The 144179-nt window shown below is 34.3% G+C and overlaps 8 protein-coding genes and 1 long non-coding RNA gene across 20 annotated transcripts; 5 read left to right on the top strand and 4 right to left on the bottom strand.

Annotated features, from left to right (window-relative positions):
- The first annotated feature begins 898 nt into the window (after positions 1-898).
- Positions 899-5310, top strand: LOC118056214 (sugar transporter ERD6-like 6). Its single transcript, XM_035068368.2, has 18 exons — positions 899-1335; positions 1415-1477; positions 1580-1669; positions 1785-1844; positions 1955-2020; positions 2105-2170; positions 2284-2359; positions 2562-2626; positions 2720-2812; positions 2945-3025; positions 3126-3210; positions 3814-3860; positions 3983-4045; positions 4137-4196; positions 4313-4378; positions 4475-4534; positions 4840-4954; positions 5034-5310. Exons 1-18 carry the CDS (start codon positions 1141-1143, stop codon positions 5144-5146), a joined length of 1464 nt encoding a protein of 487 aa, XP_034924259.1. The 5' UTR covers positions 899-1140; the 3' UTR covers positions 5147-5310.
- A 3173-nt stretch (positions 5311-8483) lies between these two features.
- LOC118056213 (protein RADIALIS-like 3) lies at positions 8484-9325 on the bottom strand. Its single transcript, XM_035068367.2, has 2 exons — positions 8988-9325; positions 8484-8825 (listed from the first exon to the last, which is right to left on the bottom strand). Exons 1-2 carry the CDS (start codon positions 9251-9253, stop codon positions 8801-8803), a joined length of 291 nt encoding a protein of 96 aa, XP_034924258.1. The 5' UTR covers positions 9254-9325; the 3' UTR covers positions 8484-8800.
- Positions 9326-86711: 77386 nt separating this feature from the next.
- Positions 86712-91334, top strand: LOC118056212 (probable LRR receptor-like serine/threonine-protein kinase At2g16250). 2 transcript variants are annotated; one of them, XM_035068366.2, is made up of 5 exons: positions 86712-86892; positions 86987-89071; positions 89649-89777; positions 90070-90098; positions 90291-91334. In XM_035068366.2, the coding sequence occupies exons 2-5, from the start codon at positions 87141-87143 to the stop codon at positions 90869-90871; spliced, it is 2670 nt and encodes an 889-aa protein (XP_034924257.1). In that variant the 5' UTR covers positions 86712-86892; positions 86987-87140; the 3' UTR covers positions 90872-91334. The 2 variants fall into 2 exon arrangements, with proteins under 2 accessions (XP_034924257.1, XP_034924256.1); XM_035068365.2 differs by having other exon boundaries at positions 86713-86892; positions 87010-89071.
- Positions 91335-99581: 8247 nt separating this feature from the next.
- LOC118056210 (uncharacterized) lies at positions 99582-101521 on the bottom strand. Of its 2 annotated transcripts, XM_035068364.2 has the most exons (3): positions 100993-101521; positions 100174-100428; positions 99582-100092 (listed from the first exon to the last, which is right to left on the bottom strand). In XM_035068364.2, exons 1-3 carry the CDS (start codon positions 101369-101371, stop codon positions 99800-99802), a joined length of 927 nt encoding a protein of 308 aa, XP_034924255.1. In that variant the 5' UTR covers positions 101372-101521; the 3' UTR covers positions 99582-99799. The 2 variants fall into 2 exon arrangements, with proteins under 2 accessions (XP_034924255.1, XP_034924254.1); XM_035068363.2 differs by having other exon boundaries at positions 99582-100428; positions 100993-101512.
- Positions 101522-105243: 3722 nt separating this feature from the next.
- Positions 105244-109351, top strand: LOC118056208 (probable methyltransferase PMT28). Its single transcript, XM_035068358.2, is given in 9 exon segments — positions 105244-105708; positions 105710-106381; positions 106481-106630; positions 106742-107012; positions 107147-107239; positions 107732-107906; positions 108078-108320; positions 108496-108690; positions 109013-109351. Coding segments are annotated over 9 exon segments (2214 nt in total). The 5' UTR covers positions 105244-105492; the 3' UTR covers positions 109212-109351.
- A 516-nt stretch (positions 109352-109867) lies between these two features.
- LOC118056209 (S-adenosyl-L-methionine-dependent tRNA 4-demethylwyosine synthase) lies at positions 109868-115386 on the top strand. 3 transcript variants are annotated; one of them, XM_035068360.2, is made up of 9 exons: positions 109868-110854; positions 110963-111078; positions 111391-111566; positions 112216-112406; positions 112517-112603; positions 112956-113113; positions 113184-113394; positions 113482-113630; positions 114558-115386. In XM_035068360.2, exons 1-8 carry the CDS (start codon positions 110024-110026, stop codon positions 113620-113622), a joined length of 1911 nt encoding a protein of 636 aa, XP_034924251.1. In that variant the 5' UTR covers positions 109868-110023; the 3' UTR covers positions 113623-113630; positions 114558-115386. The 3 variants fall into 3 exon arrangements, with proteins under 3 accessions (XP_034924251.1, XP_034924253.1, XP_034924250.1); XM_035068362.2 differs by having other exon boundaries at positions 114550-115386; XM_035068359.2 differs by lacking the exon at positions 114558-115386 and having other exon boundaries at positions 113482-113998.
- An 11507-nt stretch (positions 115387-126893) lies between these two features.
- Positions 126894-130619, top strand: LOC118056204 (uncharacterized protein At1g01500). 3 transcript variants are annotated; one of them, XM_035068355.2, is made up of 3 exons: positions 126894-126971; positions 127542-128321; positions 130109-130619. In XM_035068355.2, exons 2-3 carry the CDS (start codon positions 127614-127616, stop codon positions 130340-130342), a joined length of 942 nt encoding a protein of 313 aa, XP_034924246.1. In that variant the 5' UTR covers positions 126894-126971; positions 127542-127613; the 3' UTR covers positions 130343-130619. The 3 variants fall into 3 exon arrangements, with proteins under 3 accessions (XP_034924246.1, XP_034924243.1, XP_034924245.1); XM_035068352.2 differs by lacking the exon at positions 126894-126971 and adding an exon at positions 126978-127122; XM_035068354.2 differs by lacking the exon at positions 126894-126971 and adding an exon at positions 127130-127339.
- A 173-nt stretch (positions 130620-130792) lies between these two features.
- Positions 130793-133656, bottom strand: LOC118056205 (uncharacterized). 3 transcript variants are annotated; one of them, XM_035068356.2, is made up of 6 exons: positions 133428-133656; positions 132655-132757; positions 132369-132545; positions 132123-132221; positions 131752-131997; positions 130793-131366 (listed from the first exon to the last, which is right to left on the bottom strand). In XM_035068356.2, exons 2-6 carry the CDS (start codon positions 132718-132720, stop codon positions 131085-131087), a joined length of 870 nt encoding a protein of 289 aa, XP_034924247.1. In that variant the 5' UTR covers positions 132721-132757; positions 133428-133656; the 3' UTR covers positions 130793-131084. The 3 variants fall into 3 exon arrangements, with proteins under 3 accessions (XP_034924247.1, XP_073263744.1, XP_073263742.1); XM_073407643.1 differs by lacking the exon at positions 133428-133656 and adding an exon at positions 133346-133368; XM_073407641.1 differs by lacking the exon at positions 133428-133656 and adding an exon at positions 133221-133255.
- Positions 133657-136553: 2897 nt separating this feature from the next.
- LOC118056203 (uncharacterized) lies at positions 136554-143329 on the bottom strand. 4 transcript variants are annotated; one of them, XR_004688779.2, is made up of 6 exons: positions 143032-143329; positions 142849-142942; positions 140970-142740; positions 140232-140880; positions 136922-137960; positions 136554-136568 (listed from the first exon to the last, which is right to left on the bottom strand). It is a non-coding gene; the product is annotated as an uncharacterized lncRNA (long non-coding RNA). The 4 variants fall into 4 exon arrangements; XR_004688780.2 differs by lacking the exon at positions 136554-136568 and having other exon boundaries at positions 136726-137063; positions 137168-137960; XR_004688778.2 differs by lacking the exon at positions 136554-136568 and having other exon boundaries at positions 136726-137960; positions 143032-143328.
- Between the last annotated feature and the right edge of the window lie 850 nt (positions 143330-144179).

Below are 144179 nucleotides of genomic sequence, written 5' to 3'. Positions count from 1 at the left end.
AGAACTCCCCAAAATCCGACAGGAGTGATGTGAAAACAGCATGGAGAACTTTGCTGATGTCTTTCACATCCTCTGTCTTTAAGAGAAGAGGAAATCATCCATTAAATACTTTGCAACACCAGCCAAACTGATCTCACGCTTGCAGCTCTGCTAAAAGGATTACATTTGTTGCAGAAAACAGACAATACAAGTCACCCAAAATACCAGAATTCTCCCGGCAGGTGCATGCCTGCGACAAACTCATTCTTGCATTTTTCTCTCCTACTCCAGCCATTCACAGATATTTACAGCCACTACTCCCTGCAATGCCTTTCAGACAAATATTTTTTGAATAATTTAAGCTGTAGAGTTGGTGAGATTTAAATTAACTATCATTTACCAATAGTATAATAATATTAAAAAAGTTTAACTTTAAAATATTAATTTTTAATATTATAATCTTCGTCTTCATCATAATACGTTTTCAAATAAATAAAAAAATTAATCAATAAAAACCAAGTAAGGAATAGTAATTTTTTTAAAAACATTATATTTATAAAATATAACTCAGCTTATAACCCAAGTTAAAGCCTACGTTATGTATTGATTTAATTTAATTTAAAATATATTATTTTAAAATTATATTTTTAAGTGCTTATTTTATTTTCACATCCATTTTTTTTTGAAATATTTTTCATTCTAAAAAATATTAAATTCTATAATTTTAATATTTAATTATATGCATTATAAAATAAAAATTAAATCTCATTATATTAGGATAATATTTGAAAATACAAATATATGAAAATAATATTTTTTTTTGTAAATTTATTTAAATTTATAAAAAAATATTAACTTTTTAAAAATATTTTAAACACAAATGCAGCCTATATAATTGATTTGACTAGCAGAGAGTGCTTGTAAATTTTCTCCAGCCCAGGCGCTTACCTAACCGTCTCTCTGTCTCTCTGCAGCATCTGTCTTTTTCACTCCAATCAACTATCAAAGCAATTATCTTCTCTTTGCTAATTTTAGTTTTTCTCTCATCAAGAAAACACAAGGTGCAAAAGCTTGAGAAGGCCAAAGCAAGAAAACAGAGGTGGTTCGTAGCCCTGTAAGATAAGAGAGAGATCTGAAGATAAAGTAAGGGAAGAAAGAAAAATGAGTTTCAGGGATGACAGTGAAGATGGAAGGGGAGATATACGGAAACCATTTTTACACACAGGGAGTTGGTACCGTATGAGCTCAAGACAATCTAGCATGATGGGCTCTTCTCAGGCCATTCGTGATAACTCTATCTCTGTCGTTGCTTGCGTCTTGATTGTCGCTTTGGGCCCCATCCAATTCGGTTTCACCGTAAGTAACTTATCCTCAACGTCTAAACACTTCTTCTTTCTTGATTGTTTTTTTCATGTTGTTTCTTTCTTGTTTGTAGTCTGGTTACTCTTCACCAACTCAAGCTTCAATAATGGCGGATCTTGGACTCACTGTATCCGAGGTTTGGTTTTATTCTGAATATGTTGCTGTTGTCTTGTTGTTTAGTTTAGTTTAGTATGTTTCTGAACTGGGTATCTAAAACAATTGCTGTTTGTTGGGTTAGTTCTCTTTATTTGGTTCACTGTCAAATGTGGGTGCTATGGTTGGTGCTATAGCCAGTGGTCAAATTGCGGAGTATATTGGACGAAAAGGGGTATGATTGAGATTGATTTATGTTTTTTCTTTTTTGATTATATTGCTTATCTGGGTCTTGGATCACTGAATTATTGATTTCTTGCTTGCTTTCTTCTTTTGGTTATTGATTGCAGTCTTTAATGATTGCTGCTATTCCTAATATTATTGGATGGCTAGCTATATCTTTTGCCAAAGTGAGTTATAAATTCGTAGCCATTTCTCGTGTTGACTCTATGCCTATTTAAAATGTTGGTAAGTCATTACAGTAATAAAGGATTGACCTTTTTTTTTTTGGATTGAGTAGGATACTTCATTTCTATATATGGGAAGGTTATTGGAAGGTTTTGGTGTGGGAATTATCTCTTACACGGTAATTTCTCAATGTTTATTTGGTTTTTCAGTTTGGGTTTGTGTTATAATAATGCACGGAATATTAGAGGTTTGTTGCTTGTAGGTGCCTGTGTACATAGCAGAGATAGCACCTCAAAACTTGAGAGGGGCATTGGGTTCGGTGAATCAGGTTAGCTGTATTTTTTAGCTTATTCATTTCTGGAACTTGTGTTATCTTGGAATATTAGTATCAGGATTTGATTGCTTTAAAAAATTAATCAAAATTTGGTATTTTGTTTCTAGCTCTCTGTGACGATTGGAATCATGCTTGCTTATCTGCTTGGATTGTTTGTTGAATGGAGAATACTTGCTGTTTTGGGTAAAGTTCCAAAAGACTATCTCTGATTTCCATTCCACCAGAGAGATGAAATTCTTATCTTAAATATTGCTCTTCTTGTTCTACCAATCATTATGGTCATAATTTTTTTTTAAAAAAGCAGTGGTAGAATGAGTATAATTAATCAAATGATGGTAAAACCTAACATTTTCTGATGATAATAACTTGATCAACTTCTTTTCAGGGATATTGCCATGTACAATTTTGATACCAGGCCTGTTCTTCATTCCAGAATCTCCTCGTTGGCTGGTAAACTTTATGAAGTGTGCTGTTCTCTTAATGTATCTGAGATATTGTTATGTTTATTGATGCAAGTTTCTTGCCGCCTCCTCTCCAAATCAGGCTAAAATGGGCATGACAGAAGATTTTGAATCTTCGTTGCAAGTTCTTCGGGGTTTTGATACTGATATTTCCGTTGAAGTGCATGAAATCAAGGTATTTAGTGTTGTTGAAATAATTTTAACTGCAACAAGTTGCTGTGCTTCTTCGTGCACAGCTTCATTGGATGCAACTTGCAAGTTGTTAGCCAAGGTAGTTTTTTAACTTTGCTAAACTGGCACTGTTTAGAGAGCTGTAGCATCAACAAGTAGAAGGACTACAATCCGATTTGCAGAGCTCAAGCGTAAACGATATTGGTTCCCTTTAATGGTAATAATTATGCTGAGAATTCTTTTGTTTTCCCCTCTCCAGTAGACCTTTCTAAAACAAAAACCTAAGTCGTTTTGGTTAATCAATATCTGCATTGCAGGTTGGAATTGGATTGCTTATCCTGCAGCAGCTTAGTGGAATTAATGGCGTTCTATTCTATTCGAGTAACATTTTTGCAACTGCTGGTAAGCACAACCTATTCCTCCATCTACTCTGAATTCTGGAGCATTTTACTAGGTTCTTTCACCATGGCATGAGAACCCATAAACCATTTTTCTCCTTTTGAAAATAAAACTGATATTTTCAGAAAAACTAATAGATTTTATGATTTTAACATATTGATTACATGTGCCATTGTGAGTGTAGAGAATCAATTCAGAAAAACTAGTTGTCCGTTGCCATTTAAAGCTTGTGAACACACCTTGTTTAGGATCTCTCTCTCTCTCTCTCTGGGAAAATATGGTCATCAGTGGGAAAATAGGAAGTCCATTCTGAAAAGATATGCTAATGTTTCCTGGATTAAGGAGTTGTGGTTGTGCCAGAAAACTAGATTAATCAAAGGATTTATTTGCACATATTACCTTTAAGTTGCTGACAATGTCTGCAATGAAATAAACTCACATTAATTGCCAACTTTCTCCCAAGGGGTGCCACTTTTTATGTTTGATATATCAATCCTCATGTTGTATATGCAAATTGCTTTACATAAGTTCCATTTTAATTTTCCTAATCATGCAAGATCAGCTTAGTGTTAAACGGTTCTGATAAATTGCCTTAATTTTGAACAGGGGTTAAAAATAGCAATGTGGCTACAGTTGGGGTTGGTGCCATTCAGGTATAGCTTTTGGAGGACTTGCAAAATGATTTTTTCTTTTTCTGCAGTACAATGTGAATTATCTCATGTCGCAAGAAGACTGTCTCAGACTGTAGTTGTAACTGGAGGTTTGTGGTGTACAGGTGATTGCAACTGGAATTACAACATGGTTGGTAGATAGAACAGGTCGCCGGCTTCTGCTTATAGTGAGTCAAAGCAAAACCATAGTTATTATGATTAAAAATTCTTGCTTGGATGAATAGCAATTCAAAGCAGTTTCCTTTTATTCTGTCGCAGGTCTCCACTTCTGGGATGACTATCAGTCTCCTAATTGTTGCTGTATCGTTTTTTGTGAAGGTAAGTACATGGTGAATTTGTTTGTTCTTTTCATGATACTACAAGCAAGATTGGCAGTTACCTGGTTATGCGGCAGCATAAGGTTTTTTTGCCCTCCATGTTGTTAATTGATTCAGGGGTTTGTGCCGGAAGACTCTAGTTTGTATAGCATATTGGGGATCTTGTCGGTAGTTGGAGTTGTGGTAAGTAACATTTATACTGCAGTAGCTTCCCAGGTTTTTTTGTTTTTTAAAAAAACTTACCAGTTTCTAAATTCCTGGCAAACCACCTTTTTTCAGGCCATGGTAGTTACCTTCTCTTTGGGAATGGGACCCATCCCGTGGGTAATAATGTCGGAGGTACAGATATTTGATTACTGTTTAATGGCATTACTGCTTTCAAATTTGCCTTTCTCATCATACCTGACAAGATTTTACTTGCTTTGATGTTTCAAATAAAATTCAATATCTGCCTGCATTGCTTTTGATGATCTTGTGTTTTTGCATTATTTAATAACCTTATTGAGGTTCTTCAAACCATGCAACATTGTGGGCAAGCTTTCCTGCTTCTTTCATGAAGACTGGACTGATAGATTAGTGCCTCTGTATCTTGAAAGGATAGCCATGATTCTTGGCCAATAACTGCAATAAATATGTGAATGCAGATTCTTCCGGTCAACATTAAGGGCCTTGCTGGAAGTGTAGCAACACTAGCCAACTGGCTGATCTCCTTTTTGGTCACAATGACTGCAAATTTGCTCTTGGATTGGAGCACCGGAGGTTTGCTTCTCAATCTCTCTGACTAAAAGAAGGATCACCTTCACTGTTATAATAATTTAAACATGTTTCTTGTGAACAGGAACTTTTATCATTTACTCGGTTGTGAGTGCTTTTGCTGTGGTATTTGTGAGTATGTGGGTTCCTGAGACGAAAGGAAGAACATTGGAGGAAATTCAAAGCTCCTTCAGATGAGGTTTTCTTGGTTTTTGTTTGTTGTATGAAATCATTCTTTCTTTTTTCCATTGAAAGAAGCCAGTCTTGGTATTTCCCATTTGTATCAATCTTGCTGGTAATGGACAGGTATGTAGTTCATATTCGTTTTGATTCAAGGAATGCCCTCACTAGTTAAGAGATTATTCTCCTAGTTTCTGCATGCGTAAGTTAATGTTGATTGCTGCAATATTCTTCTTCCCTTTTTGCGAATTAAATTGTCCAAGATCCATGATTGGATGATCTGCATTTAATCAATGAGTTGACTAAATTAAAAAGAAAAAGAAAAAAAGAAAGCCTAATATATATATATATATAAAAAGGTATTTTTTTTAAAAAAATATTTTTTTTTTATAAAATACATTAAAATAATATTTTTTCTGAAATATATATATTTTTTATTTTACTAATAAATCAGAAATGGAAAAGGAAGATCATTATCAACTTAAATTATGGATGGTCAACATTAATTAAAAAATTATTTAATTATGTTTAATAACAAATTTAACAATTAATTTATTTTGATAAATCATGATAATTAAGTTATATATTTTTTTCCCACTAAAAGAAATGGAAAGGTGGAAAGCAAAAGAAAAATAGAGAAGAAAGGATAAGAAAATAAAAAGCTGTCATGGATTGGGAGTCCCTTGGATAATACAAAACCATACCAACCATTAGTCAGCTCAGCTAGAAAACACAACCGGAGGGTTTCGGTCGCTGTCGAAAATTGACTGGCAGATATGACTATGATTTAAAATGTATATATATATTAAATTATATATTATATTTATGAAAAACACCAAAGTTATTTATTTGTATTATTTTTAGTTTAATATTTAAATTTAAGAATCTAGTCACATGTAAGAAACCACGATCAATTTTAAATGATTTTTTTGAAATGCTGTCTATTCTCACTTCTAAAGATTCTATTGAAATCAACTTATTTTAAATAATATCAATGTTATTATGTATAAAAAACTTATTTTTACCATGGATAATAAAATTCAACGATTTCTAGTTTATTACGTAAGCTAACTTGATTAAGACTATACTTTGATCACTAAAAACATATTACAACAAATTAATCAAAATCTTTAGGAAGCATTACCAAATTTGCTTACAATTATGCTTGATGAGATTCGAATTTCTCCAACCCTTAGAAAAATCAGTGGGGAAACTAGATCTACACTAATGATTATTTGAGTTTATAAACAAAAAAACATTGAGTATCTCCAACCCCCAGGAGAGGTGGGGAAACTAAACCTACATTACTAACTATTCAAGTATATACACAAAAATGATAAAAAATGATTTAATTTATTATTTTTTGGTTGGGGACTAAACTTATCTAAGCTTATTTTATTGTTTTTTGTTTATTTATTTTAAATAAATTTAATTATGAGTATAATAGTTAGACATTTTTTTATATATATATTTTAATTATTTTGTGAGATAGTTATTTTATTCATCCTCCAAATTTACTCTTCTTTCTGGCTTTTCTTTCTCCACTTTTAATTCTTAGCTTCCTTCTCTCTCTGTTTTTAGTTTTTTTTTTTTTTAATCCACATCACCAGCTCCTGATTCACCTCTAGAAAAAGAGAATTAAGACGAAACTATTTCACCATACAGTTCGCGGATGGTGGTGGAGGAATAGGGGCAAGAGGAGATATTTCCCTTCTCCCTGACCAATAGGAACTCGATTGTCTTTTCCTAAAGAGAAGAAAGGTCGAAACGAGCAGAACTAGGGTTTCTGACTTCAGACTCTGAATCGGTCTAGCAACTACACAGAGATGGGAGGAGGAGATATTCGATACAAAGATAAGGAATTTTCGGGATTCGATTTCGAGGGTTGAAGTTTTTTTTTTTTTATTGTTAGGATTAAAATAATATTTTTTTATTTTTTAAAAATTATTTTTAATATTAAATATAATATAAAAATATAAAATTTTTTTATAGTAAATTTGTTTATTAAAAAATTTGAGAAAATGCTTGCGTACGAAGTAGGTTGGCATTCAGGAACTGGGGAGGGTTCATTGGGCTTTGTTTATAATTATTGGGCCGAAAGGCTTAGAGAGTTTAGATATTAAATTAGGTTGGACCGATACAGAATATGGCCCAGCCCTTTTAAACTTGGGAAACTAATTTCCAAGGCAAGAACTATTCTCTATTTGTGGGTTTAAATTAATTTTCAAATTATTATTTTTTTAATATAATTGACTAAAGTCAATATATCTTGACACAATAACCATTATTTTTATCCCAAAAATTCCTATCCATTGATTTGATTTTTTTCTCACGTCGTTTTATCTCAAAACTCACAATAATTTTTATTTTCTCTCATTAATCATCACTAGAGATTTTATTATTTGATCTTTCCTTTCAATAATATTTAACCATTCAATTTATTAACCCATCAAATATTTTTAGAAATCAATCTTTACACTCTTACAAAATATTTTTGTAATAATTAATCCTTAATTTTTAACCATATATCAAGCCCCCTTAGCAATATTCATGTCAAATCACATCGCATGTGGATGCATGATATTTCTTCTCTATAAAAATAAATCACAATGATTACCTGCAGCATCTCAAGTCAACTTAAAATAATTAATTTAAAACGCCGATTAATCTTATCTCATCACTCATGTTTCACGGACAAGGCGAATCTCTTTTTAACAAAAGTTGCTTAATTGTTTCCAGATAAGTGACCATACAACACAGCATAGGTAAAGGTATTGGCATTTTCTTTTGCCTCTTGACGACAGATTTCTGGGGAAAACACAGGGCGTTGTTTCTCTCTTATCCTCTTTGTTCAGGTTATCCTCCATGATTCCATCCATCCATCGGCTGTGGAAAGCGCAGGTGGAGAGTTAAGAGAAATTCTCACCTTGTATCATGTTTTCTTTTCTTTCAAAATACCGTTCTCTCAATGATTTCTGGCTTACTAATAAAACTCTCCATTATTTATATATATATATATATATATATATATATATATATAAATTTTGAAAGGAATATAAGTCAAGATCATCTATCAGAGCCCGAGATTTGTTAACAAAAACCAGACCCTGGCTATATATAGTCAAAACGAGAAAAGAGTTGTTGAGGCTCTAACCCAAGACCCGATGTGTGAGGAGGAGATTGTTAAGAAGGTGATCCCCACACACAGGTTATGGAGGGGGCTAGCGGGAGAGTTTATAAATGTTAAAAGAAAACTTCACCTTATAAGCTAGCTTTTGAAAGGGAGGGAGATAGGCCAATACCTACTAATTCTTAGCTTGAAACTCTAATATTCTTAAAGCTAGCTGGATCAAAATGAAGAGGAAACGAATAACATAATGAGAATCCATTATAGTAAGGGCAAACATGGGAGGGATACAGTAAGCAGTCACCAATATATATATATATATGGTGAGTCGACCAGCTTGGTACGTGCATGTTTACAAGCAGGAAATTAAGAGATATTAACTGATAATTAATGTTTGACGAGAAAGTAATTAAACAGATAAAACAAAGGGAGATCGTAATCCCATTTTCGGTGCTAGCTAATAACACTGCTGCTGCTACTTCTGCCTATTGTCATTTGTAGCGCAATGGATCTTTATTCTACAGCTAGCTTAGTTCATGTATCCTTCAGTTGAGATTAAGATTCTTCACCCTGCATGTAAACAAAGAGATCGGTCATGGACAGAACAGAAGTAGCAATGCAGAATCTAATTCTCGTGTTATGAAGAAGCAATTAGACGAAAATAAGTAGATTCTTCAGATAATTTAATATTTTATTATAGGTCTCTGTGTGTGTGTGTGTTAGTTGATGTACCTTTGTGCTTGACCATCAATGCAATGGCAGCTTTTGTTGCTAGCTCCAGATCTGCTAGTGTAGTTGGGCAGAGGGATTTCACCAGCTTCAATCTGCTGGACGTCTTCAACAAGTATCTGGTAATGCTTCTTCACTTCCTCCACTGTTTTTCCAACAGCCCTGGCAAGATTCTGCCAGCGATCAGGAGATTCTAGATCACACTTGGCCAAGGCATTTTCGAACAGTTTGTTTTGCTTTGAAGTCCAATTGCTAGAACCTGAAGCCATGAAGAGATTAAATGCTATAACGAATTAAACAGATATATGCGACTGTTTTAGAGAAGGTGGAGTGTGAGCAAACAGTGTGCCAGGTGCAGGTCTTTATATAGGAGCTGGGCTGGTAGAAAAAGGGTTAATAAAACTTTTGGTACTGTGAAAGAGACTGGTTTTTTTTTTTTTGTTTAATAATGGAGAAAAAATCATTTAATTAGTTAAATAATTGATGTTTTTTTTTTTAATACTAAACCCCATATATAATTATGTTTTGATTTTGTAGAAGGTGAACATGTTTTTCATTTATTTTAAATACAAAAATCCATTTCACATCTACACGCAAGTTTTAAATCTTATTTTTTTTTTAAATCACAAATAAAAAATATATTTTTTTTCTTCTAAATCTAGTGTTTTTTTTTTTTTTTTTAAAATCGTAACAATGACAAAAACAAATCAAATTATGGTCGGCTAAGGAGTTGTTTTTTCTTTCAAAACCAGTGGACTTATGTGGTTTTACTTAGCTTTAATTTTATGGTAATTGAATCCATGGTTTTCACTATTGGAAGAAGGATGAATGTGGTAGAAAATTAAAAAAAAAAAGCAATGCAAAGTAAAAATTTCAAGAATAAAAAGAAGATTGATAGGAATGTATATTTTTATTAAGTGTTTTCTCTCTAAGCTTTCTTAACTAATTTTTTTTTTGTGTGTTTATAAATAATACTGAATTACAAGCCTTTTTATAGGCATAAAGTCCTAAATAATTAATGAATTAAACTAATACAAGGAAATCCTAATCTAAATAGAAATAGTATTCTACCGACTAAACCGGTCGATCAATTCAACTTATTCCAACCGGTCAATCAGTTTTTAAATGGTAGATTGATTTCTCTGTTTTTTATATTCGGAATCTCGTTTACTTTCAATATCCCCCTTTAAACTTGATTTCTTTATAACACCCAACATATCTCTCATCCAGATAAAAACATCATATTTGAGTGGTTTTGTGAATATATTCGTAACTTGGTCTTGTGTCTTCACATACTTGGCTTTAACTTTATTATTTGCAATGAAATCTCATAAGTAATAAAATCTTGTGTCAATATGCTTACTTCTATCATGAAATACTGGATTCTTTGTTAATGCAATGACTGATAAGTTGTCAACATAAATTTTAGTAGGCTTTTCTTATGGCATTCACAATTCCTTCAATAATCTTTTTAGCAATTGAAAATGACAAACACATGATGCAGTAGTTATATATTCAGGCTGACATGTTAACGAAGTGGATTCTTTGTTAATGTAATGACTGATGAGTTGTCCACATAAATTTTAGTAGGCTTCTCTTATGACATTCACAATTCCTTCAATAATCTCTTTAGCCATTTGAAATGATAAACACATGATGTAGTAGATATATATTCAGCTTCACATGTTAACGAAGTGACTATTTTTTTATTTATTTATTTGAACTTCATGTGAATATTATGTTTCCCGTGTAGAAAACAAAACTTGTAATGCATTTTTTATTATTCATATCTCCAACCTAAAAATTAATTAGTGACTCTGCTTCAATCTTTTTGTAAAACTTTTTTGTTCACGATTTATATTTTTATTTCTTTATTTGATCGTTTGCAATCTGAAGATTTATATTAGGATAAATTAATGTTTCTTTTTTAATTTCACAAAGTAATGCCTTTATATATATATATATATATATATATATATATATATTTTTTTTTTTTTCCATGGAGGTCAAAAGTAAATTAGAAAATCAAAAGTAAAGTCATAATTAATTACTGTAATAAGACCCACTTTTTTAAAATAACAAATATGACACCTCTTTTTTTAAAATTAAAATATCTTGAGGGGGCCGGGCTCTTGCTTGCCCCTCTCACTTCCGCCCCTGATTACTAGCCAGATGTCAATTAAGGGATGGTGATTAAGATAATAATTGAATTTGAGATGAGTGGCATTGGTCATTAATCCACCTCTTAATTAATTTTCCTTAAACAAGGCACGTGAAACCAATTCTAATCATGTTTAACATATTTTAACATTTTATACATGTAGGCTGCATTGCATGGTGTAACACGCTTGCATCACAACAATCAAAGGAGAGGCATTTTCTGTGGGCAGCTTTCTCAACATTACTATGAAAGAATTATTTTCTGGTGGCGTTTTGTATTATTTAAACGTGTAGATGATGATGGAGAGGATCAAATTAATTTATTGAAGCTGGACATGCATAGGGTTTTGAAGCAATAGTAGCAAGTAAATTATAGCATGGGAATCACGGGTGAGCCACGTGTTCATCTTCAAGCTGAGAGTGCTATCGATCGAGCTGTATAAGAGAACAAAAAAGAGAGAAAAGGCAAAGCAAATTTGCTTTATAGCAGGGCAAGAAAGGCGTTCTGTGTGTTGTTATTGTCAAACTAAAATCAATCTCGAACAGGACTGTTGCTGGCTGCACGCCACCTGCTTGTAATTTACTTTCACCTAAACAATGTTACAAAACATGTTTAGCTGGCTACAATACTTGGTCTCTCTCTCATCTCTCTTTACATAAGGTCTCAAGTACTCTATTGTTAGGGTGGTTTATTATCTTGCATCTCCTTTTTTATTATTTTCCCTTTGGATATTACTCTATTATCCACTTTTTTTGGGATTTCCCCCCCTACATACATGCTCTAATCCTTCTAAACATCAACTAGATCAAACTAGCTTTGCTACCATTTTTTTTTTAAAATATTTAAGAGAGATATCACTTTTTAGGGTTGAATTGTAACATGAGTTTCGATACCACTTAGTTAAAAAAAAGATTTACTAACAAAAATACCGCAAAACATATCTTATTCATATTGAATTACTCTCCTAGAAAATGAAGTACCATAGACCTAGACCTAGATCACTTAACATTTATATTTATATAAGTTTACCGATTATTCTAGTTATTTAGATAATCATATTATTAATAATTCTCAGGTTACGTAAGCTTCATTCATGTGTGGAAAACGAAGAATATAGGCATCATTTGTCCGAGTTTTTTTAGCAATAATCTCAGTACAAATTGTGTAATGTAATGTCATGTCAGGTTTCTGTCGAGGCATTAATTAGGACTCCTTTTGTTCTTGACATGGAATATTTATGCAAATCATATCACGTTGGGAGCTAAGTATTAATCTTTTTAATGATTGTCATTAACACGAAGAACGTAGAGATCAATAGTTATGGATCCATGCACATGGTTGCTAGCTACGTACGTGCCTCTAAGGATCGTGATTCATAAACAACACCACAGTTTACAGAGATGCTAACAGTCCAAGATTTGATCTCAAGGAACCATGGAAGAATCAACTTAAACACATATCCTTGTATGTATGGTTCCAAATAATTAATGCAAAATTAAAAGCTGTTCATTTTCGTACGTAGGCAACTAGATGCTTGTGGCTAATTTCAGAAACAAATTAAACAATGCATGGCACAGCTGTATGCAGGCATCTTCCTTTCCCATGGTAATTATTTTTGGCCCCATTAACCAAAGGAGATTAAAGGGTTATAATTCTGTATCTTTTCTTCTGTTGAGTAAGAATCATATAGTTGTCGAGCAGAGTAATTATCCATTTTTGTGCTATATATATATTTCCCTTCTTATACTGATCCAAAAACGTACTGTCACTAATTGATACCTTCCTTTTTTTCCCATTTACAAACAAGAATTTGGGACACCTCTCGACATTTTCCCTTTTTTTTACAAGACACATCTCAGCATTTACCAGCTAAAGTACAGCAATGTAAGAAGAAATCCATGCAATAACAAAAACATCATGATGGTAATTGCATCTAATTACCTTTTGGAGACCAACATTACAGCTGTATGCATCTGCATTGCCCCTCCCCATCAAAACAAAGCCAGCTAGCTATATATTTGCACCTTTTGTTGCTCTTTAATTAAGAGATTAATGACTGAGCCGGTGGGTCTTTTGCTTCTATTAATGAAATAGTAAACAACAGAAGGACAACCGAAAGTGTCCATATGATTAACCATGTCTAATTTATGGAGGGGGCGCGAGACAAAAAGTGGTGACCTTTTTCCCTCAAATGTAGAACCTTATGTGCCACGTCACAAAAAGAATCATGTATAGTGGGCTCTAGCTGTAGCTGGCTAGATCTTGCTTTGTAAATTCTTTGATTTACATATTGTCACGTAGCATGCGATGAATTTCTTTACTTTAGACCAGCGGAAGGGAGGATTATGGGGGAAAGAAGAAGAGAAGGATGAAAAAAAACCACACTCCCTATTGTTTAGCTCAAAATCTAATCCCTATTCATATAATATATTAGGAATTAAGACGATGGAGGAAGAATTTCATTATAAAGTAAAGCAAAATATCCATTACACTGTTTAAAATACTCCTTTTCTAATTAAATACGTTTGTACCTGTTCTATATATATTTATTTTATCTTTCGACTCCAATCAAATGCAATCTTGAAGAATATTCATGCAATTAAATATATGTAATGTAAAAAAAAAACCACATAATCCCATATCTAGTATGAATGATCGCAGCCAAAAAAATACGACATTGCCTGAAGGAAATTTTTGTATGTAAATAAGGAAGGGTTCGTTGCGTTTTTTACTGACGGGAAGATTTCGTCGCCAAAACTAGCCTGAGGGGAATATATCAGTGATTTCCATCGGAATTTTTATGTTTAAGTGGTGATGGCGCTGTTTGTGTTACAATGAGAAAACTGAGTTGTTTACCTACAAATCAATAGAGAAGGTGTGCATATATTGAACATCACAAGCATGCTCCTTGCTCGTGCGTGGTAGTTTGCTGACCAAACTGCAGATAATTAGAGGCAACACAAAAGGTTTTGCTTTTTTTTTTTTTTTTTTTTTTTTTATAATGTTTTTTGCTTTGTGTTTTACACTCATGGTGATATACAATGGTGAAGTAAGCAATTTTTTTTTTTTTTTATGTCCTGAGCTATTAAATAATTATATATCTTTTTTTAAGATCAATTATTAACTAATGTACATGAATTTTGAAGTTAATAATAAAGTTTTAATTTAAATACACTATCCAAAATATTAACAAATAAATTTGAAAGTACATAAAATTAAAGTGAAAATAAAAATAAACCTACTATTGAAGTTATATCCTTTGATGTTTTGTGGAATATAATTCATTTATAATAGAATCTAAATCGATATTGTAATAACCCCTCAACCGAGATAAAATAATAATTTCATGTCAACTAGAAAACAAAGTAATTAAAATTTTTTCCTCTCTCAATTCCTCATTCATTCACTTGATTCTGTTTTAGATTAATGTTTTATAAGTTGGATTTTGTAATTAGGTTATTCTCTCACTTTTTTTATTTTTTTTCCTTGAATTTTTTTTTTTATGTTTTCCCTTACTTTTCTCTCTTTCTCTCTAGTCTTTTTTTTTTCTTTTTCTATTCTGCTTCTATCTAGTCGGCAACATATAAAAGAAAGAAAGAGTTGATTTGTTTTATTTTTAATGGCAAATAATTATTTTACCCTTAATGAGTCGTTTTGCTTTTATTTGACGGTTTTTTTTTGTTAGCATTACCAAGCTCCATTCATCTTAAAATTTTAATCAGATTTTATTCAATATATTTTAAGATCCCTCATAAAATTTTAGCTCAATCTGATGGTCGGATTGAAAATTATATCTAATAACGTAAAACTGGTCAAATTGTGATTTTTCATCAAATTTCTGAGTTTCTCCAAAAATTTTAAAATTTTAACCCAAGCTAAAACATCATATTAGAAGGCTTCACATAAATTTTCAAAAGTCTTTGGTAATTCAATCAAGAATTAAAATTTTTTTTTTATCATAAAACTAATTAAAAAATATCGATAAAATCTTGTCCTGAATTAAAACCCATCCAAGCTTTCAACATGCCTCCGCCCTCGGTGATATAGATAGTCATTTGTGAAATTTAAAAGGTGCAACGAACTATGTGGTTGACCATTTTGAAAATTACTTGTGCAACTTCGATGGATGGAAATGTTGTTCAGATTAAAATTATAGGCAGTCCCTTTCAGGGTCTATACATGATCTTGTTGATACGTGGAATCCTTATCATCCACGTCCTGCGAAGTAGAATTTATCTCTCGTGATGCTAACTTTTCTTTCACTGTCAAAAGCTTTAAGGCTCATTTCCTACCAGCCATGGTGGCCCGGAATGCAAGTTGAAGCCGGCCGGCCGTGATTTTCTTTCATAGATCTTTGTGCGGATTCTTCCAAGATCAAAGACCAGATACTGTATTGTTCCGTCAGATTAAATCTTATGGGAATGAGAATCAGTGACTTTATTTAGGAAAGAAAGATCCCGATCTAGACATCTCATGGAAACTACCTAGCAAATTGAATCCCGAAACGTAGCAAAGCCAAGCCAGCAATGTGAATGTGCTCCTCACATTTCTGATCCCATCTTGAATCTTTCATCTCGCTCTTATTGCTCAGGTTGGGATAGCGATAGCGATTTTGAAGGTTCTGAAGAGCATGTCGTGGATCTGTCATAATTGAATCATGGAGAAAGCTTGATAGATTCGTTCATGGAAACAAAGCTAAGCCCAGTAAAAAGCTATTCATCTCAAACAATTATCCCAGTAACGAGGATTGCACTCATTAGGAATTGCACTTAAATCATCTCAATGCTATAAATTAGGCTTGGAAGATATTGTTTGATATTTTTACTTTTTAATTTTGGCTTTCTAGTTTAATTTTAGATTTTTATTTTCTTTTTTGTTTTTCTTACCTTGTAAATATCGGTTATTGAACTACTTAAGAAGTTATGAAACTTTTAAGGAGGCACTCTGTAGGAAGATAAAACTCCAGTAATAAACAAAAATTAGAGACTTTTTTTTTTTTTTCCCGATGAGATTTTTATCTTTCTGTGTTTTTTTTTGTTTTTCTTACAGGTTCGGATTTGTATCTTACGTGCCACAAGGTTCCTGCCATAATAAAAAAATAAATGTCGATATGTATAGACATGCATGTATACTTGCATATTGTCATCAATACACTGAAACCCGAGACTAATGCAATTTAATACGACAGAGACGATCTGCCAGAGCTGCAGGCCATTCCTCCTTGCCAAAACCGCATTACTCTTCCCAGAATAATCTCCAGTTCTGAGATTTGGCACTTTGCCTTCTCAAAACAAAATGGATTTGTGATTATCCTCCCAGCTTCAATTCTGCCGGTGCAGGAAATTGTTTCAGGAATGGTGTTGGTATCGTTGTTTTCCTTTTTACAATTCGAGTTTTTAATCATAAACGATCCTATCTAGTACTATTGCAGAAGTCTTGGAAGTGTGGGGAATTTCTTGGCATGATCCTATCCAGCTGTAAACATGGCTGCTGATAAAATGTAATCTGCCCAGCATTTTAGACCCCTGAACCAATAGAATGAAAAAGATTTTTTTTTAAAAAATGGTTTGATCATGATTAGGCAGGCACGTGACGAGGGCGACTGGTGTGGTGTAACTTTTCTTGGAACCTATTGTGAATGGTGATACATCAAGCTACAGATATTTGGAATCCTTATCATATACTATCTTATTTCCAATATAAAGCGATTCCTGTCAGTATCCATGTTGTTTTCACTCCATCAAATAGCTTGGAAGCCGTCAATATTTTATTCTATCGGTCCCTCTTACAAGTTGGTGTTGCCCATGCATCTTCAGCTTTTAGGCGTGGCTCTCCATCTTCCCTGAAATTTTGGGGGTCACTTGTTTCAGCAGCATCAATGTTCTCAGGAACTTAATGTTAGTTATATATTGAACTTGTTTACTAAGATTAAGCATGTTGAAGTTAGTGCTATAATAAATAAATATGAAATTCAGAAATACTCTGAATACAATGTTAGTATTGAAGAGTCAACTGTTAATTAAGATTTTTGAAGATTGCAAAAGATATTTTATAATGTCTATATATATTGTATGGATTCTGATAATGAAAGGTGTGAGAGTACTATTATTTAGTGTTTCGTATTCTACCAAGATGTGTGAGTGATTTTCAAATCCTTCCTCTATCATTTTGTAATTATTTCTCTAACAAATTTAGTATAAGAGCTTGAGAGTAGATATGATTTCTAGTAATAACAATGCTTAAATTCATATTTCTCGTCTTATAAAACAAAATTATGATCTATGGTGTATTCAATACAAGGCACTACTAAGATCACAAGAGTTATGAGAGTTAGTTAAAGATGGTTACACTGACCCAAAATCAATAAGAGAAGAGATAACAATGAGTAAGTAATATAGAAAGACAAATAATTAATACTTAAAAGTATATTTTTATCAAGGTTTTATATCATCATATTGCACTTAAAGTATCATTAAATTCCCTAACTTAAGCATGTTTTATAATAAGATATCTTTAATTTATGGTAAATGCTCATTTTGAATGTAGACATATCTCACAATTTAAATGATTGATTGATGTGTTTAACTATTGAAAGTGAAAAGACAAAGAGATGGCTAAGTTTAAAGAAGAGATGCTGGTTCAATTCAAACTGGAACATTATCTGGTTATTGTATTATAACTGGAGCTGTAGAACATGGATATAAGTTTGGTTTATATGGATGAAAATCTAAGACATAGGTCTAAAACTTTCATGAAGAGTCCAAGATTCAAAACGATCGTTTTCAAGTTCAAATTGTAGCAATAAAAGAGGAGTTGTAATCTATCCTGCAGCCCAGAGTGTTCAGCCCACATCTCAAGTTCTAGAAGTCCAAATGAGTTCATTCTTGTTTTGTTGGAAAGCTGAGACAAATTCCTAGAACTTTCTTGAAGACTATCTATTCAAATTCTGATGTTAGTAATGATGTTTTGTTCAGAGAAGAAGATAATGGTTGTTACCAAGTCAAGAGGTGGCCATCTACTCAATAATTAGTCATCAAATCAATAATTCCAAATTTATCCTATAAAAGGAGGCATTTGCCATACATTTAGACATCTTGATTTTCAGATCAAGATCATATTCTTGCTTTCTTTCTTTGTATCTTTCATTAATATCTTGTTTATGCTTTTTATCATAACTATGTTTTTATCTAGTTTATTTATGTTCCTTTTCTTTACAATGTCTAACTAAGTTTATTATGTCAAGGTGAAAAGGTTTCACTAATGGTGTTAGAATATGTATAATATAAACTCAACATGGGCTTCAATGTTTATATCCAAGAAAGTTTGTTATTAAAATGTTTTATCTTTTTATGTTATTAATTCATAATACATTGCTTATTAAATGATTAATCTAGATTTGTGTTGTACAACCCTTGGTACAATAAATATTTGGCACTTTCATAGCCTAGTTTATGGTATAACTGACACTTGTGCTATGAAAGGAATTTGATTTATTGTTAACTGACACGACCAAAAGATTGATGTCTTCTCCCAAGTGCAGGAGTGTCGAAGTAATAAATAACTTGGCAAGACCGTGGTTGAACCACAAAGTCGTTAATTGTATAAATTATAGACAACAATAACAACAAAAATAATAGTAATAGAGTAGTAGTGGTAGTAGTAGTAGTAGTAGTAGTAGTAATAATAATAATAATAATAATAATAATAAAGAAGAAGAAGAAGAAGTTGATGATAACTTTGAGGTGAAAGATTAATGTAAGGATTAAACAATTATAAAAACAAACGTCAAGGTTAAAGGATCCACTTTGATTTGTCATTAATAACTCATTATAAATTGTTAACATGATTATATTAATTATCTTATTTACGTAACACCAAACTTTTAAATATTGTCAGGAATTCTTGATGCTAACTTATGTTAACAACAAATCAAGTTCCTTTCATAGCACAAGTGTAGGTAATACCATATGGTTGAGTTATGAGAGTGCCAAGCATTTGTTGTACCAAGTGTTATACAACACAAATCTAGATTAACCATTTAACAAGCAAGGTATTAAGAATTAGTAAGATAAAAATACAAGACATGTTAATATTAAACATTAAGGTCCATGTTGAGTTTACACCATACTTATTCTTACATCATTAGTGTAACCTTTTCACCTTGACATAATAAACTTAGCTAAACATAATGAAGAAGAGCAACATAAATAAACAAAATAAGAACATAAATAAGATAAAGTTAACTAAGTAAAGGAAAGGAAATGAAAAGCATAAACAAGATATTAATGAAAGCAAAACTTAAGAATTACAAAAAAATAAAATAAAGAGAAAGAGCAAGAGCAAGTTCTTGATCTGAACAACCAAGCCCCTAAATACATGGCAAATGCCTCCTTTTATAGGCCAAAATTTGGAACTATTGATTTGATGACTAATTGTTGAGTGGGTGGCCAACTCTTAACTTGGTGAAAATCCTTATCTTTTTGTTTGAATAAAACATCATTGCTAACATCAAAACTGGAACCATATATACTTATGAAAGTTATAGGAAATTATCTTATCTTTTCAAGAAAAAAAATTGAGGTCATTTGAACTTCTAGAACTCGAGATATAGGCTAAACACTGAACAGTGTCTGAGTTGCAGTACAGATTAGACTTCTCCATTGTTGCTATAATTTGGACTTGAAAATGACATTTTTAAATCTTGGACTCCATATGAAAGTTGTAGGCCTATGTCTTATCGATTTTTTCCATAAAATTAAGGTCTTTTGGATATCTAAAACTCGAGATATTACCCAATTACCGAATAATATTCCAGTTTGAACTGCACCAATATCTATTTTCTAAGTTTGGCCCTCTCTTTGTCCTTTCAATTTCAATACTTAAACTTATCAATCAATCCTTTCATTTATGTGATAGACCTGTATTTAAAATGAACATTTACCATAAATTAAAGGTATTTTATATTATTAGGTATTTTATTATAAAACATGCTTTAGTTAAGGAGTTATTGATACTTTAAGTGCAAAATGATGATATAAAACCTTGATAAAAATGCAGTTTTAAGTACTAATCATTAACATAAGTTAACATCATGAATTCCTAACAATATTTAAAAGTATGGTGTTGCTAAAATAAGATAATTAATATGATCATGTTAAAAATTTATAATGAACTATTAAGGATAAATCATCCGATTGTAACCTCCTCTATTTGTGGTTTCTAGTTGATTAATAAAAAGAATTTATATTATACTTATTTGTAATACTATTAGTGGATCCTCTAACCTTGACACTTACTTTTATCTTTAATTAATACTCACATCAATATCACATCTCAAAAGTTCTCTTCAACTCCTTTTCATTTATTGTTTATAATTTTATATAGTTCACCTTCCTGTGGTTCGACCCCGGTCTTGCCGGGTTATTTATTAATTCGATACTCCTACACTCGGGATAAGACATTAATCTTTTGATTGTGTCAACAAACATTAGGAGAATCAAGGATGAAGGATAATAAAGCTTTATTCATGATAAATCAAGGACTTGATGAAGCAACTTTTGAGGTGGTGGCACCAACAAAGACTTTAAAGGAAGCATGGGAAATTCTTAACAAGACTTATAGTGGAGTTGAAAAGGCAAAAAAGGTAATGTTGCAAGCATTGAGAGGATATTTTAAGAAGTTAAATAAAGAAAGTATTGAGATAATTTCAGATTACATCACAAAAGTAATCTCTTTAGTGTACTAGATGAGAAGGAATGGTGAAAATATTGATGATGTTCGTGTGATAGAGAAAATTCTAAAGTCTCTGGATTCAAACTTTGATTATGTGGTAGTAACAATTAAAGAATCAAAGGATTTGAAAGATTTGATAGTAGGAGAATTAATGGGATCTCTGTAAGATCATGAGTAGAAAATTGATAAAAGAGGAGAAGGAAGATCTTTTGAACAAGCATTACAGACAAAGTTAACTATGAAGAATGCTAGTGAATTTGGCAGATGAGCATTTTAAAGAGGAAGGTTCTTTCACAGAAGAGGAAGAGGAGGAAGATCATTCAGAAATCAAGAATCTCATGATGCACGAAATCAAAACTTTAATTTCAAAGGCCATGGCAGAAGTAGAGGAAGATGTCATCAAGGATATTCAAATTGAAGCAATAATAATGCAAACATACAATGTTATAATTGTAAAGAGTATGGACATTATGCTTAAGATTGTTCACAATACAAATTTGAAGACAAGAATATCAACTTTACTAGAAAGAAACTGATTCTGAAGAACCTGTATTTTTGTTGGCTTGTGGAAAGTTTGATGGCAGCAACTCCATCACCTGGTATTTAGATACAGGAGCATCAAATCATATATAGTGTGAAGGAAATATTTTTTTGATATAGATAAAAATTATATAGGTAATATTACCTTTGGAGATCTTTCTCAAAGACTAGTTGAAGGAAGAGGCATAATTCTTATTAAACTTAAGAATGGTGAGTATAAGTTTATATCAAAAAGTATTTTATGTTCTAAACATGAAGAACAACATTCTGAGTTTGGGACAGTTTCTGAAGAAAGGTTTTGAAGTGCAGATGGAAGATAAAAATTTAAAGATTTTTGATGAGTTTAGAGCTGCAATCGTTTAGGTGAAAATTAATAAAAATAAGATGTTTTCTTTGGATTTTAGTATAAATTTGTCAAAATATTTTAAGGTAAAAAAACTCCAACATGACAACTTTGTGGAATTTGTGTTACAGACATTTAAACTTTGGATTATTGATGCTGATGGAGAAAAACAAAGTTGTAAGATCCCATATCGGCGGGTGAGGGATATGTTGCTGGCCTTATTAGTAGTGCTGGTGCTAACATGTTGAACGCGTTTTGGGGCGTTAGGCTCAGAAGTGGGCTCGCATCACCAAGAACAAAACCGTGAGGGCGGTAAGGCCCAAAGCGGACAATATTCAACATGTTGGGCTGGGCTATTACATTTGGTATCAGAGCCGACCTCACTAGCTATCCGGTTGTGCCGACGAGGTCGTCGGGCTCCTTAAGGGGGGTGGATTGTAAGATCCCACATCGGCAGGTGGGGGATGTGTTGCTGGCTTTATTAGTAGTGTTGGTGCTAACATGTTGAACGCGTTTTGGGGCGTCAGGCTCAGAAGTAGGCTCGCGTCACCAGGAACAAAACCGTGAGGGCGGTAAGGCCCAAAGCAGACAATATTCAGCATGTTGGGCCGGGCTGTTACAAAAGTGGTTTTTTGAATACCAAATTTAGAACATACAAACAGAATGTGTGAAATGTGTATAATGAGAAAGTAGCATAAAAAGTCATTTTTAAAGAAGAGTTCAAGAGCATCTCAGCCTCTTGACCTAGTGTATTCAAATGTGTGTGGCCCTATTATGCCTACTTTAATAGGTGGAAGCAGACATTTTTCTTACTTTTACTGATGATTTCAGTGGTAAGACACGTGTATATGTATTAAAAAGGAAAGAAAGAAATGCCGAGTAAATTTAACGAGTTTAAAAATTTAGTAAAAAAACAAAGTGAATGTAAGCTAAAGTGTTTAAGAACAGATAGGGGAGAAAAATATATTTCTCATGATTTTGATGTTTATTGTAAGGAAAATGGTATTGTTCATCAGCTTACATGCCACAAACTCCATAACAGAATGAAGTATCAGAGATAAAAAAAAGAACTATTATAAACATGGTTAGATGTATGTTAAAAGAAAAAAATTTATCCAAAAGAGTTTTGGGGAGATGAATTTGTATGTGTTGTGTATTTGTTGAACAGATTCCCTACAAAAAGTGTAAGATCCCACATCGGCGGGTGAGGGATGTGTTGCTGGCCTTATTAGTAGTGCTGGTGCTAACATGTTGAACGCGTTTTGGGGCGTCAGGCTCAGAAGTGGGCTCGCGTCACCAGGAACAAAACCGTGAGGGCAGTAAGGCCCAAAGTGGACAATATTCAGCATGTTGGGCCGGGCTGTTACATTTGGTATCAGAGCCGACCTCACTGGCTGTCCGGTTGTGCCGACGAGGTCGTCGGGCTCCTTAAGGGGGGTGGATTGTAAGATCCCACATCGGCGGGTGAGGGATGTGTTGCTGGCCTTATTAGTAGTGCTGATGCTAACATGTTGAACACGTTTTGGGGCGTCAGGCTCAGAAGTGGGCTCGCGTCACCAGGAACAAAACCGTGAGGGCGGTAAGGCCCAAAGTGGACAATATTCAGCATGTTGGGCCGGGCTGTTACAAAAAGACTTTAGAAGATCATGCCAGAAGAAGCATGAAGCCTAAAAAACCCAAGAGTTGATCATTTGAGACTTTTGGGCAGCGTTGTTTATGCCAAAATTCAAGAAGAAAAAAGAACTAAACTTGAAGATAAAAGTAAAAAATGCATATTGCTAGGATATAGAGAAAATTCATATGGCTACAAATTATACAATCCAGTGACAAAGAAGGTGATCATGTCAAAAGATGTGAAGTTTGATAAAAAGCAAGAATGGAATGGAATTCTGAAGATCAGCCACAAAAACTAATTGTTGATGAAGAACAAATTTAGAAAGATGAAGAAGAGATCATGTTAGCTCTATCTCCATTAACTCAAACTAACAGTCATGCTGGTCCTTTAATTTCAATAATAAGAAAGACAGAGAATACAAGAATGATGTAACAAAAAGAATCAATCTTAATGATGTTAATATAGTTTGCTTATTTTCAAGAAATGATCTTGTTACATTTGAAGAAGGATACCTCAAAGATAAATGGAAGCAAACAATGAAGAAGAAGAACAATTCCATTATAAAAAATAATAAATAGGAATTAACAACACTTTTAAAAGGACACAATGCAATATAAGTGAAATGAATCTTCAAGACAAAGAAGAATGCAAAAGGTGAAATTGAAAAACATAAAGCCAGACTACTAGAAAAAGGGTACAAGTAACAATATGAAGTTGATTATGAAGATGTTTTTGCTCTAGTAGTAAGGATGGAAACAGTGAGATTGATGATCTTTTTAGCAACTTATAAAAGATGGAAGATATTTCAGATGGATGTCAAGTTAGCATTCTTGAATGACAACTTTAAATAAGAAGTTTATGTAGAATAACCAACTAGATTTGTGGTAAAAAAAGAAGTAGAGAAGGTTTGCAGATTGAAGAAATCTCTTTATAGGCTTAAACAAGCACCAAGAGCATGAAATTCCAGAATTGATGGCTATCTTTCACAGAAAGGATTTACAAGATGTCCTTATGAACATGCATTATATGTGAAGAAGAGTTTACAAGCAGAGTAATGTTTGTTTATTTATATGTTGATGATATAATCTTCATAAGGGATGATCCTACCATGATTCAAGATTTCAAGCAATCCATGGTGAAGAAATTTGAAATGTTAAACTTAGGTCTCATGGCTTACTTTCTAGGAATACAAGTGAAGTAGTGCAGTGATGGAATCTTCATTTCATAAGCCAAGTAAGCAACATAAGTTCAGAAAAAGTTTGCTATGGAAGATTGTTGTCCTATAAACAATCTAGTTAAATATGGAACCAAATTAACTATAGAAGGAGAAGGAGATTTAAATAATCCTACATACTATAAAAGTATTGTAGGATGTTTGTGTTATCTAACATGCACCAGACCAGACATTCTATCTGGAGTTGGCTTGATTAGCATGCATATGGAAAAGCTAAGAAGTTCACATTTAAAGGCAATAAAAAGGATCCTATGTTTTTGTTAAAGGACCAAAAAGTTATGGATTATATTATTCATCTTCACATAGTCTTGAAGTTATAGGATACAGTGGCAATGACTGGGTAAGAAATTTGGAAGATAGAAAAAGCACAACTAGATTTGTATTCTTTATAGGAGAAATAACTTTTACATGGACATTAAAGAAACAATCTATTGTTGCATTATCCATATATGAAGCAAAATATATTGCTACTAATTCTTGTGTGTGTCATGTAATATGGCTAAGAAAATTGATGGAAGTTTTACATTAAAATCAAAACGAAGCTACAAGAATCTTTGTTAATAACAAGTTTGCTATAACACTTGCAAAGAATATAGTTCATCATAAATGATCCAAATATATTAACACTCAATTTCATTTCATTAGGGAGCATATAGTAGAAGAAGAAGTGGAGTTAGTTCATGTCAAAACTCACAAACAAATTGATGACATTTTTACAAAACCATTAAAGACTGATGCCTTCTATTATTTGTAGAAGAAGCTTGGAATCATAAATATGGTTGAAATAATTTTAAGAGAGGAAATGTTAGTTATTAAACTTGTTTACTAAGATTAAGTGTATTAAAGTTAGTGCTATAATAAATAAACATGAAAATAAAAAATAATATGAATCTATTGTTACTATTGAAGAGTCAAATGTTAATTTTCTCTGTCATTCTATACTTGTTTCTCCAACACTTAAGGCTTAAGGGCCATGAATGAAACCATAATTTTGAAGGAAATTTTACAGTTCCAGGGGACTTTTTGTACTATAAAAGAAGAGAAATCTTATCCAAATAATTTTCAATGAACTTATTGAAAGCGAGAAGAAAAATTGATGCATTATGTTCCTAATTACCTAGCTAAAAGAAATCTTACAACTTTCCTGGTTTTAGGATTTGACACCCACTTTTCAAGCATGCTTTTTGTTAAGAAATATAAGGTTATTTTATTTATTAAAGGTAGAATAATATTTTTATTTTCCTTTCAATTTAGCCTATATATAATCTCTTTGTAATTAGGTTAAACCTATTCATGATTTAGATTATTGTGATTACATCATGCAGTATCAATGAAACCTTAGTGATGTAAACCCTAGCAAAACTTAATGGAATACAAACCTAAGATCCATCTAATCCAAGTTTGAGTATGAAATTGAGCTTATGACAATTGAAGACTAGCTCTAAAGCAACAAGACTATATACCACCCAATCACAACGCCTACACCATAAGATGAGCAAAAGAAGTATAAAATCATTAGGAAAGATTGATCAATTATTTAAAGAGTTGAAGTTCAATCAAGACCCAAGAGAGGTAATATTTTACGATGAAAAACTCATTTTTTCCCCAAATATTCCACATAAAGAGTACTTATACTAGAAAGCTAAATAACCCTGGTTTTCCTAATAGGTCACACATAAATTCAATTTAAATAATACCCAAACCAAGCTAAAACTAGCCCAAACTAATTAAAATAAATAACATAAACAAGTCTAAAACTTAAATAAGTGTTTCTGCATAAAAACAAAGATAGATCAATAGCCCAACTAATTAAAATAAGACAATGTCAGTTTTTCTTGTAATTTGCTGACAACATCAAAGCCCAACTTCAAACAAATGATTCTCTCTCATATTAATAAATTAAAAGGCATGCCATATATAATTGGAAAGGTATGTAAGTCTAGTTTCCATCCCAACTATAATCGTATCCAATTTCAATCTATAGCTCTAGTTATGATCAAAACAATATTGAAAGGTCAAATTGCCTTATTTGAGTCTTTTTATCCCAATCCTTGTGTAATGGCCTTGGTTCCACCAACAAGCTCTTCTTGAAGATGAATTAGATTAATCAAGGCTTGCTCTTCATTATTTATTACTCTCTTGAAGTCCACCTTAGCACATGTATCTCGAAGAAGCCCATTGAAAGCCTTTTTGAATCTCTTATCCCTAAGCCTTGTTACTAGACCAACTAGAACCTTCAATGTATCCTTTGGTGTTGCTTGGATCGCATCACCTATCCTCCCTTCTCTTATTTTTGTGTTTCTCTTTATTTTTTTGGATTGTTTAACATGGAATCAGATCCCTAATTTTCTTTTTAGAGTGATCATATAACTTTGAGAAGATATTTCTTCAGTTTCTCCAAGTTATTTATTTTGTTTTCCTTTCTTTTGCATTTTTTTGACGTTATAGTTTTCTTTGTTTGTTGATTATGGCTACTGAAAGAGATGATTCACTTTAGTCTGCGAGTATGAGGTTGGATGGAAATAATTATTCATATTAGAGTTTTTCTCTTTATTTTGTGTTTCTCTTTATTCAAAATAATTATCCAAGTTATATGCTTGGATCGCATCACCTATCCTCCCTTCTCTTATTTTTGTGTTTCTCTTTATTTTTTTGGATTGTTTAGCATGGAATCAGATCCCTAATTTTCTTTTTAGAGTGATCATATAACTTTGAGAAGATATTTCTTCAGTTTCTCCAAGTTATTTATTTTGTTTTCCTTTCTTTTGCATTTCTTTTGCGTTATAGTTTTCTTTGTTTGTTGATTATGGCTACTGAAAGAGATGATTCACTTCAGTCTGCGAGTATGAGGTTGGATGGAAATAATTATTCATATTGGAGTTTTTCTCTTTATTTTGTGTTTCTCTTTATTCAAAATAATTATCCAAGTTATATGCTTGGATCGCATCACCTATCCTCCCTTCTCTTATTTTTGTGTTTCTCTTTATTTTTTTGGATTGTTTAACATGGAACCAGATCCCTAATTTTCTTTTTAGAGTGATCATATAACTTTGAGAAGATATTTCTTCAGTTTCTCCAAGTTATTTATTTTGTTTTCCTTTCTTTTGCATTTCTTTTGCGTTATAGTTTTCTTTGTTTGTTGATTATGGCTACTGAAAGAGATGATTCACTTCAGTCTATGAGTATGAGGTTGGATGGAAATAATTATTCATATTGGAGTTATGTAATGAGAAATTTTTTTAAGGGTAAAAAGATGTAGGGATATGGTAGTGAAACTTTTGTGATACCTAGAAATACTGATGAGGGTTATGCTGCTTTGATAGATGCATGTGAAATAAACAATTTAAAGATTATTACTTGGATTAACAATTATGTTGAGCATTTCATAGGTATACAGTTAGTGAAAAATGAGTCAACAAAGGAGGTTTGAGATCATTTGCAAAGGTAATTTAGACAATTAAATTTTGTAAAGCAATATCAATTGGAGAATAACATACGAGCTCTTCACAAAAAATAAGAGTATTTAGGAGTTTTATTCTACTATGAAAGATCTTTGAGATCAATTGGCTTTTACATAATCGATATAATTAAAGACATATAGTGCCTATATTGCTCATAGAGAGCAACAACGATTGGTACAACTTTTAATGGAACTTCATAGTGATTTTGAAGGACTTAGAGGTTTAATTTTGCATCGTTCTCCACTACCTTCTATTGACTTAGTTGTTAGTGAGTTATTAGCTGAAGAAATACGTTTTAAGTCTTATTCTAATAAGGGAATTCTTTCTACTTCTAATTCTTCTATGTTAGCAGCACCTTCTAAGCCATTCTCTAATAATCAGAATAAGCCTTACACAAGGGTTGCCTTTGATGAGTTCAGTTTCTACAAGCAGAAAGGTCATTGGAAGACTTAGTGTCCCAAGTTGAGATAACAAAATCAAGCTTAAAAGCCAGACAGCCAGTCACAATCTAATGTTCATAGACCAAGATGCAAACCACCATACCACAATACTGCAGTAGTAGTTTCATCAAGTCCTTTTACTGATCCTAGTACTCTAGATGAGCAATTTTAGAAGTTTCTCTTTAGGTATGTCACATTCTAAATAGGTCATGGATTCTGATGCTTCACTTCATATGTCTTTATATTCTTCATCTTTTGCTTTTGTGTCCCCCTTCGCCTTCTATTCCTATCATAATTTCTAATGGCACTCTCAAGCCCTTAGTAGGTGTTGGTTCTATTGTCACACCTCACTTGTCACTCCTTAATATTTATCTTGTTCTGAAACTCACATTGAATCTTGATTCTGTTGGTTAGTTATGTGATTCTGGTGATTATTTAATCATCCTTTCCTCTTCTTTTTATTTTATATAGGATTTTAAATCTTAAAAGTTAATTGGGATAGGTTGTGGGAAGAAGGGACTATATATTTTGAATGAGTTAAAAGTGTTAGTTACTGCTGCTGCTACTAATGTTGATTTGTCGTCTTTCTGTTTGAGTCTTTATTCTTCTAATTTTTATTTATGACATCTCATCTAGATCATGTTTTGTTTTCTCATTTGAGATTTTTGGCATCCACATGAGCTTTAGAAAATTTGCAAACTTGTGATATTTCTGATTGTAGTGGATGTAAACTAGCAAAATTTTTCACTTTATCTTTTAATCAAAGTATTTTTGTTTCTTCTTCTCTATTTTATTTGATTCATTCTAATGTATAAGAATTTTCTCCTGTTGCCACAAAAAAAGGGTCTCAATATTATTTTCTTTTATTGATGAACATACTCATTATTATTGGGTTTATTTAATGAAATATCATTCTGAATTCTTTGAGATATATACAGCTTTTCAAGCTCTTGTCAAAACTCAACATTATGTTGTTATCAAATGTATGCTTTTTGAGCTTTGATTTAGGTGAGGAATACACCTCTAATAAATTTTATGAGTTGCCTTAGATGAAACCATTCACCAAACTTTATGTATAGATACTCCTAAGCGAAATGGTGTTGCTGAAAGAAAACATAGGCATATTGTTGAAACTGCTTGTTCTCTCTTGTTGTTTGCTTTTTTTCTTAGTGTGTTTTGGGGAGAAGTTGTTCTTACTGTTGTAGGTTTGATTAATACAATTCTATCTTTTTATTTTTCAGGTTTTTCTCATTTTAAAAAGTTGTATGGGTATGCCCTTGATTATTCCTTATTTAGAGTTTTTTGATGTATTTGTTTTGTTCTTTATTCTCATAAGTTGTCCTCTTAATTTGCTATTTGTGTCTTTCTTGGTTACTGTGAAGGTAAAAAGGGGTATTGTTGTTTTAATCCAATAACTTAGAAACTTTATGTGTCTCGTCATGTTGTTTTTCTTGAGCATATGCTTTTCTTTTCTATTTCATCAACTACTTATAGCTTGACTAGATCTAATCTTATTCGTATAGATCATTTTTTCTTGTATAGGATTTTGATAGTTTATCATCTCAAGTTCCTAATACTTCAAATACCTTTTCTCATGTTTGACTAATTTGTATTAATCATTTTGCAGGTACTGACACTTTACTCTTCGATACATTTGAAGCTCTCTTTTCTTATATGGTCCCTCAAGCTCCGTCTGAGATTATGGATCCACCTGTATGTCAATCCATAAGGATTTATAAGTCCATAAAGTTACCAGATTTTGCCTATTCTTATTATTCTTAATCTTTTACTTCCTTTTTAGCTTATATTCATTGTTCTCTGAGCACTCTTTCTATAAAGAGACAGTTCTTGATCCTTTTTGGCAGCAAGTTATGGACGAGGAACCTTTTGCTTTGCACAAGACAAATACTTGGAATTTGGTTTGTCCACCTCTTGATAAAAGTGTTATTGATTATCGTTGGGTGTATAAGATCACGACTAATTTTGATAGGTTTATTAAGCAACACAAAGCTATGTTGGTTGTAAAAGGATACTATCAAAAATATGGTATGGATTATAAGGAGACATTGAATCCTGTTGTAAAAATAACTACTATTTATACTCTTATTATAATAGCTTCAGTTTGTCAGTGGCATGTCTCTCAACTTAATGTTAAAAATGCCTTCTTGAATGAAAATCTTTAAGAAAAAGTTTATATGGTGCCCCTTTCTAGTGTTTAACCTGACTTTTGGTATGTTTGCAAGCTTAAGAAAATGTTATATGACTTTTTTTTTTGTTAAGTGCACTAATACAGGTTGTAATATTCTATCTTTATATGTTGATGACATGATTATTATTAGTGATGACATTGATGATATTTCAGTTTTGAAGACAAAGTTAGCTAGACAATTTAAAATGAAGGATTTGGGTTTTTTACGATATTTCTTGGGTATTGAGGTAGCCTACTCACTTGAGGTTATCTTCTTTCTCAGTCAAAATATGTTGCAGATATTCTTAAGAGGGCTAAACTTACTGTTAATAAGATTGTAGATACTCCCATTAAGGATAACACAAAGTATTCTTCTTCTGATGGTTTACCTTTATCAGATCCTACTTTATACCATATTATTGTTGGGAGCTTGGTATATCTCATTGTTACCCATCTAGATATTGCACATTTTGTTCATGTTAGTCAATTTGTTGTTTTTTCTACTACCGTTTATTGGGCAACTGTTCTTTTTATTTTACGTTATCTTCAAGGTATAGTCTTTCAGAGTCTTTTGCTTCTATAACATTCCTATTCTCGGGATCATACTAATGAAAATTATAGGATTTTTTTTTTTGTTTTGCTAAACTCATCTAAGGATTACTGAAATTTCTATCAAAATTTCAACAGAATCTCCCTTATATGGGGAGGTCCCAAGTTTTCGATAATTATCCTGTACGCATTTTATACTCATTCCTTAATCATATCATAATTATATTGTACCTAAACAACAATCATTCATAGGTACAAGCATAACAACTCACATATTGATTTCCTTTCCTATTTAGACACATATGAAATTCATAATTAAACAAAAATAAGCAAGGATAATATTACAAGCATAAAATAGTATAATTCTATGTCTCAACATTTAATATAAAGAGGTACTATTACATTTCAAGTCATGTAATTACTTAAGAACAAAATACATTAACATTTGTTTAATTCTTAATTCATATAAAAGGGACTGGAGGACCTAGGACACTACTTTTGGCATGAAAGTGATGGACTTGCAATATCACAAAGTTAGAATAATAATATTAAAAGTAAAAGTATAGCAAAGATGAGAGAGTTACCCAATATTGACAGTGTATTGATAGGAAAAATGATTCCATAGAGGTATGGATCATGGAGAGTTATAATGAAAGATAGTGGAATAAAAAGCAGTCAACATAGGAGTTTTAATAAGGAAAGAACTTCATGTAAGTCCTTTGGTCTTTTGCAATGCTGACATTATGCTGATGAGAAAATATTTTCTTAACATCACATTTTTCAACTTCAAGACCGGAAGCATTGATATGCAACGATTAAGGAAGGGTTTACTCCATAGATGTTTCCCTTTTCGATCCACTTTTATTATTGAAAAAGGAGCATAATTGGACACAACATTATAATTGTCATGCCCTCAAGAATGATTTTCCCCAAACCATTATTTCCTGAGCGGTATAATCTAGATAAGAGATGTGAATAGTTGCAAGAATTTCAAGCATCAAGTCCAAAAGTTGGTGAATAAGAGGCAAGTTGAGTCATATACCATATAGTCAATGGATGATTATGAGCATAACAAAGGTTGATAAACAATGATGAGACATGGATGTTGTTGTAGAAACTGACCTCATTAGGGTGTTGCATTGTCAACAATTTTATTATGGAATTTTGCTATTCTACACTTTGTTCTGGGGTTAAATAATATTTTAATGAAATATGCTTTTTCTCTTTCTTTTTTTGTTGTTATGAAATCAAGAGATGTTTAGCATTTTATTGTTTACTATGATATTTGGATTAAACTCCAACATGCAAAATTAAGACTAATCAATACTGAAAGATTAAAAGTGTTTTAATTACAAAAATGATTCAACATTTGTTAAAATAGCATGATAAACCAAATGGGGTAACCAAACAATTTTTAAACTCACATATGAAATTAAACCACACATCTTGGAGCTAAGTTTTCGTAATATGCATAATGACTTGTAGTGAATTCGGTAGTTAAGAACTCGCAAATCATGGTTCTTTGCAAGTCTAGATTATTGTGTTTAACAAGGTCAAAATTTATCGGTTCTAACCGATCTTGTTTGAAATGAGAAAAGATCATCTTTGTTTATTCTTTTAACAATTCTTAAAATATATATCCCTTGTAATCCCAATTTAAGCCTAATTGGAATCTTTCTTTCGAAAAGAAACCTTGATTTAGATCATACCCTACACTAGAGGGCAAGTGAGGGATTTTTTGGTTTAAAAAATAAAGATAATAGTAGAATAAATGGTAAGTGGAATGCTAAGAACAAAAGCCCAACAATTCAAAAGGGGTTAAAAGTGGAAAAAGCCCTAGACTGAGGGGCATCCAGAAAACTTTAAGAAAACCAGAATGAGAAATTGCCCACAGTTAAAGGCAAATCAAGTTTTGATGATTGATGGAATGCTATGAAGAGGTTAAAGGTAGAAAAATACATATAATGTCTAGGAGAGGCAAGAGAGATTTTAATTAAAGGAAAAGTTAGAGTTATTTTATGGCCTATGCTAAGAGAATATTAATCTTTTATGTGAAAATGAAATGTGTGGCATGGTTATACACCATTCTCTTACAAAGATTGTGAAAGATAAATAAGGAAATAATGAGGCTAATGATTGACATGAACTTTGACCCTTTCTTCGAATTGAAACATGAGACGACAAAAAAATTAAGGACAATCATGAGATAAATGATGGGCAATAAGCTTCATTACTTTTTGAAGTTTGAGATTGGATATGAAAGGAATGACATGATTATATGTTAATGATTGATAAGAATGGAACTTCATAAACCATTGATTGAATGAGGTGAAAATTCTTATTAAAAAGAGTGGCATGGTTATATATCAATATTTAGCAGGAGCAGGCTAAAAAGGGAAGCTCAAGAATTAATTTGGGTTAAATTAAAAGATTTAATTAAGTGCAAGGATTTAATTGGACTTTTAATGGATCAAATTAATTTTATTAGGGACTTAATTAGTGAGAATTAAGTTTGGAAGCTTAATTTGAGCTTAATTGAGAATATTGAAATTTTAGAGGATCAAATTTAATTTTTTTTCATTCTCAATTGGATGAAGTCAGGGACATGATTGCAAGAAAATCAAAACTTGAAGATCAATTAAGAGCTAGATTGAAGAAATTCAAAACCAATGGTCTTTCTTCAAAAGACGTGCGAATTAATTCAGGGATCCAATCTAACTGAAAGCAAGGGTGAAATTGAAAATATTATGAGTTTGAAGGACAATTAGAGATGAAATTAAAAATATCAAAGATCAACAACTAAGATAAAAAAGGCATTGTAATTATGGCATGTTTTTAAAACTTGACAAGGCTAAAATTGAATTGATTTTTAAAATCAAAATTTAATTCAAAACTTGATTAAATAAATAAAAAAAATTAAAGATTAAAATTAAAGTAAGAGATTTAAACCTAACTTTAATCTAAATTATAAAAATATTTTATATAAAACATCGTTGTTTTGATAATTAATTAAAAAAAAAAGGAAGATGAAAAAAAAGAAAGGACGTCGTTTTACTGTACACCATCTTCTTCTTCTGTGCAGTTTTGCAAACGGGAGATGGTTCTTCCTTTTTGTTTAAACTAGTCTCTCTCTCTCTCTCTCCCTCTCTCCACATCCCCCACACCACAAAACGAAACACACTCCTCTTGTGGCCTGCCATTGTACCCTAACAAGAGCAGAACAAACAAGTCCTTTGGCAGCCTAAACCTGCTGCAAAGTGACCTCAAATTAAAACATTGCCAAACCAACTTTTGTTGCTTTGTTTAGACATAAGAAGGGTGGTCTAGAATGTTCCTCACCCTCTATAAATACCAACCTCATGGCAACCATGAAAGAGGATGAGGTCATTTGCAATACATATATATATATATATATACACACACACACACACACATACACATACATACAAGTCACCACCTACACAAGAGGAACTAAGTCATGACACATCCCACAGCAGCCCTAACAAACAACGGCCCTTCCATTTTTCTGAAATGAACCACAAGTCATTGTCTCTCCCTCTCAAGAAAACCCGTAACCAACAGCAACTGACAGTAATGAAGAGACACAGAGAGCACCGTCAGCTCACCTTCCATCGGCTACATCTCCCATTGTCCAACAAGCTGCATTTCCAACAGCAATCTTCTCTCCACTGCCGACACTGTTTTTCCTTCCAACAACGTCATCTTCTCTATGCTGCGACCAACAGCAGCCCAGCACCTCTACAACCTCAGCTCCTTCTCCCGTAAAGCACATTACGGCAGCGGCTCCTCCTTGGCTGTACCACCCACGTTGCCAATAAGAATGCCAAACCACCAGTTCCAGCGGCGCCTCGTCCTGTACTCTTCTCCATAGTGACCAGTCCCAGCCATAAAAGCAGTAGTGTAATCCAGCTCTTCCCCAGCCTTGAAAAACAATATTCCACCATGGACTACCGTTGCTCCTCCCAACACCACCGCAAGCAACGCCACCGTGAGCCAGCGCCAACACTAGTGACCAGCAACCCCCCATTCCAGGTAATCTTCTTCTCCCTTCCCTGCTGAATTTTTTTTTGAAGCTTGCACGCAGAACGTGAATAATTCACGTTCTGCAGCAAGTAAATAACTAACATGTTCACTGGGCCCAACCCAATGACCATATCATTGTTGGGTTGGATCCATTTAAATCCTCCCTGCCCCCCAACAAATAATTGTTGGGCTTTCAACCGGCCTAACTAATGGACTCTTTTGAAATTATCTGTAGGTGCTGTAATGTTTTTTAATATTAAGCTATATAGGCTTATACTATAAAATAAGGATCTAATATTAAAAAAAAAATACCTTTTTATACAAGATTTTAAAAAAAAATCCATAAAACTTAAAACAAAATCCCTTATTTCAAAACTAAAAAATATGTTTTGCTTCATATATATACGATAAAATTATAAAATTTTCATGTTTGTTTTCTTATATGAAAAAAAATTAGAAATTGTATTTTCATTATAGTTTGAAGAATACAAAACTCATTTAATGGGTATCACAACAAATTTGCGATTATCCATTAGAATTTATCCAAAATTTCAAATAAAAATATTTTTATTTCTTGACCTTTAGAATAGTTAAGTTTTGATTCGATAAGATAATAATTTCCTTATCGATAAGCAATTTTCTTAAATCTTAAATGAACTATTTTAGACTTTAGAATGTATAGATTTTTACCTAATGAGATAGAGATCTCCTTACCGATAAGGATTTTTTTTTTTAACCTTAGATAGACTAATGAATAGAAACATGATTTAGAACAAACAACAAAGCAGTTTACCATAGGTAAGGTGCATTAGGGGTGATACATTTTTCCCTTGCATAACCAGTCCCCTTACCCAAAATCTCACAGACCATTAGGTTTCTTGGTGACCTTAATACTAGGTGGTAACTCCATTTTCTTTCTTTATAAAGGACAAAAATTTCTTGTCTTTTCCACCCACATCTACCCCGATAACTCTGATCTGGGAGGATGATCGTCATAACGCCGCACATGTGCAATAGAATAGTGACTCCACTAGGGACCTCTCATGGTTGATCTTTGTTTTTTTATATCTAATTTTTGTGTTTTACTTTTAATTGTTTGGTATGTATGTTTATTTTTAACATGCATTTCTTTTTATCATTTGCTTATACACTTTAATTTTTGTACATTTGCTCATGCATCACATGTCTTAATTTTTCAAGCACACATAAATTTCTAGGTTACGTGGAGGATTAGTGATCTGCTCTATGACTATTAGTAAGGGTTCAGATGCGTGAAACACCCAACTCATATCTGAGTGCTTGCTTGGTAATGATGGATATACATGTTTTAATCATTCCTAGCAATACCCCTATACTTTCTTTACAAAGATCATCACCGGGCAAATCTAAGACCTTTATAAGACTAGGTGGAAAACCTACCTATGCTCACTTAATGAATAGAACTTGTCCTAAAATCAAAAACCAAGAAGCTGCTGTGGAAAATCCAAAAAGCCCAAGAAATCCTAATGTTTGATGGCATGCCCAAATGAAAAGCAAAAATAATCAAATCAAGGTTAAAACAAATAAGGATGCCTCAATAAAGCATGCAAAAAAGGCAAATCAATTAAATATGAAAGAAAGGAAGATTGGAAGACATAATAGTAATGATCCTAAGCTTTTAGAACCTTGAAACATTCTTTGGGCATATAAATCCCTTTTTTTTTATATAGCCAAGAGTCATAGCCTCATTACATGCTTATAAAAGTTCTTTCTAATCAAGCAAGTAACTTAACCAATAAATGGTGTTCTCAAAATGCGAAAAAACATTTCAATAGAATCATGACATCACAAACAAAACTACTTGTTACTATTCATACTGATAAAATAAATGATTAAAAGAGACAGATTTTTCTCATACAAAACCTTGAGTTTTTACTCGAGCTCTTGATTTGAAACCCACAAAAAACAGAAGGTCACCTTATTATGTGCCTTCACCAATTTCAAACTTGCCTATATAAAAGATCAAATCATCTTTTTTTCCTAAAGAGATTAAAACCCTTTGGAATTTTAAGAAATTTGAAAAAATTATTTGAAGCATATATTGGGTAAATTTTTGTTTTCAAAATGTAAAAATTCATTTGAGCTATGGAAAGCCTAACTTTGAACTAATATTTCTTTCTCAACCTTTACTTTGTAAATTCTCAACAAAAAACACACAAAAGTTGCATCTTAGTGTTGAGTGACATGTCTTATGGTTACCATAAAAAATACTTTTAAAATTTACATCTCTCTAATTTCATTTCAACAATTAGATTTGAATTGACATGATTCTTGAAATTTACGAGTTGATTCCAAAATAAGAAAGATGAAAAAAAAAAGGATCATTGACCGAGTTTGTAAAGTACTTGATATAAATGACATTGACACTTCTTATAAGTCATCTTTGAGAAATTGAGCAGTTGGGGGCCAATATATTGGACCTTGAGATGGAAAGCCTATATTTCCAATTAGGTAGGGATACATACATGTCATCTAATCCCAAATCATTGCATAATGTTATTGTAGGAATTGCATAAAAAAATCCTTAGTGAAGTCTAGTAAGACTTCAACAAACATGAACCTGGCAAGGTTCTAAGCCTAACAAGGGTCGATTTTATTTTCAAAGCCCTACAAAGGTTCAACAAAAAGGAATTCGAGAAATTTACAAGGCTCAAGTTAATCCTAAACCCAACAAGGTTTAGCAAGAAAGAGTCCAACAAAAAGAATCCAGCAAGGTTCTGAGCCTATCAAGGCTCTATTAAAAACCTATCAAGGTTTTAACAAAAAAGAGTCTAGAAAGACTCTAGCAAAGAAGACCCAGGAAGGTTCTGAGCCTAGCAAGGCTCTCAACGGATAACAAAAAGTCTAACATGGAAAAATCAGGAAAGGAAATCTCCATTCAACCTTGCCATCAAGAAAGACAAGTGTTAACCTTGTAATTAAGAAATCTCACTCCATCATCAAGAAGTTTTAGACTCAACCATGCAATTCATACATTGCAGGCCAAATCCTTCCACCATGTAAGTTGTTTTTCACCTAGGCAAGTTGCTCATTATAATGAGACTATTTAAAAAAAAATCTATGAATTTATCACATGTATAGGTCACCCATTATAATGAGATAATTTGAAAAAATCTTCATATTTTTCACCTTAGCAAGCTGCCCATGACAATCTGATTATTTCAAAAATCTTTGAATTTTACCAACAGGCAGATCGTCTAGTACAATTATATTATTTCAAAAAATCTTTTAGTTTTTTACAAATATAATCTTTTTTTAATACAAATCCTATTTATTTTATTCCGAGTGCGCTTTCTAGCCCTCGCATATTGGACAACACACTTTTTAGCCCTATCCATTTTCTTTTTAGTGTGTTTTCTAGCCCTTACCTACCAGAGAGTGCTCTTTATAACCCTGTCTCTTTTCTTTCAAGTGCATTTTCTAGCCCTCGTATATCGGAAAGTGTTCTTTCTAGCCTTATCCATTTTCTTTTGAGTGTGCTTTCTAGCCCTCACCTACCAAATAATACTCTTTATAACCCTATCTCTCTTTTTTCGAATGCGCTTCATAAATCTTGTATATCGAATAATGCACTTTATAGCCTTATACATGTTTCTTTTAAGTATGCTTTCTAGTCTTATCCTTTTTTATTTCGAGTATACCGAATAGTGTGCTTTCTAGCCTTATCCATGTTTCTTTTGAGTGCACTTTCTAGTCTTATCTATTTTCCTTTCAAGTGAGATTTCAAGCCTTTGTATACTGACACGATCAAAAGATTGATGTCTTCTCCCAAGTGCAGAAGTGTCGAAGTAATAAATAACCTAGCAAGACCGGGGTTGAACCACATAGAGGTTAATTGTATAAATTATAAATAACAATACAACAACAACAACAACAATAATAACAATAATAGTAATAGTAGTAGTAGTAGTAGTAGTAGTAGTAGTAGTAGTAGTAGTAGTAGTAGTAGTAATAATAATACTCAGTATGTGGCGTTGTTATACCTGAGAATGATCTAAAAGATCGGGTCACAGGTTTCCAGCCTATGTTGTACCAAGTGTTATACAACAGAAATCTAGATTAACCATTTAACAAGCAATGTATTAAGAATTAGTAAGATAAAAAGATAAGACATGTTAATATGAAACATTAAGATCCATGTTGAGTTTACACTATATTTATTTTTACACCATTAGTGTAACCTTTTCACCTTGACATAATAAACTTAGCTAAACATAATGAAGAAGAGAAACATAAATAAACAAAACAAGAACATAAAGAAAATACAAGTTAACTAAGTAAAGGAAAGGAAATGAAAAGCATAAACAAGATATTAATGAAAGCAAAACTTAAAAATTACAAAAAAAATATAAAGAGAGAAATAAAGAGCATGATCTTGATCCGAACAACCAAGCCCCTAAATGCATGGCAAATGCCTCCTTCTATAGGCCAAAATTTGGAATTATTGATTTGATGACTAATTGTAGAGTGGGTGACCAACTCTTGACTTAGTGAAAATCCTTATCTTCTTGTCTGAATAAAAAGAAATTGCTAGAATCAGAATTGGGACCACTTGAAAACATGAAAGTTGTAGGAAATTGTCTCAGCTTTCCAAGAAAAAAAAATAAAGGTCATTTGGACTTCTAGAACTCCAGATATGGGCCAAACACTGAACAATATTCGGGCTACAGGACAAATTCGGACTTCTACGTTGTTGCTATAATTTGGACTTACAAACGACCTTCTTAGATCTTGGTGTCCACATGCAAGTTGTAGGCCTATGTCTTACTGAATTTATGTAAAAATGTGAGATCATTTTGACATCTAGAACTCGAGATATGACCCAATTACCGAACAGTGTTCCAGTTTGGACTGCACCAACATCTCTTTTCTAAGTTTGGCCCTCTCTTTGTCCTTTTAATTTCCATACTTGAACTTATCAATCAATCCTTTGATTTATGTGATAGGCCTGCATTTAAGATGAAGATTTACCATATATTAAGGCATGTTATAGTATTAGACTTGTTATTATAAAACATGCTTTAGTTAAGGAGTTATTGATACTTCAAGTGCAAAAATGATGATATAAAACCTTGATTAATATGCACTTTTAAGTACTAATCATATACTAGATAACATATTTTCTAGCCCTCAAAACCAAATAGGATGTCATCAAACCCTATTTATTTCTTTTGAGTGTGTTTTCTAGCCCTCGTATACTAGATGATGCTCTTTTTAGCCCTGTCCATTAAATGTGCGTTTTAGCCCTCGCATACCAGATAATGCATTTCTTAACCTTATCTCTTTCTTTTTTAACGCGCTTTCAAACCCTCACTTCAAACACTTTTTGAAGGATTGACCATTTCTTGATCCAGTGAATCCACAACCTCTTATCTTTTCTTCTTTATAAGCTTACTATCTAAATTCTCTTACAAGACCTTTTTTTTATAAGAACTGTAAATAGAGGGAACCTGTTATAACCTATTTTTTTAGTTTCCCCAAAAATTATCCCTTTTCTTTTAAAATTCAAAAACAAAAATAAAAATAAAAAACTAGCAAATTGGAAAGAGTAGGCTGAGAAGGGTTGCAAACACATGAAGGAACTAAACTAGGATTTTGGTCATAATTGAAAGCCCAATTGTACCTTATGGTACCCAAGATCAAAAGACAATGTAGATTCAAAGATAAATTAAATGATTATTGGATGAATTTTGGAAAAATTAAGCTCAAGAATTTATTTGGATCAAATTAAAAGATTAGGGACTTAATTGGTGAATAAGTTTGGAAGCTTAATTTGGGCTTAATTATGAATATTGAAATTTTAGATGACCAATTTAATTTTTCTTTTCATGCTCAATTGGATGAAATTGGGGACAAAATTGCAAGAAAATTAAAGTTTGGAGGGTCAATTAAGGACCAAAATGAAGAAATTCAAAACCAATGATCCATTTATAAAAGACGTGTGAATTCAGGAATCCAATCCAATTGAAAGCAAAGGCGAAATTAAATAAAATAGGAGTTTAAAGGATAATTAAGGACAAAATTGAAAATATTCAAGATCAATGACTAAGATGAAAAATAAGTTGAAATTAGGGGATATTTTTAAAACTCGTCAAGGGTGAAATTGAATTGATTCTTAAAATCCAAATTTAATTGAGGAGGAGATTTAAACCTAAATGTTTTGTATAAAACGATGTCATTTTGGTAATTAATTAAAAAAGAAAAGAAAAGAAGGAAACGACGTTGTTTTACTATGCACCATCTTTTTCCTCTATGCTTTTACAAACAGGAGATGGTTCTTCCCTTTAGTTCAAACCTTTTTTTTTTTTGCTTTCTCTCCTCCACGTCCCCCACACCACGACAGAAAACATACACCTCTTGTGGCTTGCCATTGTACCCTAACAAGAGAAGAAAAAACAAGTCCTTTCGAAGGTTTGAAACCGATACAAAGTGACCCTAACTTTTGTTGTTTTGTTTTGACATGAAAAGGGTGGTTCAGAATGTCCCTCACCCTCTATAAATACCAACCTCATGGTAGCCATGAAAGAGGAGGAGGCCATTTACAAAAATAAATAAACCAAAAACCCTAGATCCATTTCTAAGAAAAAACAAACTAGTTGCCACTTATATAAGAGGAACTATATTGTGACCCATACCACAACAAGCCCAACAAACAATGACCCTTCTATTTTTATGGAAAAAAAAGAAGAACCAAGTCATTTTCTCTCCCTTTTAAGAAAACCTGAAACCAAAAACAACTAACAGCAACAAAGAGAGACATAGAGTACCACTAGCTCACCTTCCATCGACTACATCTCCCACTACCAGCAAACTGCATTTCTAGCACCAATCTTCTCTCCACTACCAGCAGTGTTGTCATAACCCATTTCTTGATTATTCCCTAAATTCATCTCTTTTTTTTTTCCAAAATAAAAATAAAATAAAATAAAATAAAGACTAGCATTTTAACAAAAGCAAGCTGGGCGGATTTCAAATGTAGAAAAAATAAAGGTGCAATGTTGGTTGGAATCGGGATCATAATTATATCCCATTTTACCCAAAACTAGAAAGACAATACAAATTCAAGGTCAAGTTACATGATTATTGAATAAATCTGCATAAAAATTAAGCCTAGAGATGTAATTAGATTTTTAATAGGCCAATTTGATTTAATAATGGGTCAAATTATAGTTGTTTAATGTTTAAGAATTAATTTAGGTTTAGTTAAAGGATTTCATTAGGTGCAAAAACTTAATTATACTTTGAATGGGTCAAATTAATTTTATTATGGGCTTAATTGTTGAAAAATTAAGTTTAGGAGCTTAATTTGGGCTTCATTGAGAAGATATGAATTTTAGAAGACCAAATTTAATTTTTATCAAGTCGATTGATTGGTATTAAGGGTAAAATTGCAAGAAAATCAAAGTTTTTTAGTCAATTAAGGGCTAAATTGAAGAAATTCACAGTCAAGGACCATTTTGAAAAAGGCATCAAACTTTAGGGACTCAATTGATTGAAATTTGGGGTGAAATTGAAAAAAAAATTAAAAAATTAATGATCAATTGAGGGTTAAATTGCATAAATCGAAGACCATGAACTAAAATGAAAAATATGCTGAAATCGAGAGAAATCATAAATAGAAGGACTAAAGTGAACATTACCAAAATTGAGTGTTCTTTGTGATTGTTCATCTTCTTCTTTATTTTAAGCTAGAAAAGTTATTGAGTGGCCTCTTTTCCAAGGCATTTAATGCTTCATTTCTCCATCAAAATTGACCAAACTTGCACATAAACGATGGCCTGACACTTGACTACATGCTAGTGTGATCCATTTCAGCTGATTGATGCCACAACGGTTGTGGCATCGCCCCATAGTGGCCAACCCGATCATCCATTTTCTTGCAACAAATCTGATAGCCAATGAAAGCTACCTTGAGCCAACAATTAGGATCCTTCTAGGTTGAATCAAAGGCCAATATCTAGCACAAGTAAAGATGGAACGTCTCTCTTCCACCCCCTATAAATAAAGGTGAATTTTGTAGCCTAAAGGAGGAGAAATCAGAAGCCAAAGTTGACAAAAAAAAAAATTTGATTTGGGTTGGACCCATTCCGGCCATTATATGGTTGGGCCAAGTCCAGCCTAGAAAAAAAAAAGGGCTAGGTTTGCTGGCCCGCTAGTTGGCCCAACCAAACTCAGCTAGGTTCGGCCTAATTGAGTAGGCCAAACCTAGCCCAATAATAATAATAATAATAATAATAATAATAATAATAATAATAATAATATAATATTATATATTTTAAAAAATGAAAAAAATCAAAAATAAAATAAAGTTTCTTTTAAAAAATTTGTGATTTTCTCGTATGTTTTTTTTTTTACAATTTTGCATAGTATCAGACTATATATTTACACTATAAGATACATATCCGGTATTAAAATACCTAGTTTTCTCCAAAAAAAAAAAATTTTAAAAATTGAAAATTCAAAAAAAAGTCTCAATTTTTAAATTAATTTCTTCTTTCAAAAAAATAAAAAAGTTTTGTTTCTATGCATACGGTCAAATCCTAAAGTTTTCCGAAGCATCTTTTCATTAAAAAAATTGCATCTTTCTCATATTTTAAAAATACGAAAAAAAAAATGGATATCATAACTAATTTATGATTATTCATAAGATTTAGCCAAAATATCAAAAACCCTTCACCAATCATTTTGTTCATTTTATATTAGGATATAGATATAGACTTTAATATTTGGGAGTGTAAAAATACATAATAAAGTACACCCTCAAGTATTAAAGATACAATGTGCAAAATAAATGTGATGCTAAAAATTATACTTTAGAATATTTAAGATTAAACCCAATAAAGTAAGAGATTTCCTCACAAAAGAAGATCTGCTTTGGACCTGAAAAATATACCAACGAATAGAAACTTGACCTAGAAAAAAAAATCAAACAACAATGCAATATAACTTAGGTAAGGGGCACTAGCGGTGATGTGTCTTCTCCTTGCATAATCAGTCTTTTACTCGGACTCTCGCAAACCATTAGGTTGCCTAGTAACCTTAATACTAGGTGGCGACTCCTGAACATTATTCATAATTTTCTGATTAAACCAAAAACTCTTTCCTTCCCAACACTACCTCTTAGGAGGCTACTTAAATTATGTCAACGAGATGTCACCTCGTGACAAGTGTGCTTTTCCTTCCGACAACATCATCTTCTTTACATTGCGACCAATAAAAGATTAGCACCTTTACAGCTTCAGCTCCTACTCCTGTTGAGCACACTACGCCATCATCTCCCCCCTTGGTCATACCACCCACGTTGCCAACAAGAAAGCCAGACCACCGGTTCTAGTGGCGCCTCGTCCTGCACTCCCTCTTTATAGTGACCAGCCCTAGCCATAACAATAGTAGCATCATCCTCTTTCCCAGCCTTAAAAAGCAATATCCCACCATGGACCACCATTGCTCCTCCCAACACCACTGCAAGCAATGCAACCATAAACCAGCAACAACACTAGTGACCAGCGACTCCTCATTCTAGGTAATCTTCTTGTCCCTTCCCTGTTGAATTGTTTTGATGTTTGCATGCAAAACATGAATAATTCACATTTTGCAGCAAGTAAATAATTAACATGGTTATTGGGCCTAGCCCCGTGACCATGTTATTGTTGGGGGTGTACCCATTTCAGCCCAGACCACACACACACACACACACACACAAACACACATATATATAACAAATTATTGGGCGTTCAACCAACCCAACTCATGGATCATTTTGAAATTATTTGTGGGTCCCTCACATGTTTTTATAATAATTTTGCTTAATATTGAGACATAGATTTATATTGTAAGATACGGACCTGATATTTAAAAAATACCCGGTTTTCTTCAAGATTTCAGAAAAATCCATAAAAATTCAAGAAAAATCCCTTATTTGAAAAATACAAAAATATGTTTTGTCTTCATGCATACAACTAGATTCTAAAGCTTTCATGTTTGTTTTCTTATACAAAAAAATTAGACATTTCATTTTAATCATACTTTGAAGAATACAAAAATCATTTAATAGGTATCACAATAAGTTTGTGATTATCCGTTAGGATTTGGCTAAATTTTCCAATAAAAACCTTTTTATTTCTTGACCTTTAGAATAGTTAAGTTTTGACTCGATAATATAAGAATCTCCTTATCAAGGAGGACTTTTCTTAAATCTTGGATGGACTATTTTGGAATTTAAAATGGCTAGGTTTTTACCTGATGAAATATGGATCTCTTTACTGAAAAGGACTTGTCTTGAAACTTAGATTGACTAGCAAATAGAAAAATGATTTATAACAAATAACAAAGCAGCTTACCCTAGATAAGGTACATTGAGGGTGATACGTCTTCTCCTTGCACAACTAGTCTCCTTACCCAGACTTTCACAGACCATTAGGTTTTTTGTGATCATAATACTAGGTGGTGACTTACTTTTACCTTTTATATATATATATATATATATATATATATATATATATAAAGGATAAGAATTCATTACCCTTTCCACCCATATCTATCCCAATAACTCTAATATGAAAGAACAATAATCACAATGCCGCACATGTGCAACATATAACATTGAAAGTTTTTTATCGATGAAAGTCCTATAAAGAGGTGAGGCATGGTTATATGTCACTGCTTGATTTTGATTAATTGAAATTCCTTAGAAAAGGTTAAGCATGGTTATATACCATTTTTTTTATTATAATTAATGGAAATGGAGTTTCGTGTCCAATATTAGGAAACAAGACTTTTTGATGAAATATATGGTTATATGTCATTAAAAAGATAGCAAAAGAAAATGAGTGAAGTGAACAGTTGATGGTGATCTTAGGTTTTTGAAACCCTCAAATACATTTTGAGCCTATGAATTTCCTTTTCTTTCAATAGCCATGAACCATAACCTGTATTACATGCTTTTAAAAGCTGTTTTTAAATCAAGCAATTTGAACCAATAAATGATGCTCTCAAAACATGAAGAGCTTGCTCATAAAGTTCATGGCTTCATCAACTAAGTTACTGGTTATTATGCATGCTGATTGTCATAACCTAATTTTTGAATAAATAATACAAAATCAATGATTAAAAATATATTTGAGAATGGGGTTAAAATAACACAAATTCAAAGTTCAGGGATGAAATTATCAAATTTGAGAGTAAATTGGTCAGAAATTGAGGAATTAATAAGTTTGGAAATTTACATAAAATTTGGATTAGTTTAATTAATGAAATTAGAAGAATTAATAAGTTTGTGGACTTAATTAAACTTTGATTTAATTAATTAAATAAATTCAGGGACTTAATTTAAAGTAATCCAAGGGTAAAAATTAAAAATTTATTTGATTAAGGGACCCAATTGATACATTTCAAAACACCAGGGACCAAACTACAATTTGTCAGTTTTCATGCCAAATGACGTCGTTTTGGGTTGTACTGTTCATCATCTGTTGGTTGAAGACCGATTCAATAGGGGAGAAAATCCGGTAGATCATTCCAACAAATCACGACCACGACACCACGATCTCTTGCCTATGATCCCGCTCATGGATTGACTAACAAGGAACTGGTTTCTGCATGCTCTCTGGCTCTATAAAAGGCAGAGCATAGCAGAGGCAAAGGACCAGGCAAAAAACCCAGGGGGATTGGAAATAGAGACGGGGGAAACAGAGACAAAAAAACAGAAGCAGGAGGAGCCCAAAAACAGGGGACATACAGAAAAACACAGGGGAAAAACAGAGAGATCACAGAGAACGAACGAAACAAAGGTGGGGAAGTTTTTTTTCTTTTTTTTTTCAGCCATGACACCTACATATATCATTGTCTTCGTCTCTCTCTCAGCAACCACATACAGCAAAAAAAAAAAAAAAACCAGAGTAACACAGACCGAAATCAGAGCAAAAAACCCAGACCCAGTTTCAAAAAGAGTCACTCTCGACCTCTTCTTTGGTGGCTCCAATTTCAGAGCCAATGTTTTTTTATTGCTTGAGAAGGAGCGAACAAAAAAAAAAACAATAGGAGCATACATAGAGAAGAAGGGGCAGAGGAGAGGAGTAGTGTCGGCCAACCAAAGCTTCGCCACCGTCTCAATCGCCTCTAACAGAGCAGGTACACGACTTCGACTTCTCGCATTGTTTCAGTGAATTATCATTTACGTTATGCAAGTGAATTTTAATTCACTTGCACAATGTAGCAACAAGTGTGCGTTAGCGCACGCGTGTTGCTAAGCCTAACCGGGTTGGCTTGGCTTTGCCCAGCCCCAAAAAAATTATTAAAAAAAAAAAAAATAAAATAAAATAAAAAATGTGTATGCATGAATAAAATAATGTAAATTTATTGGATTATTCATTGACGCCAGAGCCAGGAATAAAAATACCGATTTAAATTTATATTATTTTTATTCGTTGTATTTTATTTTATTTAGCTAGAAAAATAAAAAATATGTGCATGCATAAAAATTAGTTTATTTTTATTTATTTATTCATTGGCGCTAGAGTCGGGAATAAAAAATATTGTTCTAATTTATTTTATAGCTACGTGATATTTACCGACGCCAGAGTTGAAAGTATATGTAGTTGAATATTCACTAGCGCCAGAGGCAAGAATATTATAAGCAAATTCTCATAGTGTAAACTAATAAACATTTAGCAATTTAAGACGAAACCAGCAATGCAGCCTGCCTCAGGCAAAACGTTTAAGGGGTGATAATATCTTCCTTTTAACGTAATCAGTCCCGTACCATAGAATCTCTGCTGACCAGTTAGGGTTCCTAGTGACCATAATACTAGGTGGTGACTCCTTAAACAAGAATACCCCCCATCAAAGAATAGGATGCAAGAAATCCATTCTTTTCTAAAGATTTATTTTTTTAAGGCCGCCGCGATGTCGGGTGCGACAGAATGGCGACTCCACTGGGGACTAATGGACTAAGCTTTGCCTTTTGTTTGTCAATTGCTATAGTGTTTATTATGTTAAGTTTACTTGTTTATTTTTCTTGCATTTACTGCTTTAGCATGCATCCTTGTTTATATTACCATGCATCACATTAAGAGCACACACCTGAAAATCTAGGATAGGTGGGGAAGTAACGGTACCCCAACGACTTTAGCCTAGGTAAGACTTGTGAAACATCTAACTCTTGTTTGATTATTTACTTGGAAGTGGTTAATATGCCAAACTGATATTACTCAGGGCCTCTTTCTTAACACTATTTGTAAGCCTCATATCGACCTTTCAAGGACGATCACTGAGCATGCGAGAAACCCTTTGAAACTAGATAATGACCAACCCCTTGATGCACTCAACAATTAGGATCTTCCTATTATGTTGTCACCTCATGAAGGGCGAGTTCGCATTTTATATGCATTTTTAATTGAATCAACATTTTTTTGCATAAATTGCATGATTTACATTCTCAGGTTGAAATATAGGTTCCCCATTGAAACCTACCTATAACAATTATTTGAGAAAAAGACAAATGGAAAACGAAGAAAAAGCCCAGTTGGAAGCCCAACATCAAAATGAGGTGGACAATCTTAAAGAAGTCGCAAGGCTTACTAGTCTACTCGAACAGGCCCTGAGAGACAAATCCGGAAAAGCAACATATATAGCTCAGCCTGAACCTATGCTCGTAAATCCCTTCACTCCACAGAATCTTAGGGAAAACGAGAAGGAATCTCAAAAAGGCAAGATGGTAAAAGAAGATGATCTGAACAAATTCATTGCCCTAGAGCAAAGGATGAGGGCATTTGAGGGAATTCACCTATATGATCCTATAAAGGCTATTGAGATGTGTTTTGTGCCCAACGTTGTCATTCCTAAAAAAATTAGAGTGCCAGAATTTATCAAATATACAGGAACTTGATGCCCTATAACTCATCTCAAAGCATACTGCAACAAAATGGCTGATGTGGTTGATGATGAGAAACTGCTAATTCATTTCTTTCAAGACAGCTTGAGTGATGTTTCCCTTACTTGGCATATGCGGTTGGACAATACCAAGGTTAAAAAATGGAAGGATTTAGTTGATGCCTTCATAAGGCAATATAAGTTCAATATAGACGTAGGCCTTGATCAGTTAAGCTTGCAAGCTATGGAGAAGGACAACAAGGAGTCCATAAGAGAATACGCCCGAAGATGGAGTGAGGTAGCTGCACAAGTTAACCCTCCCATGATGGAAAAAAAGATGATCAGTTTGTTTTCCAACACCTTTAAAGCTCTGTACTTTGAATACTTGGTTAGAAGCTTTACACAACATTTCACTGACCTGGTTGTTATAGCTGAGAGGATTGAAAAAGCATTGGGTTAGGTAAGATTGCTAACCCGACTAAGAAGAACGATTTCACTAAAGGTGGTTGTAAGGCACTTATCGTTCTTATAGCTAATTGCTTCATACTGACTACCAGAAATCAACTATCTTGAAGATAAAGCTATGATGATATGAGGTCGAGAATGATCTACATATGATTTCAATTGACTATTGAAAAGATGCCCTTGTCGAGGAGAATGAATGATTGAAAGATTCTAAAAATTCCAATCAATGATCTCTAAATGTTTAGACCCTTTATGTGTTATCATGCTAGTGTTCATAGCCCAAGATGTTGGCATAAGTTTGTTGTTAAACTTCTTTTCCAAAGTTTCAATGAAATAATGAGTTTGTCATTCAATCATGTTTACGACCAAGCATTATACATTTTCTTGAGAGAGTTTTATTATAAGAACTCACAAATACACTTTGGAAGCCTCGCGGGATCTTATAGACACAATTCATCTCTTTTACCAAAATTAGTTTTCCTATTGGAGTTTTGAAAAATTGATCTGGCATTTTGATTTCAAAATAATTTGATGTTTATTCAAAAATGATATTTTTGACATTCTACTTGTAGAATGAAAAGTGCAACAAGCAACTCCATCATTAAGGTGACTAAATTATAACAAAAAAAAATTGTGAAAAAAATAAATGAATAAACACCCTTACCTCATAACTCTTGAATCATGTGTTTTTAAATGTATGAATAATGATATGGAGTGAACTCGTGGCTCATGACTCATGAAATGCATCTTTGCAAATACCAAACCATCATACTGGATGAGGTCAAAGTTTATTGATCATAGTTGCTTGCGCTTGAAATGAGGGAAGACCATCTTTGTTATTCCTTTCACGTTCTAAAATAAATACATCACTTGCGATCCCTTTTTGAGCTTGAATAATTTTTCTTTCAAGAAAAAAAAAATCCCAATTAGGATCACACCCCACACTAGGGGCAATTGAAATTTCAATGATCAAGAAAAATAATAAAGCCGTGAGAAAGCCAAAAGAAAAAAGAGCCCAAGAAACTCAAATGCTAAGGGACATGCCCAAATCACAAGAAAAAGTGATAACCAATATAAAGTGGGTATGCTCGAGCAAAGCAATGAAAAAAAAAAAGAGCACATCAAAGAAGAGCGGCGAAAGAAAATATGAATGACGTCAAGAGTCAAATTGTTGATAGTGATCTTCAGTCTTTGAAACCCTAAAACACTCTTTGAGCCTTATGAATCCTTTTCTTTCATAGCCAAAAACCATAGCCTACGTTACGTGCCTGTAGAAGTCCTTTTTAATCAAGCAAGCAAGCAATCTAGAACAATAAACAATGCTCTCAAAATGCAAAAAATATTTTTTCATAAGATTCATAACATCAAGAATAAACTACTCATTATTATTCATGCTGATAAAAATGAGTGTTAAAAAAAAGACAAGTTTTTCTCATACAAAACCTTGAGCTCTTGCTTGAGCCCTTCACTTTGAAACAAAAGGTCATCTCATGACGTATTTTCACTGAAGATCTCATTGCTAAACACAAGAGCAAATAATCTCTTTTCCAAGAAAGAAAATAACCAAGGAGTTGCAAGATTTCAAAAGCAAATTGTTTTAGACTCACATCGAAATAATTTTTGTTTTCAAAATGCAAGATCAATATTTCAAGATTCATTCTAAACCTATATTCCTTCACCAAACTGAAAAGGAGAGAAATGAGAGAATGGCCTCTTAAAACCATTATTTGTCTAAGTCACTGACATAGCACATTTAGGGGAAATGACAAATACAAGGAGGCAACATTGTGTTTAGAAGGAAAAATTCTAAAAAAAGAGATGTTAATTTCCTCAACAAGACAAGAGGGCATTTTGGTTTACAAAAGACAGCTTGATCCTTTTAACTAGTTACACTGAATGTTTTTAGCAGTGAGATGAGGGGTAATGAATGATTCTCTCAAATTATTTGATGAGTTAGAAAATCTTTAGCAAGTAAGTGGGTCACAATGGGCACCACAAAGGTTGAGCTGTGCAAAAAAATTTGGAAAAAGACTTATATGGGCTAACTCGAGTGAGCTAGAGAGCCAAACAACAAAGATGACCCAAATCAGAGGTAGTAAGTCTTCATCAATCAAACAACAAGAAGATTAAGAAGAAATGAGGGCCTATATTTCAAATCAACTAAAGATGCATGCATATCATCTAAACTTTGAGATATTGGACAATGAGTATTGCACAGAATCCATCAAGTGAAGGCCAACTTGAAACGGCTAAGATGGAAATTGCTTTTGAAAATTTTTCACTTTTGACCTGGGTAGGCCGCCCATGAGAATTAGGCCACCTGAAAAATCTCTTAAGGTAGTGCATTTCCTATCCTGCCTCCTTTTAAGTGCGCCTTTGAGCCTTCACCTCATTTATTTTTTAGCACGCCTTCGAGCCCTCGACCATAAAAGGTAGTGCATTTCCTATCCTATCTCATTTTGAGTGCGTGTACCTCCTTTTGAGTGTGCCTTCAAGCCATCACCTCATTTCTTTTCGAGCGTGCCTTCGATCCCTTGACCATCAAAGGTAGTGCATTTCCTATCTTACCTCCTTTTGAGTGCGCCTTTGAGCCCTCACCTCATTTCTTTTCGAGCGTGCCTTCGATCCCTTGACCATCAAAGGTAGTGCATTTCCTATCTTACCTCCTTTTGAGTGCGCCTTTGAGCCCTCACCTCATTTCTTTTCGAGCACGCCTTCGAGCCCTCGACAATCAAAGGTAGTGCATTTCTTGTCCCTCCTCCTTTGGAGTGCGCCTTCGAGCCCTCAACCATCAAAGGTAGTGCAATTCCTATCCTACCTCCTTTCGAGTGCGCCTTCGAGCCCTCGAGCATTAAAGGTAGTGCGTTTCCTACCCTACCTCCTTTTGAGTGCGCCTTCAAGCCCTCATTTCCTTTTGAGTGCACCTCTGAGCCCTCATTTCCTTCGAGCTTCCATCTCTTGAATAATGCACCTTCGAGCCCTATCATGACCATCCTGAAAAATCCTCGTATTTTCACTGGGCAAGTAACCCATTACAATGTGATCATCTGGGCAGGTAACCCATTACAATGTGACCATCCTGAAAAATCCTCGTATTTTTTCACTAGGCAGGTAACCCATTACAATGTATCATCCTGAAAAATCCTCGTATTTTTCCACTAGGCAGGTAACCCATTACAATGTGACTATCTGGGCTGGTAACCCATTACAATGTACCATCCTGAAAAATCCTAGTATTTTTCCACTGGGCAGGTAACCCATTACAATGTGACCATCTTGAAAAATCCTCGTATTTTTTCACTGGGCAGGTAACCCATTACAATGTGACCATCCTGACAAATCCTCGTATTTTTCAATCATCGAGCAGGTCACCTAGAACAATTAGATCACTCATGAAATTCTTTGCATTTCTTTTATCATTGGGTAGGTTGCCCAAAACAATTTGATCCATTTAAAAAAAAAACAAAAAAAAAAATGGGTCGTCTCCCAAATGACTTGTTTCTTGATTTCTACATCTTTCTGTAAAAGTCATATGTCAATCTACTGTTTTTGAAGTTTTCAAGACTCTAAAAAAGGCAAAAGTTATTTTTGTATCTATTTTTCTTTATAAATTTACTACACAAAGCTAAAGAAAATGAAATTTTTCAATATCTTTGCATCGTAAATATTATAAAGAGGGGGCAATTGTCATAACCCAATTTTTGAATAAATAATAAAAAATCAATGATTAAAAATATATTAGAGAATGGGGTTAAAATAACACAAATTCAAAGTTCAGGGATGAAATTATCAGATTTGAGAGTAAATTGGTCAGAAATTGAAGAATTAATAAGTTTGGAAATTTACTTAAAATTTGGATTAGTTTAATTAATGAAATTAGAAGAATTAATAAGTTTGTGGACTTAATTAAACTTTCATTTAATAAATTAAATAAATTCAGGGACTTAATTGAAAGTAATTCAAGGGTAAAATTAAAAATTTATTTGATTAAGGGACCCAATTGATACATTTCAAAACACCAGGGACCAAACTATAATTTGTCATTTTTCATGCCAAATGACGTCGTTTTGGGTCGTACTGTTCATCATCTGTTGGCTGAAGACCGATTCAACAGGGGAGAAAATCCGACAGATCATTCCAACAAATCACGACCACGACACCACGATCTCTTGCCTATGATCCCGCTCATGGATTGATTAATAGGGGAACTGGTTTCTGCATGCTCTCTGGCTCTATAAAAGGTAGAGCAGAGCAAAGGCAAAGGACCAGGCAAAAAGCCCAGAGGGACTGGAAATAGAGACGGGGGAAAGAGAGATGAAAAAACAGAAGTAGGAGGAGCCTAGAAACAGGGGACACATAAAAAAACACAGGGGAAAAACAGAGAGATCACAAAGAACGAACGAAACAGAGGTGGGGAAGGTTTTTTTTTTTTCAGCCATCACACCTACATATATCATTGTCTTCGTCTGTCTCTTAGCAACCACAAACGACAAAAAAAAAAACCAGAGCAAAAAACCCATACCCAATTTCAGAAGGAGACGCTCTAGACCTGTTCTTCGGTGGCTCCAATTTCAGAGCCAATGTTTTTTTTATTGCTTGAGAAGGAGCGAACAAAAAAAAAAAAACAATAGGAGCATACACAGAGAAGGAGCAGAGGAGAGGAGTAGTGTCGGCTAGCCAGAGCTTCGTCACCGTCTCCATCGCCTCTAACAGAGCAGGTACGCGACTTCGACTTCTCGCATTGTTTCAGTGAATTATCATTTACACTGTGCAAGTGAATTTTAATTCACTTGCACAGTGTAGCAACTCGCGTACGCTTGCTGAGCCCAGTCGAGCCAGTGGCCGGGCGAGGCTGGCTGGGCTGAGCTGGGTCCCAAAAAAAATTATTAAAAAAAATAAAACAAAAATAAAAAATAAAAAGTAGAAAAAAATAAAAAAAAAATGTGTATGCATGAATAAAAATAATGTAAATTTATTGGTTTATTCATTGACGCCAGAGTCAGGAATAAAAATACAGGTTTAAATTTATATTATTTTTATTCGTTGTATTTTATTTTATTTAGCTAGAAAAATAAAAAATATGTGCATGCGTAAAAATAAATTTATTTTTATTTATTTATTCACTGGCACTAGAGTCGGGAATAAAAAATATTGATCTAATTTATTTTATAGCTATGTGATATTTACCGACGCTAGAGTTGGAAGTATCCGTAGTTGAATATTCATTGGCGCTAGAGCCAGAAATATTATAAGCAAATTCTCATAGTGTAAACTAATAAACATTTAGCAATTTAAGATGAAATCCACAATGCAGCCTGCCTCAGGCAGGACGTTTAAGAGGTGATAATATCTTCTCTTTTACATAACTCAGTCCCGTACCGTAGAATCTCTGCCGACCATAATACTATGTGGCAAATCCTCAAACAAGAATACCCCCCATCAAAGAATAGGATGCCAGAAATTCATTCTTTTCCAAAGATTTTATTTTTTAAGGTCGCCGCGATGTCGGGTGCGACACTCATAAAATGGATGTTTAAAAGAGACAATCTTTCTTTATAGAACCTTGAGTCTTATCTCAAGCCTCTTGTTGTTGAAATCAATATAAGGTCAGCTCATAACGTATCATTAAATGATATACCCAAAATAAAATATAAAAATTAACACAAAGAACCGTAGAAGATTCAAATAAATTTTTGTTTTTAAAATATAAGATAATTAAAAGACTGCCTATATTGAATGGCATGTGTTATATATTTGACCAAAAAGCTTAATTTTCAAAATACTTTTAAAACTGACATCTCTCTAATTTCATTGCAACAATTGGACTAAATGGAATTGACAGTTCTTAAATTGTTCTTGAAAAGTTGGGCAAACGGGGGGCAATACAATAGACCTTAAAAGGGAAAACAAACAACATTTAGTGAAACCCGTCAGAGTTATGATTAGCGTTTATCAATAACAAATGACACTTAATGATAGGAAGAAGAACGAACACAACTATTTTAACTAAGGGTTTTTTTAGTAAGAAGTTTTTGGATTACTCAATGAATTCTAGTAGCAATTGAGAGTAACTTCAGGGGTATCTTCATATCTAAAAGCTTGGTTTATCCTTTGTTATCACAAGGATGCATTTAGATAAATGTTGAAAGGATGCACACTACCTAGACTATCCGGGGACAATTTGTTTTAAACCCCATTGATTCAAGGTGCATTTCACCATATGGATATAGGGTGATAAAATGAACGTCATTTATGATGATAATGTATTTATTTTGACAATCAAGTCTAGATGATTACAAAGCCTTGAAATAAGGGAGAATCTCTGAACATAGGATGAACCTAGTTGTATCAGCTAAAAACAATCGTTAGCAAAGGATGATTGTAATGGTTTGCTTCAAAAATCTAGGAAATATTGGCATATCTAATTAAAGGACAACTTCATGGCTACATAAGTACTTGTAATGGTTGTTATAAATATACAAGAGTTGTTTGATAAGATTAGATAGGCTGAAGGCCATTTTACTATAAAGAACACTGAGCATACAATGATGAGCCTTTACTACAAGCAATGAGATGCATGGCTAGATGACTTGACAATTCCATGAAGTTTGATGATAGCATATGCTTGAAGAATATGGTTCAACTAGGGGCAATATCATGGCTGATTTGCGATATAAAATAAGATTGACACCATAAAGCCTTTTGATAATTACTGGTAAAATGCACACATCTAATCAGGAGGTAGTTTTTTTTTTTTTAATAATCCAAGAAGAATGATTTGTTAAACTCCTTCATGATGAAGCTGGCAACACCACACTTGGGGGTTTAGTCATACTTGATAAATAATAAGAATAGTATCCAAGAAAAACACTTACATTCAAGTAAAAGGTTGGTATATGTAAACTCAAATAAGCTGGCAAATTAGATGGCAAGCTAAAGCACTCTATGATGATAGAGCATTGAAGAGGGGGGACCTGTATCTCAAATCAAGTAAGGATACATACATGTCATCTAACCCCTAATTATTGTATAAATGTTTATGAAATTTTACAAGAAAAATCCCTAATGAAATCATTTGAAAAATAATCGATGATAGTAAAGGGATCTCAGTTTTAACCCTGCAATTAGAAAGAGATAAGAGAAATCCTGTCATCAGGAACTTCTCAGTTCTTTAGCATCAAAGAATGTCAAAATATTCAAACCTCATAATCATAAGTATTAGATGTCAACCCTGTAATCAAAGTGTTTTGGATTCAATCAAGATGTCTTTGGATAGTTGTAGTTAAAGGGAATCACCAAATTGAGATTCCAGGTCAACTAAACTAAAAACATAAGTTGTTGAAAAAACAAGTTTCTACCAGAAAAGAGTTGTATGGGAGAATATGATTATCCTAGAAAATAAATTTTTGTTCTAGTTTGTTGTTACCCATTTTTGGGTTCCCACAAAACAAAAAAAATGAAAATGAGAAAATACAAAAAATATATCAACACATATTCGAAAGAAAACCAAAAAATAATAGAAGTGAGAAAAGAATGATGGAACTCCTATAAAATGGCTAGGAATTGGTTGAGGAGGTTTAGAAATACAAGAATTGAAATTTGACATTATATTTTTTTACTGATGATGAGAGCCCTATTGACAAAGAAAATTTAAGTTGAGAAGAAAAAAAAGTCTAAAATCAGATGTTTATGGATTCAATTAAATTTTTTCTAAGATTTAATTGAATTTATGGAGGGTTTGATTGCAAGAAAAATAGATTTTTATTTCAATTTAGGCTTTTATTAGAAGAAATTAAAGTTTTGGGGTTCATTTATAATTTTGAAGAGTTGATTTGGCTAAATCAAGGGCTTAATTGCATAATTATTGAAGTTTGATGGCCAATTAGAGACTTAATTGAAACAATCCAAAACCAAGGACGAAACCGGAAAATGTGCTAAAATCAAGGGATCTAATTACAATTTTTCTAGAGGCTTGATTACAAAATTGCATAAACATTCAAGGACCAAATTGGAAATATTAGTTAAAATGGCAAAACGATGTCGTTTCACTCAAAGTTATTCATTGTCTTCTTCAAATAAAACAGATGGAAATAAAAATAGGGGAAGCATTAGTGATAGAGACAGTGGAGTTGCAGTCAAGGGGAGGCACGTCTCGTGGCTAATGTTTCTTGCCGCTGTGATGCACGTCGACCGTTACCTTAAAGCATGCATCATCTGGCTATAAAAGCTAGAGGAGAGATGAACAAAAAGAGGGAACAAAAAGGAGAAAGAAGGCAGAAAGGAGAGAGAGGAGAGGCTACAGTTGAAGAGAAAAACAAGAGGGAGACAACTTAGGAGAACATAAGAAAATAAGAGAGATTGAAAAGATAGTGAGAGAGCAACAGGGAGAGAAGAGGAAGCAAACCGAACAGAAGTAGAGGACAAGGTGAAGCAAAAAGCACAACACCACCATCGTCTTCGTCTTCTCAAAACCAGGTATGTTTGCTGCCTTTCTCGGTTCCTACAGAATATGATGATGCATGTTAACATGTAGAAATGAAAAGAAAACACAAGGAAACCAACATCTGAAATCACCAGTTGCAACACTCTGTTTTTATGTTTTTTTATTCATGCACTGCTAAGAAAGGTGATGAACAGTGCGATGGTAATTTAATTACCTTTGCACTGTTCATGCACGCGTAAAATATTATACGTGCATGGGCAGAGGGGGGTTGGTCACTGGCATGGGCCAGTGACCAAACTGGGCTGGCTAGGCCCATCCCAGCTATGTAAGCTGGCTAAGACCAGCCCCGTCACACGAATCGGACCGGGCTGGGCCCAACCCGCAAAAAAAAAATTATTTCATAAAAAATCTATGAGTTTCTGCAATATATATATATATATAGTGTATTTTAATCAATATTAGTTTATATTTTTACACTGTAAAGATACAAATTCGGTATTAAAATACTCGGTTTTCAACAAAACATAAAAAAAATCTTGTTTTCATGTATACGGCCAAGTCTCTCAAAAATTTATATAAAAAATCATTTGTATTTTCATGTAACAAAGAAATTTTTTTTCAAAAAATATGTATCAACATGCATTATGGCTTTAATAACCAGTTTATTAAAGTCACAAGAACTAGACCAATATTTCAGAATTTTCAAAAAAATTATTTTGTTTTCTTTTAATATCTGGAGTTATGACCTTATACATAAAACATATTCCAGATATTAAAATTCTTTTGTTGACGCCATAATTACTCGATAAGATAAGGATCTCCTTACCGAGGAGGACTTTTCTTAAATCATAGACGGACTAACAACTAGAAAATACGACAAGACCTGAGATTTTAACAGACAATAAAACAATACAGCTTACCTTAGGTAGCGTGTATTTGGGGTGCTAATACCTTCTCTTTACGTAACCAGTCCCCATACCCGATCTATGAGACCAGTTAGAGTTCTTAGTGACCAAAATACTAGGTGGCAACTCCCATTCCAACTTTCCATTGATAAGAGAGAAGAATCCCTTGTCTCCTAACATTTTCCATATTATTAGATAAGATAAAATTTTAAGGGTGAATGTTTTTGCCGCACACATGCAACATAGTTAAAGGGGATCGCTATATTGGGATCTCAAGTTAGCCAGGCTAAAGACATAGATTTTGGTTAAAAGGGATCGCTAGATTGGGATCTTGGGTTATCTGAGCTAAAGAAAAAGATTTTGGTGTTAGTTAAAAAGGATCACCAAATTGGGATCTTAGGTTAGCTGAGCTAAAGACAAAGATTTTGGTTCCAGTTCAAGGGAATCATTAGATTGGGATCTTAGGTTAACCGAGCTGAAGACAAAGAGTTTAGGTTATGGTTAAAAGAAATTGCTAAATTGGGATTTCAAGTTAATTGATCTATGAAACCAAAGTTCTAGTTAAAGGGAATAACTAAGATGCAAGAGTTTAGGTTAACTAAACTGAAAACAAAATCTCCAAGATTCATTCTTGATTAGGATAACATTCACTATAGCATAAATAGTTATAAAAGGAGAAGGCTATAAAGGTAGCTTAACAACACTTAAGATTTAAAAATAACTCATATGGACTTGCTTAGGTAAAATGGAAGATGAGCCGAATAAAGTGACCACATCAAAAAATCAAAAGAAAAGATTGTGAAGAAAATGGAGGGCTATATTTTAAAAAGCATGCATTACATATGGTTGAACCTCAACTTTGAAATAATGTTAGTGCAGAATTCATCAATCAAGAAGAAAGGCAGAGAAATTTGCATAGGCGAACGGAAATCGAGAAATAGCAAAGACATTCCATCCATATGGTGTGGACAACTAAGGCCATAAGACAAAGTACTCATTTTAAGAGTTTATCCTTTAAGGTTATTTTGTTTTGAATTCTATTTTAGGAAAGTTTTGAAGAATTCTGATGAAAATCCTAGTTTTTTAATTTCAAAATGGGAAGGTCACTCGTGAAATTAGACCAACTTCAAGGAAGCACATACACTTACTAAAGTTCTTTTGAAATTTAAAAGGGCAAGTCGCCCATAAAAATAAACCGGTTTTTGGATTTCAAAATGGGCAGGTCATTCGTGAAAATAAATCAATTTTATGGAAACAACGACGCTTGTTGAATTTCTTTTTGAAATTTGAAAAGAGCAAGTCACCTGTGAAAATATACCAGTTTTTTAATTTCAAAATAGACAGGTTATCTGTGGAAATAGATCAATTTCAGGAGAAGCGTGGATGCTTGTTGAAGTTCTTTTTGAAATTTAAAAATGGCAAATTGCCCATGAAAATATATCAAATTTTGAATTAAAAAGGGGCAGGTTGCTCGTAAAAATAGATCCATTTTTTAATTTTAAAATCAAAGTCTTTAGATGGGTGGATCACCCAACAAAAAGGACAAATATTTTTTCTTTACAAGCTCACTACGCATAACCTTGATAAGATTTTGCTTCCTAAGCATTTTAAAGAGGGGGAATATGTTATTATAAATCTTTTACCCCATAAAAAATCAAGAAAAAATCTAGAAATACAAGAGGATACATATGAAGAAAGCCTAGAAGATTACTCAAGTTGGTGTTGAAGGATTAAAATAACAAGTGGAAAAGTTAGAGGACTAAAATGTACAAGATTGGCAAAATTGGCAACCCGATTTTGTTTGATAAAAGGCTCCATTGGTGAAAATATTTGTATTTAGAATTAAAAAAAAATACAAATTTGGATGAGTAAGGACTTAATGAAGATTTTGGAAGGCTTAATTAATTTTATTAAGGACTTAATTGTAAGAAATTATTTTTTAGAGTCAATTTAGGTGTTAATTAGAAGATATTGAAGTTTAGGGACTGAAATTAAACTTTGAAAGGTTTAATTGGTTAAATCAGGGGCTTCATTGTAAAAACAATTAAAGTCTGATAGCCAATTAAAGGTTTAATTGAAGAAATTCAAAACCAATGACCAAATCTTAAAAGGCATAAGACTTTAATGATTGAAATTGACCAAATCAAGGCCTAGGTTGAAGAAAATTGAAAGTTTAATAGTCAATTAAGAGTCCAAATGCACAAATCAAAAACCAAGGACCAAGATAAAAATGGCGCTAAACTTTGGGTCTGATTATTAAGTTTGGCAAGAGTGAAATTATATGAAATTAAAAGTTTAGGAGGCAATTAAGGGTGCAATTAGAAGAATAATGACTAAAATTAAATCTATCAGATGTCTAATTAAAAAACCTTATTTCTAGGGATTTAACTCAAATGACGCGTCGTTCAACTTGTGTTAATCTTTTTTTTTTTTAGCAATTCATGATGATCAGGTTGGCACCTTCCAAGAGCTTGTTGTGGAGTTCTAGAACTTCAAATGACATGCGGTTTTTTGTAAATGGAAGAGGAACATCCTCTTTACAACCCTATTTTCATGAAATTAAACATTTACATCCCAATTCTTCAATAGAATTCCTCAAAATCTTGTCCCTAATTAATCATCACTCAATTTTCAAATTCTAGGCTGATCAAGTTGGCCCTTTTAAGTGAGTAAATGTGGAGCTATATACCTCCAATTTAAATAAGGTTGGATCCAAACAAAAGATACATACCCTCTCTACCAATTTCAGGTAGTCTTCAACAACAATGATGTTGGAATCGCTTTGACGAAGCATTTAAAATGGCTGACCCAATTAGCTTTGACTAAGGTACCCATTTGCACAAAATCACCCAATTTTCTCATGTGTTCACACTTAAAAATTCTCAGATGATTCTTATCAAAGGCTGAGAAAACTTCTCTCAAGATCAAAAAGCTGAGACATTTCACTTTGACCTCCAAGTTTGATCATAACCACCTAAATCCAAAACCATTTTATCACGTAATAAAACCAGCCTACTTTTGGTTTGTTAAAACCCTAACAAGCTCATGTGGAAGCTCTGAATCAGCTTATAAAGGGAGAGGTCATCTGATAAAAAAGGGGGACAAAAAGAGAGGAGAGAGAAGAAATTTGGTTAAGGTTTGGTAGTTTTGGAAAATGGAACTTAATGTATGTTTATGATGATTTGATGTTTTTGTTAGTTTCTTTTGATATAACTATGCTTGGTATTGATAATGTGGTTTGTAAGGACCAAAAGCAGTAGGTTTAAAGGCCTAAAAGTCTATTTTCTAGGTTTGGCAGCTTGTTCTTCAATTCTAGGTATTTACTGAACATTATCTTAGCTATGATTTGGACTAGTTTTGGTCTATTTGTTTGTAGTAAAGCGTCTAGGCAACTCGGTTAGTCAATAATATAGGATTTATTTGCATCATTAACAAGTTTTTAGAGGTTTTAATCCTAAGGTTTTGGTTTTAAACCTAAACCTATTTTGATCAAATCCTAGCTTTTTAGTGATTATTGATGGTTGTGATGCTTGATTCTTGATCTACGAATGTTTACAAATAAAATCATGCCTTTGTTTTTTTGAAATCTAGTATGGGTTGGGTTTCACATTGTTAGGTTCGGATTTAATGTTCTATGCATTCTTTATTTTCTTTATATTTGATCAGTTTTGTCTAAGAAATTTTGAGTTTTCTATGTTTTTTTTATGTTTAATCTATTTTTGTTGTTAGTATTTGTTTTTGGTTTGTTTCATAACCTAATTTTTGGTTATTCCTCAAATTCACTTTTTCTCTTTCAAAAAATCAAAAAACATATTTGAACTAAAAAAAAAAAAAATCCAAAAAATAATAACAGTGAGAAGAGGATGTTAGAGCACCAAGAAAATGGCTAGAAGTTGGTTAAAGAGGCTAAAAAATTCAAATATTAAAATTTGACAGTATATTTTACATATGAAGAGCCCTGTTGACAAGGAAAAATTCAATTTGAGGAAAAAAAATCCAAAATTAGATGTTTACGAACTCAATTAAATTTTATTGGAGGTTTAATTGAATTTATATAGGGTTTTATTACAAGAAAATTTGATTTTAAAGTCAATTTAGGCTTTAATTGGAAGAAATTAAAGTTCTGATGTCAAAGTAGAATTTTTAAGAGTTGATTTGGTCAAATCAAGGGCTTAATTGCATAGATATTGAAGTTTAATGCCCAATTAAAGACTTGATTGAAGAAATCCAAAACTAATGACCAAATTGGAAAACGCACATAAATAAAGGGACTGAAATTGACCAAATCAGGGGTCAAATTCAAGAAATTTGAAGTTTATTGATCAATTAAAGGTCAAATTGCATAAATCTGAAACCAAAGACCAAAGGGAAAAATACGCTAAAATCTAGAGTTTAAATTGAAATTCTTCATGGGTAAAATTGAACAAATTAAAAGTTTGAAGCCAATAAGGGTGTAGATAGAAATAAATCACAAATTGAAGGACTAAATCTTAAAATACTATTCATTTTCTTCTCCAGCGAGGCTAGTTGGGTGGCCACATTCCCAAGGCATTTGGTGACCCGTTTCTTCACCAAATTGGATGAAATGTACATGCAAACGATCCTGTGATACTTGACTACACACTAGTGTAAGCCGTTCGGGCTTATTGAGGCTACAGAGGCAGTGGCACCGCTCCAAAGTGGCCAACCCGACTAGCCATTTTTCCTAAAAAACTGACAATTCATCATTGCTACTTTGAGCCAATGGTTGGGATGCTTTCGGGTCGAACCAAGGGCTGAGATTTTGAACTAGAAGAGAAAAGGTGTTCCTCTTCTCCTCTTCCACCGTCTATAAATATATTTTATCTTCATGCACTGAATGGGGGAGAAATTTGGATCTAAAGACAGTAAAAAAACTAGCCTCCCTAACCCAGATTATGTTGCCAGCAGAACCTCTCTCTCTCTCTCTCTCTCTCTCTCTCTCTCTCTCTCCATTGCAACGTTCAGCTACCAACATCGTCACCGCCGGTCTTTCAACCTCCATATCCCCCAACCCATATCTTCATCAGAGGCGGATAAGCCAACGCGATTGTTGCCATCATCAGCTTCTATAGATTTCTTCTCCTTTCTTCCTCTTCCTGCCATAGCCACCGCCAACCGCCACCGTTGCCACCGCTTTCACCATGCTACCCTTCACGCCGGCTAGATCACCGTCATCGCAGGTCAACCTTTGACATGATCAAAGAGTTGATGTCTTCTTCCAAGTGCAGGAGTGTCAAAGTAATAAATATCCAGCAAGATCGAAGTCAAACCACAGGGAGGTTAACTATATAAATTAAAAACAACACCAACGACAACAATAACAATGATGATGGTGATGATGGTGATGATGATGAGTTAAAGAGAACTTTGAGATGTAAGATTAATATGAAGATTAAACAATGATAAAAAAAAAAAAAAAATAGTTGTCAAGGTTAGAGGATCCACTAATGGTATTTCAAATAAATATAATATGAACTCTTTTATTTTTTAACTGGAAACCACACACAAAGAAGGTTCCAATTGGATGATTTGTCATTAATAGCTCATTATAAATTATTAACATGATCATATTAATTATCTTATTTAAGTAAAAACAAACTTTTAAATATTGTCAGGAATTCATGATGTTAACTTATGTTAACAACAAATCAAGTTCCTTTCATAACACAGGTGGAGGTTATACCATATGGTTGGCTATGAATGTGTCAAGCATTTGTTATACCAAGTGTTATACAACACAGATCTAGATTAACCATTTAACAGGCAAGATATTAAGAATTAATAAGATAAAAATAATAAGACATTTTAATAGCAAGTTGTTTAGGATATAAGCATTAATGAAGTCCATATTGAGTTTATATTATACTTATCCTAACACCATTAGTGAAACCTTTCTACCTTGACATAATAAACTTAGCTAAACATAATGAAGAAGATAAACATAGATAAACAAGATAAACACATAATTATATAAGTATAGTAAAGAAAATGAAAAGCATAAACAAGATATTAAAGAAAATATAACATGGAATAAAACTTGAACATTACAAAATACAAAGAAAGAGAGCAAGAGCAAGATCTTGATCTTAACAACTAAGATGCCTAAATGAATGGAAAATGCCTCCTTTTATAGGCTAAAATTCAAAACTATTCATTTGATAATTGAGTATTGATGTAGTGGCCAACTATTGATTTAGTAGACTTGGTGGACAACAACACTCAAGCATTTTGGCTGGATGAAATGACATTGATGCAATCAAAATTTGGCAAAGTGTTCTTCATGAAAGTTGTTAGAAATCATCTCCTCTTTCCACCCATAACATTTCTGAGCATTTGGATCACTACAGATCGCGATATGGTTAAAATATTGAGTAGTGCTTCTTGTGGATAGTCCTCAAGCTCTTGTCTGGATGAAATGTCATTGCTAACATCAGAATTTGAACATGTGATCTTCATGAAAGTTATTGGAAATTGTCTTATCTTTCCACCCACCAAATTTGACATAATTTTTCCTTCTAAAACTCCAGCTATGGGTAAACTTCTGAGCAGTGTTTGGGCTGGATTGCAGGACAGATTCTTACTTCTCTTTTGTTGTAAAGCTTTGAATTTGAAAATGACTGATTTGGGTCTTCCACTCTTCATGAAAATTGTAGTCCTATTTCTTAGCTTTCTAGCCATATAAACCAAACTAAAATCTAAAATCTACAACTCCAGATATGACCCAATGACTGAATAGTGTTCCGATTTGAATTGAATCAGCATCTCTTTTCTAAGCTTAGCCTTTTCTTTGTCCTTTCACTTTCAATAGTTAAACACATCAATCAATCCTTTGAATTGTGAGATATGCCTACATTTAAAATGATCATTTACCATAAATTAAAGCTATCTTATATTATCAGACTTCTTATTATAAAACATGCTTTAGTTAAGGAGTTATTGATACTTCAAGTACAAAATGATGATATAAAACCTTGATAAAAATACACTTTTAAGTACTAATCAGGCTTCCTCCCCCCTTCTTCTTCTTCTTCCCCGTTGTTCAATACATGAACAGTAGGCGTGAATTAATTCACACCTTCTGTTCATGCATGAATAGTGGGCATGAATTATAATTCATGCCCATTGTTCATGCAGCAGTGGAATTCGGCCCACTCACAAAAATTACCAAAAAAAATATTTTCAGGAAAATTTGTGATTTTCCCGCGTATTTTGTTACAAAATTTTGCTTAATATTGGTTTGTATTTTTATACTGTAAAGATACAAATACAATATTAAAATACCTGATTTTCGTCAATTTTTTTCAGAATTATTTTTAGATATTTAGCAATTTTAATTGAGAGAATTTTTCCCTACAATATACAAAGTGTGGAAAACCCCTTCGCCTTTCAGGATAGGTGAACCATATCAGGGCACTTACATGGACCATTTCCATAAGAATATATCTAGGCATGCGAGCCCATAATAAATTCGAAATACTAGATTTATTTTTAAGAGTAAATCTTTATCCTAAGTTATAGACAAACCACCAGTTAGGAACCCATCAAAACCTTCAAATCTTATGAACACCACATACCGCAGCTTACCTTAAGTAAGGTGTGTCAGTGGTGCTAATATCTTTCCTAAACACAACTAGTCTTTTACCCTAAAATTTCCTAGTAATCCTGAACTAAACAACTAGGTGACAACTCCTTGACCTCTTACAACGCTTGCCCACGTGTGATAGTTTCGATGCAATAAAAATATCAAAATTATAATAACTTTATAATCTTTTTTGCAAAGCATTTTTGTCGCACGAACTTTATCTTTGCTCTAGATTTATTAATTAAATATTAAATTCATTAATTAAATATAAATGAATATTAAAGATAAAAATGCTTTTATTCATAAGAAATATATTTTACATTAATAAAATCATGTGCTATATGTAACCAACCAATTGACTACAAGATATATTTACTAACCATTGTAGACATTGGAGCTAGCTAGCTGAGAAGGGATATACTACATAAGTCTTGTTATTAAAGATGGCAATTTAATTTGAATGATTGAATATGTATAGGTGAGTTTTTTTAACCGTTATCTTACTTGATGAATAATAGATAAATTATGAATAATGTGATCTAAACTTGTATCGGTAATATATATATATATATATATATATATATATATATATATTCTTCATCTTTTTAATGGTAGGGCCTTTGATAGGTAGTAAATTTGGACAATAGGATTCGGAATAAAAAGTATCTATCTGATAAGCATATGATAGTTTTCTTTGCATATGTTTATCGTCTTGTGGGGAGAATCAGAGCTAGGAGCTCCTCCCATCGGACCATCACCATACACCATGAATGTACGCATACCAAAATTTATATATTTTTTTTAATTCTTAAATTATTAACTCATCCAATAACACTTCAATCCTCTTTTTCAAGCTCCAATATCTAAATAATAATAAGAATTTTAGGGCCTTTTTTATTATTATTTCCATATGATCAAAATTAATGCGTCTAAAGTTAAAAAAAAAAAAAAAAAACAAAAATCCTCTGGCTATAACTTATTTTTATTTGTTAGCTTTGTCGCACCCTCGCAGCGTCGCGGTGACCCTCGATTGATTTCTATTTTTTTTTTTTTTGTGTAAAGGAGTCGCCACCTGGTATTTTGGTCACTAGGAACCCTAACTGGTCTTTCAGAGATTCTAAGGTAAGGGACTGGTTCCGTAAAAGGAATGTATTAGCACCCCCTAGTATGCCCTACCTAAGGTAGGTTGCTTGGTGTTTGGTTTGCTCTATAATTGCTATGGGGTTGATGTTTTAATGGTTCTCTTACCAGAAGGTATTACTGGTTCTGGAGAATCCTTTTGTTCTCTTTTCACAGTGACAGACAGAAACTCTGGTTCTTTGTGTTTTTATCTGCACGTCTTTGGCTCTTTTTCTGCTCTTTTCTCTCCATTTTTTCTCTCTTTTTTCTGCTCCCTTTTTGCTGCTCGTTTTTTATATTCTCTCCTCTCTTTTCTGCCCCTTTCCTAGGTCATTAGAGGGGCTTATATATAGTCTAACATATCTCTATTTAGGAAGGATTCAATGCATTAATTTTAGGATGCAAATCCCTGCTAATTTGTAGTAAAAAAAAACGCAAAAGGAAAAAAAAATATCATGATTCTGATGTTTGATTTCTATCTAGTTTTTTAGAGGATGGTGTGGCTTCTTTCTATCCTTCCATAGGGCTAGCTGCTCCCTTTGAAATGAGGCAAGAAAAACGTGGTTGCAGCTCCAAAAATCAGGCATGATGATAAAGGAAAAACAGTAGGAATTTGCAGTGAAAAAAGAAAAGAAATCAGATGGAGGGTGTAGCTGCAAAGTCTCATTTTCCTTATTTTGTGTGGAAAAAATATTGTCATTTATGATGATCCAACCCCCCTCTCCAGCTTTCAATATCCTTCTTCAATTCAATCCCTCATTTTAACACTTTTCGATTTAGTCCTTAGTCTAAAAAAAATCCTTTGAATCAGTCCCGCAAACTTGGTCTATATCCTTCCCGCGATAGAATTTTCTGCCTTCACGTTAGATATTCAAATGGGAATATCTTGAGTTTCTGATATCAAAATCAAGCGATTCAAAAGCCCAAATTCATCTACGCATCTAGGACTACAACTTTGATGAAAGAATCGAAGAGAGATAAAATCGTTTTAGAGAACAGAATTTGGCAGTAATCTAGTTGGTCAAAAGGGATCTCTAGGTCTAACTTAAAAACTGACGAATGCCGAGAATCCTAATATGACTGAGAGTATGAACTAAGAAAACAAATCACAAAAACTAGGCCAAAAATAGAGGTTTTTTAGTGCAGACTCGAGTCAATATCCTTCTCGCAGCAGAATTCTCTACCTTCACGTTACATATTCAAACGGGAACATTTTGAGCCTCTGATATCGAAATCAAGTGATTTAACATCTCAAATTCATCTACATGTCTAGGACTACAACTTTGGTGAAGGAGTCGAAGTGAAATAAAATCGTTTTACATAACAGAATCTAGCAGTAATTTGGTTGGTCAAAAGGGATCTCCGGGTCTAACTCAAAAACTGACGAATGCCAAGAATCCTGATATGACTGAGAGTATGAACTAAGAACAAAAAATAGCAGTAATCTAGTTGGTCAAAAAGGTTCTTGATCTAATAATGCTGAGCATCTAAATCTGACTGAGAATCTATCCTAAGAACAATGATCCCTAGGACCTAATAAAGTTGTACGTCAATTTTTCAACTTGTCATGAGTGACAGAATATACCTAGGATTGGTCAGATATCGTACGAAACCGAGTTAAAATCAGAGCTTCAGTTGGAACAAACAAAAAAAATTGCGACAGCAGCAGAACCATTTTTTTAGTGCAAACTCTGAGGGATTTATTCAACCTTAAAGACCTAATTAAAAAAAAATGAATTTAGCATTATGACTCCTAATCAACCTAAGAAAACCTGATGATTTTGGTAGGAAAGGGGAAGAATAAAAAGAGCAAAAACAGCTAAAACAAGGTTTCGAAAAAAAAAAAATTTATTTATGTGCTTTTGTCAAATCTTCGAGTGAATATGAGTTAAACTCCTACACTCTATTCACAATAGGTATACATCTCTCCAACACTTAGGATCCAAAATTGAGTAAAAACATATGCCCCCTCTTTACAATGCTTATGAAGCAAAACTTGTCAAGCGCTTCGCGTAGTAAGTGTTGTAAAGATAAATTGGCTAATCCTGCTAAATATCACTGCTTTTCCTAAACAATGTTGTCCCTATCAGGTGACCTACCTATTTAAGATTTCTAGAAAAGCTCCATTATTTTTTTAAATGGTCCGATTATCAAGTGACCTACTCATCCTAACATTCTTAGAAAACTCCATGCTTTTTTAAGAAACAATCTCAATATCGGGTGACCTGCCCATCATAAAATTCTTAGAAAACTCCACGCTTTTCTAAGAAATAGTCTCAATATTAGGTGATCGGCCCATTTTAAAATTCTTAGAAAACTCCACGTTTTTCTAAGAAACGGTTTCAAAATCAGGTGACCGGCCCATCGTAAAATTCTTAGAAAACTCCACACTTTTCTAAGAAAGGGTCTCAATATCGAGTGACCTGTCCATCTTAAAATTCTTAGAAAACTCCACGCTTTTCTAAAAAATGGTCTCAATATCAGGTGACCGGCCCATCTTAAAATTCTTAGAAAACTCCATATTTTTCTAAGAAACGGTTTCAATATCAGGTAACCGGCCCCTCTTAAAATTCTTAAAAAAACTCCACGCTTTTCTAAGAAATGGTCTCAATATTAGTTGACCTGCCCATCTTAATATTTTTAGAAATACTCCACATTTTTTTCAAAAAATAATCTCAATATCGGGTGACCTACCCATTTTGAACTTCAAAAGAAATCATCTTACCTCGAGGAATGAAGCAGTGCTGGTTTACAATTCCTATCATTTTTCATAGTTTCGTTGACCTGAGATTTTGTACCTCAACGGTTTTCCCAAAAACTTGGAACTATTTTGGCTTTCGTCACACCTTCTCCTGCCAGGTTAGTGTTATGACAATATAGCATGCATGTTTTTTTTATTACCTATTTTGGAAACATAGGTCCCCCTTTCTGTTGTAGACTTATTGAGATCCTGTTTCCATTTGTTTGTCCAACTCGTCCTCTTGAAACAAAATATGCTCCACACGTTATACTTCATATCCTCTTGGTGAAGAGATCTCTGGTTCCTTATGGAACCCTTTCTTGCTCCATTGAGTATTGTCTTTTATTATTATTTTATAAGGAAAACTCAAAAGATTGGTTTGAGTTCATGAAAATTGAAACTTTCAATGCAATTAGCAATTCTCATTAAAGATGTTTTTTTAGAAGTTTTTATGATAATACCCTTTTGGGCTTTGGTTCACTGTGGACCCCTATATGCACTTCGTGGACTTCTTGCCCCCAGTGTGGTGTGCAAAAATATGTCAAGTTTAGATTTGATTTGGGATGGAGTCATCTATTTAGTCATGCGTTAAAAAAAATAATTTTTTTAAGTAAAAGATTTCAAATGTTATGAGACCATACGTTTTATGAAAAAAAAGGTTCTTTATAAAGAGAATTCATGGCCGAACTTTATTTTATTGACTGGGAAGCATAGTATTTCTTTATAGAGTCAACATCCATAGGTTTAACTAGATCTTCTCCATCCATTCTAAATAACAATAAAACTCCTCCCGATAACGCTTTCTTTACCGCTAAAGGGCCCTCATTGTTTGGCGCCCATTTACTCTGATCTTCCCCTGGTAAAAGGCAATATTTTATTCAGTACAAGATCTCCTTCGTGGAATCCTCGAGGTCGAACCTTCTTGTCAAATGATTTGGTCATCCTTCTTTGATAGAGTTGATGATGATAGATTGCGGCTATCCTCTTTTTACTGATTAGATTCAGCTGTTCATATCTAACCTTTGCCCATTCTACCTCTTCTAGCTTAAAGTCTATCAATACTCTCAATGAGGGGATTTCCACGGTTACGTGTGAAGGGGTCAACATCTCATGCCAATCCGCTTCTTAACATTAGCAGCATCGCCCGTTGCCATTGAAGTTCTGGCATTATTAGCTAGTGGACCATATCCAACAAATCAAATTTCATAAATTTTTTCACCACCTTTTACCTCCATGTCATCCAAACATCTCAACAAAGTTCCATCAGATGATTTTCTTATACAAAGTTTCCCTATCAAGATAGAAATCCATTGCCAACCTCCTCAAAGTCTTCTTGTCGATTTGGATGCTCCCATGGGATATATTTGGTTTTGGATGAAATTCTTGATATCATAGTACAAAGGGTTTCCATCTATTTCTCTTTCAATAATGAGATGGGTTATTTCTGATATCAATATGTACCGGTTGTGCCTTGTGCCCAAAGTCTATTCTAGCCATGGAAGCTAACATGGCCAAAACATCAACAAAATGGTTTCCTTCCCTTCCTAGATGGGTGAACTCTATTTCCTTAAATTCTCTAGAGTTTAGACAGGTATTCTTAGTAAGGTCTCAACTTATCATCCTTGGTTTATCATTTTTCTTTCACTTGGCAAATAATTAGCATTTTCCTTTCATAGCTTTCCTTGTCATATATATTATGTCACATTCAGCCAACAGAACTTGTCATTTTGTAATTTGGCTTGACGATAAGGCTTTTCACATATGTACTTTAATGAGTCTAATTTTGAAATCAACCACGTAGTATGATATAACATATATCGATGCAATCTCTTTGCAACCCATGCTAGTGCGCAACACAGCTTCTCAATCACTGTATACCTAGACTCACATTCCGTGAACTTCTTGCTTAGGTAATAAATGGCCCTTTTCTTCCGTCCTGTTTCATCGTGTTGTCCAAGCACACTTATTTGACAAATGCAAGATTGGGTCACAAGTCGTAGTTAATTGGGATATAAACCTAGCAATGTAATTCAACTTTTCAAGAACCTTCTTACATCCTTCTCAATCTTAGGAGTTGGCATAGATTGAATAGCCTTTACTTCATCAGGGTCCATTTTTATCCCTTTATCAATCACCACAAATCCCAACTTCCCAGATTTCAACCTAAATGAACACTATGCATGGTTAAGCCTTAACTTATACTTCCTTAGTTTTTCAAATAATTTCTTCAATATTTGGACATGATTATCTCCCTCTCTAGATTTAGCAATCATGTCATCCATGTATACTTCAATCTCTTTGTGCATCATGTCATGAAATAGAGTCATCATGGCCTTTTGATAGGTGGCCCCGACATTCTTTAATCCAAATATCATGACATTGTAGCAAAAGGTTCCCCATAATGTTTACAAAGGTTGTCTTATCTTTATCCCATTGTGCCATTTTCATCTGATTGTAGCCTGAAAAACCATCCATAAAGGAATATGTGGATCGACCAATACATCTGTGTGGTAGAGGAAAATTATCTTTAGAGCTAGCCCAGTTTTAGTCCCTAAAGTCCAAACCCTAATTTTATCTTCCTTTTTTAGCACGACAAACTATGTTGGAAACCCATTGTAGATACTTGACTACTTTTAAAAAATCGGTGTTCCACTACTTTTCAATTTCTGCCTTTACTTTGATTAAGACATTCAGATTGGTCCTTCTCAACCTTTGCTTAACCGATTTGCATCCTTCTACTAGTGGTACCATATACAAACCAGGCATATCCTTGTAACACCAAGCAAAAACATCTATATAATCTCGAAGTAGTGCAATCAACTCTTGTCTTTCTTTAGGGGTGATCAAAGTCCATATCTTCAACTTTCTCTTGATTTCTTCATTGCCCACATCTATGGTTTCAAGTTCCTCTTTAGCAGGTTTCCAAGCTTGTTCATGTTGTTCTTATTAATTTTGTGAATTTTCTAATGTTAGTTTCCTCTCATTCTTCCTCTTCTACAACTAATATGTATTCTTTAAAGTTTGGCCATTTATTCTTAGTGTAAAGTGTAGGTATTGTTATGGAATATCCACTTTGAAAATGGAAAGTGACTTGTAAAAACACCAAGATGAACTTTTAAAAATGCATGATCTCATTAAAGGGAAAAATCTGTCTCAAAACATTTGCTCGAGCAAACCGATTAAGTGAACTAACATCATTCCAAATTTCTTCAAGCTCTTTTTGGTACTGAGCTTCTGGTTGTGACCTTTCTTCATTTTTCATCCTTTTCCTTAGTCGAGTGTTGTGGATTCTAGAAGAGGAACCTATTTTTCTTAGTTTGCATATATGTGTATAGATGTATGAGAAAATGCATGATTGTGATGAGAATGCTTTGTATATTGGGTAGGATGCAGCCTTCTTATGAACGAATAATAGCCACCACCTTATAAACATAGGTTCTCTTGTCACATTGCTAGGAGTACTGCCTTTCAAGTCGTTGGCTTGAATCATATTCACAAAGAGACAAATTTTGCATAAGAAGATGGGTCAACGCCCTTTTCATTAATGCTAGATAACTTTATTATATTTATAAATACAAAATTTATTAATCCCTTTCCTCCACAAACTCTCTAGCCAAAGGTAAAAAGGCAAAGCCGTGGTTCTCAATCTTCCCTAGAAAGGCATCGGTTTCATCTAGGCTTCGGCGATAGCGAATGATGTCCCCTCCCACATTTCATGCACTGATTCTAATAATCCGAGCATGTGCAGCAACTTCGTCCATTTGCTCATCTATCTTAGTCATCTTTTCTATGAGCAACATATTGGTTCTATTTAAAGTAGTATTGTTGGCGTCAATTTGATCTTTGTGTTTTTCCATTGCCGCTAACTTCTCGTCCAAATACTTCACCTTTTCACGTTCCTTGTCAAGTTTTATCCTCATAACTTTTATCTCATTCTTCTTAACCGCTAATTCTGTTTCAACAGCCTCAAAACCTTTCCTTTTACTTTCTTCTTTTGCAATCCCCATAGAACGGCTTTCCAACTCCATATATTTATTGTTCAAATCCTCATACTTCCCAATCCTATCCATCAGTTTGAACTGGACTTATGCAAATTTTTCTTGGTAATATTATGCGCTTCCTTGGCAATTGTTAAAGTCAATCTCCATTGCTTCAAGTTCAGAACAACTTTGCATCCAATCCAAACTCATCCCTCCTAGCTCCTTCTCACTTCTTTCTCTAGCAATCTTCTCCTCACCCAGCTTTAACTCAAGCTTTGTTACCTGATCATCTCTAAATTGTATTTGCTCATCTATAAATGCTCTCCTTTTATCTCCTTCCAGCATCATTTCTTCCAACATTGCCTTGTCTTTTCTGCTTTTGCTCAACTCTATCTGAAGTTTTTCCACTTATCTTCTCAACTCCTCTTCATTATTGACCCTTTTCCTCTTAATAGGCTTTTTTACAGTTTGGGGAGATTTGACTCCTACACAAGGCATGGCTAAAGCAGTTAAGTCTCTCCATTTTGCATATCCTTCGCTTGCACTTGGATCTTTTAAACCTTCTATCTCAACCAAAACCAGATGCTTCCAATCTTGTTTGATGATCTCCAAAACCTCTTCTACAATGGGATCTTTGAACAAACCAAAGAATTGAGCAATTCCCATAGTCCTTGGAACAAACTGCATGCCCCCAAGTTGCCTTACCACTAGGGCAGGAGCATAACTCACATAACCTGTAATCCCTACTAATGGTACCCGACATCTTTGTCCACAACTCATTAGGACTTTCACTGTTGTTACCCATGGGGCTCTCCACTTAAAATCACTATTAGGCAAACCTTCTAATTTGTCAACCCAACCTTGGTTGTCTAGATCTCCTTATTTTTCTTCTTCTACTAACTTCAAGGGTCTTTGGGTGAACCACCAAAAATTATTGAAGATAGGTTTTTTTGTTTCGAAATGGCTAACCATCCAAATATATAATAATTGTGTGCAGCATCTCATTGATCCTTTTTCGGTCGTCCTATAATGGTTAAGTGTCAAGATTGTTTCAGGTAAAATAGCAACCACTGGATTGATTTGTGTATTCTCATACTCTACATAAGCAGCAACGGCCTCCAAACTCACTACACCAGTCTAGCTTGGGAACAACACAAGGCCAAATATACCCAAGGCAATCAATCTCTCTTTTTCTAATCCTGACTTCTTTTCCAATTCAATTTCTAGCATCCTCCATTTCAAACCGGTAGCATTCTTTTCCAAAAACTTTTCCAAGTTAGAGATTCTGAGCAATTTTGACAGTTCGGGGATGATCTTGTCAGATCTTAAAGGCAAATAAATCCGATACAGATTATTTGGAAACTCAGTCAACATCCCATATTCCTCAATAGTGGGACATAGGTCTATGCTTCCAAAATAAAAACATCGGTAGTCTGGATCCCAAAAATGAACTAAAGCTCGCACAGCTGGGCTTAAAACTTTTACCCTTGCAATTTCAACCAAACGTCCGAATTTCCTAAAAAATGCATCTTTATCTACATTCTAAAAATGAGTCGTTAACTTGTTCACCTCATTCATAATGCAATTCAGGTTCTTGATTGGTGATATCTTCTTAACATTGCTTCTAAGGTAGTCTCCTTCAATTAATTGTGACAGTTTAGAATTTTTCCCATACTCTATGAGGGAAGATTTAGTGATGGTGGTCATTTTGTTCACAAGTCTTGCAATTCAAGATGCCTTGGGGTTAGACTTGTTTTGATGCAAAAGATATTATGGAGCATACAACCTAAGGATAGGTTCTAGTTCCTTTACATGAGACACAAGGTAGGTTTACTACTTGGTCTCTAAAAAAGGGGTCTCTTGCTATCCCAATGATCACCCTCGTAAAGGCAATATGGGGGTTCAGCAGATAGTGGAATGACACATGTACCAATCACTATCAGTCTAAACACTCAGCTAAGAGTTGGGGTTTACACAAACTTAAACCTTGACTCAAGTCATAAGGCAAGCTACTAGTTCCCCATTTAACTTAAAGTTACATGTGTGTGCCCTGAAAAACGTAATAATCATAAAGTGATGCATGACTATACCATGTATGACAGAATGTAAAGATGCATGCTAAAGCTTTTAAACAAGGTATCATTCAAATAAGAAAACAAAAACCAATAACACATAGCATAAACAAACAAATTATCAAGCCTAATCCTAAATCCCCAGCGGAGTCGCCATCCTGCCGCACCCTCGCGGCATCGCGGCGACCCTCGATTGATTTCCATTTTTTTTTTGTGTAAAGGAGTCGCCACCTGGTATTTTGGTCACTAGGAACCCTAAATGGTCTTTCATAGATTCTAAGGTAAGGGACTGGTTGCGTAAAGGGAAGGTATTAGCACCCCTAGTACACCCTACCTAAGGTAAGTTGCTTGGTGTTTGGTTTGCTCTATAATTGCTATAAGGTTGATGTTTTCTAATCCCATTAGTTTTTCCTAGGTTTGATTCAAACTAAATTTATTAGGATAGAAATCCAAAGAGTTTCCATGTGCTTCGAAAGCTCATTTTTCCCTTTAGTACTTCAAGAGTTTGCGACTCGTGAATCGCAAGGAAGGATAAAAATTTAGAAATCTAGGGTGCTTTTTAAAAAAAAATCTATATTTTTTTTGGTGTTTTATACTCTCACGGCTCGTAAACTGTGGAGTTAAAAAATTTTGATATGTCCTCGATTACAATCAAGACTTCTTTCAAGAATGTGTGCGGATTTATTATTCCTAATAATATTTTGGATATCCGTCCTTTAAGGAATTTCTTTATCCAAACATTAGCGGTGAATAATAGATGAATTCCCCCCCCAAATAAGATTTTTAAATTTTTTGGAATATTGGCCAATACCCTTTGGAGTTTTATAAACATGTTGTAAAATCCAGAAATGCAAGAAAAAATTTATGTGTTTAAGAAATCCATGTGAAAACACATTTTCAAAACTTCCATTATTTTTTTGTATATATAAAAAAAGAGCGTTCAAAACATGTTAGGGTATTGGCCGTATGCAATACATAAGAAAACAAATTTTGATATATATGTATATTTGTCGCAGTTGAGTCGAAAACCGGGTATTCTAAATACGAGATTGGTATATATATATTTTTTTTTACAACATAAAAAAAAATTAGACTTTAAAATAAATATTCCATAAAATAAATCTCTTTCTCTTTCTTTTACTTTTTTTCAAAAAAAAAAAAAAAAAAAAAAGTTAGGTCCGACCAGGTCACTTGCCTCAGCAGGGGACCCAACTGGACACAAACTTTAAACAAAGTATTCAAGTGAATTATAATTCACTTGAACAGTAACCACAAAAAGATGCACAGTAACATTTATAATTAAAATGCAAAGCAAAGAGAAGGCATAGACTTACCTGGCGTTGAAACAGGCGAAGGAAATGGCATTGCAGTTGCTGCACCGGGTTGCTGCCTACTGGTTCTGGCCAAAAAAAAAAAAACAATGGCTATGCTGGTTTTGGCCTCTTTCCCTTGCTTCTTCCTGTTTTCTTCTCTTCTATTTTCCCTTCTCTATTCTGCTTTTTTTTCCTTTTGTTCTCTTTTCATTGTGACAGACAAAAACTCTGGTTCTCTGTGTTTTTATCTACACGTCTTTGGCTGTTTTTCTGCTCTTTTCTCTCCATTTTTTCTCTTCTTTTTATGCTCTCTTTTTGCTATTCTATCCTCTCTTTTTTGCCCCTTTCCTATGTCATTAAAGGGGCTTATATATAGTCTAACATATCTCTATTTAGGAAGGATTCAATGCATTACTTCTAGGATGCAAGTCCCTGCTGATTTGTAGTAAAAAAAACGGAAAAGGAAACTGAAATATCATGATTCTGATGTCTGATTTCTTTCCAGCTTTTCAAAGGATGGTGTGGCTTCTTTCTATCCTTCCATAGGGCCAGCTGCTCCATTTGAAATGAGACAAGAAAAACATGGTTGCAACTCTAAAAATCAGGCATGATGATAAAGGAAAAACAGCAAGAATTTGCAACGAAAAAAGGAAAGAAATCTGATGGAGGGTGCAGCTACAAAGTCTCATTTTCCTTATTCGGTATGGAAAAAATCATGTCATTTATGATGATCCAACCCCACTCTCCAACTTTCAATATCCTTCTTCAATTCAATCCCTCATTTTAACACTTTTTGATTCAATCCTTAGTCCCAAAAAAAAAACTTTGAATCAGTCCCGCGAACTTGGGTTATATCCTTCCCACGGCAGAATTTTCTACCTTCACGTTAGATATTCAAATGGGAATATCTTAAGCTTCTGATATCAGAATCAAGCGATTCAAAAGCCCAAATTCATCTATGCATTTAGGACTACAACTTTGATGAAAGAGTCGAAGTGAGATAAAATCGTTTTAGAGAACAGAATCTAGCAGTAATCTAGTTGGTCAAAAGGGATCTCCAGGTCTAACTCAAAAACTGATGAATGTCGAGAATCCTAATATGACTGAGAGTATGACCTAAGAACAAAAATCATAAAAACTAGGCTGAAAATAGAGTTTTTTTAGTGTAGACTCGGGTCAATATCCTTCTCACGACAGAATTCTCTGCCTTCACGTTAGATATTCAAACGAGAACATCTTGAGCCTCTGATATTGAAATCAAGTGATTCAAAAGCCCAAATTCATCTACGCGTCTAGGACTACAACTTTGATGAAGGAGTCGAAGTGAGATAAAATCTTTTTACATAACAGAATCTAGCAGTAATTTGGTTGGTCAAAAAGGATCTCTTGGTCTAACTCAAAAACTGACGAATGCCGAGAATCCTGATATGACTGAGAGTATGAAATAGGAACAAAAATCACAAAAACTAGGCTGAAAATAGAGTTTTTTTAGTGCAGACTCGGGTCAATATCCTTTTCGTGGCAGAATTCTCTACCTTCACGTTAGATATTCAAATGGGAACATCTTGAACCTCTGATATTGAAATCAAGTGATTCAAAAGCTCAAATTCATTTACACGTCTAGAACTACAACTTTGATGAAGGAGTCGAAGTGAGATAAAATCTTTTTACATAACAGAAACTAGCAGTAATCTAGTTGGTCAAAAAGATTCTTGATTTGACAATGCTGAGCATCCAAATCTGACTGAGAATCTGTCTTAAGAACAATGATCCCTAGGACCTAATAAAGGTGTACGTCAATTTTTCAACATGTCATGAGTGACAGAATATATCTAGGATTGGTCAGATATCGTACAAAACCGAGTCAGAATCAGAGCTTAAATTGGAACAAACAAAAAAATTTGCGATAGCAGCAAAACTATTTTTTTAGTGCAAACTCTAAGGGATTTATTCAACCTTAAAGACCTGATAAAAAAAAAAAAAGAATGAATTTAGCATTATGAGGACTCCTGATCAACCTAAGAAAACCTTATGATTCTGGTAGCAAAGGGAAAGAATAAAAAGAGCATAAAACAACTAAAATAAGGATTCGAAAAAACAATATTTATTTCTATGCTTCTGTCAAATCTTCTGGCGAATATGAGCTAAACTCCTACACTCTATTAAAAAAAAACATACCCCGTCTCTAGCACTTAGGGTCCGAAATTGAGTGACAACAAGCTTCACCATAATATTTTATTTAAGTTTTTGTTCAATGATTATTACGTGTTTGTATGGTATTGTAGTTAATGGTGTTTATTTTTAAATTAGAAATTGATTAAAATAATATTTTTTTAAGTTATTTTTATTTTAATGTTAATATATTAAAATTATAAAAAAAAATACAAATTTAATATTTGTTTTTAAAAACAAATATTTTAAAAAGCATAAGCAAACCATAGGGAGCACATGAGGAATGAATTGGTGGGGCCTTCTTTGATTATAAAAAGCAGAAATCAAGATCCCTTGATTAATTATATAATTACAATAAATAATTTGTTGCAGGAGACCAAGTCAAAGTGGATGTTCCTTTCAAGTAGTACAATTATGAATTAAGAACTGTCCTATTACCAATTTGACGTCTCAGCAGACACATGTTGCTGAATGGCCACCTTGAAAACGTATCTTTATCCTGAGCTATAAGCACATCAGTTAGGAACCATCAAAATCTTCAAATCATATAAACATCGTATAATACAGTTTATTTAAAATAAGATGTGTCAGTAATACTAATATCTTTTCAACACATCTAGTCTCTCACCCTAAAGTTTCCTAGTAATCCTAGACTAAATAACTAGGCGACGACTCATTGACTTCCAACATCACTCGTCCATGTGTGATAGTTTTGATGCAATAAAAATATCAAAATTATAATAATTTTATATTTTTTTATGCAAAGTATTTTTATCGCACGAACTTTATCTTTATTCTAGATTTATTAATTAAATATTAAATTTATTAATTAAATATAAATGAATATTAAAAATAAAAATATTTTTATTCATAATAAATATATTTTATATTAATAAAATCATGTGTTATATATAACCAATCAATTGACTATAAGATATATTTACAAACATTGTAGACATTGGAGCTAGCTAACCGAGAAGGGATATACTACATAAGTCTTGTTATTAAATATGGCAATTTAATTTGAATGATTGAATATGTATAGGTGAGTTTTTTTTACTGTTATTTTACTTGATGAATAATAGATAAAATATGAATAATGCAATCTAAACTTGTATTGGATATATATATATATATATATATATATATATATATATATATCTTTTTAATGGTAGGGCCTTTGATAGGTAGTAGATTTGGACAGTAGGATTTAGAATTAAAAATATATATTTGATAAGTATATAATAGTTTTGTTTGCATATGTTTATCGTCTCGTAAGGGGAATCAGAGCTAGGAACTCCTCCCATCGGCCATCACCGTACACCATGAATGTATGCATACCAAAATTTATATTTTTTTTAATCTTAAATTATTAACTCATCCAATAACACTTCAATCCTCTTTTTCAAGCTCCAATATCTAAATAATAATAAGAATTTCAAGACCTCTTTTTTTTATTATTATTTCTATATGATCGAAATTAATGCGTCTAAAGTAAAAAAAAAAAAAAAAAAAATTCCTCTGACTATAACTTATTTTTATTTATTAGCTTGACCATAATATTTTATTTAAGTTTTTATTTTTTTGATTATTACGTGTCTGCATGGTATTGTAGTTAATGGTGTTTATTTTTAATTTAGAAATTGATTAAAATAATATTTTTTTAGAGTTATTTTTATTTTAATGTTAATATATTAAAATTATAAAAAAATACAAATTTAATATTTGTTTTTAGAGAACAAATATTTTAAAAAGCATAAGCAAACCGTAGGGAGCATATCAGGAATGAATTGGTGGGGCCTTCTTTGATTATAAAAAGCAGAAATCAAGATCCCTTGATTAATTATATAATTAAAATAAATAATTTGTTGCAGGAGACCAAGTCAAAGTGGATGTTCCTTTCAAGTAGTACAATTATGAATTAAGAACTGTCTTATTACCAATTTGACGTCTCAGCAGACACATGTTGTTGAATGGCCACCTTGGAAACGTAGCTTTCTCCTTTCTCTGCTTTGCTTTTAACCATACACATGACTGCATCAGCATCATTCTCGTAAAACCGGTCCAATTTCAATCGAGTTTTGTATAGAATATTAAGGGTGTGTTTGGAACATAGTTCAAATCATGTGATATTAAAAAAAAAATTAAAAAATTATCAATTGAGTTTTATACAGAATATTAAGGTCGTGTTTGGAAAATGGTTAATATTGTGTTTTTTAAAAAATTATTTTTTTATATTTTCAAATTATTTTGATATATTAATTTTTAAAAATAAAAAAAATATTATTTTCATATATTTTTAAACAAATAATATTTTAAACTGCAACCAACATTATAATTTCAAATATACTCTAACTCAATTTAATATAATCCGTCCATGATTCAGTCCCATTTAAATCAAATTTTATGCTAGATTATATAATGATTAACCTGACATGTTAACTTGTAATTATATTAATCCATCAAAACTTAATTAAAAACTTTATTTAACTTTAATAATAAAAATAAATTAATCTACCTTGACATGATCCATTCATGATGTGTGTATTATAAACAGGTCGGGTTTTTTTAACTATGACAAGGAGGTCACCTTCATCATTATCGGCATCAGTTTATGTCCTGTAATGTCATTTGCAACCTTTAATTTCTTGGAAAGTAGCTTTAGATTCGGGCTATGTCACCTACAACGAAAAGCATATAGTATCGTTTTCCGTAGCGGGGAGGCCATTGTTCCTTGCTCGGGATTTGATGGGCTACCCGATTTTATTTTTATCCAAGTCCTCTCCTTGTCGTGTGTGTGAGCTTAACTTTTATCCCTTAATTTAATCATTTAATTTAAGCAAGGATTTTATTTCTTTTCAGTTCGATACAGCACATCAGGTCACTTTTGTCTCATCGTGTGACTTCCACAACTTTACGTGGTCATCCTATCCCATCAAATTGAAAAAAAATAAATAAAAAACTAGGCAAAAGAAGAAAAATCATAGAGGATAGTCATAGGATGTTGTGTGGTCTAATATTTAATCATATTTTATAGAATTTATGAATCCCATGCATTCAGTTAAAAAAAACTAATGCATTTCCATGTCATGGTAAGGAAAAATATATAAATATAAGAAAAAAACTTATCAGTTAGTATTTATAAATATATAACTGATTTTAGGTTTAGGCTATGAAATGGGTGTATAAATTCATACGTTAATTTAAAATAATATTATTTTAGGTTTTTTTAACTTGAAATAAATCTAAATTAAATTTAGTTATTTTTGTTCTGGTTTGCTTGATTAGGCAATGAATTAACCGAGTTTAATAAAGTTGATATAAAACAATCAAATCCCTGAGTAATAGAACAAATAAATTTAATTGCAATGGTAAAAAGTTAAAAAAAAATAGAGATCAATTAAAATAGTTACCCCTTCCCTTTTTAGTTAAAAAAATGGCATGATGGGGTAAAAAACCAAGAGGTTAGATAACAGAGGAGGGCAACTTCTACAAGGAGCAGCCATGACAAGATGAGAAACGCGGAAACGTACCTGTAGAGGGGACCACGATGTTTAACGTGTTGGAAATTGCCACGTCCGTCACCATCCAAGTGTTAGTGTTGATATGATGGCCATTTCGTCAAATCATCTTCTCTTCTTATAGCTACTGTTCTCGTCGGCCGATTGTTTGCCGGAAGTTTTTTTTAAAAAATGGTTTTCATGAAAAATGGTATTATAAAAAATAAAAATAAAAATAAATTTTATAATATTTTAATTTCATAAAAAATAATTTTTAAAAAAAATAAGAATCAAATATGATAAATAAAAAAATTGAAATAGGATAAAAAAATACAATTTTATAAATTATTTCAAATAAAATAAATATCAGTTAAAAATAAAAAATGAGGGCCGGATATGATAGATAATAAAATTCAAATTATTTCAAATTATAAAAAAATAATAATAAGGATCGGATATGATAGATAAAAATTTCAATTAAAAAAAATAAAAACAAACAAATAACAATCAAAAGAATAACGACTAGAATTTGTATAAAATCAAATCAAATTAAATTTTAAGGCATGAAATCAAAATAAAAAAGATTTAAAATAAAATATATAACAATCAAAAGATCGGGACCAAACATAATATAATTAACAAATAATATGATATTTTAAAATTTTTTATAATTTCTAAAAAGTATTTTTTAAAAAAATTAAAATAATATTTTTTTAGAAACCAAATCAAATTAAAAATATTTTTTATTTATTAATTTTTTTAATAGAAAACAAATACATAAAAGTTGAGGAAGTGGCTTCCAAGAAACCACTTCCCATAAAACAACAGAAATTTTTAATTTCTGATAAAAAATTTTGACCACTCTCTCAGTCTCCTCCTTCTCTCATTTAAATAGTAATTATATTATTTTTTTTCTATTACTATTTAAAAATTCATGTCATAAAAAGATTCAATAAAAAAAATCAGCATCAATAAGAAATCCAGTACTCGTTCAAAACACAGTTGAACGATATAACAACTATTTTTAGCAGAAAAGTCAGGCTAAAATTCACCAAACACACCCAATAAAAAGCTCGGTATCCTTGGTGGAATAATTACGGCAATGAAAATATATATGGAAATTAATATTAAAATCAAGTGTTAGACCCATTTTTTAAGATTTATTTCACATAATATTATAACCACCATAATCCTTTACGACCAAATATTATTAGCATAAAAATAAAATAAATACATTATATATAGAGTTCTTTTATAAACATAGCTGACCATGAAACCTGAAATTGGTCAACGAACCAAACCTAGCCGACCACCACCTCTTCTAGTTTCACCTTGGCCAAGTGGGTTCACCCAAAACCAAATTCGAGCTTTTCTCTATAGCTCAATTGAAAACCAACCATATATAAAAAAAAACATAATTTTAAAATCTAAATTAGGATAAGGCTCAAATTATGTATCAAGAGAGTTGATCTGGATCAACTTAGGTTTTATTTAAAATAAAAACAATATTATTTTAACCAAGTTTTTTTTTAAAAAAAATTAATTAATTAATAATCGAGTTTTGATGAAATCAAATCCTGATATATTAAGTCACAAGATCAATCATGCTCATAGCAAACACTTCTTTTTTCTTCAATTTAGATCACTTCAGATTATAAAACTATACCTGAAAGGTAATATTATGCCAACAAGTTTCACTAAAAGCAATCCTTGGACATAAGCAAAGGGTTGCAAATTTTCTTTGCTTGTATGGTTGACTAAAAAGACTTAAAAGAAGACTAAAAAGACTTAAAAGAATATGTCCTATGATATTTTCTTCCTCTCATTTAATCTTTCCTTTTCAGCTTATTTATTTTGTGTTTAGTCAAATTTGATTTTATTATAATAAAAAAAAAACTATGAATATGTTTTTTATCACGCTAAATTTATGAATAGTGATATAATCTCACTATTTTAATTTAGATTTTAAAAAATCAAATCAAATCAAATAAATTTTTTACCTATATATAGAAATGTGGTACAAGTAATTCTTCTAATTCAGTGTAAAAAAAATGTACAAAAAAGTAAAAAAACTCTTCAAGAAATTCTTGAAGTTGATAAATTCATTAGAAATTCATTTCGTACCATTGAATCTTCTCAAACCAGTGGAAAGGCAAGAGAGTAAATGAAGGCAAGCAGAAACAGAACCCGACGGTGGAGGGCACCAGGCACACCCTCTCTTGTCATTAAAGTCTGCCTATCCTCTCATAAAACCCCGTGCCGTGCCGTGCCAAGGGCACATCTATCGAACAAGGATTTATTGTTTTTATTCTATTTCAAAATCAAATGATCGGTCAGAAATCAGAATAAAGGATTGCTTTATTATTATTTTTAATTAAAATTTAGTTTTAATCAATAACACTGGTTAATATCAAACCGTTTTAAATATATGTAGTGCAATACACTGTTGAGAAATATTTTTTATTTAAAATATTTCTTTATGTTTTTTCAAATATAACACACCCAGACAAAGTTTCATAAAATATGTTTTTTCTTCATCTTCAACTATAAAATTCGAATAATAACTTAATAATAATGTAAATCATCTTATCCTTCATGTTTTTTTTATCCTTCCACACATGGTTTTAAAACTAGCATAATCCGGCGGGTCGATCCGGGACTGAAACCAAGACGAGTTGAAGAAAAAATAGAAAAAATCATGACTCGGTATGACCCGACGGGTTAACCTGGTGACCTAGTTGACTTGGAAAACAACCCGTTGACTTTTATTTTTTTACTAAAACGACATCGTTTTGATTTTTTTAAAATAGAAATTGACTCGGACGACCCGCTAACCCTGTTAAAACTCGAAACCGAACCTTAAACCAAACCGTATTTAAAAATTATACTTCTACATTAATATTAATTTAAATATTTTAAAGCTCTTTTTCTCTCATATCACTACTAACTTAAATTATTATATATTTGTAAAGGTTATATATGTGTGATGGTGATTGCTTTTTAAAATATTATTTTAATTAAAAATATATTAAAATAATATTTTTTATTTTTTAAAAAAAAATTATTCTTAATATTATCATATTAAAAAAAATACAAAAAATAAAAAATTTAGAAAAGAAAAATAATTAAAAAAAAAAGATTTAGAACACAATACTAAACTGCCGCTAAAAATCTATAAAAGGGATTTATTTTTCAGATTCCATGACTACTCGCAGTCAAACACTGTTAGAACCTCAGCCTTCAGTTTCGGCAGCCTCATCACAGTATAATTTTATTCAAAAAGAAAGAAAAGAAAAGTCTGGCTGGCTGGCTAAACTCAATTAAAACACAGAAGAATAGCAGCAGAAGCATCGAAGGCAGAATCAAAGCTCGTGATTTGAGGTAAAGAAGACTGCTACAAAGAACATGAACACATTTAAAGCTGTATTCTTTTCATTTTTGGTTTCTCTTTCATTTCACTCGAGATAATAATCAGGGGCTGAACGTGTTAATGCACAGAGAGAAGAGAGGAAAAGAAAAGAAGAAGGCAGTAGTCAACACCAGCACCACTTCTTCAACAAGAAGATGAGCCACCATAGACGATAATAGACTGCAACTTTACATTATAAGAAGAAGAAGAAGAAGAAGCCATGAAAGAGCTTCTTTTAGTTACAATCCTGGTCTTGTTTCACTGCACGTTGGGTCAGCAAGGTTTCTTGAAGTCAAGAAATGAACTGTCAGCTTTGCTTGATCTCCGGTCATCGTTGGGGATTAGGAGCACAGACTGGCCAATAAAATCCGGCCCCTGCAAGCACTGGACAGGAATCCAATGCAGAGACGGGCGGGTCATTGGGATCAATATATCCGGGCTTAAGCGGACCCGGGTCGGCCTTTTGAACCCCAGTTTCAGTGTTGATTCTTTGGTTAATTGTACTTTCTTGGAGTCTTTTAATGCTTCAGGGTTTTCACTTCCTGGTTCGATACCGAAGTGGTTTGGTTACCGGCTTGGTTCTTTGAAGGTCTTGGATCTCCAGTCTAGTTCAGTCACCGGTCCGATTCCTGCTTCCCTTGGTAATTTAACTAGACTCAAAACTTTATATCTAGGCAGTAATGATCTTGCTGGTAGTCTACCTGCTGCATTGGGGCAGTTAATGCAGCTATCAGGTCTTGATCTTTCAAGGAATTCACTTACTGGGCAGCTACCTAGTGAATTTGGGTTGCTTAGGAATCTATCAAAACTTGACCTTTCTTGCAATTATTTTTCTGGGTCCATACCATCTACTTTTGGTAGTATTTCTAGTCTGAAAATCTTGAATTTGTCTAATAATAGTCTTATGGGTTCGGTGCCTGTTGAATTGGGTAATCTTTCTAACTTGGTTGAGCTTAATCTTGGCATGAATGGGTTATCCGGGTTGTTGCCTGTAGAACTTATGCGGTTGAGGAATTTGGAAGTGTTGGTGTTGAGGGATAATCGATTGGAGGGTAGATTACCGGATGGTCTGTTTTCGAGTCTCGGAAAATTGAGAGTTTTGGAGTTGAGAGAGAATAAATTTGATGGTGCTCTTCCTGATGCATTGTGGTCGTCGCAGAATTTGCAGGTTCTTGATGTTTCTGCTAATAATTTTACAGCTGATTTGACGAATTCTAGTCTCAAGGGTCATGCCAGTGGTGCTGTGTTTAATCTTTCCAACAATAAGTTATATGGAACTCCGGCTTGTTTATCTGAGAACTGTACTTCCATTGATTTGTCGGGTAATTATTTCCAAGGAAAGGTTACTATTAGCAGTCCAAGAGATGGTAGCCTTGACATGAACTGCCTACAGACAGTGCCTTATCAGAGGAGCTTGGAAGACTGTAGTTTGTTTTATGCTGAGAGAGGCTTAACTTTCGATTATTTTGGAAATCCAGAGCCAATTTCTGCCCCAAAGAAACGCAAACGATGGATATACATTTTGGTGGGATTGCTTGGTGGAGTTGGTTTCATTACGATTTTGGTACTGGTGATTGTGGTGGTCCTTAGGAAGTTTAGTAATTTTGGTACTGGAGTTAATACCATTACAAATGAAAGAGGAAGTGCAGATGTGGGGCGTGTTCCAGATGGAGATAGCCCACCACTTCCCAAGGATCCTACTAGCGCATCTAGTCTGAGAGACTCATTCACATATGAACAGTTACTCGGTCTGACTAGTGAATTTAGTGAAAGAAATCTCATCAGACATGGTCACTCTGGAGATCTCTACCAGGGTTTTTTGGAAGGAGGAATTCCTATCGTTGTCAAAAGGATCAATTTGCATAGCTTGAAACAGGATTCCTGCATGATGGAATTAGAATTTTTCAGCAAGCATTCACATGCACGTTTAGTCCCTCTTTTGGGACATTGTTTGGAGAACGAAAATCACAAGCTTTTGGTGTACAAATACATGCCAAATAGGGACTTGGCTGAGTCTTTGTACAGGGTAACCAATTTTGAAGACGATGGTTTGCAGTCCCTGGATTGGATTACAAGATTGAAAATTGCTACAGGAGCTGCTGAAGGTCTCTCTTACCTGCACCACGAGTGCAACCCTCCCCTTGTCCATAGGTACTTATACTTGCTTTTGAATAGCCTCACTCTCCATATTTTCTGGGATACTTTTTCTGATTATGGTGATCTTATTCGTGTAGTTTATTTAAACATGAATTAGAATTATAATGCCCTATGAGAATGGAGAAGCTCACGCTTTGCACATTCAGTATTCAGTATGGAATCATCCTGGTCTAGGATGGTATTCTCAATCACCTATTTATTGCTAATTAGTATTGCTGTTTCTGCTGTTTAAATTCACATGAGACTGGAATGAATGTTGCAATGCTCAAGTGTAAAGAAGCTGAATTGCAACCTGTCTTTTGCCCTTGGGTACTAGCCCAAGAGACCAAGGCACAGGGTGTGGCTAAGCAGGATGTAGATTCAAATTTTGATGAGAACGTTTGACTTGGGATGATGTTTCTGCAGATTATAGCAGCACTTCCCAAGTGCTTTGAGACTGTCTCCTTTATCATCTTCTTTTTTTAAACTATGAACTAGTAATGTAGCATGCATGACATTTCTATCTTTGTGATGGAGAATTTCCAGTCATTTCTAAATTCTCAAATGCAATTTTACCTTTTGGTGTTTGAAGAGATGTTCAAGCGAGCAGTATCCTTCTTGATGATAAGTTTGAGGTTCGACTCGGAAGTTTGAGTAGGGTTCGTGTCCAGGAAGGGGATTTGCATCAAAGTGTTCTCACAAGGTTCTTGCGGAAGTCCCAGTAAGTGTTGTAGCTATTAATTTATTTGGGCATTTTGAAGTGAATTCACCTATTTGATTTGCTGAATGATTTGACCCAGCCATAATCTGTTGTCATTAGCTATGTTATGCAATACTCCAGATTAACATGGCTAGCAACAACACATCATCGCTGGTTTTGCCATTAGGGTAGTTGGTCCACTCCCTGTGTGTCTGGCATCATCATTGTCCTTGAGCATAAATAATTACCTCTTGGTTCATTTTTATTATCCTTTGTTGAAGATCTAATAACAATTCTTCGTGCCCATGTGCAGATCCTCTGTCTCTGATCCAGGGACTTCTGGTACGTTGAACTCTCTCACAAGTGAACTTCTTCATCTTTTAAACTACGTATAATTCACAAAGAATTCGTTCATATCTAGCATATTGCCAATTGTAGCTTTCCTTTTCTCCAACAACTTTGAGTGTTACTACAAGTGTCAGTTTGGAAAACAAAATTAAGTAAATCCTGATATATCTCTTTGATAATGGGCAGGCTCATCTCCGGCAACTTGTGCTCATGATGTGTATTGTTTTGGCATGGTCTTGCTTGAGCTCGTTACAGGCAAGCTTGGCATAAGCAAATCAGATGATGCCACCACAAGGGAGTGGTTAGAACACACGCTGGCGCAGATCAGTGTATATGACAGGGAGCCGGTGGCAAAGATTGTTGACCCATCTATGATCGTTGATGAAGATTTATTGGAAGAGGTATGGGCAATGGCCATCGTGGCTAGGTCATGCCTTAATTCCAAACCTTCTAAACGCCCTCCAATGAAATATGTCCTCAAAGCATTGGAAAACCCCCTGAAAGTGGTAAGAGATGACATTTATAGCTCGGGAAGGCTGAGAACAACTTCATCTAGGAGATCTTGGAGTGCTGCTTTTTTTGGTAGCTGGAGACATAGCCCAGATAATGCCTCAGCTCTGGGCCATGCTAATACAAAGCAGCCAGGGAGAGCAGGATCTCGAGGCAGCAGTGGGATTGAGCATTCATCTTCTAATAAAAGGTTATCCAGCGAAATCTTTCCTGAACCACTTGAAATGCAAGAGATGGAGAGGCTAGATGAGCATTAGATGACCTGTTGTGGAGTTTGCAATTGTTCATATGTTGTGTGGGTTCCACATCCGAGTGCTCAACAGCATCCTCTGATCCATCTTTGATGGGATTTCATCAAAAATCAATGCAAGCAAATGGTGTTTATAATCCGATGTGCTGTGAATGATGAAACATTCCCGCAATGAGGCTAACACTGTCAAGACAGAATGAAAATGGTTGATAGTAAAGGAATGTTAGGAATACTTTTAGGGTTTGTAAGCTTGTCAGTTTCTGTTTGGAGTGCAGGTAAACTGGATGACTTTTGTGGAACTATGATAATTCTGTGTCTTGATGGCATATTGTTGTTGAGTATTGCTTAGGATGTTTTTTCCTGGCGTGTTGTAATGGTTATGTAGATGTAGTTAGTCCTTGTAAATTTCAATTGCTTTTTATGATAGTGATAAACTCAACATCAATTAAAGATGTTTTTGTGTTGTTCTATGTCAAGCTATCTGATTTGTGATCCTGTGTTTTCAATATATATTTTTTGGGATGTCTGAGCAGTTCATCAGAAATAAAACTTGTATGGTGATATCGTCATGGTGCGGGCATTAATTGTTGAAAGATTCCCGCAATGAGGCGAACACTGTCGAGACAGGATTAAAATGGTTGATACTGAAGGAATGTTAGGAATACTTTTAGGGTTTGTAAGCTTGTCAATTTCGGACACAAGCTGCTAGTTGTCTCTGTAATTGATTCTCTCATAGCTCCTGAGTGTGGAATACATGGATATAAAAGATGAGGTGTGTCTCTCAGTGTTATCAGGTTTTCTGTGGTGGTTACCTTGATTTCAAACCATGTGAGTCAGAAACCATGTGAGTCAGTTTCAAGCAAACTATTTATGTGATTTTTATAAACATGTTTTTATAAAAATTCATTTTTTTTTGTTTGGTGAGAATTTAAAGTGAACTTTTGTTTTGTATTTTATTGGTTAGTAGGGTTTAAATTTTAATCTGAGGGTTTCGAAAAATAAGTTTTAAAACGAATGATTATGTAATATTAACCAATCATGTGTTTGTCTCCTTGTTTAGATTATCTATAACATCTAGGGTTTTTGTCAATTCAATCTTTTTCTGGCTTTTTCTTTCATCCTAATTAATGTATTTGTATTTACTATCTTGTGATATTAACCGATCATGTGTTTCTATCCTCGTTTAGGGTGATGAGAAACCAACAAGGATTATAAAAAAATATAGTTGAGTAAGAAATGTACTAAAAAACCTAAAACGAAGAACATATAATTAATCGATGCTGAAAAATATAGCCAATTAGAAATGGTATATGTCATAACCCAATTCAGGATTATTACTCAAAATTCATTTTTCAAAATAAAAATTAAAAAAATAAAATAAAGATGAGGTGTGTAGAAGACATTTAAGAACAAATCGGAAAAGAAAACAAAGGGGATACTCAAGGTAAAGGAAAATTTTAGCCCAGCATTTCTAAAAAGAAAGCAGCATAAAGCAGTTCTGGGTACTATGATATTGAAAGGACTTAGATCTTACTTGATGTGCAAAGCGAGAGTTTCGATAGCCAGTATTCATGAGTTGTCCCCAGACCTTGTGAAACTATAAATTAACCTATGAAGTCAAAAATCAAATATAACGTTCTCGTTGAGCCTGTTGGTGCTTGATTATTACTCCATCCCTTTGGTTTAGATTGATATAATCGTTTGTGTCAGCACAAAGTAAATCTGTCATCAAAGCTTAAGAAATTTCAAGAACTACCTTGTTTGAGTTCCTTTGTTCCCAAAGCAGTTTGACCTCTCTCTCAAGCTCTGTCTGGAACAATAAGCAATGTTCTCCAACCTGCTCAGAGAGGCATAAAGGGCAGGAAAATCACAAAAACCGACACAGAAATACACGACAGAAACCGACACAGGATGGGAGGTCATCGAGTGCTCTAGCAATTGATATGTAAAGTAAGTAATGGTATTTGATACATTGCATTCTTATCTCTGCAATGCAGGAATTGTATACAAGAAAAGAAAGAACCATATCAGGTAATATGCAGTATAAAAGGCTATATTTTAACTTGGGGCAGTTTTGGGAACAACCTTGACTGGTTCTCATGGGAAGGGAAAACTATTAAAAGAAAATATGATAGAAAAAGAATAAATGGACAAAGTCATTTACAGCATAAGTAAATGGTTGTTTAAAATTATTAAAACTGTTTGATTATGTGTAAGTAGAGTATAAGTGACATGATTTGGAATTGTTCTTGATGTATATGAATGAAATTATAAAATATATATGGATATAAATTGACTTCATAATCATTTTCATATGAAAATAATTTGTGGTAGTATTAGTAGAAGAATGATGTTCTATTGGCAATGATGATGACCGCGTGTTGGACATGATTGCCAATAATATTTATTGTTCGACAAAAATAGAAGAATTGGAGCTAAGATTTAAAGTTATGTGAGGAGAATTCACTTCAAACATGAGTATATAAAATGAAACGAAATATAATAGTATTATAATCATGCGACGTAATGTATAGAAACTCAACACTGCAATCTTGATGTAATGTAACTTAACTTTTCTTATTCATTTGTGTTAACATTTATACAGTCTAGGTAATTGCAGAATTCAAATGTTTGTAACTGAAGGATAATTACAGAATTCAAATATTTGTAACTGAAGGATAATTACAATCAAGAATTGATAACAATAATTCAAACTGATCCTATGATCCCGGAGAGCACACAATCTGGCATTTATCTTAGTAACAGTTGTGATTGACTTGGCAGGAGTTTAACATCATCAGGTTCCTTGATACGCCCCCGCAAGAACGGGCTACCATCGGAGAGGCCGATCTTGTCACATAAGTATTCTGTTCTTTGCCGAGAGAGAGGTTTCGTGAGCAGATCTGCTAGCTGATCAGTGGTGTGTACATGTTGAACATTAATAATATTTTTTGCAACCAGATCCCTTACAAAGTGAATATCAATTTGTATGTGTTTCATCCTAGAGTGCTGGACAGGATTGAAACTTAAGTGTGTTGCCCCTAAATTATCACATAAGAGCAAAGGTGATTGTGATGAGAAAACTTAAGTTCTTGAAGTAGAGAGAGTACCCACACACTCTCAGCAGCAGCTGTTGCCAAGGCCCTATACTCAGCTTCAGTTGATGAACGGGCGATAGCACGTTGCTTTTTTGAACTCCAGGAAATAGGTGTCTGACCAAGAAATAGCATATAAGCTGAAGTTGATTTTCTGTCATCTAGATTCCCAGCCCAATCAGCATCCGAGAAACAAGTTAGTGTTCTGCTTGAAGCTTTGCTGATGTTAACTCCATGGAATATTGTGTTCTTCAGATAACGCAACAGTCTCTTTGTTGCTGTCCAATGAGTCTGCTTAGGATGATGCATAAACTGTGAGAGTTTATTGACAGCAAAGCTGATGTCAGGTCGAGTGAGGGACAGGTATTGCAAAGATCCAATAACTTTGCAATATTCGGTAGAGTCAACAGATGCAGAACCATCATCAAGCTGTAAAGAAACCGAGGATGAGAGAGGCGTGGAAACATCTCTAGCACCATCCATACTAGTTTTGGCAAGCAAATCTCGGATATACTTGTGTTGAGACAGAAATAAACCAGCTGCAGTAGGGATAACCTCGACACCCAGAAAGAAATGCAGGGACCCCAGGTCTTTGATGGAAAATTTCCTGCCAAGGTGATCAACAATGCTTGCAACAAAATCTGTGTTATTGCCGGTGATAATTAGATCATCAACATATACTAAGCAATAGGCAAGAGTAGAACCATCATGGAACACGAATAGAGAGGAGTCTGATTTAGAATTGAGAAAACCAAAATCTGTTAAGGCTTGTGTAAGGGCAGCAAACCAGGCACGAGGGGCCTGTTTTAGGCCATAGATAGCCTTGGTGAGGCTGCAAACATAATCAGGATGATCAGAATTTTTGAAGCCAGGGGGCTGTTTCATATAAACTGTTTCAGTGAGATGACCATGAAGGAATGCATTATTAACATCCAATTGGCGCAAAGACCAGCCCTGCATAACAGCAATGGTCAAGACAGTGCGTATGGTAACTGACTTAACAACAGGACTAAACGTTTCTTTGTAATCTAGTCCGGGTCGCTGATTAAATCCTTTTGCTACCAGTCTAGCTTTAAAACCGATCAACAGACCCATTAGCATGCCTCTTCACCCGAAATACCCATTTACACCCAATAATATTGCAACCAGTAGGAGGAGGCACCAATTGCCAGGTATTATGACGCATCAATGCAGTTAATTCGGAGGACATAGCCTCACGCCATCTAGAATCAGTAAGAGCAGCAGCAACATTCAAGGGTTCTAAGGAGGATGGAATGGGATGCTTGGTAACAAGAAATGATTTTTTTGGTCTATAAATATCATTCATGGACCTAGTAGTCATATTATGCATTCTTTCAGTAGGTTGTGCAGGAACAATTGAATGAGGTAATTCAAGGGAAGGACTGGAATTTGAAAGCAGAGGAGAATTTGAATTACTTACCTGGAGAAGAGACGGTGCAGAGGACGACCCACGCTCAGACGATTGCAAGACGATGGTACCCATATCCAAAGAAGTGCTGGGACGAGGAGACTCAAACTGAAGTGTGGTTAAGGTGATGGGCACAGAAGAACTTTGCTCAATTAATTGAGAAGACGAAGACGGGCTGTGATGATCGAACTGATGAAAGGGGAAAGTGCTTTCATGAAAAATGACGTGGCGTGAAGTGTAAATTCTGTTTGTTGACCGTTCAAGACACAGATAGGCATTTTGGGATAAGCTGTAACCCACGAAGACGCATGACGTGGCTTTCGGTTCAAGTTTGTGTCTATTGTACGGACGGGTTAAAGGGTAACAGAGGCAACCGAAATGTTTTAGTTTGAGATAATTGGGTTGCTGATTGAATAATTTTTCAAATGGAGATTGATTATTCAGGATGGCTGTGGGCATGCGATTTATAAGATAGGCAGCAGTTTGAAATGCGTAGGGCCAATAATCAAGGGGCATGTGAGCATCAGTGAGCAAGGTAAGACCAGTTTCAACGAGATGACGATGTCGTCTTTCAGACAAACCATTTTGTTGAGGGGTGTGAGGGGCAGTAGTATAGTGACTAATGCCATGAACAGAAAGATAATTTTTGAGACCAATATATTCCCCTCCATTATCAGAATAAAGGCTTTTGATTTTTGTGTTGAAACGTTTTTCCACAAGATTGCGAAATTGAGGAAAAATAGTTTGAACATTTGATTTCTGAGTCATGGGATAAATCCAAATGTATTTAGTATAATGGTCAACAAAAATAACATAATATTTAAATCCATTAACGCCAAGATCATGGGATGGGCCCCAAACATCCGTGTAAATCAGTTCAATAGGAGTAGTGCTGGTAAGACCATGAGTATTAAATGATTGACGATGAGCTTTGTTTTGAGAGCATGAAGTACATAAAGAGGAACTGCCAATTTTATTTGTGGGCAATGAAAAAGCATGAATGAGATGATTAACCAATTTAGGAGATGGATGACCAAGACGTTTGTGCCATCCATCAGAAGTTGTACGTTCATGAACATAGGCAATGAGATTTGTCTTGCTTGGTGGCAGATACTCTGGAAATGGATACACCCCATCTTTACATTCGCCTTTGAGTAGGAGCGCCCCCGTGATCCGATCCTTCACCAAAAAATAAGTAGGATGAAATTCAATGTAAACATTGTTATGTTTGGTAAAATGATGGACAGATATAAGATTTTTATGAATGGTTGGAACGCAAAGAGTGTCACGCAATTGAAAGACATGATTGGATGATTTTAGGGATAACGACCCAATATGAGAAACAGGCAAACCTGATCCATCCCCAATTACAACTTCATCAGTACCATCATATTCAGAGTTAATCGTCAAATTGGAGAGATCAGTGGTCATATTGTGAGATGCTGCAGAGTCAACTAGCCACTTTGGATTTTTTGATTGAGAAGAAGCTGCACAATTTGCGGAAAAATCAGTACCAGACATTTGGGAGCATTGTTTAGCGGTATGACCAAGTTGGTCACATAGTTGACACTTTGGTTTAAACCGTCTGTGGCCTGAATTAAAATACCCATTTCGGTGAGTTCCATTATGCCCACGTGGAGTGACAGAAGGGACCGAAGGTCGCCATTTAGACGATCTGGAATTTGAAGAAGACTGAGGGCTCCAGCGATTAGAATAATTGGCAGTGGGAACAAATGAATTTGTAGATTGGTGCTCCAGCCGCCGAAGATAATTTTCATGGCTAACAAGAAGATCATGAAGTTCTTCAAACTTCATAGATGTTTCCCGAGCACGAATGGGTGCTGCAATTTCTCTAAATTCAATACCCAATCCATTGAGTATGTAGAGAGTTAGGTCATCGTCTGAAACAGGGTGATCTATGACGGCGAGCTCATCAGCAATGACTTTAATACTCTGAAGAAATTCGGTAACTGGACGAGACCCACGTGTGCTCAAGGTCAAAGTTTCCTTAAGCTGCATCACACGCGTTCTGGATTTGCCAGCATACAACCGGGTAAGTGCTGTCCATGCCTCATTTGAAGTTTTGTAGGCAGAGAGAAGAGGGGTTATAGTGGTAGAAGTGGAGGCGAGAATAGCATGTAAGATAAGTTTATCTTGGCGAATCCAGTGGGAATTCGCGGTTTTAGATGCAGTGAGGTTTTGAGCATCAATAACAGGGCATTTGTTTATACCTGTTACAAAGTCAATAATATCATAGCCAATGAGCAGTGCTTCAAATTGAGCACGCCACTGAGGAAAGGTAGAAGGAGTGAGTTTTTCATTGATGGTTGTGGCAGCATTGATGGTGATAATGGGTGAAAGTGTTAAATCGGTGGAGGGTGTAGTGGAAGTTGTCATTTGCAGATGCAGTGAAAGAATTTGCAGGAAGCAGTGGAAGAAAGGTGGAAAGATAGTGGAAGAGATACTCGTTAGAGATTTTTTGGCTCTGATACCATATAGAAACTCAACACTGCAATCTTGATGTAATGCAACTTAACTTTTCTTATTCATTTGTGTTAACATTTATACAGTCTAGGTAATTGCAGAATTCAAATGTTTGTAACTGAAGGATAATTATTTGTAACTGAAGGATAATTACAATCAAGAATTGATAACAATAATTCAAACTGATCCTATGATCCCGGAGAGCACACAATCTGGCATTTATCTTAGTAACAGCTGTGATTGACTTGGCAGGAGTTTAACATCATCAGGTTCCTTGATATAATGGACTACTAAGTTAAAATGTGAAGTAAATCTTAAATATATTTGTATTTATAGGGTGCAAATATTTTAATGATTGTGCCAATATAATATAACAAGATAATAATAATAATAATACAACCGAAATCAATTGTCATAAGACAGGTCAATTGATAAATAACCAATGGTATAAAGGATGAGAACTTTAAATTGTCGAATATAAAAGTCGAATCATTGACAAGTATATGATATAATTTTTGTTTGTAAAATAGTGAGTCTTCATGATGTTTCTTTTTGCATAATAATATTGCCAATAAACATGCGGGTAGAAAAAAAAAATATTTATTGGATGACATGCTGGGTGTATAAAAATATATCCATATAAATCAGTGTGAAGGGTTTGAATAATCAATCAAATATAAATAGTAAAATTGTGAACGGTTAAGTTTACGAGTATTATATTTGTACATGTTTATAAATAAAAAATGATGCATAAATTAATTTTTTATTATCAAATTATAATTGATTTTAAATATTATGTATTCAATACCTATGAATTAGGAAGTAATTATAAACATTGTGTTTAAACGTAGTTCGATTCTTATATTCTAGCTTAATAAAGAAAGATCAAGGAATAGATTGTATTAATTTTGTATTCTATAAAAAAAAAAAAAGAATTACACTGATTTTCTTGAGTCGAAGGCTCAAGAAAGCTGTTTTACGTGTGGGGGTGTTTCAAACAACATGGTCAGAATGCAGTGAACAAAAATCCAAGATCACACGCTAAGAAAACAAAGATGAGAGGGCAACAACACGGAAGAATGCAGGTAAAAGCTTAGAGCGACACTTCAAAACAAACCTATAGCATACCCCAGCTGATGTGAAAGTATGAAAAGAAAAGGAGCAAGGACCCAGGCTGGGTAAAAAAAACCAAAAAATGGCCCACAAAGGACCAGAAAATTGAGCTAGAAATATCAATGAAGTGGGAAGGCAAATTGCTGCTCCCCTGAAGATATCTCCGAACACTCTGTTCATCTTTCTATTATCACGGCTGGAATAAATCAGTTTGGTTACGCATAGCTCCCTTTTATTTTGTCTGCTTTTTGCATCAGTTGTGGAGTTTACATACAGGGACAGGAAGATAAACCGATCATGCTTTCTATTGGTTTGATAACCTGCATCAGAATTGTTTCCATTTTTTGAGAATTTAGTAGACTCATGGTTATCTGTTCTTCTGTGAACTTGGTGACAAAATCGATGCCATGATGACCAAAGCTATAATGAAGGCCAATTATGAGCCTGTGGTTCAACATTTGTAAAGAACAAGTGGAAATTTCTGACTGTTTGGACCGGGACAGCCCCTTGTTTGCTGGGAATGTAGCTTGGTATGGGGATTGTCTCTACTGGAACTGTTAAAACCCTTAATATGCAGTGGAGTAGAAATTTAATCCTGAAATAAAGATCTGTGATGATTTCTTTTCCAGGGAATAAGAAAATGTATCCCAGTGTATGCTTTTGCATTCTTACAGAAGCAACATTCTTCAAATAACATACTTCAAATGCATTTTTGTATTCCGTAGGCAACACTAAAAGCAATGGTGGGTTACATATTCTCTTATAATCAGATGTGGCGGGCACCTATAATTCCTACATCATGACCAGACTGTATCTATTGGTTACTTTGACTGGGCAAACCAGAAGCCTCTACCAAATATAAGCGACAGCATGGTGTTCCATCATCCGGGTGGGTTTGCACTGACCTGGGCAAGCTGCGAAGCTTGTTGAACAGATTCAAAGGGTCGTTCATGAGTCCAAAATGAGCATCAGGATCACCAAGCTGTGAAAGCTTTACGTGAGAGAATCCTAGAGATGGAAGCAGATGATCGGGCCAATCACTGTAGAAGTGGAAGATGGAATTTGACAGTGTGGTCGATGGTTTGTTCATGAAATCCGCCAAGAGCACTGTGCGGGCAAGTGCACATTTATCAGCTATGATACTTAGTACTTGCGTGGCGTGGGAATGGGAGAGGTAGTAGAGGATACCTTCTAGTACCCAGACCGTGTTCTTCTCTGGCACAAACCCTGATATCTGAAGCTTTTCAAGCCAGTCATTGTTTCTAATGTCAGCTGCTACTCTGTTTAGGGATTTTGCTGTTATTCTTGGATGCAGGTGTTCATCTATTGTTTCCGTCGCGGCCTTTAGAAGAGTGGTTTTCACCTCCAAAACTTCAGGAAAATCAACCTCAAAGACGTCACTTTCCTTCAAGCAGCTTAGACGGTATGCCCTTGCATCCATTCCTAGAACATAACACGCTCAATGTCATGATGAAACTACAACATATAACAATAATGACTGCAACCGAACTTTGAATGATAAGTATACAGATTTGCTTTACTGATATGCATTTATCACTGTCAATCCACTTCAGTATTAGGGCCAGCTTAAGACAGAGCACTCATTTGAAGTGGAAGCTGCCCTGCTGAGAACTTTAAATGCAAGCGCTGTGATCATGCATCATGTTCTCGTATTCAATAATTGCTAAGAAAATTTTTTGTTCATGATATTGCAGTCTAATTTAGCATATACTACTTGCGGGATGGGATGTTGGAGGATTGTATGCCTCACAAACTCTGGTTGGGTATGTGCAGAGTAAGAACAACGCAGGTAGGGACCAGTAGTCTTGTCACATGGAAGTGTAAATAATGAGCTTTGCACAGTATTGTGCACAACTGCGGCTGCAGACTATTTGAGACATCACTTCTTGAGAAAGAAGCAAGATTTACAGCATCATCATCTTAAGCCGCATTGTTTATGTAAAATGGTCAAAGCATGTGAAGAATTGGGTTAAAGTGTTCACCAACCTGCGCCAAGGAGAACAACCTGTCCCTCGCCATTGAAGGAGCTCAGAGCAGCTTCAATTTTCGAATCAAACCAGAGTGTCCGAACTGCAAGGATCACCCCTGAAGTTTCCCGAGCATTTTTGAGGCGGTCATTCTTTATCTTCTCATGAAAGCTTTTGAGATATGTCTCTCCTGCTAGCAAGTCTGCAAAAGGGTCATGGATCACATGTTTCCACAGGGCTCTTCCAGCTGCTGTTTGGCATGCCGACCGTCGGAGAGAGTCCCACTCACTTTGGATTGTTGCGTGGAGTCCCTGAACTGTATCGGTATACAGCAAACGTGGGAGCTTGAGCTCTAGCCATTGCGGGTCCTCCTGCAAACCGTTTTCCTGGTCTGACATTTTACTTTTCTATGGAGAAAACTTGAAGACTAATAGAAGAGGAGGAGAGACAGAACGGGTGCAATATATAACAGAAGGGGTTTATATTATCAGGGAATTGTGGATAGGGATAAGAAAAGAGAGCCACACACTAACCAACGCTTGAGAATAGAGCTCAATCGTATCCAGGTTCTCTACCGCGATAAAAAGGAAGGCAAAAAAAAATGTAGTCCACCATTTCTTATGCATGGCCCTTCCCTTTCTGCTGTCCCTATCGCGTCGAAAACAGAAGCAATGAATATGGTCTGATCTCGCCAGCAAAGATCTATTACCAGACACACGTGAGTGGCTCTCAACTTTCAACTTGGGTCCTATTCCATTGCCCTAACAAGTACTTGGTGCTTGTCTTTTGATCACATGTTGCAGGCGTGAAAGGGCCAATCCAATTCCACGAGTGTCACAAAACAACTCTTGAGCAAGGTTCCTGTTCAGGATCACTTTTGCAATTGAATGGTTCTAAAGGAGACAAGGAGCCGTTTTTGAAACTCTTGAGCAGGAAAAGGATTGGGTAGAAAATCCCTCTTTTGCACGTTTAGTTCCCACACATTCTACCCTTTTGGACCATATTCATTTTTCACGTTTTTCAAGACAGAAGGCTCTCTTTTTTTTCCTTCAAGTTTTTATCCTTGATTTTAAAAACCATAAAACCGACCTTGCCTGCCTCCAAAATTCACTTATCAGTTCCCACTCTCTGATAAAGGAGCAAGCAAGAAGACACAGTAAGCATGAGAAAGAGATAGATGGCATCTAATAATAATAATAATAATAATAATAGTATAGGTGGCTTTAATTTGGTGGCCTCATGGCTGGCTTAACTCTTGCTCTCGTGTCCATGGGCCTTGTCGACCTTCAAGTCCTCATCAAGTTTGGCCTTCCTCAAGATGACATCCACACCGGTACTCTCCCTCGTATTAGTGTTTGGAGAGGTAGATTATGATTAAAGCGTTCGCCTTTTTTTATATGTTCTTAGTTTAGAAGTTGTCTGCTTGGCAATTTCAGAATGGATTCAATCTGGGTTTTAATGCTTATGGTTGTTTGATACAGATATTGCCACAAGCAGTTTGTAATCGTTATGGCTTGACTGTTGGAGCAGCAATGACGCCTCTTGCCCGTGTTCTTCTTTTGCTGTTCTTTCCAATTTCATATCCAGTTAGTAAGGTAAGGCAGATTCCTGATTCTGAGTCCACGATTAGGACAAGTTTTCTTGCCAGTGAGCTTTATTCTGTGCAGGTTGATTTGGCTACTGACAATTCGGTATGGATGTGAGGAACCAAATATTGCCATTGTTGGCTGTATTCAAAGCAAGAACTTCTTCTGTCTAGAAGTCTTAAAACTAATATAAGGTGCTGCTGAAATCATAAAATGGCCCCAGACAGCATTTGAACCCTAAATAAATAAAATGTAAAACCTAGCAAATGAATTGTTTGCTGGTTGAATTCACCTGGGGTGTGTGTGTGTGTGTTTTAACACTTCACAACTGTGATCAAACTTCAGGGGATTTGAACCCGCCAATGTCAGGCCCTGTTTACGGATCCTGGTACAGATCTTCCTTATATTGATGAGATGATAGTGATTCTCACAGTGGAATTTCATCTTCCATGACAAGCAATACTTCCAGACTCTACTGAACAATGCAGAGACGACGTCCATGAGCAAAATTTGAGATTGTTGCATATAGTTGTACTTTCAGAGACAAGTAACTGAAACTGCTTATATGATATTGTCATTCCCCAGGAAGCTGAGGCTGCTAATTAGGTCTTCAACTTTATCGTGCCAATCTCAATCTGCAAACGTTTTCTTGTGTCAGGAGGGGATATTGGGTGAAACTGATGAGCATGTCAATATCCACAACAGGTGAAGCGATCGAGTTTCTCTCCTTTTATTTGCTTCCGTTGCATCCATACATGAAATCTGCGAAGTAATGGAATTTCTCTGTGACAGGACGAAGGCTCTTTATCTCATTTTAGATCGGTTTATAAAAGATGAATTGGAACACCTTTGGCATCATCCATTTTGTTTCGAGCAAATTGAAGGGATGTCTTGATTTCTTGATTCACTGCACTATCCTTTAGCCACGATTGAGTCATCAACCAAGTAGCAATATCCCACATGAAATCCAAAGATGACTGGATCAAGATCAATACGCATGCGTCTCAAAACAACGCTCCCCAGTCGACTGCAGAGCCCTCCGCCACCGACGCCTCTGTCACAGGCACCGCATCCCCAACATCTCCGTTGTCCACGGGTCCAACACCAACCCTTTCCATCTCGAGTGGCGCTTCCTTAACCAGCTCACCAACCACGACCAACTAGAGATTTGTAGTTGTCTTCGTTGACATATTAACATCAGAACATGGATCAATCAAGATCCAAGGATATATTCAGGGATCAACTACCTACCTTGGAAGACATCAGAGGTCGACCTGCTGCAAGCAACCACAAAGATACATGTGCACAGCCGCTCCTTGTTCCATGAGCTTTATTGAATGACAGGATTCTTCTGCTCGAGATCAGAAAGTAATGTAAGAAACATCTACCAAAACAATGTCTCTAGTTTTCAAATAAATCGGAATTTTAGGTGCATCTCCAAATTCTGGCAAATACAATTTAACTCAACTGGGCTGGATTAACCTCCAAACTTGCAATCCTGGGTTGAGCCACTGGTCAAACCCAGTGCGTTTGAAGCTCCTATTAAAAATGTATTTAAAAGTATAATAGTAATTATTTTTTTAAATAATTTTTTGTGTTAAAATGATTGTTAATGTTGTTTTTTTATTTTTTAAAATTTATTTTTTAACATCAACATATCTAAACGATTCAAAACATATAAATTGTATTAAATTTTAATTAAAAAAAAATTAATTTTATGAAAAATATGATTTGTACCCGTTCCCAAACACCCTCCAAAACATTGTCTCCATGTGCCGTCCATCACATATGCTAGTTTGGGCTTTTGGGTTGCGTTTGTTAGTTAGTGCGTTTACAACCAGGCAGCAGCCAATAAGGAAAAAGTCAGAGTAGCAGGTGAGATAGCTGGCTGGTAGAGTTTCCTTTGACACCGCCTCTGCTTTTTTTTTACAGATATACTTATCCATCTGATTCTGACCTTAACACATGCTAACTGATTCTCCGAGGAGGCTCTGCCCCTCTCCATACGTTGTCTTCCCCATTTTTATTGGTAGTTCTTCCTTGCTATTAACGGCATTGTCTCCCTCAATATACTAATTTTTAGTTTTATTGTACAGAGTTTGCTTTTGGACACCAATTCAAACCATAGTTTTTAAATTCCACTCAAAGGATGATATCAGGTTTTAACCGAGTCAGGTTTAAATTAATTAAATCATTGAATTAATCTGGATTTGTAATCCAATTAATTGAGTTTTTTTCTTTTTATATTTTAAAACTTTAATTCAAACTCTTACAAATTTATTAATTTCAAGAAACTGATTTAATGAATAAGGAGTTGTGTTTTTATTTATTTATTTATTTATAGGGTTTAAATTTTAAAATTAATAGTTTTTAAATGTAATGCATTATTAAAATTATTTTAAAAATTAAATAAGCAAACTTTTTATTAGATATTTTTTTTTATAAATAATAAGAGTTAAAATCCATGTTTTTATACCATATGATTTGTTCATAACTAGTTTGAATTGGTTTTTAAATTGAATTGAATAATAGCTTATATGTCCGTTTTAATATTTTGAAAAAAATAAAATTATATTATTTTAAATTAATTTGTTGAAATAAATAAATCCTTATAATAGATAAATCTAGTTAAACCTCATCATTAACTCTTTACTAAGCTATCTATCCACTTCAAACTTGCTTAGTTTAGAAGATTAATCATTTTTTTAATTTTTCTTTCATTTTCAACTTGTTATGACTAATCATCTAATTTTAGAATTTTGATCCTCTTTACAAATCCAATCCCCACAGATTCGACGCCGTGACATCTACTGGGAATAGACCCCTCTTTTTAGTCCTTCAATTTTTTTCCCTTTTCATGCCTCGCTATTAGATTTTCTTCTGTACTTCACAGGCCATAGCAGCTGCTAGCTAGCTACAGGGGCAGTGCAGAGATGACCATAGCTAGGCTTGCTCGTCAGGCAAAAAGGCCACATGGGTTTTGTGTAAAGATGACGGCAGTGGCAATAATGGGGTTTTGCTTTATATTTGTTTGGTCTATGTTTTCTTCTTCTTCAACCTCAGCAACCACTCAAAGGGAGAGCTTTGATGATATTGCTGAACCAGTTGCGGGAAACACCAGGGTAAGCAGACCTCATACTCAGTCTAGAGAGAGAGAGAGAGAGAGAGAAACATGAACCAAGTAGAGTAAATAAGAAGCAAAATGGTGAATCTGATTTGGATTTGAAGAAAGATGAGAAAAAGATTAACGGGTCTGTTTCTTTGGTTGTTAATGAGCATGAATCTAGGAGAAAGGATAGAAAGGAAGAAGCTTCACTTGAGAGAAAAGAGAAAGATGATGGTACTAAGAAGTTGCCTAATGAGGGGGAGAAAGATAATCAAGGGCAAGAGGAATCAGGGGATGAAGAATCAGAAAAGGAAGAGGAGGAAGGTGAAGTGGTGGATGGTAAGAAAGAGGCGAATGATGGTGAAAATACTGAAGGGAATGGTGATATTCAAGGAGATGGTGATTTGATTCAAAATGCTGATCAAGAATCTGTGGAGGAAGTGGAACATGAGAGTGCTGGATCGAAAAGCACAGGGAAGAAGAGGAAAATAAAGGGTCCTGTGTTTGATCCAAACGCACATTACAGTTGGAGGTTATGTAGCACAAGAAGCAAGCATAATTATATGCCTTGCATTGACATTGAGAGTGGCACTGGAAGGTTGCAAAGTTATAGGCATACTGAGAGAAGTTGCCCGAAAACACCTCCAATGTGTCTCGTTCCACTCCCTCATGAGGGGTATGGAACCCCGGTCCATTGGCCTGAAAGCCAATTGAAGGTATATGCACGGGTTCTGTTTCCTCTTTGAATTTTAGTCACCGGAAAGGTAAGGTCTGCTTGATGTTCTCATGTGCTTGTTTCTGTTATTTGTTTGCAGGTATTGTATAGTAATGTGGCACATCCAAAACTTGCTGCATTTATTAAGAAAAATAGTTGGCTGGTGCAGTCTGGAGAATATCTTATCTTTCCTCAAAACCAGTCTGAATTCAAGGGTGGAGTTCAGCATTACCTCGACTCCATTGAAGAGGTGAGATTTTTTTTTTTTTTTTTTTCTGTCTGCAGCTCAGTAGCACCAGTACGCATGTCTCTTAAATTGCAACTAGCCAGCTAATCTCTATTATGGATTTGGTTTTGATAGATGGTGCCTGACATTGAGTGGGGAAAGAATATTCGTGTAGTCTTGGATATTGGATGTACAGATTCAAGCTTCGCAGCATCTCTTCTTGATAAGGAGGTGTTAACATTATCACTTGGGCTGAAGGATGATCTAGTTGACCTTGCTCAGGTTGCCCTCGAGCGGGGTTTTCCTACAATAGTCAGCCCTTTTGGGAGTAGAAGGCTTCATTTCCCTAGTGGTGTTTTTGATGCTATTCACTGTAGTGGGTGCAGCATTCCTTGGCATTCCAATGGTTTGCAATTTCTTTTCCCTTTTTTTTTACTTATTGCATTATTTTCCTTTCTTTAACCTTGATTTCTTTTTTCCTGTTTCCCCTCTCCTCTTTTAATTTTGCTGTTAATATCATGGTGCTTTTCCAATTTTCAGGGGGCAAACTTCTCCTTGAGATGAATAGGATTTTAAGACCTGGCGGATACTTTATTTTGTCGACTAAACATGACAATATTGAAGAGGAAGAAGGTTTGATCCCATATGCTTTCAAAACTTTTCTTTGTCTACCATGATGCGGAGCAAATCAAACTGCCAAAGAAGTTTGATACTTTTATTTGTATCATCTCTCTAGTCAATGAGTTTATTGAGGTATATTTTACTTTTGGGGCATCAAACAGGTGAACTGGTCTACTTAGTATCTTAAGGTATATTTTCCACATAGGCAGTTGATGTAGCATGTGCAGAAATGTATCAAAAAAAGGCAGCGACCATTGCAGATTCAGAAACTTTATCAACCTATTTTTTCTACTTAGAACTTCCAAAATTGAGTTGGGTTTTTGGTTAGACTTCAGGATGCAGTCAAACCACAGTGGCTTGCTTTCTGTTACCTGGAAAAGCAGTCATTTGCCCATATTTTCTTACATTGTTTTATTGTCACATGTGTGAAACATTTATTCTGTTGCGCGCTGCATTAGCCATTGAAGCTTATTTACTTCCATCATACAATTCTTTTCTTTCCAGCTATGACCACATTGACAGCATCTGTCTGTTGGAACGTTCTGGCTCATAAAACTGATGAAGTGGGTGAAGTGGGTGTCAAAATATATCAAAAGCCCGAGTCAAATGATATATATGGGTTGAGGAGACGGAAAAATCCACCTCTGTGCAAGGAAAATGAAAATCCAGATGCAGCCTGGTAAGCCTAGGCTATTTTGTTTTGATGATGTATCTTCATGTTTTAGCATGACTGTAATATCAATATTCATGTTCCGTCAGTGGATGAAACTTCAGTTAAGCACTGGTTTCCAGTCCCATGTTATCAAACTCCAGTGCCTTTTAACTTGGTGACTGCAACTTCTTTTGTCAGGTATGTTCCTATGAAGACTTGCTTACACCCTGTTCCATCTGCAATCGAACAACACGGGACAGAGTGGCCTGAGGAATGGCCTAAGAGGCTTGAAACTTATCCTGACTGGATGAACAATAAAGAAAAACTGGTTGCTGATACCAGCCACTGGAAAGCTATTGTTGAGAAGTCTTATCTCACGGGAATGGGAATTGACTGGTCAAATATCCGGAACATTATGGACATGAAAGCCATCAATGGAGGGTATGCTAACTGAACAATTTCAATTTCTTTTTGAAAGTTGCAGTCTCTTGTTTAAACAATTCACGAGGTGATGTGGTTAAAGCCCTTACATAAATTCTACCAGAACTTTTTACTTGTGTAAACAGTTTAAAACTTTTTATTAAAAAGTTGCACTAATCTTCATCTGGAAATTCAGATTTGCTGCTGCTCTTGCACAACACAAGGTATGGGTGATGAATGTGGTTCTCGTCCATGCACCAGACACACTTCCTATCATATACGAACGCGGGCTAATTGGTGTCTATCATGACTGGTGCGAGTCCTTTGGCACATATCCAAGATCATATGATCTCTTACACGCGGATCATCTATTTTCACGGCTCAAGAACAGGTCCAAATTACTTCTCCAGTTCTGCCTTGTCCATACCTACCACCTAATCGTTATTCTTTGCACATAGAACTTTGCTGTGCTCTTATCACTCATAGAGCCCACCTCACCAGGTTACTGAACTAGCAGTTTGTTGCTTAGGTGTTCAGTGCAACATGCCAACATGATTTCTCTAGTGTTTCTAGCAAGCGAGTCCAAGGGCCTTTAGTTCAGGAATCTATCCCATTTGAACCATGAAGTTTGTTTCTTTGTATGCATCAGAATGCTGTGTTTAGTTAGAGAATATAGTTTTGATCACTCATCCAAATGTTAAATGTAACTTCAGGTGCAAACAGCCTGCATCGATCGTTGTCGAGATGGATCGTTTGCTACGACCAGGCGGCTGGGCAGTTATACGAGATAAGGTTGAGATACTAGATCCACTAGAGGGAATACTGAGAAGTTTGCATTGGGAGATTCGCATGACATATGCTCAGGATAAAGAGGGCATACTGTGTGCACAAAAAACCATGTGGCGCCCTTAAAACTCACCTCATGAATATGTACAGTGAGTGGTTGCGAGATGAAAGTAAAATAGATGGAAGGCAAATTTTTTTTAGCTTCTGCCTTCGACACTGAATGTTCATTAACACTGAAATATATGCTCAATCACTCATTTTTACCACTTGCTAATTTACCTTTTACATTGGCTTTCGTGACATATATTCAATCTGCACTTTTTCTCTATTTTTCCCATTATTTTTGTATCCGTCGTAATGGTGTGGAAGGAAGGTTTGACTTCTTCAAGTTGTTTTCAAGAACAGCTGTGTTGAGCTCTCTGTAATTTTAATCATGGTCCAGTTGTATTTTCTTTCTTTTATCGAAGTCCATATGCAGTGATGGTTAGATTTTATGTGGAGAGAAAGAGGAAGCCAAGCTTCATATCCGGTGGACAGGGGTGGAACTACATTCATGGGGGCGTGGCGCAGCCCCAATTTTTGAAACATTTTACATTTGAGTCCTTAGACTTAAAATTATTTCAAAATTGTTTTAAAGACTGAATAATTCTTTTGTTATATCTATTTTTTCAACGCTAATCAGACACAATGGTTTGATCCAAAGATAATTTCATGAGCAAAAGGCCTGGGCCCATTAAGGCTGACGAAATATGGGTCATAACTCATAACGGAGTCAGCCCGTCATCTCTGCTTGAAAAAACGGCCGTCGTCTTCTTCCTCTTCTCCAGTCTTTACCTCCCAAACTGTGACTTCAAATCAAACAATGAAAAGGAAAAACACTAGCGCCACTCTCTCTTCAACAATCCCTCACTTCCCCTAAAAGTAAGTAAATAACCATCATGTCCCTAACCTCCACTCCCGCTCGCTTTACTCTCCTTGCTCTCCTCTCCGCCACCACAATCTATTGCTTCTACAAATCTCGCCGCCTCAAAAAAATCTCCCTAAACCCTAACCCTAACAAACCCAAACTCTTCTTCATCTCCCAAACTGGCACTTCCAAAACCCTAGCTCATCGTCTCCACAATCTCCTAGCCTCAAACAATCTCCATTTTGACCTCATCGACCCTCAGAATTACGAGCCTGAGGATCTCTTCAAAGAAAAACTGGTCATAATCATCGCTTCCACTTGGGAAGATGGTAAACCACCTCAAAATGCCAAATTCTTCGCGAATTGGCTTGCCGAAAGCGCTGACGACTTCCGTGTCGGTTCGTTGATGCTCTCGGAATGTAAGTTCGCGGTTTTCGGTGTTGGAAGTAGAGCTTATGGCGAGACATTTAATGCTGTGGCTAAAGATTTTTCGCGGCGGTTGAGGGATTTGGGAGCGAAGGAGGTTGTGGGAGTTGGGGAGGGTGATGTGGATGGTGGTGAATTGGATGGGGTTTTTGAGGAGTGGAGTGGGAGATTAGCTAAGGTTTTGAAAGGAGAGAGTGTGGAGAATGGAGAGGATTGTGGAAATGGAGTGGTTGTTATTGATGAGAGCGATGACGATGAGGACGATGGTGGGGTGGAGTCGGACATTGTTGATCTTGAAGATATTGCGGGTAAAGGGCCGTCAAGGAGGTCACTTGTCGTGGCTCAAAGTAATGGGAAATTAAATGGAGAGAATGGGAAATTGGATGGTAAAAAAGAAATGGTGACTCCGGTGATCAGAGCAAGCTTAGAAAAGCAGGTATAAAATCAAACAATATTTCTAGTAATGAATTCTTCACACAGCCGTGTATTTGCGTAGTGTGAAATTTTTGGTTTCCTAATTTCAGTTTCGGTATTGAATTTGCAGGGATACAAAATCATTGGTTCGCATAGTGGTGTTAAGATTTGTAGATGGACCAAATCACAACTTAGAGGGCGAGGAGGATGCTACAAGCACTCTTTTTATGGAATCGAAAGTCATAGGTGATTGATTTATTATTGTTTTATGTATGTTTTATTCTCCGTTTTGTGATTTGTATGCCCTTGTTTGGGTTTTGAATTGTTGAACTTCTTTCTTTATAAGAGATTGGAAAAATGATTGATATCATTTGATTGAATAGTTGACCATATTCTACCGGTAAACATTTGTTTGCTGTGGTCCAAGTGTCATATGCTCATATAGATTTTTCCCAGTCATCTTTAGTTTGTAAAGTTGAATTTATAGTATGGTTTATATTTCTTGGTTATAATTTTTGCCTTCTCTGGGAGTCGTGATTTTTAAACTTGAATGAGCAGGTGCATGGAGGCAACTCCTAGTTTGGCATGCGCCAACAAATGTGTTTTCTGTTGGAGACATCACACAAATCCAGTAGGAAAGAGTTGGCAGTGGAAAATGGATGATCCTCTGGAGATTGTGAATTCTGCCATTGATCTGCATACAAAGATGATTAAGCAAATGAAAGGAGTTCCTGGTAATCTTTGTCCTCGTGTCACTGTTGTTGGGGAAGGTCCTTTAGAATTATGAGCTGTTGCATGTGTATGTTCATGCAGTAGATATGCATTCTGCTCCTAATGCGAGATGATAAGTCATAAAACTATCATGCTGTCATGACATGATGTTGCCCAATCTGAGTCACTCATGGCATTTAATGGGGGCAACCACCTGACCCTATTATACTCAGGCCTATATTGGGATTCATCCTTGAACGCAATTAGTTAGCCCAGGTCAGAAGTTTGGGGGTGAGAACTCTAGTAGATTTATATGATTTCACTAGCCTATAGCAGAGGGGTTTCCGTGTTTGAGGGGTGTGGTGAGGCAATACTTTTGGATGTGTACATAACCCTGAATCATTTACTTAAGTCTAGAAGTTCCTGGACGTGAGTATCTTTGCATGATTTTTAATAAATAATTTCTATTTTGAAACCTCAAGTTTCCAATTGCTTGAAGAACATAAGTTATCCTATTGACGAATTGATCTTTCTTATGGAAAGTGCTTTGAACTATGATATACTTTTTGTAGAATTATAATTTGGGGATGAAGTTTATTATTTTTTCAAACCTTTTCCTTTCCGCTATACTGGATCATCCACTGCATTTACTAGCACATTGTATTCCTGCAGGTGTTACTCTTGAGCGATTGAATGAAGGTCTCTCTCCCAGGCATTGTGCTTTATCACTTGTTGGTGAACCTATTATGTATCCAGAGATTAATACACTAGTGGATGAGTTGCACCGAAGGCAGATATCCACATTTCTAGTAACAAATGCACAGTTCCCTGACAAGATTCAAATGCTGAAGCCTGTAACCCAGGTATGAAGGCTCCTCCTTTTTAGCTCTCTGTTGAAGTAGAATCTGGTGTCTAAAGATTCATGTACTCTTGCTGATGGAACAAAACTATTTGATATAATTGATGCATGCAGTTATATGTCAGTGTAGATGCTGCAACAAAGGAAAGCCTGAAGGCAATTGATAGACCACTTTTTGGTGATTTTTGGGAGCGATTCATTGTAAGTTCCTTTCTAGCCAAACAATCCGTTGCTTTGTAATCTAAGCCTTGTCCATGATGAATGGATTGGAGATCTTTATGTGTGCATTATAGCCTCTTTTTTTCTTGTGCCTACATGGAGAGCTAAATGCTCTCTATTGTTTTTGAGGGCCTAAATTTTCTTTGCCTTTACCTAATAATGTTTTTTGGCTTTTCACTGGCATTGATGCATGTTTTGGAACCCATCAGATCATGGGTCCCCTCTCCTGTATCCTATGGACAAGATGTATGATCATGCGACAGTATTCATGCTAGCACTGCAATTTTTTACTAATTTGTCATGCTTGTTGTAATGTATGGCAATTCCTTTGCAGGATTCTTTGAAATCCCTTAAGGAGAAGCAACAACGGACTGTTTATCGTCTGACACTGGTTAAAGGATGGAACACAGAGGATTTAGATGCTTATTTTAACCTCTTTAGCACCGGACAGCCTGATTTCATTGAAATCAAAGGCGTTACCTACTGTGGATCGTAAGCTGTTTGACCTATCCTGTTTTGCGCTTAGCAATGCTGTGATTAATAATCTTGTTTTCCCATACAGGTCCGCCACATCAAAGTTGACGATGGAGAATGTGCCTTGGCATTCTGATGTGAAAGCTTTCTCAGAGGCCTTGGCTCTTAAAAGCAAAGGGGAATATGAGGTTGCTTGTGAGCATGTCCACTCATGTTGTGTCCTTTTGGCAAAAACTGAGAAGTTCAAAGTTGATGGCCAATGGTTCACTTGGATAGATTATGACAAGTTCCATGATCTGGTTGTTAACAGCACCAATAACATTCTTTTGGAAGTACTTTTCAATAATTAAGACTCGCTAACCAATTATTTTCTCATGAAAATGCAGGTTGCTTCTGGTAAACCTTTCGATAGCAAGGACTACATGGCTGCCACACCATCTTGGGCTGTTTATGGAGCTGAAGAAGGTGGATTTGATCCGGATCAATCTCGGTATAGGAAAGAGCGACATCATAAGACCAACCACTGATCAACCAGGTTAGAGATCAGAATCAGCATTGAAATAAAAAATTCAGACACATAAAATGATTGCCTAAAACGTTGAATGAAATTACTGTCATGCTATTGTGTCTGCGATGATATGATGTGTTTCGTTACCCAAAATTGATCTTTTGTCGTTAATTATTAGGCGATGGTGTTTTGTACACTTGTAAAACAGTTTTGCATTCCCTGGCTATAGATAGGGAAAAGGTGAGAGTCTATTACACATGTATCTAAAGTTTTGTTTTTTAGAAGGAGAAGGCTGAGTTATGGCAAAGCAATAGATATAGAGAGATTCTCTACTTCCTCAATTTTAAACATCTTCACCAATTCCATTGAAAAAGTTGCATCATACGTTTGTTTTTCACCCTCCTGTGCTCGTGGTTTTACTTTATGTTTGTTGAAGTGGGCACCAACACCAGTCGCGAGTTGTTTCTTCTTACATTTACACTGCCTTAGTGCACTCACCCGTCACCGCACTCACCATCCACCTGACATTACATCGCTGTCATGCATGGGGAAATTTTGACTTGAAGACGACTGTGCATGCACGTTGAAGAATTTCGTGACTCTTAAGTTGGGCGCTTCCTCGTATCTACTAAAGCATTTTTGTTTTCGACATTTTCCTTGCATTCTGCCACCAAAAATGCTCGCCTCTATTTTTACCTTGTTCATGGCTTCTCCGCCCCGTTAGAGTCAGTGATGGAGAAAGAAAGATTTTAGATATATCATTGCCTGCATTTGTAGGAAGTGGTTCCTAACCACGTGAAGTTCAATAACATGATTTTATTACCCAACTATCCTCCTGTCAAAAACTAATTTAATCTAAAAATTTAATTTAATAAATTGTGAGGTAAGATTTTAAAATAAAATTCATATTATTCTCTAATACTTTTCGTTATAATTTTCATGAAAGAAATCTAGCCCCCCCTCCTGCCTGGTGAAGGAGAGGCCTGCCTGCCGTAAAGGCAACCTGCACAAGAGAGCTGCCTCTGTTGGATGTGCTCACATTGTTAACGAGGAGCCACCGCGGTGGACCGCTGTCCCTTGTGTGCTGCCTTGATGTATAATTCTCACCGCGCCTTTCGCAAAGAATTTAAGTACATGACTGATATTTTAAGTAATATAAGGGTCTTATTTGCATGATTTACTGAGAATTAGCCTTATATTTTCATTGATGCAAGAGCCGATACATTAGTTATCTAGAGTCGTCGACTAGCTGATCATTAAAAGAAGGCATGTCGTTTCGAAAAGAAAAGAAAATCAAATGAGGTTTTATCCAAGATTAGATAGGAACATGAGGTCATGGGTTGATTGGCTTAGCTGGCCTAATGATGTTAATTTCCACTTGATTCAATTTAAAAAATCCAGCGTCGGTCAAGTATTGAGCTGGCCGGTGGATCTGCGGGACCGAGCCAGTTTCAATGAGAAGAGGCACTGTGATTAACAAGCAGCCCCCAATCAAACAGTAGCTCTTCTAGATTTTTCAGGTGGGACAACAACCTGCAGGCTTTGGCCCTCTGGTTCATACGGACTGGTCCCAGCGCGTCTCAAGTCACCGTCCTATCTCTGACTTATAAGAAGGCATCTCCTCCCTTTTCTTCCTCTCTTTACACACACATGATTCTGTTTTTTTTTTTTTTTCTTCGTACTTGGTTCTTACAGCCCTCAAATTAGATTTCCAATAATGTAAGGATTTGGTTGCTAAACCTTTTTCTTTCTTTTTTTAATTACATCCCAGGATTTCAATATCCGTAATTGATATTTGGTTTTCGAAACAACATTACGATGGTTGTTAGATTATTTAAGACATTTAGACGAAGTATTTTAATGAATTGGTGGCATGATTGAGATAAAATAAAATAAAAACCAAGATTTTCTTTTATTAATTTGAAGTGATTCAGTTGAAAATGGGTGAAGAGGACAAGAAATCTGTACTCAAGTTGTCCTATATATAACAGGAGTAAGTCTTTCTGGTTGTCCTGTTCCTTGTGCCTGAATTTGCAGCCCCTTCTCTTCTTGTGTTTTTATTTTCTTTTGATCTTGTCGCATAAGGCCATGACTAACAGCTACTGTCTTCTGCTACACTCGAAACGTTCCCGTATTTCTCTCCTCCTCCACCGCGCACCTATATATTGACCATCGATGCCAGTGATTAGTTTTCTACGCGGCTTTGCTGGGGTTCATAGCTGTATAATAATTTTTTTGTTTTTAGAAATTACAATAATGATTATTTTTAAAAATATTTTTTATTTAAAAATATATTAAAATAATTTTTTTATTTTTAAAAAATTTATTTTTAATATAACAGATCAAAATTGTTCAAAATCATAAAATAATAACTTGAAACAAAATATTTTAAAAATTCTTAAAAAACAAACATACTTGCACTTCAGTTAGGAATGCGGGTTAGAATAAAAATGCAACTATATTTCTAAATAAATTCTTGATTTTGACTAGAAAAAAACCAATACTTTAGTCTAGTATGATCCAAGTTGGGTTGTTAGTTGAAAAAAGCCTTAATTTTCTTTCACATCTCATACATTTCACAAGAAAATGAAAGGAATATTTTTCATCCATCATGGAAACCACCTTAAAATAAACATGAATGATATGCAAAATCCTCTCAATGAAATAAGATTTTATTAGAATATTTTTATATATTTTTATCAAAAAATACCGGATTAAGAAAAACAAATAGGAATAACTATGATAGCTTGACTAACCCAAGAAAACATGTACAAAATATGCACAGTAGCTTGGAGTTAGTCATCCAAGATCGTGACTCAATGTGCAAGATACTCCCTGAAATCTTTAGAGTGTTTGTGCATGTTTGGTATAGCAATTTAGAACTAACTCTATTGAATGGTTTAGTGATCTCTGTGCCAAGTTAGTGGTACACTGTAACACTAGTATACCTGTCAATAAATGCTCTACAAAACTTTTTAGTGTTACCTAACAAGAGGAAAGGTCTACATGGGTATATTTGAGAAGATTTAATGGGGAGACGCTCAAGATAAAAGAATTGTTTGAGACAATAGCTTTGGAAGCCTTGATAGGAGGAGTAAAAGAACATTTCATTCGGAAAAAAACTTCATATCTTGCAAGATAAAAGTTTGTCCAAAGTAAAACATTCATGAAAAATCACATACAAATTAAAAAGACTAGTTTGTTCCGACAAAGACCTCTTTGTTTTTACAAGAACAACCAGTATGAATGACCTTCCGAGTAAAATAATTATTTGAAACAAATATTTTAGTGTCACCTCCAAGAATATATAATCTTTGATAATATATAATCTTTGATAAGGATATAAGTTTTTCAAATATAAATAACTTTTTATTAGAAAATAAATTTTTTAAATATAAATAATTTATTCAAAATGACTTTTTTATTTTCTTGATGTGAAGACTAAAGGCACCACAAAACTTGAAGGTGCAACTCTTCAGAAAATAAACCTTATCTGTAATACATGCTGCCCCGCTCTCCAAGTTTTCCAAATCGGTTTTGAAACCCAATCTTACAAATATAAAATATGGATGGTGGGTATTTATAATATGATTAGAGGGGCGAGGGCGTGACGAACACGCGCTGCCTTAAACGAGTTGACACCCCTTTGGATACGTGATTATTGAATAGTTCGAGGGTCTCGTCTCTTCGTAATAGCTGAGGCAACCCAACGAAAATAAGAGGGCTCTTATTGCTTTCAACACCGTCCACGGTGGGATTATATCAATCGGCACCGTTCAATAATCACTTTGCTCCTGCTGCTACCTAATGAGAAAAGCTATAAAAGTTTCCTGACTACGGTTGTGCCTTTTAAAAATACTTCATTTAAAAAAAAAAAAAAAAAAACATCACATTGATTATGTTTTTTGAAATTTCGATTTGTTAATAGTAAAAAAATAAAAAGATTAGTTTAATATAATTCTAAAAATCAACACTCCTAGAAAATAGGTTATAATGATGAGATGAGTAGATAGTCACCCAAGCTAAGTAGATTAGGAGTATCTTATAATGGAAAGAAATGAAGGACGGTGGGTCATGAAAAATAAGCTAGAATGCTTGAACCTGATCATAATAATTCATCATCAATCAAGCATCTCATCACAAATGGACGATGATCAGTTGATAGGAACAACATATCAAAGCAGATGACGAGCCCTTTATACCTTTTTGTTCCATGAATTCAGGAGAGAGAGTAAACGAATCGAGATAATCAAGAAGCTTCAACAGGAATAAGAGCAGCTTAATTAAGAATCCTAACAGCAAAAGTTCACCCCTCTTCCTTCTTGTTCTTTTTTTGTTTTAATTTCTTAATCACAAGATGAAGCAATAAAGGGCTATTAATTATGTACCATCGCTAGCTAGCTAGCAACCTACCTGTTCAGCTGCTCTTTCTTGGTTGGCTTTTTCTCCTCCTGCTTCTCCTTGGAGGCTCCTTCCCTTCAGATTTTCCCTCTTCCTTCTTTTTGCCTCTCGTAGAAGACGATGGTCCCTCTGCTTCTACCTGTTGTTGTTGTTGTTGTGCTCCTTCTTCTTCTTGGCTAGTTTTAATCTTCTTTGATTGACTCCCAATACCTTGTTCATGAGTTGCCTCTGCTCCTTCTCCTGTGGATTCTTCTTTTTCCACTGCGCTTTCACTCTTTTCAATAATCTTGCGTGGTCTACCTCTCTTTCTAGGAGTTTGAGGCTGTTGCTGAGTCGACTCAGGATCTCCCGTGGATGAAGCTTCTGCTATTGCCACTGAAAGCTCCTTTGTTTTCTGAGGCTTCTTGTTCTTACCCATCAAACTGATAACCTTTCTCTATCAATACTAATATTTTCCAATCTGAACAACAACACCCCTCCCTGCCCCAGATTTTTCTCTTAACGCCAGAAGAAATCAAACCACCATCCAGCTCTAGTCAACCAAGCTTCAATACATGATATATCCCTGTCTCTGTGCTCTCTCTCTCTCTCTCTCTCTCTGAAAGATCAGCTGGACTGATATCTTTCACCAATATCCAGATTCTGGAAGACAATCAATACCATCTCTCTCTCTCTCTCTCTCTCTCTCTCTCTCGCTCTCTCTATTAAATAAGGAGACTAAACTAAGAGCTAGTAGCCAGTAGTAGCTGGCTAACTAGCTAGCCAGTGAAAGTCATCTTTCCTCCTCTTTTGTTTTGTCAAATAGTAGTATCCACATCCCTCTCGCTCTATATTTATGGATAGGTATATATATGTAAGCTATTCTTTTGTTGCAGAAGAAAAGACAAGGTGGAGGAGATGGGTTCGAAAGGGGTAGTGGCGCTATATAGAGCGAGATGCAAGCAATGGGAACCTGCCTATTAAGGAGATGACTAAGACTAACCATTACCACCAACCATGGTTTAGGGTTACGCGTACAAAAGACCACCTAGAGCTTCTTTTATAGTATCTGTAAACAAGAGAAACGGAAAAGGCATGGGGGATTTTCTTTATATATTTTCTTTATATATATATTACGTGGGTTAGATTAATCATATTAGATTTTCTGTTTGTGGTTCTACTCCTACAGTACTGTATGACTCGGACAGAGAGACTCAGTGTCTCTGTCTGACGACCACTTGTGTTCTTCGCGAGTTTCGCGTCTTTGAGCCTTCGAGAATTGAGATGCTGCTTCTCTGCCGTTTCTATTCCCTTTAATTTATCAGCCATTTGAACGGGCTAACTGGTTAGATTCTTAGCCCAATACGGTGTTGTTTTACATTACAATTCAATAGAATTTTTTAAGTTTTAAATTATTTTAATATATTGATGTAAAAATTAAATTTTAAAAAATAAAAAAATATATTTTCATTGTATTTCTAAAATTATCGAGTCAAAAAAGCCACTTAATTTATTTTTTACATTTATTAATATACATAATGGTTGATTAATTTTATCTACCTCGTACATCAAATTTTCAGTTAAGAGTAAGCACGTATTTACAATAATGAATCACAAAAGTATTTAACAAGTTATCAGAAAAGTAATGGTTAAATTGTTTTTATCTACACATCATTTGAGGAAAAAAGGAGGAATTAATTATCTATCTATGCTAAAAATTGTCATCATCTAATACTAGGGTGTTTGCTTGGTGTATCAATCTAGCTTTCTATATATACCTTTTATCCTGAAATTTATCTTAGCAACGGAAAGACAAACCTCAAGATTGTCAGGAGGAAATCGCACAATACTTCATGTAAATTCAGCCAAAACACCAAAAAGGGTGTTCATACACGCCAAGGTAGATGATTTTTCAAATTTTAATTTCTCATCCTCTATCGACCTACCTAGAAGATAGACCTTAATTTTATGGGTCCTCAGCATAAACTTGATCCATTTTGAGGATGTTGTCAAAAATCTGGATTGATGTCCACATCTCCCTTCGCTTGTACTACACGATGTTGAAACTTACATGTAATTGTGTGTGTATGCTATAATTGCTATACAGTGTTCATGATTATTGTAATGGTTGTTTTTTAAGTATTTTTTTTATTTGAAAATGTTTTAGAATAAATTTTTTATTTTTTAAAATTTATTTTTTATATTACCACATGATTTAAAATTATAAAAAAAAAATCAAAACTTATTAAAAAAAAATTGAACATAAAAGGAAAGAAGAAAAAAAAGCCACAAGGGTTGCTTCACGTGTGTGTAAACTACATCCTATTCATTCCTTTTAATTCATAGTATAATCACAAATTCACAAAACTAGGTTGCTTAATTAATTTATTTACATGAACATTAATCCCACGAAGTAAGTCATCGGGTTTATTCTAAATAGCTGTCACACTCAATGTTATCAAAATCATAAGCTATCTTGTAAAATTATATAATTTTACGAGTTAACATGTATATAACATTGGATTAAAATCGGATTAAAAACTCGAAATCTAGTCAAACTCAGTAAAACTAAACCAATTTCACAAGAATGATCAAAGTTAAAAAATTTGTTGACTGAGTCACTCCATAAGTCCTAGTCCTTGAGTCCGCCGACAATCCACCCATAGTCCCGACCCCTAGTTTTCCCTTTGCTCAAATCTCAAATTCTCAACCCCATTGTCTTGCATGCATTTCAAAGCTGCCACCACTGCTAAAAACTAAGAGATCGTGAGAAAGAGATGGAGTCGAAGAGGAGAGTTGTAAACCCTTGTTTATAATTTTTCTAGGTTATTAAAATATAAAAAATTTCATCCATAGTAAAATGGGTTAAATTAAATTAAAAAAAGTCTAAATCAAGATAAAAATGGTGAAATTAATTAAATGAAAAGTAAACTTAGTGCTAAATTGTTAAAAAAAAAAATTATAGGACAAAATAAATACACAAAGACCAAGAGGAGTCAATATTCAAATAACAAAAGATTATGGGTTATGTACAAATGATAAAATGACCCCTAGAGTTTAGAGGATTGATGTATATGTTTTTATAAAAGGGTTAAATAAAAAAAATTTAGATTTTTCTTACATAAAAATGATTTACTAATTAATTTAGCGCTATTAAGTACAACACTAAATCCAACCATCGGATCAAATTAAATATTTACGAGAGCCTTCTTTATACATAGTTTCATATACAATTAAAATCTTAGAGCGATCAGAGTTCGGTAAGGGTTAAATAATATAGACAATTAGACTGAAAAATAGCATGGAAATCATTAATGGCATTTTTGTAAATATGTTTGCACAGCTGGAAAATTCCAGCAGCTCTCTTCTTCATTAAACCACGGCTGGACAGAAAAATGGGAGGAAAAAAAGAGAGAAAAGAGAGCTTGGGAGAGATAAAGAGAGAAAGGCAATGTAATTTAAATTACATTGTTATTTTTAAAAGTGTAACTTATTAAATTATTTTAAATGTTTGTTTGGAAATGTGTAACAATATATATTTTTAAAATATAAAAAGATAAATTTTCTTGAAGAATTTGTTTGAGAACGTGGATTTTTAAAAAAAGCATAATGAATTTAATTGTATTATTATTTTATTATTTTTTCAATTATACTAATTTACAAAATATTTTTACCGAATATGATATTTAAAAAAAAAAATTAAACTCAATTTTCTCTACCTCGAGTTCCTAGTGGTAAAACCTTAAGTGCATGCATTTAATTGGTTTGACTCTTGCCTGTGGTCAACATTTTTGTAAAGCCGGCGACGACTTATCTTTATGTGGGTCCCACAAGAACGTTATGGATGGATTGATTGATTGACGTAATTTCTACGTGGGCCCGATTTCCATCGTGGCCATTCAATCCTAATTTAAATCCCAGAAACATTTTCTTCCTTCCCCGCATGAATCCTGTGATTAGAATGCCACGTGGATCGATGCTGGTATGGGCTGTACAAAAAACCTGCTCTACCTCAAGTGAAGTTAAGTTAGTCGATATTGTGTACGGTCAAGCTAAGAGGCAAGTCAATCCCCACGAGGCAAAAGGAGATGGGTGTACAACCTATGTTCGTCATCATGCATCACCTCATCAGCGTTGGATCACAAATGACGTCGTTTCGAACGCGTTCTTCAAAAATTGGGCCGCTAACCGTTAAACCTACTTGAAAATATTGGGCTTGTTCTGTTTCAACTCGAATGGAATGTTCATACCACACTAGGTAAGCCCCCCTTTTTTTTTTTTTTTTTTGGGTAATGAACAAAGGACCGAGCCCGTGCTAAGATAATAAAATATAAAGATTTTGATTTGACTTTTCGTTATTAAATTCGATATGATTTAGTCAGTCAAATCATAATTTAACCATTTAACCCCAGTTAAATTATGATTTGACTTACTAAACCATATCAATTTTAATAAAAAAAGTTAAAATTTTAAAATATTATATGAGAATTAATTCTATTAAATCCAATGACTTTATAAGTCAACTCACAACTCCATCTAACTTAAAAAATTCAAATTAATGTTATTTTAATTTATAAAAAATAAAATTAAAATGAATTGTTTTGATTAACCTGAAATAATTTATCCAATTGCAACTTAAATTATTTACCAGTTAAGATGAATCATTCAAATCGTTGATTTGAATTCTAATGGTTAGGGTTTCATTTGAAGTTATATTTTGTTAATATGGCATTTATTTTCCTATACAAGAAAATGCAAGCCATTGATTTCAAAATGAATGGTTTAAATTTATCTGATATATCATGCTGTCCTTCACTTAAAAGAAGTCATAGTCAAACAAGGCTACCGACCATTTCAAGTAACAATCAGGGATGAAATACCACAGGAAGGGTTTTCATAACTCATCAAGCCAACTCCATGCATTTCCGGTTGATAGTTGATACAATTATATATTATTATCATGTTTATTTTTGTGTTTTAAATATATTATTAAAAAAATACTTTTATTTTTATTTTTATTTTTAAATAATATTTTTAGTGTTTTTAGATTATTTTGATATAAAAAATAAATTAAAAAATATTATCTCAATATATTTTCAAGTAAAAATCACTTTGAAAAATAATTATTATTATAATATCAAGCGAGCTCTTAATATGTGCATTTGACATTGCAGTGTATGATATTTTTATGAAAATACATTAAAAAATATATATATTTTTTAAAAAAATTTATGTTATTCTTAAGATTGACATATTAAGACTATAAAGAAACATAAATTAATGTGTTTCTAAGATGAAAAAACAATTTAAAACATGGATTGAACCGCAAAAACAAATACACCTTTAAAAATCCATGTTATATCCAATATTTTCCTTAAATGGCTGTAATTTCTTAAATGACGATAAAAATTTATTGGTGGCTAGAATGACATGTTTGTTTTTTAAGTTTTAAAAATATTTTTTTGATATTTTTAAGTAAAAATCAATTTAAAAAACAATCATTACCCCCTTTAAAAAACTAAATAAAAAAACCCTAAAACCTCGAACCTCCAGAAAGCTCAACCAACCAAATGCTTATCCCTAATTCAATTATCATGGACATTGATTATTGCTTTATTGATCAAGCGTGGCTCCGAATGCGAAGAACATTGTGGATAACAAAAAGGTCCACATGAAGACTCGACAGAAAATTCATCAAGAAGTCCCACCATGCACGCTCATTCGATATTACCCCAATTATTATTTTCTTTCTTTAAAAAAAAACAAAAACGGACTCCTTCCACACAGCCCACAGAGTCTTTCAGGTTCATTTGTCGAGGCAAAGCACTCGACCAATCTTCTCTCCACTGCTTTTGCTTGTTTTGCATAAACAACTTGAGCAAAACACTCAACCACTGCTTTTGCTTTCTTTCCACATGTTTTGTTTGTTTGTTTATTTTAAAAATATTTTTAAAAAAAATTATTTTTTTATTTTTTATTTTAAATTAATATTTTTGATCATTTTAATGCACTAATGTCAAAAATAATTTTTAAAAAATAAAAAATAAATTATTTTGATACACTTTCAAGCAAAAAAACACTTTAAAAAACAACCAAAACCACACTCTCAAATACTCATCAACATATAGCTCGATTCGAATGGATAGACTCGTAAACCTGACTTAAAATCGAGTTTTTTTATATATAAAATTGTTTATAAAAAAAACATATTTTATATAAAAATTAATAAATTCAAATTGATTTAATTCATAAATTAATGGGAACAACTCAAACTTTAAACCAAGTCAAATCCAGAACTACGAAACAAGATCATGGATGGATCAGCGCCCATGGTATTCTTGAACATTAAATTATCACTGATTTTAGCTTTTTTTTTGTCTTTTTAATACTCAAGGAACTACTTACTGGTGGCAAAGGACAAAGTGTTCTTGCTTTTCTTCTTTCCCATTTACGGAACCTTTCTGGTCAACTGCCTGGATTAGGTATTACTTTACATAAAGTGTTGTAGTGATTGATTTGTATATAATAATCCAATGGAGCTGATATCTTCCTTTTATTTTTATTAATTAAAGGAAACCTTGCCCATAAATTCACGGGCCAAGAAGCTCTATTAAGTTGAGATTTTGCGATCAAATGGGCCTTTCTCCACTTAGGCCCATTAAAACACAGATCCTCTAACGAACACATAACCCATCAGCCCTTCTGTGGGAGAACTTGTGCTCGTAATCCATCCACTTAACCACTACATTCGCCGTGACGAACACCTTAAGGGAATTAAGTTCATGATAAAAAAAAAAAATAAACACTTGTGAATTATAAAATTACTAGTGGTGGTTTGATGTATTATCTTAATGTGAGTGAAAACATGGAATAAATGAATTTAGAAAAACCTTGCTAAATGAATTTGTGTTGTTCATAACCAATTAATGTTTCGATGAGAATGTTAGAAATGTGATTGTACCCGTGTTTCTTAAAAAAAATTAATTATTTTATATATTTTGATTCGTTCATTTTAAAAATAATTTTTTTGAAAAATGAAAAACATCATTTTGATATATTTCGGTACGAAAAGTAAAAAACAGCAACCACATTCTCAAACATTTATCTAAGCATAATTTATATGATATAATAAGAAATAAACAATGTATGAAAACAAAAAAACAAGATAACATCATCTTTAATATATAATTATTAATTAATTAATTGCTGTGCAGCTATGTTCCTGATATGAACATACGTAGTTAATATTTAAATGGAAAGAATAAAAAGAGGTTATTATTACTGAAAGAAATGAATTTTAAATAATCAGCACATTGGTCAAGAAAATATAATACATGTCTCAACTTTTTTTTATTCAATTTTAACCCCTAAGAATAATTTCTGGCCCTGTCCCTGCTTAGACGAGGGCTCTATCAATTTCTACTGTAAAAGGAAAGGTCACATGAAGCACATCGCTCCATCGACGCTTTTATAAATAAATAAATAAATAAATAACAAATCAGTTTCTCAGATTATATACACCACTCACTGATTATAAACACTGTAAGAGGCTAGAGATTTCCTATGAAAAGTATAGGTGATAGGTGGGGGTTTTTTCAAGCCACGAATTGTGCTGAGAGTAATCAAAAGCTTAAAGATTAAAGCTTGAATGGCGATTTGGAGGAGTAGATGGGTCTGTCACAGTGTCGTTTTTGTGGTCTCCTATAATATTTAAGTGGCTGCTTTTTAATAGAGGGTTTTCTTGGTAATGATTTCTTTCCTTTTTGTTTTTTTGTTTCCTTTCTTGTGGCTCAGTGTTGTTGCAGAGTGTCAACAGAAAGAGAGACCCTTTTTGGCTGGTAGTATGACTTTTATTTTATTTAAAAAAAAAAAGAAACTCAGTTATGTACTCTATATTCTTAATATTTTTATTATGAATTAAAACAGTATTTATCTGGGAGAAATTAATTGGTTATTGTAATAAATTGTGAATGGTTTGTTTTTTTTTTATTTTTTTCATAGTGTGCATAACATATTTTGGGTTATTGAGTTGTTCGTTGTTAATGCATGTGTAGCGAGTTGTCATTCTCATGATTTGTTTGGTGTGAAGGCGCTAGTAGTTAGATACAGGTTTTACTTGTGATGTACTTGATTACAAGATTGTTCTTGGGAGAATGATGGCCTAGTGCAGTTGGATGGGATTTTGATTGATTTTGTGATAGTAATTTCTTTATTGTTTCTCTTCATTTTAGGCAAATATAAGTGCTCTATCACTTCTAAGTGTGTTGAGTAGTTTATTTTAATTATTTCTTTTGGACTTTGCTTGATTCAAAGATTGTGAATGGATTTTGCTTTTGAGATTGATTGGGGCAATCGTGCTTTTTTTTTTTTTTTTATGTATTGGTTTATAAAATATTTAATTAATAATTTATTTTTTCTTTTAAAGAGTCGCACAGAGTTTATATAGTTTAATAACAACAATTATTTTGTTTGTTGGCTATTTTCTAAGGGGTATGGTTGTTTGGGTTGAGTGAGTTTGTTTTGTTTTTTATGATTTTAATTAAATAATTTTTATAGCTTTGGATTATTTTAATATGATGATATTAAAAATAAAAAAATTATTTTAATGTATTTTTAAATAAAAAATAATCTCTACTATAATTTTGAACATGCTTGGTTGCCAATTCCAAGTAATGTGGATTTGATAAGCATCAACAAGATTCTATTTTAGTGGGTCTAGCAAGCATGATTTAACATGTATTGTTTATCCATTGCTTAAAAATTTTATAATTAGATTTTTATATAAAATTTAAAATATTTTAAGTTTGTTGTTTTAATGTTACTTCATGTCTAAAAGTCAAATCGTGAACAAAATTATTGATTATATGTTAAAAAAAATATATATTTTTAATTATTTTACAATTAAAAACAGCACGTATTTTAAAAATAGCCCGCGGCGACCTCTCTAGTTATTTACTAAAAGCCGGCTGCATAGTCCTGTTTTGTTGGGTATGCATAATTATCTTCCTTTTTTTTTTATTTTGGAAATTTATGTTTTCTTCTTGGAAGATGATAGTTACTGCTGCTTGATTTGGAATTGAAAAGATAAGAGAAGTCCCTTTTTTTGTTTACTCGGGAGTGAATTCCTTCTATTCTGCTGGTGGGCATTTCTTTCTGCTTAGAACAAATTTTTGATGTCTGATTTTTTTTTTTGCCCCTTTAATTTTTGGTATTGGAATATACATTATATTGAGGGAAGATGATCAGTGAGTCAAAAAGAGAACAGTTGTGTGTGGAATATATGCTTGTTTGTGCCGGTTATGATTTTTTCTACTCTGTTTTCCTTATTTCTTGGGTTTCAGTTTCCTGAATATCAGGTCTCTCTCTTCTATTCTATTTGCAAGGATATGAGTCTTGACTATTTTGGGTTTCTGGGTTTTACTTTTTGTGTACCAAGTTTTTCTTTCTTCAGATGATTTGCTGTTTTTTTTTTAATCTAAATAAATAGTAAATCTCTGTTTGATTTTTGAACAGTTCTTCTCTGGATATTTGATTTAAACTTGTATGGCTCTTCTCTAGATGTTTCCAGCCCAATCCAATCCAAATTGAAAGGTTTCGGTGTGTGAGGATTAAGCTTCTGGATCATCAATCATGGAGGGTCCTTATGAAGCATCCAGCAATGGGGAAGCAGCAAAATCCAATCTTCAAATCATTAGATACTCACCATTCAAACCCTGCACCAAATTCTTATCACCTTGGTTTGATCTGAGAGTCTTTTATGTCAGGATCAGTAATTTTCAGGTCGATGATTCGACCCCGCAGTTCCTCACTCTCAACCATATTCCTCTAAGTCCTGATACTCTATTGGAAATTAATGGTTCTCGAACTAGTATGTATTCTGATGGTGTTGCTTCGCTTCTTAGGAGAGATCGAGTGGATAGAAAATCAGAAGAAGCTACATTTGTTAGCACAGACAGTATCCGAAGTACTGGGAGTTTGGAATTTGAGGTATTTGATGGAAAGGATCTTGTTCTATCCGGGGTCTTGGAAATGTCCAGTAGTAATGGTTTCACTGGGGAATCAAAAAGCAGTGTAAAACGGTGGAGGATGAACTGTGACTCCCATATAACCATTGGCACTGGCTTCTTAAAAGGAAAATACAATGATGGCCCGGAGTTACCACGACCAACCATTGAGGTTTATGTTACAGGCTCCTTCTCAGGGACACCTATCATATTAACCAAGACTTTGCAGCTCACTTACCGCAAGAAGCACAATAGGAAGGGCATGTTGGACTCAATTCCTGAGTATGAGACAGCTGAATCCACAAAAACTGCATCACCAGACCATGATTTGCAGGTAAGGACAATATTTTGATTTTTAAATTTCAATTTGGTGGAATATACACGTGCATGTATGATTTTTGATATTGCACTCAGACGGTGCATTAATATATTTTCATGTTTGAAGGAGCATATTCTTTGCAGTTTGGTTAGTTATTTTTTAATTTGATATGAATCATGTGATTCAAAACTTAAGAAATGGAGAGAATTTTGTGTTGAATTCCCTTTTTGGTATGGCCCCAAATGTGCTTCCTATCTTGGAACATGTTTTTGGTTGTTGTAAAGGTCCCATTCTTGATGTTTTGGACTAGGAAGCTGTATCTCATCCTAGATGTGGCATGGGTATGGGCAGGGCACACTTTCCAAGCGATGAGATAGTGCTCCTTGTCCCTCTTTTTTTGTTGCATTGTTTTCAATATCCTTCCTCTGAAATCCTGATGTGCATGGACTCATGCTTAAGCCGCATGGATGTTGGTGCCTACATGTGGAGCTACCTACCCTTGGGCCATTTCTGGGAATTTCGTTGTTCTTTCTCTTTCTGTAACTGAACTAAATGGTGGGTTGTTATTACTTAACAGGGTTCACTGCAATCTGGGTTCAAAAGCTACTTGCAGCAAGCTAGTTGAATCATTGTGGTGATGAGAACATTTTGTCTTTGGATTACAATTAAATCCTAAACACTAAATTTCGACTTCAACACATGATAAGGATTGTGCATGTGATACTTGGCAGCACAAATTTGTCTCAGTTGCCAATCTTTTCAATGTGCAAGATCTCATGTCTGACAATCTTCTTGTTATCTGGGACCATTTTTTGTTTCCTTCAATCAACTTGAGCTGTTACATTGCATGGTGTAGCAATGCATTCTAGATAACTTGTTACTTTCCGTTTTCTTTAATTTTTTTATGGTGTTAATTATATGCATCTGGAGCTACTAGAGAAAGGGATACCTGGAAGAGTTCATGTAAAGTTGATTTTCATTTTCATATAAATTTGGCATCTCTCCACGGGGCCAGGGAGGGTAATGAACTTTGGCCTCAAAAAATGGCGAGATTATCTCTTGCATATCTTGGCACACTCGTTTCCGTAAAGCACATAAAAAATTAACAAAAGGATTTTGTGCTCTATAACTTTAGGAGCGTGTCCTGAAGTTCACATGAATGTTTCTTTGAACACATTATCATGCACTTGCTACAGGTATTTCAAAAAGTTTAAATGATACAGGGAATCTGCTGCTATTCTGCAAAGGCTTGGTGTCATTAGCGATTTGTTTACTAGCTGAATTTGATCCCACTAATTGTTCTGTGATTGTTTTACTATAAATAATTAAAGCCTCGTTTTATCATTCAGTCAAGACTTATGCAAGGATTGTATTTACGTGTGCCTTTTTGAGGATTCTTTTGGGATGGGGCTATTGAAGGTTGGTGAGAGCCCCACCATACCATGATCACAAGCAATGATTACAATGTCTTCTTCTTCTTCTTCTTCTTGGAAATAGACCTATTATTTCTAGTTTAAGTGAGCCTGGTCTACACGGCATAGAATTCTCATAGAAAAATGTGAAATCTGACGGTAAAGGATTGATCATGTGAATTCTTATTGCTGAATTTGATGGTTCACCAGGGAATGCATTATATACTTATTTCTGTATTTGAGGTGAAGGTCTGCCCATCTTGTCGAACATGAACTTATTTAGTTCATTTCAGCTTTTAACCTTTAAACCTACTAGCTTTCTGGATGTTTTTTTCCCAAGAATGATGTGGTATTTACCTCACGCATCACTTTTCAATTCTTCATTTGCAGGTAGTTGACTACAGAAGTTACAAATTAGAAAATGAAGAAGATTATAGTAACATGTACTGGAGGAGAAATGAATACATGGACGTTGAAGATGGTGAACTTTCATGGTTTAATGCTGGTGTCAGGGTTGGTGTGGGGCTTGGGCTTGGCATTTGTCTTGGGATCGGTGTAGGAGTTGGTTTGCTGGTTCGCACTTACAAAGCAACAACGCATAACTTCAAAAGAGGGCTTGTGTGATTCATTTTCTCTGAGTTGCTATCCCTCATTCCCTCAACATCCAAATGCTGCTAACTTGACCATGTTCACAAGATGGCTCTTTTGACCGCAAGATTTTGACTCTGTGTAGCTAACAGTTTCCCACTCTGATGTGTCTGGTATTGTTTAGAGTGTATAACAGATAATTAGTTCCTGCAAAGGGGAAGGGATGACAGTCGATTACATTGATGTACGGTAATATACATGTGTAAGATTGTATGGCTTGTATTTCTATGTTAATAAAATCTGTTTTTGAGAAGCCAACTTAGCCAAAGGAACGCTGCGGATTCGTAGTTAAAATTATAGCTTAACAGCAGATTGGCCTTCTTTTGTTCTTGCATTCATCCTATGAAGCTTCGCCTCAACTAATGACCTCCCATTATGATTTTAGCAAATTTCAGATGACTTCGTGCGCATCTGGCTCCTTAAAAGTTGTTGGGGGAAGAGATAGATAGAGAAGTTTATTACATTTTGCTGAATTCATGAGAATCTGAGTTGCAATGAGCATTGAATACAGTACAACAGTACATGGGGTGGAAACTTAAACGTTCCCATGAGTAGTAAAAAGCAAGCTGCTTCCGCTATTATCCTATCTTGAAAAACGATGGCAGTTCTCGCTAGTGAAATGAAGATAAGCATCTCATCCACTACCACAGCTCCCTTTCAGGTGTACAGACTACATATGGTCTATACTTTATTTTGATAATACACTGAGAATGGCGGCCTAGCTGACCGGTGATGGAGCCCCATCGGCTCCATGATGCCCATTTACTGCTTGTTGAAGCTTCTTATCAGATCCCCAAAATGAAGCGGCCTTCGCATCATCTTCAGTCATTAATCTTGAGAACTCTTCATGGTCATACTTCAATATGGCCCTTCCTCCAAACTCGGTTGGAAGATTTTCATCGTCGAAATATGACTTCATGAGTTCGACACTGTCATTATCCTTGGGGTATACAAATTTTATCTTTTGGAATGTTTTGGCATCCAAGAAATACTTGACAATCTGCATGTATTCGACCATGAGATGTTAGTCGATCCGACTCGAATCTATCTAATTGTGTCCTAAATACCATTAGACCAAGACAAAACACAAAAGGAGCGTAAGTAACTACTGCATTATATTACAGAACGTATTAGAACAATAAAGAAGCATGCAAAGCAATCTAGCTTGTCGTTGCTGAATCTTTATGTTTGATTCTTTGACTACTCCAACCTAGAGGACCAGAAGTAGCAATGAAACGTTGCTAATCTTCATACGCAATTTATTCAATGCCTGCATGGCCTCGGCAGGTTGGTCCACAGGGACAAATTATTTGCAAGTTTAATAAGTTCGCGTTCCAAAACTCATTCAAGAAAACAAAACAGTTGAAAGGAGTTAGAATACATACCTTCCAGAATGCTTCAAAAAATCGTGGAGGATTGTAAAGAAATGCCACGGCTAGCCTCTCAGGATAGTGGTTTTGCAGTATATTAACAGTATCACGAGCTGATTTTATGGGTGGAGTGTTGCTTATGGACAGCCCAGTGAAATCTATCAACCACGCCATTTGTTCTTGACCCTCTGGTAGGTTGAGGATAGCATTCTCTATGAGATATGTCAGATGCCGCATCTGATTGTCTATTGACTTTGTATTCTGCAGCAGTTGCTATGGTGTTAGTTTCCGATTTGGAAATACAAGGAATTGCAGTATGAATCATCCAGACCCCCCATCCAAGGGAGAATAAAAAGAAAAAAAGAAAAAAGAATAGCCCATGATACCTGCATTCCTGGCCTTAAAATAAGAACTGTCCTTCCTTGTCGATCATGAAAATTGGCTCTGTATATTTTTCCAGTCTCACCTTCAACAACAACTTCATTCTGACAATAAAACCAACGATCAGAAGAGCGGGTAATTTCAATGTTTCAGCTCTGGTTCAAATGGTATCCGGGGTAAACACACTGAGCCTGCAGGAGGGAGTGTTGCCATGCTTTTTATGAAGATTAACATGAATTAAGCCAACTTACCCAGCAAATCTCTTCAGGTTTATATGTCGATCTCCATTTAATCGTTTCTTCCAGCATTTTCTTTGCTTTGTCTACATTCCAGTTCCTAGCATCCAGATATCTTCTAAAGCATGCGTCGGTGCAAAATTGTAAACTGTGTCCAGATAGCGGTCCAATAGTAGCCTTGAGCTCATTGATCTAAAGTAGAATTACAAGACCGTACTCAGTACCAGATTAACTATACTCGCTAGTATATTAAAACAGGTTTAGTGTTTAATGCAAGTCAAAGACCTCCCCGACTTGTTACCTTAGATTCATGCTGCAGTGAATCATTTTCCTGATCATGGGTGGTATTATTCCGCCAGAGAAACATGGTGACAAGTTTCAATAATTCTGCAGCTGTGTTCAACCTGTGGTGAATAAATAGCCGAGCAAACCTTAAAAAATAACTCATTAAGAAAGAATTAGCTGCAAAATAGCATCGATCTAACTACCCTTTAAAGGATCGGACCAGATGCAATCAATGGAAATTAAAAAGGGAAGATCTTAAGGATAGGAGATAAACCAAAGTAAACAAGAAACTGGGTCAACATTAATATTTTTTACCTGGCCAATCAGCCACAATCAGAAAAAAAGAAGAGAAAAGGGAGAACGATAGTTTAAGCATGTATGCAACTGAAATTGCAAGATCCAAGGCCTCATTCTGCAATCAAGGCAAGGGAATACGTAGTCAAAGGTAACAAGGTAGGCAAGGGATCGATCCATGATGGCTGGAACACTTGTCCACATGGTCATATTCACACCCATAAAAGTTTCTCATCAAAGAGCAATGAAAGCATAAATAGATGCCATCACGCGAACTGTATATCATACCAAAAGAAAGAACAAGGCATGACTCCAATTTGACATGTTCCATTGCATTTCCTATTTTTGGTTCCAAATAGAGACTTAGAAAGCAAAATCAACAGAAAGATAGATAAATCAAGCAAGCCACATACTTAACTTCATCATAAACCAAGAGTCACTAACAGCAAAACGAAAGCAGGAAGAAAAAAGAAAACAACAAAGCAAGAGAGTGACCTTCTTCAACGTATCAAGTGAAGGGGAGATAATCACGACTATCAGTTCACCACTAGGGCTATACACCACTGCTGCAGGAACAGAGGGGGAGAGAGAGGGTAATGTGCTTTCCTGGGAAGGCTGTCTTTATATCTGCTCCACAGAAAAGTCATGAGTTTACTTGTACAAAGACAAAAACAGGAGGACCAGAGTAACCTTCCTTTAAGACAGGACACGTTCGGTTGCCTTGTTTGTAAGAAGTTGAGATATTTATTCTTGGAGATGCAAGCCGTACGGCCATATCCTTACCAGTTTATGTTTTCGAAACACTTGTTACTGTCGGGGGCAGAGCCAGTAAAATTAGCCGGTGGGGAAAACTAGAAAAGTTTTTCTAGATGGTCAAAAGTTTAATTCCACTAGTTTTTAGGGTCGAAACTATAAATTGCTTAAGGGGAAAACTAAAACTAATGATTATACTTGTATTCACAATATATAAATAAATAAATAAATGGAAATCATTAATAAATCATAGCCTAGCCCAGGCTGATGCAAATGACATCACTCACTCGCTGGCATTCAACAGCTTGCTTTGCTTTAATAGTCCGTTTGGTTGCGTGGTTGTATCTACATTTAAAGCAACCAAAGCAACTTAATTGTTTGGTTATGTTTTTATAGCAGATTTATTGTTATTTATAACAATGAGATGTATTATTAATTGTGGCACAGTTATATATTTTTTAAAAACAGCAAAGAGTTGTTTTTTTAAACCGGAAAACTTACTAATAATGTATTGTTCATTTTTTTTTTCCGAAAAGTGGAGCATATTCCATTATTCAATGGTTTTTTTTTTTACCGGACTAGTCCGGTGCAAAGCTAATAACGCATTGAATTAGGTTAATCTAATAAAATAAAAAAAATATATTTTTTATTTTTAATTGTTTTTTATTTGAAAAAACTAGTGTAAAAAAAATTATTTTATATAAAATATTATTTATTTTATAATATAATAGTAATGGTTAAATCTACAATATTTAAATTAAAAATTATCAATATTAATATATATTTTTTAAAATTATTTTATAACCTTAATTTCAAAAACAGTTTTAACCAAATACATTAAATTACTTTTTGTTCAATCTCAATTTCAACCATAATTTTAATTAAACATATACTTTTTAAAACCAATTATAATTAAAAATAAATTTTATAAAATAAATTTTTTTTTAAATTACAATCAGAGTAGCTAATGCAATTCTAAAAACACTTTATCTGCGCATGAGTGATAAAATAAAAGGCATTGGATACCCTTTCCAGTTCTTGCTTTAGTCACGCACGTGGAGAGTCCGGCAATGGTGTGGCTGTCATGTTCTGGAATCGCCATTAATATACCACACGAGACTCTCTCTGTCTTCCTGGATTCTCTTTCCATTCCTATGATACTGGAGATCCATTCCTATAATAACTTGGTTGTTTTTCGCGTACTTATTTAAGAAAACATATTAGCCTAAAATAACATATTACTTAACAATTATATGCTAGCTTGATGCAACCAACCCCTTCTAGACTATATAATGATCAGTAAAGCTACACATGGGGTTGTGGTCTAGTGGTTGAAAGGACTTATTCTCTTCCTCCACACCAGGATTCAAGCCTCACATGTGTACGCCTGTCATTCTCGCGGTGCCTTACATGCTCACTGAACTTGCAAGATGTTCAATGAGCATGAGAATTAGTTGTGATGCACGCAAGCTGACCCGGACACCTCGAGTTCCTGAAAAATTGATCAGTAAAGCTAAAACAAACAGGTGACTCACGCACTACACGAAAAGTCAACAAAACTTGGCAAGCACAATCTCTTGAAAAGTCAATACTCCAGCGACTCCATTGTTTTTATTCCTTTCTCATTATTCTAACCCACCATGTTAACCGTCTCCGCCATACATGTGAGGCACACAAATAGAGAGAGAGAGAGAGAGAGAGAGAGTTCAGCCTCGGGAGTTCTTATAAGCAGACAAGGATAGAGAGAATAATTTCCAAGGCAAGAACGGCCAGAAATATTGCTCAATGGAACGCACCAATCAAGTGGAAAAGGCCTCTAATGGAGAGAAGAGCAGGTCAAAAGGCAAAGTAGAAAATCCCGAGGAGAACTTACCTCCAAAGGAAAATAGAACTGTAGAACCTTAAACAGGTGGTACGAGTTAATTTTAACCATGTTTAGAGACCTTAAACAGTCACATGCTACATTCATTATATAGGAGCTAGATTGGTGAAAGGTATTTTCAAGTTTTTATAATTAATAAATTCTATAAGAACAAAAAAAATAGATATTGATTTGGATTATCCTCCATCAAATATCACGTTTTTCGAATTATAATTATATAAAAAATAACAACAAAGAAAAATGAATCTCATAGTTTTAGACCAGTCCTAACAAGAAAAATTAAAATCTCTAAAGTATTATCAATTGATCCTTATAAACAATTTAAATATTTGAAAATCTCAATATGATTGAATAGTATAATTGTTGTTGTTTTTTAAAGTGTTTTTTTCATTTAAAAATGTATCAAAATAATATATATATATATATATTTATTTATTTTTATATTCTAAATGAATCTAAAAAATATTAATTTGAAATAAAAAAAAAAAAAAAATTAATTTTTTTCAAAAACATTTTTAAAACGCAAATATAAACATGAAACGTAAAGTTGGATTAATGTAATTGGCAAACCCCTTTACTGTCTTACGTACAAGGGAGAAACATAAACAAAACATTTATAAAAACATTGATATAAACATTAATCTAAGATATGTAAAATTAAGCTTACCGAGGAGGATGATACAACATGAGAGTTTTTTGGACGTCACATAATTTAAAACTAAAAGAGAGTGTTTCAATGACAACATATTCTAATAAAGCAGGAATTAATTTTGAGCAGAAATGATCGCTTTGTATATCGAGAATCTTGATACCCTCTAAAGAAGGAAGAGGAAATCAAGAAAAGGTATGGGAAGAAGCTGGTGGGGGGAATGAATGACAAATAGACGTAAGGGCCGAGAAGACGTCGGTGAGAAAGCGGCGAAGATTAGATGTAAATCAATGAAATGGAATGCGAAACGTTAGTTCTATAGAAATGCTTTGATTACAGTTCCAGAATCCACCTGAAAGGTCATAAATAGGCAGGGTAAAGAGAGCAAATCAAAGCAAGAAAAACGAATCTGGAAGGTCATAAAAACAAATCAAAAGAATGCTTCAAAATCAGCCCGCCCAAGTAACAGGAGATCCACTGCCATACAACTGCATGCTTGAAACTAAGAATTCCTCGAAAAATCATGGATTCAATTTTATATTAAAAAACATCACATTACAATATAATGCGCATCGCATAGAACATCTCATATAAGCTGAACAAACAAAGAGGTATTATTCAACACTAATGCGCTCTTATGTGGCTTCTTCCGCTATGAAAAGAAAAGAACGATGCAAGTGCATAAAGTAATGATCTAAACTTTACCTGATCTGATGACATACAATGGAGGGTGCTGGTTTTAATGATCGATGCAACAGAAACAAAACAGTCAAACAGTTTATGAAAAAGTGAAGCGAGTTTCTTTCTGAACAAAATTTTCCAGGTATCTTATTCCAACAGCTCATGCCTGCGATGAGAAACTGACATTAGTGAGTTAGCAAAACTAAGAAGTCTTAATTTCAATGGAATTCTCATCTCTAATGATGAATGATTGGAAAAAAGATTACATACCCATGATAACTGGGATTCAGCATGATAGCAAAGTAACCGAGTGTTGACGAAGAGCTATTCAAAGCAGTTATATATTCATACGAGAAAACAGCTTTTTTTGTCCAAATTGAATCAAATATGAAAGAAACAACAAATACTTAAGTGCTTGCTTCTGGTTAAGCGCAATACTTCTATAGAACAATGGCCAAGAAAACGTAGCTGGTGTATTAATCCCTGAACTCAAAAGGAAAATGTACACATCTAATCAAATTAGGCTTCAGGTATAGCAAAAGCACACCAAAAACGAACGGAATTTTGCATTTCAAAGCCATCACAGGTAGCTAATTGAGGGGGGGAAAGGAAAAGAGTTTTGAGCAAGCAAAGATATGAAGCACAATTTTCTCCTCTTCTTCGGTGGAAAATGATTTTTTCCAAGAGGAGGTTGCATAAATATATTGCACTCATTCAGTCAGAGTTATTCTTCTTTTACATACCTCAAAATATATTTCTGCTACAAAAATCGAGTTTCGAAGAAAACTAACCTAGCAATCAGATTAGCAGACAAAAGCAAAAGAAGAGTACAGTACAGGAGGTACTGAAAAGCTTTGTTATGCTCCTTTGGAATATTAAAAAAAAAAAAAGCATCAATGCACCACTCGAGGTCTCTTTCAGCATTTTTTTAATAAGTTCAACCGATCCTTAGCCTGTAGTCTTTTGAATTGCTTCTCTTACATCTCTAAGAATCTCAAGCCCTATCAAGGTAAAATCCCCCCTGAATCTTTAGCAAAAAAACAAAGGTCCCGATCCTTTCTTTCTGTAATTATTGAAATGAAAAGATAAGCATGTGAAAAACAAAAGCAAGTAGCTTGTAGGGATTTAAAAAAAAAAAAAAAAAAGGCTAGCTATTTAGATAAGCATAAACAACAGGAAAAGCTTGGAGGGGAAAACTTCAAATGTTTGGTGATGGAAACAACATGCATGCATCCAAAGTCAACTCTTTGAAGCTCATAAGACCAAAATTGTAGAAAAATCATTGCCCAGCCTAAGAATTTTTTTTATAAAAAAAAACCAGAATTAAGTTTATCCTATATCAAAAACCCAGGCAGCAATAAAAAGGCAGTGTAAACTATAAACAAAACATATCGACAACAAAATATTTGAAGTGTTTAAAGGCAAGAAGATCTAAACCTGAACATTTTTTTTGCTTTGTCCAGATTGAATCAAATATGAAAGAAACAATAGATGCAAACCCAGTTTTCAACTTGAACAAAATTTCTAAGAGAAAATAATTCTAGATCATGATTTAAACTAAAAGCGACAGAAATAAAGATGAAAGAACACCGAGCATATCTTAGACTAAGTCTTTTAGATAAATTTATTCTTTCTGTTTCAATTGAACTCGGAGTGCTACACACATATCCCAAAGATGCTCTTGTCAACGATGAGTTCGATGTGGCAAACTAAGATTGTTGTGATGGGAAAAAATACAGCTCAAGAGTATAAACAACTGATGAAATTGGGAAATCAGGTACTGAGGGAAGGCTTACCGTTGACGAACGATGTAATAAACAGTGTAGTTCAATCAAACAGCCATGATTAAAAATCAGCCCGCTCAAGTAACATACAACTGCATACTTGAAGCTAAGAATTCCTCGTAAAATCATGGGCTCAAGTAACGAGGTTAGGTGTTTTCAAAAAAATAATTAATCAATTATTCTGAAAAACCAAACCGGAAAAAAAAAAAAAAAAAAAAAAAGAGAGATTTAAAAACAAAAAAATTGGTTTGGTCTCGTAACCGAATAAACCAGACCAAACTAAATTGACTCAAACCAAATTTGCACAGGAAAAAAAGAGAGGGAATATATAGTTTACTTACCCTAACCCTAAACCATGTTTTCCTCTTTCCCTTCGACAGTAGCCGCCGTTCCCCTTGCAATCTCTCTCTCTCTCGTTCTCCCTTTTCCTTTTCTTTGACAGAGAGTGGAAGACCCAAATCCAATCCATTTTTCCCCTCCCTTATATAATTATTTAGTTATTTTTTAAAATTTTTTAAAATATATTAAAATAATATTTTTTTTATTTTTAAAATCAATATATTAAATAAATAATTATAGAACAGAACTGCATTCCTAAATATTCTTTTAGGCTTGCCTATTTCAAACCTTACCTAACCTGCCTTTTCCTTTTCTTTTTTATTGTTTTAGACTTGTTCTTACTACAGGACTTGATATTAAAATGGAGTATTTTAATATCCTTCCACAGGCATATGGTCTGTAAAATCTCTGAGGAAAAAAAACACTAGATAAAGAAGAGGACACGAGATTGAATTATTTGTAATTTTCTAGCGGTATTTTTTTCATAAAATAAATAACTTAAACCTGCAGACAACAAAAGGATTGAAAGCTCGAATAACAAATGTTCATATACTTGTGTATTTATCAATACAATTATTTATCCTTCTTTTTTTATATATAAAAATAAGAAGACTATTTTGATTGCAATCTGATATTATAGACTTTTAAATAAAGTCACATTATTTAATACTATATTTTTTCAATACTATATTTAGTTTTTTTCTTTAATACTATATTTTCTTAATGTCATCTTTAGTTTTTTTCTCACTTAAAATTTTTACGATATTTTATGATATATTAAAATTTTTTTTAATGAAATAAGTTTAATAATCTAATCTTTATAGCACCTCGAGCATTTTCCATTTTACAGGCTTCGCGTCTTTCAACGTTTGACCACACAAAAAAATACAGATCCAGGTGGATTTGAACCACCAATCTCTCTAGCACCAAGGCTAGGACGCTCTTACCGAGTTTGAGCTATTGGATCTCAACATATTAATTTTTATTAAAAGTCCCATCCCATAGTGCTCAGAATAACGAGTAGTTAGCTATGAATTACTTCCCAGATACACCTTGCACCTGGCAGGCGCAAAAAGAATATCTCCATCTAGTGCTGAGCACCATAAAATTTGAGACATGAAACTAAATATCAAGACTTGTTAGCCAGAAATTCAAGGCAGAAAAACCATAAGACAAATACTTTTTATGACAAGCAAATAAAAGTAGTTTACCTCGACGATAGAGATCATGCTCTTTGCATCCTGAACCGACTTCCACACAAGACCTCCGAATAGGAATAGGAGGACATCTCCATTTTCCACAATATCAAGAGGGTTTTTAACCTTTATATTGGTATTTACGCCTTGAAATACCATCCACTTGGAGAAAATGAAAACACAAACAGAAAATACCAGTTTTTCGATCAGGAGACCTAAGAAGACTTGGGTATTAAGACACTCAGAATCATAAAATAATGCAAGAACCTGATTTCTGTTACCTTAGCATGCATACAACGCTTTATGGATACAGAAAACACACGCTTTATGTAGTGCAAGAGAGACAAATGAAATCTCATGGATAAAGAAAGGCATTCCATGTGCTAAAAAGCTTAGCTATTGAAGGGTAAAGGAAGAACGCTGATTGAGGTTCCTAGCAGAAAAAAAGGCTTCTCGACGGAAATAATACTTTTCAGCTCAATCACTTGTTTTCCATTACTACCGTAACACTTCTTCGCTGTAGCTCCGATCAGCACCATGATGTCATTCGGGTACAATTGAAGCATACTCCGCAAGACATGAATTCAAGGCAATCCTCAAAAAGCTTGTTATGTCATCGCTAGAAAACACGGGCATGCAAGAGAGGTGGGTGGTGCCTAGATCCCTGCAATTGAGCAGGCATTATCCATCAGTATCGATGATATTCAAAAATCGGTGAGCTGCAAGAGCTAAAACACAATCATGAAAACATACAACATAGGCTCAACTAGGTCAGGCTCATGTGTCATCGCCTCACTTCATCAATCAACCTCCGATCCTGCATCGCTACTCCATTGTCTCTGTCAAATACTGAGAAGGCAGCACAAGTGGAACTCCAGAATCAGAACTTGCTCCAAAAGGCAGAGTGGCTGAACACGATAAATTCCAACACAGGTTTGGGTGGCAGACCATGATGCGGCAATCCTTGAACGCCCTCCAATATTACAGTCGCAGGAATAACTTTAGAATCAGAACTTGCTCCAAAAGGCAGAGTGGCTGAGCATGATAAATTCCAACACGGATTTGCGTGGCGGATCATGATGCGGAAATCCTTGGAAGCTCTCCAATATTACAGTCGCAGGTAAAGGCATTAGCTAAGAGAGCTTACAGGAGCAATAGGTCTTCCAAAATACATTTTGGATGACTAGATTTGATCAAGACTCTATACAAGCTGTAATAATACCGTAGTTACAAAAGATTATAACGTGACAACAATCAACCATCCATAACTCCTCCCTGACAAATACAGTGTGCTACAACACAGACGAGACACTGAAGGAGAAATTTTGGCTACAATAATTGCATAACAAAATCATACTGAAATGAAATGTAAATAAATATTAACATCTAGAAAGTGATCAATAAAATAGAAAGTACGAGGTCGAGATACTCAGAATCAAAACTTAAACAATAATATAGCTTGTCTTTGCAACGGGCTTATATCAGATCTCATCTAGCTTGTCTTTCCATACGGCATATCAGGTTTTATCCATACTTAAATGGGGCAGTTGGGTGTCATAAATTGTTGGGACTCTTTCATTATTATTAGATTGCAGGCAATGAACCAAAACCCAAAAAAAAGGTGCATGTGTGGCTAGATTAGTCAGATTGTAGATATTGTGAGCAATGGCTAGAATGCCATGGTGAAGGTAGCTGCAAATCAAACATCTCGTTATTCCAGTGAACATGTGCGTTAAGATGTCAGGGCTCAAATTTATCTACACCAGGTGTAAACTTAAATGAACCCTTTCTTAAAGTTTATAAATAATATTGTAAATGAATATGAAGAGCCGTTGTGCAGTTGAGGGTAGTGTGATCAGTTCGTGTTATGATATTATGTATGAAATAGTTAACTGTTCCACAAAAGCTGGGAGATAACTTAATGCAGACAGCGAATAATAATATATTAGGAAATTAACTTGTCTATAGCAGAATATACCTTTGGATGATGATTGATGTTGTTAGAGTGCTGATTCCTGCTGGTACAATGGTTTCCGGCTATGATGTGCAATGTTTTTGGTATCCGTCCAGCAGAAACAAGAAAGTGGGTAGAAAGATAGGGAAACAAGGAGCCTGTCCAACACAGAAGGGGGAGAGCCGGGCAAAATAAATAAATAAATAATCCCGTGCCATCTCCCCCTTCAAAACCCAAAAATATTCTCTTTTTTATTAGGTTTTTTGACCTGCCAAGCAAGCGCACCTGACATGGCAAAGGTCGGACTGACACAATTAACAACATCCATCAGAGATCGACATATCTCAACACCTTTTTATCAACTCAGCCACTCACCCAACAAACCACCAATCACGCTAAACTCTATATTTAACATGGTCGGAGAGAATAGATGCTTAATATATTAACAAGCACATGTAAATAATTTACCCATAACTCATAAGCAGCCTATTAATACTCGCGAACACCGGCAAAACGCCAACACCCCCTGCTCCATCCCCCAAAACAGCGAATCACCATAGTCCGTGTAATCTGTTTCAGGCAATCCAGAAATTAATACGCTGCTTACAAAAAGAAAACAAAAACAAAAATCATCAAGTATTAAACCCTAGATCTTAAAAAATCCAAAGACCGACTCACCTTTAGGTGTTCCTGCAAGGAAGAGATCTCCTCCTCAGCAAGAAATCCGGATTCTCGACAACAAGAAATATTTTAACCAGATCGAATCACAAAACTGAAAAGGATGCAAAATATAAATCTTCGAAAATTCAAGAAAAATATAAAATCAAAGATCAGCAAAATAGATCTAGCTGGAAATCATACCTCCATAGACTACGTTAATTGGCAGCACGATCCTTCAAGATTTTCCGATCCAAATTCAACCCAAGAGAGGCACATCACTTCGATATCAGATCTATTTAGGCCGGGAAGCCTACGCAAGAAATCGGATCCGGGACCAAGAGAATGCTTGGTCAGAAGATAGATCATTTCACGATCTACTAGAATCTGAAGACAAATAAGAGAGAACCCGAGAGATTATTTTTTGGATCTGAAAATTGAGATTGTAGAGTGGAATATAAATAGGGGAAGATGCGCCTTTAAGGGGAAAGAGATGACAGCGTTATAGTAGGAACCTAATTATATAGACACCCTAAGAGATCCAACGGCTGTGATGTTTTGGCTAAGAAGATAATCTACGGTCCGATTTGCGCCTTTTTGTTGAGAGGCGGTGTGTGCTTGCGTGTTTGGCGATTAGCGAGGAAGGTTCTCGATATGTTTTGACGGGATTAATTATATGACACGTGTTTGGTGACTTGTGTTTCCTGCAACTTAAAGGTGTTTGGAAAGAGCACATCGTATTCCCACGTTGAGCTAGGAATTTCCTGCACCGAACTTGGGATAACCATAGTCTTCGACATCTTCTTTTCCAAAATTTATTTAATTTAGCAAAACAAAAAATAAAACCAATTGTGATATTACTACGCACCGCCCCATAAAAACATTGATTATTTCAATACTGTTGTGTTTTTTCTGTTTTCATGGTTTTCTTTTAATTTTTTAAAAATTTTAATTTTTATCTATGAATATTTAATTTGTTAAAATTAGATTTCATGATTTATTTTATTATGTTTTTTATAAAATTATTTTAGTTTTATAACTCAGATGATGAATTTAACAAGTTAACTCAGTTGATTTTTTTATTATTATTTTTTTTCAAAATTTTATTAAATAAAACTTATGATTCATGATTTATTTTGATTTGTGTTTTTTATAAGGAGATCCCAACATCGTTATCTAAGTCACTAACTTAGCGATGTAATATGAGTTGACCATGTTTATCCTTTAAGTCCTTTTTTAAAGTGATTTTTTTTTTCAATTTCATTGTATTGACTTAAAATTGTACTTTATAATTTATTTTGATTTGTTTTTTATGGTGTTATCTTAACCTTATAACCTAGGTTGTGGGTACG

Source organism: Populus alba, chromosome 2 (assembly GCF_005239225.2).
Source record: "Populus alba chromosome 2, ASM523922v2, whole genome shotgun sequence".
Taxonomy (NCBI): Eukaryota; Viridiplantae; Streptophyta; class Magnoliopsida; order Malpighiales; family Salicaceae; genus Populus; species Populus alba.
Note: the sequence above shows the minus strand (reverse complement) of the source record. Positions and strands in the feature narration are given on the sequence as shown.

Excerpts from the sequence above, each read along its gene's own strand:
- LOC118056214 (XM_035068368.2), top strand. The coding sequence starts at position 1,141 with ATGAGTTTCAGGGATGACAGTGAAGATGGAAGGGGAGATATACGGAAA. Across the intron at positions 1,478-1,579 it reads TTGGACTCACTGTATCCGAG|TTCTCTTTATTTGGTTCACT; the intron begins GTTTGGTTTTAT and ends TTGTTGGGTTAG. Across the intron at positions 3,026-3,125 it reads GATATTGGTTCCCTTTAATG|GTTGGAATTGGATTGCTTAT; the intron begins GTAATAATTATG and ends TCTGCATTGCAG.
- LOC118056213 (XM_035068367.2), bottom strand. The coding sequence starts at position 9,253 with ATGGCTTCAGGTTCTAGCAATTGGACTTCAAAGCAAAACAAACTGTTC. Across the intron at positions 8,826-8,987 it reads ATTGATGGTCAAGCACAAAG|GGTGAAGAATCTTAATCTCA; the intron begins GTACATCAACTA and ends GTTTACATGCAG.
- LOC118056212 (XM_035068366.2), top strand. The coding sequence starts at position 87,141 with ATGAAAGAGCTTCTTTTAGTTACAATCCTGGTCTTGTTTCACTGCACG. Across the intron at positions 89,072-89,648 it reads AACCCTCCCCTTGTCCATAG|AGATGTTCAAGCGAGCAGTA; the intron begins GTACTTATACTT and ends TGGTGTTTGAAG. Across the intron at positions 89,778-90,069 it reads AGGTTCTTGCGGAAGTCCCA|ATCCTCTGTCTCTGATCCAG; the intron begins GTAAGTGTTGTA and ends GCCCATGTGCAG.
- LOC118056210 (XM_035068363.2), bottom strand. The coding sequence starts at position 101,371 with ATGTCAGACCAGGAAAACGGTTTGCAGGAGGACCCGCAATGGCTAGAG. Across the intron at positions 100,429-100,992 it reads GGTTGTTCTCCTTGGCGCAG|GAATGGATGCAAGGGCATAC; the intron begins GTTGGTGAACAC and ends GTTATGTTCTAG.
- LOC118056209 (XM_035068360.2), top strand. The coding sequence starts at position 110,024 with ATGTCCCTAACCTCCACTCCCGCTCGCTTTACTCTCCTTGCTCTCCTC. Across the intron at positions 110,855-110,962 it reads GAGCAAGCTTAGAAAAGCAG|GGATACAAAATCATTGGTTC; the intron begins GTATAAAATCAA and ends TTGAATTTGCAG. Across the intron at positions 112,407-112,516 it reads TGCTGAAGCCTGTAACCCAG|TTATATGTCAGTGTAGATGC; the intron begins GTATGAAGGCTC and ends TGATGCATGCAG.
- LOC118056204 (XM_035068355.2), top strand. The coding sequence starts at position 127,614 with ATGGAGGGTCCTTATGAAGCATCCAGCAATGGGGAAGCAGCAAAATCC. Across the intron at positions 128,322-130,108 it reads CACCAGACCATGATTTGCAG|GTAGTTGACTACAGAAGTTA; the intron begins GTAAGGACAATA and ends CTTCATTTGCAG.
- LOC118056205 (XM_073407641.1), bottom strand. The coding sequence starts at position 133,240 with ATGCCTTGTTCTTTCTTTTG. Across the intron at positions 132,546-132,654 it reads CACTGCAGCATGAATCTAAG|ATCAATGAGCTCAAGGCTAC; the intron begins GTAACAAGTCGG and ends ATTCTACTTTAG. Across the intron at positions 131,998-132,122 it reads TTTTAAGGCCAGGAATGCAG|AATACAAAGTCAATAGACAA; the intron begins GTATCATGGGCT and ends CAACTGCTGCAG.